The following is a 144179-nucleotide window of genomic DNA, read 5'->3' as shown; positions in this document are numbered from 1 at the left end:
TTAATATGGTCCATCTAGCCTGGCATGGGAAAAGTCTACTATTGTTGCCTACCACTAGATTTTGGAGGGTATATAATCACTTCTTCAGGGCATCTAGGACAAATTGGGCAAGGCTGCCACTTAGCTGATTGATAATGAGTCTAGGTGTTAGTCTTAGATTTTATTAAATACAGCAATTATGTTAGAACAATTCAAGGCAGAACAATATCTAGAGGAAACCCAGACTGCTCTTCAGGCCAGGGTATCAAGAGGTGAAATCTACCTTTAGCTCAGTAGGTATGCTCATGAAACTAAGGGGTTTGTTTGTTTATTTGTTTGTTTGTTTTTAAGACAGATTATTTGTTACATACAGAGAGTGTATTAGTTTGCCAGGGCTGCCTTAACAAAGTACTATCAATATGATTGGCCTAAACAACAGGAATATACCGTGTCACAGTCCTGGAGGCTAGAAGTTCAAGATCAAGGTGTCAGCAGGACCATGCTCCCTCTGAAAGCACTAGGAAAGTGTCTGTTCCAGGCCTCTCTCCTAGCTCCTAGAAGTCCTGTGCCTTGGGGCAGCACCCCTCGAATCTTTGCATGATGTTTTCTCTGTGTGTCTCCATCCAAACTGCCTCTTCATATAAGGAAACAGTCATACTGGATTATGGGTGCACTCTACTCAAGGATAACCTCATCTTAACTACTTACATTTGCGACAACCCTATTTCCAAATCGGGTCATATTGTGAGGTAATTGGGAGTTAGGACTCAGCACGGAAGTAGTGAGGGTTAAGCCCTCAATATCTTTCGTGGGGACACAATTCAACCCATAACATAGAGTTACAGAATCAGTAGAAGAAAGGCATCAACCAGGCAGGGATTTTTGCAGGGAGGGACTCAGCAATCCAAGGTTTTCTTATTTCAGGCACCAACAGCCTAGCCTAAAGGTGAGTTGAAGCGGTTTTAAAGTTGAAGGTAATTTTTAACACAAGGTTCTGTGAGGACACAATCTCTCCCTTTACTCACTCCAATGACACAGCCTGCTGAGGGAACCCAGGCCAAGCAAGCCAAACGTGAAAATGCAGGCACACACCCATTGGCTAGAACAAATTCTGTGCTTATCACCTGGACAATCTGACTGATGTTAAAGAGCTGGATTTGATGGATGCCAAAGAGCAGTGGGCAAATGAGCCTGCTCAGGCAAAGAAAGAGCTTGACATTTTTTTGGAGGGAAGACATCATTCAATTATTTCTCCTCCCTCCAGCACTGATTTTCAGGCAGCCCAACACTATACGTTTTCAGAGCTTTGGAGTAAAGCACTTAGCAAGAGATTGCATGTTGTTTCAAACTGAAAGAGACACAGTACTGCTTTTACACCCTTCCTTGAATCAATGTGGCTATTTTCCAATATTAATAAAAAGCTCTGTTTCTGCAAAACTAACCTCAAACTCCATTCTCTCGCCTGAGTTCCAAAGATTTGATGACAAACTTGGCATACTAAATTTTACAGATCCAAATCAATGTTGAACACAAAAGAAAGCCCAGTGCCCTATGGTAATACAAGAGCATGATTATTTTTGGACTGAAACTGCTTAACACAAGCACAGCTGCAAAGGTCTTATTCCACTTCCAGAAGATCGTCTTTATATTCCAAATAGTATCCAAAAGTCATAGAAACCAAGCTCAGACAGCATTATTAATATGAAATAAGTTATGTCACACTTGGTTTTCAAAGATAGTAAATCCACCAACACCAGTAAAATTAAATAAATATTTGAAGTCTGAAGTTAACATCTATGAGAGAGCCAGGAAAAATGAAAATTTCAAATCTGATTTACGAAAAAAAAGTCTTTTTCCTTAGTTTCTCCCTGACCATTTAAAGTTAACTATATATTGCCTACAGAAATGCTATTTATTCAATGATGAAACTTCCATCTAAAATGAAATTAGCAAGAATAAATATATACTCAAGTAAAACTGACTGTACGGTGAGTGGTACACAGCCATAATGGGTGTTTGGATACACCCAGTCTCATGTCACTTCCCTGCATAAATGTTTTACTGAAGCCCCAGTGAAGTTAAGGTACCTTTCAGAAGGCCTTTAAGAATCTGGTCTCTGGGGACGCCTGGGTGGCTCAGTTGGTTAAGCAGCTGCCTTCAGCTCAGGTCATGATCCCAGCATCCTGGGATCGAGTCCCATATTGGGCTCCTTGCTTGGCAGGGAGCCTGCTTCTCCCTCTGCCTCTGCCTGCCATTCTGTCTGCCTGTGCTCACTCTCTCTCCCTCTCTCTCTCTCTCTGATAAATAAATAAAATCTTGAAGAAGAAAAAAAAAAAAAGAATCTGGTCTCTGGGTGCCTGGGTGGTGTAGTCGGTTAAGCATCTGACTATTGACCTCAGTTCAGGTCATAGTCTCAGGGTCATGAGATGGACCCCCATGCTGGACTCTGCCTTCAGTGTGAAATCTGCTTGAGATTCTCTCTCCCTCTCTTTCTGCCCCTTATATTCATGTGCATGTTTTCTCTCTAAAATAAATAAATCTTTGGGGAAAAAAAAAAAGAATATGGTCTCTGGTTGACCCTTCACCATCCTGTCTAATCCATGCACCTCACGTGCCTAATCCTCATCCTGGATCCCATTATACCCACTCTCTTCCCTCTGGGCATATTGTAACTATACTGTCCATATGCTCTAGAGCCCTGGGGCAATTTCACCCAAGGGCTCAGTAGTCCATGAAACAAGTCTCTGAAATGGACCAGGTGTTCCTTTTATGTGCTACTTGGTGGGCACCTGTGTTGCACCTATTAGTATATGCTTTGTACTGGGAGATTTACAGGTCTACCTTCTCTCACCAGCTACAGGCTCTATAAGAGGAGAGACTTGAATAACTCATGTTATTTGGTCAATAGACGTGAATAAATAACTGTTGAGTGAATAAGTAGAAATTATCACAAGACTTTCATTAACCACATCTTCCACATATGATAATTATGTTTGTCAAAAACAACATAATTAAACTGTGTTTATAGAAAGATCAGGTTCGGTATAAGAGAAAATAGTGGTCTTCTGTTCTGCACAGGGTCAGCGATGTTCTAGGGGATTTTTGCTGTTTGGAACATCATACTGTTTATGGCTTTTTTTATTTTTCCAAGTTTTTAACTTCATCTTAGAACTAGGAAAAACATACGTCAAAAATTATTTAAATTATCTGTTTTCCTGGTATCCAAAAATAACATCTGTTGATTGTTTTTGCATCTGTTTTCTAATCCTTCTCCCTTTTTTTTTTAATGAGCATCAATATTTAAAAGAGATGGTGAACAGACTAGACCTTGTCAATCTAATGTTTACGTGATGGTGAAGAATCTAGAAAAAATTATCAACGTAGAAACAGGAAAAAATGACATTTTTCCACAACACAATGACTATCTTTCAATATCCACAAAATCACTACGCAAAAGATAAATTAAACTCAAATCCAAATGACTTTTGAAAGTAGAAATAATATAAAAAGATACCCTAAAAAAAAAAAGATATCCTAATCTGTATTTCAGCTCAGTATGAGGACAAACTTCCTAAATATTTAAGCTTTATGAAAATTGATGTAGCTTTTTCTTCAGGAAGTGAGTTTCCTCTGCCTGAAGGTACATAAACTGAAGCTAATTGCCTATTTGTTGAGAATAGTAAGAGAAGTGACACATCAATCAAATTAATCCTGGAGATGACCTGGAGATGACCTCTGAAGTTCTTCCAAGTATGAGATTTAATGATTCCATGACAACCGATTTTTAAATTCATTATCAAGAATAATTTCAAAAGCCAGTCTCTTTCATTTGGGGCAAGAAATAAAATATTAGAGATAATTCATTTTACCCAGGTTCAACAAATATATATACATACATATAAAATATGTATACACGTGTTTACATATAAGATACTTGCACTGTGTAAAAAGGATGAAATGTACATACATGTTCAACAAAAGGCATTAATAGAATGTTCACTGGAACACTATTCATAATAGTCTCAGTCTGGAAACTACCCAAATGCACCTCAACAACAGAAAAAATAAAAATTATATGTTCTCCCAATGGAATACTTTACAGTCATAAGAACAAAGATATTAGCAGTATATGTAATAATGTGGATGAATCTCACAAACAAGAGGTTGAGCAAAAGACACAGAAGAGTAAACACAAGCAGGCAACACTAACATGCTGCATTAGAAGTGAGGACAAGGGTTATCACTGTTTGGATTTTGACTTAAAATGGGTGAAAGAAGGCTTCAGGTGCCTTTTTGTTCCTTGATCTCAGTGCTTTTTACACAGATGTGTTCACTTTTCAAGACTACAATGAACTGGACATATGATTGGTGCATTTTTCTGAACATATGCTGTACTTCAAAACAAAGTTGCAACAAAGGCCTCTATGTCTATTTGTTTTCTATATTCAATACTATGGAAAAACTCAGTATGGCAAAATCACATGATTTATATTTTAAAGAATTATTCATTAGGAGGATCTAAATAATATGAAAAGGTTTAAAGATTATATTAAAACTTGTGAATGAAAATATGTGTTTTAGAGACAAACACTAGCAATGAACTCTGGTCATCTTGATATTATTTTATCTCATTTGTGCTGAAATCCATATGCATTAACAACTAATTATAGATCTCTTTTAGGTTTGTTTTCATGCTGCTTTTAAAAATGTTGGCTTATTTTTCATGGGAAGTCTGGCAGAAATTAAACCTCCTAGAATTTTTTAAGCATTTTCATTTATGGATAAAAGTATACAGCCAAAAAAAAAAAAAGTATACAGCCATATTATTGCGCTTCCAAAAGCCGTACACTTATCCAGTAGAGCAGGTGCACCGATTTAACAGGCCACAGCCACAGTCATTCAGATAATCTCTATGCAAACAAAAGCCCAACTGCCAGATTCTTTATACTTTCCAAAGCCAACAGAAAAGGTTTGGATATTCCTCTTGGAAAAAAATTAATACTGGACCATGTAATTGACGCAAAAATATTATTTTTCAAGTACTGGCAGCATTTTTCTGTTACAGAAGTCGGCAATATTCTTTGAAAATGTCCAGATAGTAAATATTTAGGCTTTCCATTCCATATGGTCTCTGTCACAAGTACTCCACTCTGCTCTTATAGAGTGGAAGCAGCCACAGACCATATGTAAACAAAAGAGTGTGGCTGTATTCCAATAAAACTTTATTTACAAAAAAGTGAGTAGGCCAGATTTGGCCTGTGAATTATAGTTTTCAGCCCTGGTTCTGGGAGAATAAAAAGGTGTTTTGATTTGTTTTGTTTCTCTTTCCCTACATGCTTATCAAACCAGCAGAATTATCTATTGTTATCATTCAGTGGTTCTTAATCTGAGAAAACTAGATTTTTGGATGTCCTTAAACTCTTCCCATTATTAAAGTCTGATGAAAATAAATCCATTTATCTAGCATGCACAGACTAATAGAAATGGTAGTCTTTTATGCTTTTGACTAGAATGTCCCCAAATTTTTCCTTCTGAAATATTTTTTCATACTTTTTCCTAATTTCTATTGAACCTTCAAAATTTAGCTTAAAACTCTACCAAAAAAAGGCATTTCCCAACACTCCAGGCTAGGTCATCTCCCCACCATACTCTCCTCCCCCACCCCCCCCACCCCACTATTTTTCCTTTATGTCACTTATCACAGTTGATAAGCCATTTAGAGTAATTGTTAATATCCCAGACTCAAATGCCAGACCACCTAGGATTAAATCTCAGCTCTAAAATTATTAGTTCTGCAAACTCTGATAAGTAGTTTACTTTTCTATGTTGTGTCCTCATCTGTAAAATGGAGATAATAGTAGTAACCCACTACATAGGGTTGTGTGAAGATTAAATCATTATGTACAAGTAAAGCACTTATAACAGTACCTATGCATAGTCAAAATTATGTGTTATTTGCAATAGTTAATAGTGGAACATTCATCTACATACTTGTGCAAAAAATATTCATGTGGCAACTACTATGTACCATATCTCCATTATAATCTAAGCTCCATAATATAGAATGAATAAATCTAGTGGCTTATAATAACATAAATTAGCTCATAGCTTTATAGGTCATAATCCACTGAGATCTATGTTCAGAGCATCACAAGACTGCCATCAAAATGTCAGCTGGACTCCGTGTTATCTGGAGACCGTAAAAGAATCTACTTCTGGGCTTATTCTTCCTCACTCCTATTACTGGTAGAATTTAGTTCTTTGTAATTTTAAGACTAAGGTCTCTTCCTTGCTGGCTGACAACCAGGGCCTATTTCAGCTCCTCAGGACCATCTGCATTCTTTCCCTGGGAGCCCCTTTTCTTCAAGCCAGCAGTAATGTATCAAATCCTCCTCGTGCTTTGAATCTCTCAGACTTCTTCATCCACCAACAGAGAAAGCTCTCTGCTTTTAAAAACTCACATGACTACACTGAGCCCACCCCAAATAATCTCCTTATTTTAAGGTCAACCTGCGCCTTATAGGGTAACATAATTATGGGAGTGACATCTTATCATATTCACAAATACCAGCGATTAGGGCATGGAGTCTTTGACTAGGGATGAAGGGTATAGGCAAGGTTAGAAACTCTGCGTGCCACATAATGAAAACTCAGTAAATATCATGAATGAACCATAACTTCACCTCATGTTGACCACAGGCTCAAGCTGATTGAAAATAAATTTATTACCGAATAAATTATGTATTGTTGTTGGACAAAAATTTTCTTAGTATCTATAAAAGATACTTAATAAAAGATTCTTTAATTAAGACTGAAAAGTGGGAGCAATTATTTTAACCAACTAGCACCCACCTGGTAAACAATGAGAATGAACTCCTTAGTCATTCATTTACCCCACAACTATGGACACTGAGCTAAAGGCTGACAGAAAACAGCAGCAAATATTATTAGCAAATATACAGAAATCCTACTCTCACAAAACTCATGTTAGTGGAAAGACTCAGGACAGTGGTTCAGAATCTGGAGCCTGGTTACCCATCTTCAAATACAGGCCCCTGTATAATCTTGGGAAGTTACTTAATACATTTTACCTCAGTTTTCTTACCTGTAACAGGTGAAAATACAATACTATATGTTCATAAGACCATTGTGAGGATTAAATTAGTTAATGAAATTAGCTATCTATATTTATTAATGCAAATCCTTAGAACTTTAGCACAGAATTTCTTAATCTCAGCACTGTTGACACCATGGGCAAATGATTCTTTGTAGTGGGGACTGTCCTTTACACTGTCAGATGTTTCAAGGAACCCTGGCCTCAACCCAATAGATGCCACTAGCACAGCGCCTCCATGCTCCCCCACCAGTTGTGACAACCAAAAATGTCTCCAGACATAGCCAAATGTCTCCTGGGAGCAAAATGAGCACATATAGGTGATTAAGAACCACTGATCTACCACATAGTAAATTTCCAACACATATTAGCTATTACTACATTAAATTTTTACCTGACTATGAAGGGAAAAGGGAGAGCTTTCTCACAGAAGGCAACACTTACATGGAGTTATGACAAAATCCCATATGTAAAAAAGCATGCAGTACTATGTTGTGCAGACACTAAATCGTAGTCAACATTAATTTCTCTCTTTTCTCCCCAATCCTCAAAAATGACTTAGAGTGCAGTCTTTCTCAGAATACCTTGTTTTTTTTACTTTATTGCTAAGGACTTCATTTTTAATTTCATTTTTATCTTCCACTTTCTAGTCTTCTAGCCAGCTCTTTCAACCTCAGTTATAATCTTACTGCAGGTCATTTACTTGAAGGAATGGTTTCTTGCACAGAATAATATAAAAACTAGAATAAAACCACTTCTGAATGTGATGTTCTTGTGCCTCCACATATTCCTGTAGGAATTGAAAAGTGGCTTCAACAGAAAATCTTTTTGTGTTTATTTCAAATTATTTTTTGTTGAAAGCCTTCCTAAGATGTATCAAGTTTTTGCTTTGCCATAGTAACTATAAGCTGATGGCAATAACAGAAGTTGTCTTTAATGACTGAAGATCATTCCGATGCTAGAAGCATTGTTGTTCTGGGCATTGATCTTTCTAATACAGGACTGTAGATGTAGAAGATTGGGGTGCTGAGCACAAAACGTATGAAACTTTTCCGCTCCACATCATCAATATTGGTTTGTTGTCTTGTCACTGGCTTTATCCTCAAGTGTCAGAAATGTATCTGCTATTGTAGGTTTCAAATTAATTGTGCCCGTTTAAAATTACAATGAAATACTAAGTGCCCTAAACTACATTTTAGAGTAATCAGCTTTTACAAGTAAATCTTAAACTCTGACAAAACATAAAAATGATTAAGAAAGGGACTGAGTGTGGGAAAATTTTAATTTCCCATCCCCATGCAGTCAGACTTGGTCTTCATTTGAACTGGTCAGTGAAATTTGAGGGGAAGTAAGGTATCTTACTCTCAAGCAGAAATTTTCTTTTTCTTTCTTTTTTTTTTAATGTTTTTAAGATTTTTCTTATTTATTTGTGTGAGAGAGAGAAAGAGCGATTGAGCATAAGCAGGAAGAGCAGCAGGCAGAGGAGAAGCAGGCTCCCCATTGAGCCTGGAGCCTGATGTGGGATTCAATACCAGGACCCTGGGATCATGACCTGAGCCGAAAGCAGTCGCTTAACCAACTGAATCACCCAGGCGTCCCTCAAGCAGAAATTTTCAAGCCAATATGTGGTTCATATCACTGACCTCTTTTCCCTCTGCCAAGAGATCAGGAACATTCCAGATACGAACTGCTCCAATTGTATGGATCTCAGTGTAAGGATAGTATGGAAAAATCATCTTGAGACAAACTTATGGCAAGAATGAGAAATAAAGGGGTGCCTGGGTGGCTCAGTCAGTTAAATGTCTGCCTTCAGCTCAGGTCAAAATCCCAGGGTCCTGGGATAGAGCCCCAAGTCAGGCTCCCTGGTCAATGGGGAGTCTTCTTCTTCCTCTCCCTCTTTCCTTCCTCTTGACCACTCTCTCTGTCTCAAATAAATAAAATCTTAAAAAAAAAAAAAAGAATGAGAAATAAACCTTCAACTTTATGTTTGTTACCACAGCATTACCCTGCATATACTAACTGATATACGTAGTAATAGTTATTCATTTATTGACAGTTTTGCACTTGTACTCTCTATATATGCCAGGCAGAAGAGTAGAAACTTGGAGCACCTGAGTGGCTCATCTGGTTAAGCAGCTATCTTGAGCTCAGGTCAGGAGCTCAGAGTGCTGGGTTGGAGCCCCATATTGGGGATTCAGTGGGGAATCTGCTTCTCCCTCTTCCTTTGTCCCTCCCCTCCCCCACTCATGCTTGCTCTCTCTCAAGTGAATAAATAAAATCTTAAAAAAAAAAAAAAAAAGAAAGAAAGAAAGAATAGATACTGGAAAAAAAAAAAAAAAGGAAATAGAAGTATACCTGTCCCTAAAGGAGCTTACAGTATAGTGAGATTAAAATACCTACTAACTGGAAAATTAGATAACCTGAAAATTGGGGCACCTGGGTGGCTTAGTGGGTTAAAGCCTCTGCATTTGGCTCAGGTCATGATCCCAGGGTCCTGGGATCAAGCCCCATAGCAGGCTTTCTGCTCAGCAGGGAGCCTGCTTCCTTACTCTCTCTCTGCCTGCCTCTCTCCCTACTTGTGATCTCTGCCTATTAAATAAATAAAATCTTTTAAAAAAAAAAGATAACCTAAAAATTGCCTTCTGACTATATTCCCATTGTTGCATTCTAAAATTGGAGGGTTCTCTATGGCAAAGCAGAAGAGATGAAGCATTATGTGAGGCAGTTAGATAAGAAAACCTTGGAAGCTGGGCAATTCGATGAACCTAATTAACAAGGTGGTTATCTTTTCTTTTGGCAACCACAATCCATGCCAGAAACACATATACAAATAGGGGCAGATTTTAGATCCAACTGCAGGGGAGAAGCCATGAGAGATGGTCAGTTAGCGTTCTCTCTAAGTGTCCGTGCAGAGAGAACAGAACCCACTTGGCAGTCCACGCTTGTTCAGCTCTGAATGGGAAACGTGGTTCCCTGCAATCCCTGCTACTTACCCCACTGCCCAGAACTGCCCTCCAGGGTCATCAAACACTACTGTGTACCACAGGACAGGAAGGCCTAGTAAAGGAACACTACAGAACACAAAGACCACTTTATTATTTGGCCAGGGCTAGCATTTGGTTTTCCAAAGAGTCTGACATATGGAAATGAAGCAATTGAAACCAGCATGATTTGGGTCTGATGGCTGTCCTCTTCTCCCCTAACAGGAGTAGGCAGCATTTTATGGGCCTCATAAAAGGGTTTATGAGGCTTTGATGGGAAGTTGGCAGCCCATGCTGCCCACACTAACCTGATGAAAAACAGTTCTTCTCTGCACCTACATGAAGGGTTTATGGTTGTGGTTGTTTACTCAGAGCCCAGGTAGAGCAGGGCCAGGGGCGTCAAAGCAATGGGTCCCAGAAATGAAAGTGGAAGAAGAACTTAGCTCTGGCATGTCAGAACTTAGAAAAGGAAGCAGCACCAACAGGAATCCTGAACCAAGATCCTAGAGAAGCTGAGAAGACTTAACCCACTGAGCACACTTAGAGATGCCTTTCTTCCACCTTTACTAAAGGATTATTTTCTTCTTCCCACTCCACATTAGGACACTTAGGATATGATGACTAAGAGCATAAGCTTTGACTTGAATTCTACCCCCATGATTTACTAGCTGTATGGCTTTAAGTAAAGCACAGAACCTCTCTAGTCCTCTGTTTCCTACTCTTGCTTAATAATGAGTAAATGAAATTATTTCAACAAAGTTCTCAAAACAATTCCTGGTACACAAAGACCATTGAGAAATTAATGGCCATCACTGGAAGATCTAGGTTTAAGACTTAATTCCATCCTAGGCAGGTCAACTGACCAGACAGATTCTAAGTTTCCTCACCATCAATGTGAAAATGATGGAAGTGGGATGAAGGAATAAATTAAGATATTGAATAGAAACAGTTGGTAAATTTTAAGGTGGAATACAAGGGATGATGCAAGGAAGCAAATTCTCAAAAGTACATTCTTGAGTAATAATAATAATGTTTAAAAGCTAATATCACCTGTGTCTTGTGTCAGAGTTGCTTCTAAGCACTTTATATGTATTTAATGCATTATCTTCATTACATTGATATGACCTCTCTACTATCTCCATTCTATAGGATGGAGGTTACTGAGGCAGAGAGGTTTAAAAAACTTGTCTAAAGGAGAGCAAATATTAAAACTCGAATAGCCTGACTTTTCTCCTTACTACATTAATTTTTCTGTAATTTCTATATATATTTTCAAATTTAGATATACACTTTGAAATTGTCAGACATGCTGATGTGTTGTTCTTAATGAACCAGATGGCTGGTTTTATGTATGTGGTAAAGGTAGCTGTAGCTAATTCCACAAAGAGAAAATATGTGGCTTATCAAGATTTACGTATTTTTTACTGGTTCATTCCACAAATATTGACTGAAGTCTTACAACGTGGTAGTCACCATGGTAGACACTGGCAAATTTCTCAAAATAGTTCTCAAAATTTCTTTATGAACTACTTACGGACCATTTAGTCACTGTTTCACACAACCCAACTTATTTCAACGTGGCTTCTACTATAACCCCTTCAGTTAACTACATTCACAAATGTTACATTCTAGTCACTTACTCCAATGTTTCTGTGTGTGTTTTCACCCTGCCAACTTTATTCGTAAGGTTTGCTGACTACCTTTTATTTAAAATTCCATACACCCTCAGCTCATATATGATGACACTTTTCTCCTCTGGACAGTACTTTCAATGACTCATTTTCTCCCAAGCCATTATGCATGGAAAATTCCATGATGCCCCACTGCTTCATAATCAAACTCTATGCCCTGGCATTCAATGCCCTGCAAGATCATATCCCATACTAATTCTCTAGCTTTACATCCCACTATCTCCTTCATGCATGAAACCCTTCAGGACACCTCACTCTTCATTATTTGTCCAATCTCCGTATGTTTATCCAGTTTGTTCTCAGAATTAACTATCTTCCCTATTTAGTGTTTGTTTCAAGGCATACTCCTCACTTGAGGCTGAACCCCAGCTAGAAGTAACATTTCTTTCTCCAACCCAAATGGTAATTTGCCATGCCACTCTCAAGACACTAACTGGATTTTATCCTGAACTACCCATTCTGAGGTTGTCTTTAAGCCTCCAGGAAGTTGTCAACACCTTCAGGGCATGGGATAGGTCTTCATTCTATTCATTCTCAAACCTAGCACAGATTTGTACTCATGACAAATGTTCAGTAAGTTTATTGGACAGGTGGTCGGATGGATGAATGGATGGTCATAGGCTCACATGACTAATAAACTAATCCCCTTTCTACCAGGGCATATGTCTTATGACATTTGGGATGAGAATGATTCAAATATCCATATCAGCAGTTGTCATCAGCTACAAATATTTTCACTTTAGAAAATATTCTTAATTTCTAATATGAGCAAAATTACAGAAAAAAAAAGCTTTAAAAATAAAAAGTAATTGTTGCTGGCAGCACTGGCTGGAACTCTGGTATACAGCATATTGTACATTGCTCAAACCCACAGAAGTCTCCAGTGCCTTTATTTCCTCCTCTGAACTCTGAAGTGAAGTTAAACAGAAATCCTCTAAGTGTTCCTCTGGCTCTGGAAATGTCTAGGTCTATCTTGCATCCTTCCATGGATAGTTGGGACACAATATATATTTTTTCTTCAAACAAGAAGAAATTAAGAAGGAAATTCCATGGCACAACATTAACAGTCATCCGCCATGGTAGCTGGTAATAAAGCAGAGTTCACACCTATCAGTGGGCTGTATTAGAGAAAATTCTGAAAAGGATATTTATGAAAGAAGAAAATAGCACCTACCAATATTCTCTGCCATGTCTAAAATTCTAGAATTGTGTGTGTGTAAGAAACCTTAAATTATATTGAGCATTGGTTCTCAGAAGATACACATATAGAAATCTCCATACATATGAATACATGTGTGTATATATATATAATGTGTATATGTGTGTATATACACATACAAATATTTACACGTGTGTATATGTATATATACGCATGTATATACACATATATGTATATATACACATATAAAACCACTTGTGTATTTCATGTATGCACACACATATATACTCACATATTTAAATATGCATATAGGATACATAATTTTACATATGTGTATTATGAAATATTCAAGAAATAGAAGATTTAAAGGAACAAAAAAAATGAGAAAGAAAACAAAGAGATGTGGTAGAAATGAAGCCAACTCCATTCAGTTGAAATAAAACAGGTTTTCCCTTATGTGCTGAAAATACAAAGGAATTGGCCCCTTTTAAGATATTTATCATTATTGGTGAAGCCATTGTTCTGGAGAGGAGAACAGAACTAAAGAACAGAGCTAAAATCTAATGGGTTAGCAATGAACATATTTTGTATCATGTTCATATACTTTATCAGATTCTTCTAGCCCCTAAATTCTTCCTAAATAAAACAAAATAAAGGGCACCTGGGTGGCTCAGCTGTTAAGCATCTCCCTTCCGTTCAGGTCATGATCCCAGGGTCCCAGGATCAAGCCCCGCATTGGGCTTCCTGCTCGGTGGGAAGCCCTCTCCCACTCCCCCTGTTTGTGTTCTCTTTCTCACTGTGTCTCTCTCTGTCAAATGAATAAATAAAATATTTTTTTAAATAAATAAACAAAATAAAATAATAAGATATAAAAGTGACCTTTTCCTCGTTTTTCATAAAGGCCTATGCTGGGAAAGTACACTAGCATGTGACTTCAAGAGAGCCTCTGACTCATCTGCACTGACTCATTTGTCAAGTCGATGTGGCTAAAGAATGAGTGGGAGAGGCAGTTCACAAATTATCAAGATTCGAGCAAAGGTACCTCATTTCTTAAAAAGAAAACAAACAAAAAATAAAAAATAAAAAACAAAAGAAATCCCACAGCTATGATCAGAAACAGGTTATAAGCAGTACGAGTGAGAATGAATTCAACCAATTTTTCCAGAAAACTAAAAAACCTTGATTTCTTTGGATTTAGAGGCACAGTTGAAGGGGAGGATCCTGGGATTGCTAATATTTGCATGTCTATTATATGCAAGACCTTTTACAAATGGCACCCAATGGATTCTTCATAACAACTTTATAAGACACACGCTTTTTCTCACTTTAACAAATGGGGCCACAAAAGACTGTTCTAAGTTCATCCAGTTAATAACTGATAGAGACACAATATGAGCCTGATATGTCTGCCCCAAAGTCTATGCTCTTAGCTTCATCATAATACCTTTTATTTCATCTAACTACTATACATTTCAATTTTAAAATGCTTTTTTTACTTACTTAATTACTTTCCACCTTATAAGTAAGAGATAATAAGGTTGAAGCATTATCACTATTTTTAATTTTATGGATAGGCAACTGAGCCTCTGAAAGTTTACATTATTTCTCAGACTCATTTATTAATGTAGTACCTAAGACAAATAGCTTCTGATTTTAAAGCTAGTTTTTTTTTTTTTTTTTAAGATTTTTATTTACTTATTTGACAGACAGAGATCACAAGTAGGCAGAGAGGCAGGCAGAGAGAGAGAGAGAGTGGGGGGAGAAGCAGGCTCTCCGCTGAGCAGAGAGCCCGACGTGGGGCTCGATCCCAGGACCCTGGGATCATGACCTGAGCCGAAGGCAGAGGCTTTAACCCACTGAGCCACCCAGGCGCCCCTAAAGCTAGTTTCTTCTTGCAGTAGTGCATGCTGCATTTCACCAAACTTAGTATCAAGACAAAGCAGTGCATAGATTTTTATTCCTTAACACACAGTCCCACTTTGAAATAACAGATTAGAATTATAGACACATACATACGCACAAACACACACAGCACACTACAGAGTTATTTTAATAAATATTATATATTGAAATGTGTAATTTTTCATTAACACAAAGATTCCCAGCCAAATTGTTCTACTGCAGGAATGCTGAATACAGAATAGCAGAAACTCTTTCAGCCAAAGAAAATTGCATAAACACAAAAAACGCTAATAGCTATACTCTGTAATAGTAATAGAGGCATGTCTTTGCTTGATTGGACTAAAACAGCATTTTAATGGAATAACCTTCATTTGACATTTAGCTAACACTATTTCACAGAATCATGTTTCATTATAAAATGAGAGCCAATCTTAGCAATGATTGCAGCACTAGTTATTATAAAAATGTTTCTTATTTTATTCTCCCAATCAATACCCTCCAACTCCTATTCTAGGACTTGTTTTCCTGCTTCTGATTTGAAGAAGGAGGGAAAAGGGGACAAAAAACTTCCTGAAAGGTATTATCTTGAGAAACAATATTGCTTTACAATCTCCTAAGAGCAGCCATGTACGTTAGCACAGTTTTTAAGGTATAACCATTTGAAGACGGCTCTTCATTTTCCTTAAATGAAGGAAGAAATTGAAGTCAGACATGTCTGGTGACTTTCCCAAGGTTGCATAGCTATAGTGTGCCTGAAATGAGAGCCGAAATTCAAATCTAGTCATGTCCAGCCCATTCTATCACTTAAGTTGACTTATTTCAGGCTTAGAAAATATTAAGAGAAGTTTCATCAGTATCAGGTAAAACTGAGGTCCGAAGGGATTCTTTAGGAACTCAATCCAATTGTGTTTCTCATCTTGAAATCCATTTCTCGTTTAATCTCAGCTCATTAGAGTTGAAACAAACTGAAGAAAACATTCATTGAAGAAACATTATTTTGTCCAATTATGGACCAGAGATCATGCTAGGTCCTAGAGCTACAAAGACAAAGAAAGCAGGACCCATGGCTCGAAATAAATGATTGCAGTGCTAATTATTTGTACAACAAAAGGAAACAAAAGTTTTATGGTGGTGCTGGGGTAGAATTATGTGCAAGGTAGAAATAGATACTAAGGGCAGAATACTTAATTTTGCCAATGGGCACAGGAAAGGGGAACAGAATTCACAGAGGAAGCTAACATTTTAGTTACAACTTTTTTAATGCGTACATGTTCATTAAAGTGGAAGGGAGGAGTGAAGAGGTGCTGGGTATGTGGAGATCTGGCATAACTACAGGTTTGGTGACCTTGGAGGGCACTGCAAATAGTTCCACATGACCTGGGATTTACTGTAGGTGTGAACTCAGAGAGAAAGAGAGAGGGAGAGAGAGAGAGTGCGAGCATGTGTTTCCAGGTAGGTGCTGGCAAGAGAAGACTCCCCATCACTAGCCCGTTATGGCACCTTGACGTCAATCAGAAAAGAGTGCCCCTGACTGGATCCAATATTTGCAGTCACCTTCCCTTCACCAGCTCCCTAATGTGGTGGCGTTGAAACGCAGAATGCAGAAGAGACACAGAACAGACGAGATAAGATGGAAGACATGGTGAAGCCATGTAGAGTCTGAATGCTCAGCTTTCTCCCGTGTTATGGAACCATTAAAGAGTTTTGCAAAGGTACAAAACTGGCAGCAGAGAGATGGCAGGAAATGACAGCAACTGCAGTGAGGGCCAAGTCACACCTTACAACTAACTTCCTTTTCTATAACAAATTTCATGTTCTTTCAACAGATAGAAGCAAAATATTAAAATAGTTAATTAAGGGCAATACATGCCCTTCTATTTTTTTTAATCTTTTTTTTAATCAGCATAAGAACAAATAATTCAGGGTTTGTTGCCCTTTCCTCTGCCCGTAACATAAAAACTAGTTTTGAGGTGGGAATAGGGAACTTATATACCAACCTGGCATCGGCTTTAGACCCACATGTTGGCATCATTGGCTTCTCCCATAACCCAGAGGTGTCCATCACCCTGCTTGGTCTCTGGATATCCTGTGAAAATGCCTACAGAAGTCTAGCAGATCACATCTAATTCTTTTAGGTATCTTGTCATACCTATTTATTCAATAAATATTTTATTGGGTACCTATGATCTAGGTTCTACAAATAGTAATAAGCAAATGAGACAGAGATCTCTGCCTGTGTTTACATAATACTTACTGTTGGCATCTGTGCTGTAGTTTCTAGGCTTGGGTCCCAAAGTCCCTGTCCCTGTGACCACTTCATCCCAACTCCAGCCTCCTCTTACCTGGGATACCACTAAACCCCTTTAGATGTCTTCTTGTCATATGTAAACTACTTCCCAGCATCAGAATACACTGATGTCTTGCTAAATGAAGGGCTGGAATTTCTCTAGGCTATATCATAAAGACTGGAGGATAATGCTCCTCTGAAAGGGGGTGAGCAGTACATGGACATCCCACCCTTTGGCCTTCAATTCTCCTTTTCCTTTCTGAAACCCAACCTATAAGAGAGCTTCTTTGTCTCCTTCTCTCTCTTCTGTTTCCTAACATCATGTCTCTCTCATGTCTTACTTCTGTCTCATGATTTTGTCTCAACAGCAAAAAGCTGTAGCTACTCAGAGGGGAAATATATCTGTGCTTTAAGTATTATAAAAATATTTTTATTGAACAGTGATTCAAATTCAGATTCATCAACTCCAATCTCATACAGGAGGCATGAATGAGGAGAAATTTAGAGCAAACATTCATGCAGACTTGCAGTGGGTAGGTAATGTAGTTGTAATGTCAAGGATGATGTGTCACTGCTTTTCTGGGTCCTGAAGGAATGATGACATAATTCACAAACACAGAGGACAACAGGACAATCACTAAGATGTTTGGTTTAGATTTTGTTTTTTGTTTTTTTGCCCCATGGCCTTGAGGTGTTTGGGAATATCTGATTGAAGATGCCCATCTATGATCAAAAACTGGGCTGAGGATCTAAATGTGTAAATCCTTAGCACAGAAGTAGTATTTGAAGCCATGGAGAGACCATCTCACTCAACCCTCCTTCCCCACTGCTACCAACCCATTTTATACATTTTAAATCTGGAGCACAGGGTTTACTCAGTGACATAAGCAGGTCAAGTGGCTATTTTTTTGGCAGAGGCAATCTGAAGTTTTCCTCACAGCCCAGAAATGAGGTCCACAATAAGTTAGCAAGACTATGTCTCAGATGGAAAGAGATTAAAAAAAAAAACAAAACATGTCAACCAAAATGTTGGACTCAGAGATATTACACATGTAAGAGAATCTTAAAGTTAAACTATCTCTGGATGAACTGTTACGTGTGCTTCCTGAAACACCTGCCACATTTACTTGTCATCAAAGTGAACAGAACAGCCCCCAGGGCAGGAGATCCTTTGCATAAATTAGGTGTGAGGGATGTAAAGCACATTTTGGACGTCTCTACAGGACAGCGTAGAAATGTTGGTTTGCTACAGAATGGACTAACTTCCTAGAACAAACTCTTCAGTCAGTGGTTTTGTAACTGTAACATAAATAGAAATGACTGCCCATGGGAAAAACAGCACATCCTGTGGGGGCTGGGAGGGGACACCAACTTACCCTTCCATTGGTTCTCAAACAACTAAGCAGTCAGTTCTTCTGAAAGAAACAGTCTCCAAAGTAAACCTTGTGTCTTCCCTTTCAGACTGATTGATCAAAGAACTATTAGTTGCACTATGACTTCTTGACAATCAAAATATGCTCCTCTATAGAGTCATTGACTGGGGCTCATTTTCTACTATCAGTTTAATTCAATTACTTCTTTTTCACTCAATTATGTCAAGGTGTCTCATAGGAAAGTTGGTTATGTAAGTTTAAAAGCTTACAAATTAAGAACAAGAAATTTCTGTGTCTTATGGGGAGAGTAACAGGAAGGAGTGCTCCTTCCCTCCCACGTGACCATATGCTGCTCTTCCTTTATGGCCAAACCTAATATCTCAGTACCTCATGTTCTCAGAGTAACGTCCAAATATTCAAGATGATAAAAACACAACTAGCTTTGGAAACAAGTTACAGAATGATAGATGATCATGCATTAAATTATGCTGGGATTTGAAACATAATCTACAATTCTGTGAAAGAGTACAATTTTTTTTTCTCCAGGATAAAATATCAAAAACAAGGAAAAAGTAATTTCAAATGTACTCCCAAACTCCACTGCCCACATAGACCTGCAAAGGAACCTGTTTATTATTCATTTGTTCTTTCTGATAATAAACACATCTGGGTTCAAACCCCAGCTCCACTACTGGTCACGCGCTATGTTGCAGATATTCAGTTATGTTGTGCAGAATAGCTTTCGAAGAACTTAAACACTGCCTCAAGGAGCTTACAATCCAGTGTGGAGCTAGACATGCAAATAAATAATTACCATATTAAGTTACTGGATGATGATGATAATAATGATGGCAGACGTGTGCACAAGGGAGCTCAGAGGAAAGGAGTACATAGGTCAGAGAAGGCACTCCAGCACAGCAGAAACTTTAGAAGGCTTTTGTGGAAGGGCAGGAAAGTTCTAGGCAGTTACAGAGAAGACGGGGTACCGTACAGGTGAAACCCCTGGCAAGGACTGCTTTATGAGAAAATGATAAGGTAAGTGCCATCTGTCCACAGGTGTCTTGCATTTTATCATATGCCCTCTCCCTTGAGTGCTGTCCTCCTCAGCATAATGCTCTTTTTTCCCAGATCCCCTTCTATAACCTCCATCCAAGACTGTCCTGTACATGAAATCCTGACTGCCCATACTTTCCCATCTCAAGCTCCAATTTTAACATGGGTTTCCCTAAGCAAATGAATTGGTACAAGTGATACTACGATGTCTTTTTTTTTTTTAATTTTATTTATTTATTTGAGATAAAGAGACAGAGTGAGAGAGCATGAGAGGGGAGGTCAGAGGGAGAAGCAGACTCCCCATGGAGCTGGGAGCCTGATGTGGGACTCGATCCCAGGACTCTGGAATAATGACCTGAGCCAAAGGCAGTCGCTTAACCAACTGAGCCACCCAGGCGCCCCAATACTAAAGAGTCTAAAGAGTTTCTTGGGTGATTAAAATCCCATCTCTCCACTCTACTAACTGTGTGACATGGAGCACAAATTTAACTTTTGAGCTTCCATTTATTCATCTGGGTAGTAAAGATTGTAACTCAATGGGTTATTTGAAAGTTGAATAGTCAATACCATGTATCTCTCAATAAAGACTGAGAACATTTTCTTCAAAGAGAATATCTAAAGGTAAATTTTTGGCAAATCTGATGTTTTACACTTTTATGAATATGCTCAAAATACTTAAAATACACACTACCAATAATTAAGGTATATCTTATGCACTCACATAAAATAATGTTTTATGTAAATAATGTCTGAATTTAAAATACTGCTTTTTTGTCTCTTTAATAAATGGTGCTGGGAAAATTGGACAGCTATGTTTAGAAGAATGAAACCCGACCATTCTCTTACACTTTACACAAAGATAAACTCAAAATGGATAAAAGACCCTCAACATGAGGCAGGAATCTATCAAAATCCTAGAGAAAAACGTAGGCACTAATTTCTTCAACATTGGCCACAGCAATTTCTTTCAAGACATGTCTCCAAAGGCAAAGGAAACAAAACCAAAATGAACTTTTGGAACTTCATCAAGATCAAAAGCTTCTGCCCAGCAGAAAGGCAACAGTCAACAAAACAAAGAGGCAACCCATAGTATGAGAGAAGATATTCACAAATGACACTACAGACAAAGCACTAATAGCCAAGACCTATAAAGAACTCCTCAAACTCAACACACACAAAACAGAAAATCACATCAAAAAATGGGCAGAAGACATGAACAGACACTTCTCCAAAGAAGACATACAAAGGCTAACAGACACATGAAAAAATGTTCATCATCATTAGCCACCAGGGAGATTCAAATCAAAACCCCATTGAGATACCACCTTACACCAGTTAAAATGGCCAAAATCAACAAGATAGTAAACACCAAGTGTTGGAGAGGATGTGGACAAAGGGGAACCCTCTTACACTGTTGGTGGGAATGCAGGTTGGTGCAGCCACTTTGGAAAACAGTGTGGAGATTCCTTAAGAAATTAAAAATAGAGCTTCCCTATGACCCTGCAATTGCACTATTGGGTATTTACCGCAAAGATACAGATGTAGTGAACAGAAGGGCCATCTGTACCGCAGTGTTCATAGAAGCAATGGCCACAGTCAACAAACTGCACAAAGAACCAAGATGCCCTTCAACAGATGAATGGAAAAAGAAGATATGGTCCATATATACAATGGAGTATTATGCCTCCATCAGAAAGAATGAAGACCCAACTTTTGTATCAACATGGATGGGACTGGAAGAGATTATGCTGAGTGAAATAAGTCAAGCAGAGAGAGTCAATTATCATATGGTTTCACTTACTTGTGGAGCATAAGGGATAACATGGAGGACATTGGGAGATGGGGAGGAGAAGTGAATTGGGGGAAATCAGAGGGGGAGACAAACCATGAGAGACTGTGGACTCTGAGATACAAACTGGGGATTTGGGAGGGGAGGACGTGGGGGTTGGTGAGCCTGGTGGTGGGTATTAAGGGGGGCCCGTATTGTATGGAGCACTGGGTGTGGCGCATAAACAACAAATCTTGGAACACTGAAAAAATAAAATTAAATTAAATTTTAAAAAAAATACTGCTTTTCTTTTCTTTTCTTTTTGAAAGAGAGAGTGAGTGCCAGGGCAGGGGGTGGGGGCTGGGGGGCAGGAAGGGCAGAGGGAGAGGGAGGAGGAGAATGTTAAGAAGCAGTCTTCATTTAAAAAAAGTAAGAAGCAGGCTTCATGCCCAGCATGGAGCCTACACGGGGCTCAATCTCATGACCCTGAGATCATGACCTGAGCCGAAATCAAGAGTCAGACGTTTAACTGACTGAGTTACCCAGGCTCCCCTAAAATACTGCTTTTTCAAGTCACATTTTGTGAATCTGTCTTTTCTAACTGTTCAGATACATACTCAACATCAAAGCCACATCAACACAGAACACAAGTTTCAGAGCATATCATTATTACTTGAAATACAGAAACTTTTATGCTGTAACATCCTTGTCGGATGCTCTCTGGAATTTTATCCCAGGATGCACATGTCCATCTGCTTCCCTGAATGTGTTATCAAAAATATCCAAAGGTTTACATAGAGATAATCGAAAATAAAGAACCAAAGAATAACAAAATTAAGTTTAGGAAAAGGGGAGGAGGGGCGCCGAGTTGGCTCAGTATCTGCTTCCGTGCAGGTCATGACCCCAGGTTCTTGGGATTGAGCCCCAAATCCTGCTGGTCTCTCTCCTTCTGCTTCTCCCCCTTCTTGTGTGCTCTCTCTGTCTCTCTCGCTGTCTCTCTCTCTGTCAAATAGATGAAAAAAATCTTAAAAAAATAAAAAAAGAAGGGGGGAAGGGAGGGAAGGAAGAAAGGAGAGAAATAACAGAAATCTACATCTAAAACGTTATTGATTATAAAATATTTAAAGTTTAAGGTGAAACAGAAGATAAGTGATATTACAATATATAACTTAACACTAACACTAAAAGTACTGAATAGAAAATCCTAAATTGTTCTTTATAAAAGGAAGTGGGGTGAGGGGTTAAGAACTAAAATTGGGGGCCTGGGTGGCTCAGTGGGTTAAAGCCTCTGCCTTCGGCTCGGGTCATAATCCCAGGGTCCTGGAATCGAGCCCCGCGTCGGGCTCTCTGCTCAGCAGGAAGCCTGCTTCCTTCTCTCTCTGCCTGCCTCTCTGCCGGCTTGTGATCTCTGTCTGTCAAATAAATAAATAAAATCTAAAAAAAAAAAAGAACTAAAATCACCCTGTAAGTATTTACACTACTCAGTAGACAAACAGACATTTCTCTTCCTTTGTTGTTTTCGGTCATAAATAAGAATGCACGTATTTAAGAAAGCAGAATGCCTCCCCTTTTAAAACAAAGAGCAACCTTTACCTATTTCCCTCTCCCCAGAGCAACCACTCTCAGTTCTTTGAAGTGATAGTCTTATTTGCTTCTTCTCACTGGCCTTTTGCCACTATTACTTGCCTCTTGGGTTTCAGTGGGAAACTACTAGACTCCTCCATGGAAGATGACGGGTTAGTTCTGTTTCCTTTGTCAGCCTCCAACATGCATGCACGCACACACACGTACACATACACACGCATGCACACACACGCCACACGCACATGCACTCCGTCTCACAGACAGTCGCATAGTTTTATTACCACCTACTTCCCAACGTGGTTAAAAATGCTTACATGATTGTAACCGTGAAAAGTGCTATTCAGACGTTGTAACATATTGGGTAGTAATGATTAGTTATCCTTTCCCACAAAATGTAAACTTCTGGGAGAAGGCTCTTCTGGAAAGACCAGTTCAGTTTGGAAATGACAGTAACCTATCCCATGAGAAGCTCCTGTTACAGCCTCTGGGAGGGATCTGCCCAAGCGAGAACTTGGAAAAAGTTTACCAGGAGTGACTACAGCCTGGGCGGGGCCACAGCTGATCTCAGAGCACAGCCACACTCATTTTCCCCCATTTCCACCAGGCATCCTAAATTCCCCTCACTCTCTGCTATCATCTTGGCACATTTTAGGGATTTACTCTGACAGCGTGGGCCAGACCTTAATACACAAAGGTTCACAGCCTTCTCAGACCACGGTTGGTGCACACATCCACTCACAGTTGCAATGGGACAATGACCAGGAGGCAGCCAAGTCAATCACCTGGGTGTCTCATATATCTCATATATCTGCCCCCCCCACCTTTTTTCACCGATGCACAAGCCAATCCAGTCATAAACCAAGCTTAACTCCCCTACACTCCTTCAAATGTTTGCATAGAACCCCCTTAACAGGTATATGTGAAGACCAGGGAGCGAATGCTGTGCAATTGTGGTGGGTGACATGGGCATACACATGTCCTCCAGTCCTTCTAACAGTCCAACCCAGTCCACTATTTCCACCTTAGGATGGACAGCTGCTAGATTTGTCCCACTTTATGGCTTGGTGGCTATGACAGAACCTAGATCAGAGTGAGAAGTCCTGGCTGTGGGGTCATTTGGTATCTAACAGTCAAATGCTCCATCTCTAGTAAGACCCAGTAACATACCACAAACTCTCAAACGATGCACAATTGTCTGTGGTGAATGGCACAGCCTCATTCTAGAATCCCAGAGGTATGAATTTTGATTCCCATACTGAGCTTGTCAAAAATTTCACACTGCATCCTTGCCCACTACAAACAACTCCAATACCACAGTCTGCAAGATCATATGACTCAACAGGAGAGCTGATTGTCTCTTGGCCTAGATTTGCTACAGGGCCCTTTCCTGCTCCAGGCCCTACTCAAAGTTGTGTCATTTAGTATACTGTCATCCAGTAGAGCTGTGATACAGTGTATCTGTGTCATTCAGCATATGGCTGGAACAACATTCTTAGATACGGAATGTGTAATGTTCCATATCTTGGTGTGATAGCATTATATGGAAAGATAAGTCATATAAGCACACAGTGAGCTGCCAGCACCTACAAGCCAAGAGAAGAAGCCTTAGAATGAAATCCACCTTGCCAGCAGCTTGATCTGAGACATCCACCCTCCAGAACTTTTGAGAGAGGAAATTCTATTGTTTGAACTGCCCAGTCTGTAATATTTTGTTACAGCGGCCTAGGCAGACTTATATCTAAAGAAGCATACTAGATGCTGATTTTCCTTAGTTTTTGAAAAGGGATGCTGTCTTAGTTTCCTAGGGTAGCCATAACAAAGTGTTAAAAACCTGGAAGCTTAAAGCAACAGAACTGCATTGTCTCTCAGTTCTGAAGGCTGGAATGCTGAGATCAGAGCGCCAAGCATGACTGAGTTCAGATGCAAGCCCGCTTCCCATCTTTTTTTTTTTTTTAATTTTATTTATTTGACAGAGAGAGATATCACAAGTAGGCAGAGAGGCAGGCAAAGAGAGAAGAAGGGAAGCAGACTCCTTGCTAAGCAGAGAGCCCAATGTGGGGCTCGATCCCAGGACCCTGAGATCATGACCTGAGCCGAAGGCAGAGGCTTAACCCACTGAGCCACCCAGGTGCCCCGGATATAGACATAAACAGTATGTTGGAAAGGGAATTCAGAGTAACAATTATCCAGGCAATGGCTAGGTTGGAGAAAACCATTAATGACAACATGGAATTTATTAGGGCAGAAGTGAAAGCCACCCAGGAGGAAGCTAAAAATGTTATGAATGAGATCCAATCTAATCTAAACTCTCTAAAAGCTAGGGTAACTGAGGCAGAAGATAGAATTAGTGATCTAGAGGACAAAATGATAGAGAAAAAGGATCAGGAGGAGGCCTGGAACAAACAGCATAGAAGCCACAAAAAGAGAATTAGGGAAATAAATAACGCCATGAAACATTCCAATGTCAGAATTATTGGGATCCCTAAGGGGGAGGAGAAAGAAAGAATACTAGAAGATATAGTTCAACAAATTCTCCATGAAAATTTTCCCAATCTGGGGAATGGAACAAGCATTCCTGTCCTAGAGGCAGAAAGATCTGCCCCCCAAGATCATAGAATCTAGAAAGACCTTGAGACACCTCACTGTGAAACTGATGAATCATAATTTTAGACAGGAGCTCCTGAGAACAGCTAGGGGGAAGAGATTCCTTACATACAGAGGAAGTCCATCAGAATAACGTCAGACCTGTCCACAGAAACCGGGCAAACCAGAAAGGGAAGGGAAGACATATTCAGGGCATTAAATGAGAAGAACATGCAGCCAACAATACTTTATCCAGCAAGGATGACATCCAAAATGCATGGAGAGATAAAGAGCTTCCAAGACAGGCAAGGTTTAAGAGTATGTGTCCACCAAGCCGGCACTACAAGAAATATTAAGGGGGGGGGGGGGTTCATAAAAGAAGAAAGAACCCAAGAGAGTCATAGAACAGAAATTTGCAGAGAAAATCTATAGAAACAAGGACTTCACAGGCAACATGATGTCAATAAAAACGTATCTTTCAGTAATCACTCTCAATGTGAACGGCCTAAACACTCCCATAAAATGGCACAGAGTTGCAGATTGGATAAAACGACAGGACCCATCCATATGTTGTCTACAAGAGAACCATTTTGAACTTAATGATACATCCAGACTGAAAATGAAGGGATAGAGAAGCATCTTTCATGCCAATGGGCCTTAAAAGAAAGCTGGTAGCAATTCTCATATCAGACAAATTAGATTTTAAACTAAAGACTGTAGTCAGAGATAAAGAAGGACATTATATCATATTTAAAGGGTCTATTCACCAAGAAGATCTAACAATTGTAAATATTTATGCCCCCAATATGGGAGCAGCCAACTACATAAGACAACTGTTAATCAAGATAAATTATCATATTGATATGAATACATTAATAGTAGGGAATCTTAACATGCCACTCTCAGTAATAATTCATCCAAGCAGAAAATCAATAAAGAAACAAGAGCATTGAATGGCACATTGGACCAGATATATATCTGTATATACATACATATATATATTTATATATCTGTAGATATCTGTATATATATGTATATGTATATATACATATATACATATGTATGTACATGTATATACATATACAGATATATATATACACATATATATGGATATACATATATATGGATAGACCCATGGATATCTGTGTGTGTATATATATGTATATATGTATATGATATATATCTGTATATGTATATACATATCATATATATATACATACATATGCATATGTATACATAGATGTATGTATATGTATACATATACATATGTATATATGTATACAGATATATACATATATATGTATATGTATATATACAGATATCTACAAATATATCTGTAGATATCTGTATATGTATATATATATCTGTATACATGTATACACACACACACACACACACACACACACACATATATATATATATATAATAGATATTTACAGAACATTCCACCCTAAAACAACAGAATATTCATCTCCCCAGCACGCATGGAACTTTCTCCAGAATAGACCACATACTGGGTCACAAATCAGGGTTCAACCAATACCAAAAGATTGAGATGATTCCCTGAATATTCTCAGGCCACAATGCTTGGAAACTGGAACTCAACCACAAGAAAAAGCTTGGAAGAAATTCAAACACTTGGAATCTAAAGACCACCTTGCTTAAGAATATTTGGATCAACCAAGAAATCAAAGAAGAACTTAAACAATTCATGGAAACCAATGAGAATGAAGACACTTTGGTCCAAATCCTATGGGATACACCAAAGGCAGTCCTAAGGGAGAAATACGTAGCCATCCAAGCATCCCTCAAAAACACTGAAAAATCCAGAATACACCAGCTCTCTTTACACCTTAAAGAACTGGAAAATCAACAACAACTTAAGCCAACACCATGCACAAGAAGGGAAATAATCAAGATTAGAGCAGAGATAAATGAGATAGGAACTAGAGATACAGTAGAACACATCAACAAAACTAGAAGCTGGTTCTTTGAAAGAATCAATAAGATCGATAAACCACTGGCCAATTAATCCAAAAGAAAACAGAGAGGACTCAAATTAATAAAATTATGAATGAAAGGGGAGAGATCACGAAAAATGTCAAGGAAATAGAAACAATTATCAGAAATTATTATCAAGTTATATGCCAATAAGTTAAGCAACCTAAAAGAAATGGATGCATTCCTGGAAATCTATAAACTTCCAAGACTGAATCAGGAAGAAATTAACCTGAATAGACCAATCTCTAGTATCGAGACTGAAGCAGTGATCAACAAAAAACAAGAGCCCAGGACCTGACGGATTCCCTGGAGAATTCTACCAAACATTCAAAGAAGAAATAATACATGTTCTCCTGAAGCTGTTTCAAAAAATAGAAACAGAAGGAAAACTTCCAGCCTCTTTCTATGAAGCCAGCATTACCCTGATCCCCAAACCAGGCAAAGACCCCACCAAAAAGGAGAATTTCAGACCAATATCCCTGATGAATATGGATGCCAAGATTCTCAACAAGATCCTAGCTAGTAGGATCCAACAGTACATTAAAAAGATTACCCACCATGACCAGATGGGATTTATCCTGGGATGCAAGGGTGACTCAACACTCACAAATCAATCAATGTGATAGAACAAATCAGTAAGAGAGGAGAGAAGAACCACATGGTCCTCCCAATTGATGCAGAAAAAGCATTTGACAAGATACAGCAGCCGCTCCTGATTAAAACGCTTCAAAATATAGGGATACAGGGAACATTCCTCAACTTCATAAAATCTACCTATGAAAAACCCATAGCAAATATCATTCTCAATGGGGAAAAGCTGACAGTCTTCCCTTTGAGATCAGGAACACGACAAGGATGCTCCCTCTCACCACTGTTGTTTGACAGAGTACTAGAAGTCCTAGCAACAGTAATCAGACAACAAAAAGAAATCAAAGGTATTCAAATTGGCAAAGAACAAGTCAAACACTCTCTCTTCTCAGATGACATGATACTTTATATGGAAAACCCAAAAGACTCCACCCCCACTACTAGAACTCATACAGCAATTCAGTAATGCGGCAGGATACAAAATCAATGTACAGAAATCAGTTGCTTTCTTATACACTAACAATGAAAATATAGAAAGGGAAATTAGAGAATCGATTCCATTTACTAGAGCACCAAGAACCATAAGATGCCTGGGAATAAACCTAACTAAAGAGGTAAAGGATCTGTACTTGAGGAACTACAGAACACTTAGGAAAGAAATTGAAGAAGACACAAAAAGATGGAAGACCATTCCATGCTCATGGATTGTTAAACATTGTTGAAATGTCTATACTGCCTAGAGGAGTCTATACTTTCAAATGCCATCCTGACCAAATTGCTCAGCATTTTTCAAAGAGCTGGAACAAATGGTCCTAAAATTTACATGGAACCAGAAGAGACCCACATTGCTAAGGAAATGCTGAAAAAGAAAAACGCTAAGTGGGGGCATCACATTGCCTGATTTCAAGCTTTACTACAAAAGCTGTGATCACCAAGACAGCATGGTACTGGCACAAATACAGACACATAGAAACAGAGTAGAAAGCCCAGATATGGACCTGCACCTCTATGGTCAAATAATCTTCAATGAAGCAGGAAAAAATATACAGTGGAAAAAAGAAAGTCTCTTCAATAAATGGTGCTGGGAAAATTGGACAGCTACATGAGGAAGAATGAAACTTGACCATTCTCTTATACCATACACAAAGATAAACTCAAAATGGATAAAAGACCCTCAACATGAGGCAGGAATCTATCAAAATCCTAGAGGGAGAACATAGGCAGTAATCTCTTCGACACTGGCCACAGTAACTTCTTTCAAAGGCAAAGGAAACAAAAGCAAAATGAACTTTTGGGTCTTCATCAAGATCAAAAGCTTCGGCACAGCAGAAAGAAAACAGTCAACAAAACAAAGAGGCAACCCACAGTATGGGAGAAGATATTCACAAATGATGCTACAGACAAAGCACTAATAGCCAAAACCTATAAAGAACTCCTCAAACTCAACACACACAAAACAGATAATCACATAAAAAAATGGGCAGAAGACATGAACAGACACTTCTCCAAAGAAGATATACAAATGGCTAACAGACACATGAAAAAATGTTCATCATCATTAGCCACCAGGGAGATTCAAATCAAAACCACACTGAGATACCACCTTATACCAGTTAGAATGGCCAAAGTCAACAAGATAGTAAACACCATGTGTTGGAGAGGATGTGGACAAAGGGGAACCCTCTTACACTGTTGGTGGGAATGCAAGTTTGTGTAGCCACTTTGGAAAACTGTGTGGAGATTCCTTAAGAAGTTAAAAATAGAGCTTCCCTATGGCCCTGCAATTGCACTACTGGGTATTTACCACAAAGATACTGATGTAGTGAAAAGAAGGTCCATCTGTACCCCAATGTTCATAGCAGCAATGGCCACAGTCGCCAAACTGTGCAAAGAATGAAGATGCCCTTCAACAGATGAATGGAAAAAGAAGATATGGTCCATATATACAATGGAGTATTATGCCTCCACCAGAAAGGATGAAGACCCAATTTTTGTATCAACATGGATGGGACTGGAAGAGATTATGCTGAGTGAAATAAGTCAAGCAGAGAGAGTCAATTATCATATGGTTTCACTTACTTGTGGAGCATAAGGAATAACACGGAGGACATGGGGAGATGGAGAGGAGTGGGGGAAAATCAGAGAGGGAGACAAACCATGAGAGACTGTAGACTCTGAAAAACAAACTGACAGTTTTGGAGGGGACAGGTGGGGGGTTGGGTGAGCTTGGTGGTGGGTATTTTGGTGTGGTGCATAAACAATGAATGCTGGAACACTGAAAAGTAATAAAATAAAATGGTAAAAAATGCCGAAAATGCAAATAAATTCATAGAAATACCTTAAAAAGTGTAATACTCAAAGTATAGTGTTTCTCATAATGTTTAACAGAGAACCTTGATTTTTTATGTAAATGTTTATAGCTCAATTTTTCGTTAAAATTTATTATAAGGTAGAAATTTCCACCACTAGCATGTTTTATACTTAGAGAAAGGAACAAAAAGTATTTTTAAAATATACAAGGCAATGTGGTGTACTTTAACTCCCATTTGTCTCACTTATCTTTGCTTCCTCTTCGCAACTGCCTCCACCTCGAGGTTAAATCTGCACAGTTCATTTTTAGGGAATCATTTTCCATATGTTCAATATATGTCATAATTCCTGGTGTTAAACTAGCTGAGAAAGTAACTGGTCGGCTCTCTTTCTTCACTTCTAGTTTCACAACCACTTAGCCTCGATTTCTTTAAAAATAAGAAGAGACCCTCATGCCTAATGTAACTATGTTGAGTTGCTCTAAAGGGAAACCTCTGATTTACTTAACAAAAGGACAGTTCAAATAGGGATGTCAGTGAAGCCTCCTGAGTCAGAACTTGAAATTTCAGCCCCACCCATCTCAACAAGAAATGAATTTCCAACAAAATTTTACCTTTTACATTTAATAACTATTAGCAACATCTTAATATATTCATATTGTTTTTGCCAATTACATATTAATTTTTTAATTGAGAATCTCATCCAGAAGAAACTACAAAATATTTAGAGCTTTATGGTCACAAAAAATAATTTTAATTTCTAATTTTTTTACATATTTTTGTTACAGCAATGCAAGATGGTGAATCAATAAAAGTCTTTCAAAATAAAAATACACTGGGATAATATATGGGTAAATTGTAATGGGAAAATAATTTCAAAGAGATAAAAAAATGCTTACTTCCAATGAGATAGTTTCTACATATCCTTAAAAATGGATATTAATTATTTAAAATATAAACTTTTGGGAATGCCTGGTGGTTCAGTTGGTTCAGCATCTGCCTTCAGCTGGGGTCATGATCCCAGGGTCCTGGGATCCAGTCCTGCATCAGGCTCCCTGCTCAGTGAGGAGCCTGGTTCTCCCTCTCCCTCTGCCCCACACCCCCTGGCTCATGCTCTCTCTCTTGCTTTCACTCTCTCTCACTCTTATTCTCAAATAAATAAAATCTTTTAAAAATAAAATAGAATAAAACTTTTCTGTATATTTTAAACATTGTAAATAAAAAAATAATATTATTATTAACATGCATATTATATTAACATTTACTAGGTATTTACTATCTTTACTACATAGGTCTTTACTACATAGGCTTTGTAGCTATCCCATCTCATTGACACTAAAGGAGTACAGAATAGATAAAATGCCCAAGTAACAGATGAGGAACTTGAGATTACAGAGGTTAATTACCATGCCAAGGACAACCAAGTTAGTAAGTTGTCAAGCTTCAAGGTTAACTTTAGTCTCTTGACAACAACACGAATGACACGACTACCTATGTTTTCCCAATGTTACTTTTTCTTTGATAATAACAATTTAAATAATGCATCAGACATATTTAACAAGCATCATGCATAAGAAATAGAAGTTGTGGTTTCTTATAATCTAGTCAGCAAGATAGGCTATGCCATAATGTATTCATTTAATCCTTGCTTCTTTCCTTCTTTCCTTCTTTCCTGCCCTCCCTCAACAAATGGTCACTGGTCGTATTCCTTGTCTGACAATTTGCTTAGCACTGAGAGGTCTATGCTTATCTTAAGCATATAATTTAAAGCAAATTTTATCACAAGGAAAATGTCTGCTCTAGGAGGTAGAAGGGCGGGAATTCTGTAATGTTAATATTAAAATATTTCTGGAATTCTACAATAAAGTTACTTCTCAGTACTACTACAAGTGTTTATGACTTAATGAAGAATTATCTCAAGCTCATTAACTAATTACCACTCATTCTTCACAACAAAGAAAGAAAAATAAATCAGCATATGTGACTGGGAGTCTCACAGAAATGAAATATTAAAGGGATAAAAATTCCTTTAGAAGCCTATAAATGGGGGGCGCCTGGGTGGCTCAGTGGGTTAAAACCTCAGCCTTCGGCTCAGGTCATGATCCCAGGGTCCTGGAATCGAGCCCCACATCGGGCTCTCTGCTCAGCAGGGAGCCTGCTTCCCTTCCTCTCTCTCTGCCTGCCTTTCTGCCTACTTGTGATCTCTGTCTGTCAAATCAATAAATAAAATCTTAAAAAAAAAAAAAAGCCTATAAATGGGAGTGGCAGAGACCCTGTTGGGTCAAAGGTCATCTTCCACCCAGTCCTTCATGCTCTTGCTGTCCCCTGTACATTCTTCCCTATGAGCTTTAGTGTGTTTATTTTTTTACATTTCTATCTCTCTCTATTAAATGATAGGTCCTTGAAAAGTCCTAAAGTATCTCTCGTACTTTGTGGAGCTGGATAGTACTGGGTTCTAAATGAAAGTGTTTCATCTATGAGTAAAAGCATGACCTCTTGGCGTTACAATAGCAGCATGGCAAAAAGCAGGTAGGAAGGGAAAAAACCAATCACAGCTCAAGTGATATTGTTGTAATATAGAATTCTACCAGTCTTCGAGATCATTTCAGGAATGGGAGCAGGTGGTAATGTCTCCTCCTCCCAGATTCCACAAAAATGATTGACATAAGAAGAAAATAAGGAAAAGCTTACCTTACTGCTGGAAACCAAGACAGGGTGGTACACAGAGATTTCTATTACATGTGACAGAGGCCAGTATAGCAGTAGTAAAATGATGAAGAGGTTTATTTCTCACTTGCATGACAGTCCCAGCATACATATTCCAGGTGTGATACACAGTTGTGTTTTTCTGGAACCCAGGCTTATTCCATTTTGTTGTTCTGTTGTCCCTAATATGCAGTTCATATCTCGGGCCTAAGGTGACTGTTCTAGCTCCTTCCACCACATGCACATTCCACTGAACGGAAAGAAAAAGGAATACATGAGTTCCTTTCCTTTAAAAGATATGCCGCACGTATGAAATCAAGCCCCCTATCCAGTCATATGATTCAATCACATGATCAAAACCAACTGGGAGAAAGGCTGGTTAGATGACCTTTAGCTGGTCAGCCAAGAAACCAGCCAAAACATCTAACTCTATAGAAGAAAAAAAGGAAGGAAGTCTGTGGAGGGGGAAGAGCTGATAGTCTGTGCCAAAAATAGTCTGAACAACATTAGATTAATGTAAAAGTGGATAGAAATTCCTTTTGTATCCTTTTCTAGAGGATAAAAAATGGAACAGGTCTAATAGAAAAGGTGGAATGGATTGCACAACTCTCAAGGACCCCCAGGAAGGGCACTAGCACTTCTGATGCCAGAGCTCACAGAGACCAGAGAGTCTATCACAGCATCTGAGGGTGACAGGAAAAGAGAACCATATAGGAGGACCCCTGGAAAGTCTTGACCAAATGGCAAAGAATTACTTAGCCCAGTGAAAGTCATGGCATTAGCTCCCTTTTTAATCCCCACCATCTACCTGCTGTTTCTCATTGCTAGATCTCAGCAATGGTTAGGAGGACATAGAATCAAATAAACTTTTCCTTTATCCCTCCATTTGGATCTGTAAGAATCAAACAGAAAACCTCACTGACAGGACTCATTTCAACCTACACCATCCATACAAAACCAGCAGAGCCCTCTCTCCAAAAAGAAGAGCAAAAAGAAATGTTCAGACAGAGAAAAGAGACCATGGTTCAAAAGAAGGAGAACAGTCCGAGGAAGAAGCAAATGCATATCAGTGGAACAGAGTTGCCGCAAGAAATACACCTGGATTTTGGTCTTCAGTTACAAAAGTTACACAAAGAAGCAAAACCACTAGAACAGGCTGTCCTGAAGAGGGCATGGTATAAGATCAGGAAAGGACACTCAGAGATTAAATGTATAATTGCTCAACTAAAAACTGCAATGTGGATTGTAACTGAATACAATCAAAGAACAAATTAGTGAAGAGAACCAACCTAACAAATGATACTAGATGTCAGAATAAAAAGATAAGGAGACAAAAATAGTAATAGAAAAGATTAAAATAAAACATGAAGATGTGGGGCACCTGGGTGGCTCAGTTGTTTAAGCATCTGCCTTTGGCTCAGGTCATGATCTCAGGGTCTAGAGATCAAGTCCTTGGCTCCCTGCTCAGCAGAAAGTCTGCTTCTCCCTCTCCCCCTGCCACTCTTCCCTGTTTGTGCTCACTCTCTCTCAAATAATTAAATAAAATCTTAAAAAAAAAAGAATTATTTAAAAAATTTATTTAAAAAAAAGAATTGTTTAACATAATAATTCATATTTTGAAAGGTACTCCAAAGACTAGGAAAAATTAGTAAAAAGAGAGACAGTCTCATTTTATCCTCTCATTTTACACATCACAGTATTATACTCAATTACATTTTTCAATTTCAACAATAAAGGAGAAAAACACTTATTTGCATGTACTCAAAATAAAAGGAAGAGAAAGAAGGTCTGGAGGAAGAAAGGAAGTAGAAGATGTCTTTTAACCTCCAATAAAGGCAAATTCAAAAATGTCAAAGACTTTGTAGTCTTGCTTCACTTGTCTACAGCACCTAGGAGAGGCTGGCACATAGTAGGTGCTCAATAAAGAGCCTGAATAAGTGAAATTTTTGTGGCATTTGACTAAAGAATAAAAGTATAGGCATAAAGATATGGGGGTATCCTGGTATTATAACCAACTGGTAATGAGAAATAAAATTACATGTAGAGTAAGTCTGAACAGTTATTGTTAAAGTTTATACACCTAAGGCAAATGAGAAAATACTTTTCACAAACTATTATAAATATATCTATTAAAATAATATATAAATATTTATATACTTACAGTGTTCGTAACATTATAATCAATTAAAAAAATACACACTTATTATCAGACTGGAATTTAAGTCCCATATTATGAAAACAAAAATTGAGATTTGGTGTAAAGTAGCAGAATCAAACCACATTAAAGTTTCCATTTTCTTGGAAGGAAGAGTGTCTGCATACTGTGTTTTACTTGATTTGATCATTTCAGAAAAATGTCACTCAAGAGTTAATTGTAAAAAACAAAGGAATTTATAAAGAAGTCGCAAATTGAATTGATGAAACCGCAGTTTGTGTAAGCTCCTTTCCAGACGCCCCAAATCTACCCTGGATACTGACTCATCCCTGCCCTCTCTTGGTTTGGATGCCTACATTTTTGCTGCAAGCCTGTCAAAAACGGACTTAAGGAAATCTTCATGGTGCACCAGGAACTGAGAAGGTCGCCCTACCTACTCTAAAATTGTGTCCTTTCTCTTGCAGCCATGCGCCTAGAGGATCCTCCTCTGCCTGGTCTCTCGGCTGCCTGCCTCCCCATGCCACCCTGGCAGTGGACCCACACCCATCTACCCACCAACACCTCAGGCTCACACCCACCACATTCCACAAGCCTGGGGCCATCAACAGCTGCTTTGTATTGCGCTTCCAAAGTTCAAGTTGCTGTTAAAGGACCTTCTGGCGCTATTTCTCTGTTATGACATTTCAACTCATTTGGACCATGACATTACCCACATGGACACTGCTGGCCCGGCCATCATGGTTTCCAGCCAGCGTCGACAACACAGTTGGGGGAAAAAGAGCCTCTTCTCAGAGGTACGCGGGGATTATCCCATCAGGAGTAATTACAGGATGAAGGAAGCTTCCAGCTCACCGGTCCTAGTTGGTGACCTCTCTCTTGTGTTTAAAACCCTTACATTTGCATACTGCACACCAGTGTGCAGTGTGGGGTGCCAGGAATTCATAACACTTCACATCTCATAACAAAGCCACCCTGTGAAGGACTAACTCAGCAGGACCTAGAAATGTATCCATGGTCCCCATCCTGCCTCCTGCTCAGAATTCTCACTCCCTGAATCACCTCTCAGACCAAAGCAAGCACTGAGGAACTGTTGAAAGCCACTGTATTTGCTTTCCTCTGTTTGCTTTTCACACCTTTCCTGCTTTGGGGGAGGTGATCCGGCTTTCAGATTTAAAAGAGCCGCTTCTGAGCACTAGGCTCCATTGAGGAGTGAAAGTAAACAGGAAGGGAGAAGGTTCACAGAATTCTTTACAACCTGCATGCGGAATCATGTCAACAGGGTGCTGAGAACAAGCTCTGTCGAGGAAATTCCACAACTAAATGATGAAAACTGACGGTACCTGAACACAAAGTCCTGGCTGGTGTTGGCTTTGATCTCAGGACCCAGTTACAAAGGAGCTTGGAAGGACAGAGTCTAGAAACAAAGAAAAATAACACCAAATCATCTAATAAGTAAGACTATTGCTTAGGGGAAGCTGGACTGGCTTTCCACCTGAGAGGGAGAAATCAAGTCAGAGGTTCAGAAAGAAACAGACTTTCTATGGATTCAGATGTAGAGATTAACTTTTGGGAGAAGTTAGTTTGTCCCCAGCATTTAGGATTTATTTTTTAAATGTTTCTCTAGAGGGAAACACACCCACGTTAATGAAGAGATATGAGGGGCAAAATATCACCTCCCTCCTTTGCATTCACCTACTCCAGGGGACACATTCCCATGTGGGAATGTTTAAACTTCCCCGTTTTTCTCAGAGACATCAAAGGACACTGAATTGGGTTTAATAGTTTACAATTGGAATTTGTCTTTATGAAAACGTCGGGCTGTGTAATTTATGGAAATTAGGCATGCATGCATCTCCATTGTGCTATGAGGCATTATGATACAGTAGGATTAGGCAGGAAGACAGAGATCTCATGATATATGAAAATACTTTGTGTCTAAACACTGCCCAGAGCCAGAGAAGGATTTAAAGACCCTATTGTCCATCATCACAAGGAGGGTGGGGATGAGCAAGAATAACCTGGTTTTGTTGTTGTTGTTTTTACATGGAGGGAGGTAGCTCTTTTGTGTATTTGTTTCATATTTTACCCTGAAGACCACACAATATATCACTTTGTTTTATGTTAAGAGGGATTCTTTTTAATGGGTTATGTTGCTTTGCAAATAGAAAGGCAGGGTTATAAATGCTTCAGATAACTCTGCCTTGGGATAATTTTCATCTGTTTAAACTAGAGAGTCTAGCAATTTCTGGAAAATATTGGGAATGAGAAAATCTGGAATGTTGAGAGAAGTCTGGATGATTCCTTTTTTTTCTTTAATAAAGTGTTACTCAGTATGAACTTTGCAAGTGGAAAGAATGTATTTTGTTTGAGACACAGTTGGTCTGCTATGTGAGACTTGGAAGAAATGTGTTTCTTTTCCTTAGGTTTCTTGGTAAACACTGCTGGGAAGGTTTTAGAAGAAACAAGTCAGCAACAATAATAATCATAATAATTGGTAAGAGTAAGCATATCTTTGTTTGTATGCATGCCATTTGTTTTGCAAAGATTACCCACATACATTTACTTAGTTGATCAAAGCACCTTTACTTGTCTAGAAATTCAGTTCCATTTACCTTTGCAGTATTCGGTCTCAGCCAGTCCTAACCAACCAGGGTAGGAATAGTTTTTAAATTGCAATGAGCATCCTGTCAGGAATTCAATGAAATTTAGCAGGTGTTGTTTTGGCTTTCTGGAACTGAAAAGAAATTCCAGAGATGTTCACACTTACACTTGCTGAGGGCTCTGTGGAACTGTGCTCAGAAATCACAAAGTACTTAATGAATGGTTCCATTTTTTTTTTTTTTTTCAAATCAGCTAATGACACTGTGGACATGTAATGTCTGATTAAAAAGAAGAACTAGGGATTAACTGTGATTATTTGGAAAGAATTTGACTGCATATCAAATAACTTCCTCAATCTGCCTTAAAAAAAAAAAACTGGCTGCAAATCACTGAAAAACATGGAACCCAGTGGAAAACTGGATCAGATGTGCCATTTTTATAGCCATACGAATAAACACCTTTCAAATTCTGTTTGTTGCAGGCGCTTACTTTGGAACAAAAGTAGCTCTTCCTTTGAAATGGGAACCCTGCCATCTAGTGAATATTTTGGGTATCACATCCTAGTTTTTTGTTTTGCTTTGTTTTTTTAATCACAGAAATAGGTGAAGTTAAATCATGAGTCATTTTAGAGTTTAGAGCATTTTTGGAATGATTTTATGGGTAGAGAAACTGAAGTGAGAGAGTAGAAGGATACTTCCCATAGACTTACAGTTAGCTAATGGTAGTGTTTTAAATAGGACCAAAATAACTGGGCTTCCAAAAACAGTATTTTATTATTCAATAGACATAGCATTAATTATATTTCCGTTTATCTAACATTTTTGCAATTTGTATTGTTGCTTATGTAATGAATACCTTTTTAATTACTCACAATCTATAAAACAAATTCTACATTATTTTCTTGTTAATTATTCCTTTGCCTGGAGATCAAATTTCAATGGCTCGTGAAAAATGCTTTGTTTTTTGTTTCATTTTTGGTTTTGGTTTTCCCTTGTGAAAAAAATAACCTAGAGGTAGGTACCACTATTCTGGCAAACCTTTATACTTCACTGAGTCTTTAGCTTTTCTTTGAGTTTCCTAAATAAACATTGGCTTCGTTTTTTAAAAATCATAGTACTGTGTGCTAAAATTAATTTGCATAAATCTGCTATTTAAAAGAAAACTTACACAAATTGGTGAGAGACTAATTACTTCATTAGGGAGAATAACACATCTGGGAAAAAATAATTGCTCTAGCATATTAAAATATTACCTTCAAGTAATAAAGACTCATTCACTTGTTTACTCAACAAATGCATTTTGGGTCCCTACTAGATGTCAAACATGGGGATGCTACAATAAATAACACACTTCCTGTCTTTAAGAGTTTGGGTACCGGATGGGCAAACATACTGACGACTAATCACTTGTGTCAATGAACGCTCTGATAGAGCACGTATTTAATGCACAGTACAAACAGTTAGCTCTCTAGTAATACAGGTCAGAAAAGTTTTTACATAGAAAGAGAAACTCTTCATCTGCACAGAAAGGATCAGCAGAAGTTACCAAAGTAGATGATTAGGAGGAGAGTATCTCGGGAAGGAGACACAATGTAGATCGAAGGTCAGGATTACAAAGAATCTTAATGTGATTAAGAAGAGGAAAAACTCAAGGTGGTCAGTGTGTGTGGTTAGAGGTGGTGTCAAATTCATTAAACAAGGAGGCCATTATACTGATGTGGCACTAATGTCCTGGCTGCCTATGTAAGAAACTAAAATCTAAGCCTACAAATTGCCTCAAGGGTATGAAGTCAAAACACTAGGGACAACCAATCAGCCTAGCAGCCAACGAGGCATTAAGCTACAGCCAATCAATAATTTCCTTACTTTTCTCTGCCTTTTCTCCTGAAAAGTCTCTCCCTAGCTTCTGTTGGTGGAAAGCTGCTAACCCCTTCTGGTGGGGCACTGCCTGATTCCAAATAAACTCCCAATGTGTCTTTTAACAATGGACACAAGACAAAAGAATGGAGTGGGCAAGGCCAGGTTTTTAGGGAGCCTTGTTCCCACCGGGGCAGCATATGGACAAAGATGAATTTAAATACCCTTTTCTCACCAATCATCTGAAAGATGTTGACTTTTCCAGGCCCAGAACGCCTAAGGGAAGTGGGTAGACTTTAAGTAAAGCAAATTATCCTCCTCGATGTGAATGGACTTCATTTAATCAGTTGACGGTCTTAAGAGAAGTTGACAGTCTTAAGAGAACAGACTGAGGTTCCCCAATAAAGAAGGAATTCTGCCTCCAGATGGCCTGCAGACAGCCTCCAGACTGCCTCTGGATGGCCTCTGGACAGCCTCTGGATGGCCTCCGGATGGCCTGCAGTCTTAAGGTTGCAAAATCAACTCTTTTCTGAGTCACCAGCCTTCTGTCTTGCCCTGCAGATTTCAGATTTGCCAGCACCTACAATTGCAGGTGCCAATTCCTTAAAATAAACATCTCTCTCAATCTCCATATTGCTATCAATATTAATACAGATACGATATATCTTATTTCTTTAAGTTGCACTAACGGACTCATATAACAGGAGTCAATAAGGCAAATAATCATCATCACTGCAGTGCTTTCAGGGGTCCCTACCCAGGACTGTCTGGGTCATCTGCTTCTATTTCACTCCAATTTCCTTTCTCTGTGTGCTCTGCCCAGTTGATTTTCTTCCACACATAGCATCACTGCTCCCATTTTGATTTAATGATGGTACCAGAACTCCTCTAGTTTGGTTTTTGAAGATCCTCGAAACTCTTTCATGGGCATGCTCTCTTTCTCCTACTTTTCCTCGGAAAGGTAGTATACTCTTGGCCTATCTGTAGCCCCACAAGACACATCCATAGGACCAAGGTACTTCATCTCTATAATGTAAGTAAAAATACCTTCCACACAAACTTTCAGTGAGGATTAAATGATAGATTATATGTAAATTACATGCAAGGAGCCAAAGTCATGGGATCTGCATACTTTACTGTCATTATGAGGCTTTGACGGTAAGGACAGGAAGCAAGGCAAAAATGGCTACAGGTTTCGGGAACTGAAATGTCTCAGTCTCTATTCTTCCCTATCTGATAAGTGTTCTGATGACTGCCTTTAGAACTCCTCCCCCTTTGTAGACACTCCTCCCCCTAATTGGTAACAGAAACCTTTCATGTGACTGCTTATTCAAAAATGGGATAGCACTTGAGATCTATCCAACCCCAGGGAAGGATATACATATCATCTGAACATAAATAACCACAGTATTGTGACAAATGCCACCAATCACTTACTAAAATGCAGTTTTCATCAGTCCTTCTATAAACATAAACCTGACGTGCTTTTGAAAATCCTTGAGAAAAAGTCTAAATCTTTAGCTGGATATTCAGGTCATGCTCAGTCTGGTCTCAAGGTATCCTTCCATCCTATTTCCCTTGACTCATCTGCACAAACTCAACTCCATCCAACTCAATCCATTCAGTTGTTTTAATATAGTTTCTTTGCTAGCGGTTTTTATTAAGCAATGGGGCAACTTTTCCATTGCATGCCCCTGCTTGACAATATCATACTATTCTTCAACAGACAGTATTATCAGAAGTCCTTTTTATTCTGTGAAGCCAAGAGAGAGTCTCTAAACCCAGTGATCTCTAGAATCCTATAGTAGTTACTCATTCTTCTGTCACTCATATCTCAGTTGTTCAGAAATCAAATTTATTCTTAGAATTTATATGGCAGAACTATGCAAAGTTCTAGGACACAGACATTCATAGGTTATAAGAGCCACTCTTAAGTGAGGGAGTAGGCACATATTTAACTATGGTACTGCTTTTGGAGATAAAAATCAAGCCAAATTTTGTGGAAAATAAATGTCATTTAGCCGAAAATAGAAAACCCAGATGTCCTTCCATCGGCAGATGGTCTAATAAACTATGGTGTATCCATACCACGGAATACTACTCACTAATAAAAAGGAACAAAGTATGGATCCACACACAACTTAGATAGTTCTAAGGGGATTATACTGATTGAAAAAATAAAAAATGTAAAGGTTATATATTGTATGATTCTACTTATATAGCATTCTTGAAATGGAGAAGAAAAGATTAGTGGTTGCCAGGCATTGGAGTTGCCTTGGAACAACCTATTTAAAGTAGGTAGTCAGAGGACTCCAGGAGGGATACAGATATAAAATATAAATGCTATAGATTTTCTTTTATATTTGTCTATATACTTGGCTACTGTAATTTTCTTAAAGAATGTGGAGACGAATTGGTAATAGGTATATAGAAAAATCACCAATAAAAAATAAAGGCAATTATGAGCCTCAGGAAGAATTAAGTTTCACAAGAAATAAATTCCAGCATATATACTTAGGCTCACCTGTGAATAATATTTACACAATCATAATGCCATTAACACTGAATACTGATGTAATTAACCAATATTTGTCATAATTATATTGGTTAAGTAAAAGAAAAGAAGTGTTTGAGAAAATGGTAAGGAGAAAGGCAAGAGATTTAAAAAAACTAACTGTTTCTCTTTCATAGCTGAAGGACAATAAATGATGTCTAATTCTGAAAAGTTAGGACATAGCAATCTACACTTGTTCTTAGATAATAGGATGTTAAATACTGTAGGAAACAACAAAACTTTTGAAAGTTACTTCCTCTAAGAAGAAGAAAGCCAGGTTCCTTTTTGGTTTTAACAAAGTCTAATAATATTTTAATCACAAAGCCATCAGATTTACTGAAATTTAAAAATCATGAACAGGTAATACTATGTAAATATAAAATAACTTAGGTTCATAACTTTAAAAGCAGAAATAGCAATTCTATGACCTCGACAAAAGAAAAAATCAGAGACGCAGACAAACACAAATGCATTAAGATGCTTCTCAGAGAGTTAATAATAATCAAGAAAGATTGGAAACATCTAAATGCACATAAATAAAAGAAGGATTAAATACATGGGGGCACATACGTAACTTTGAAAACCATGAAGCCAGAAAAATGTTTTCAAGAACATTAATAGCTTTGAAAATTCACATAGTTTGTTAATGCTGTGGGGTAAAAGCAAGGCACAAATGATATAGATCTACTGTAGACACAGATATGATATAATTATACATATGTGTGCAAAGAAAACATTGAAAGGAAATAGCTAACATAATAATGGTTGTCAAGTTGATTTTTTTCTGTATTCTTTCCTGAATATTGCAAATTTTTCAAAAATTTTTAAAGATTTATTTATTTTTATTTTAGAAAGAGAGTGTACACATGCACATGCAAGCGCGGAAAGGGTCAGAGAGAGAGAGGGAGAGAGAGAATCGCAAGCAGACTCCCCACTGAGCACACAGCCCCATGCAGGGCTCAATCCCAAGGCCTTGAGATCATGACTTGAGCTGAAATCAAGAGTCGGACACTTAACCGACTAAGCCACTCCAGTGCTCCAGATTTTTTAAATTTCCAAATTTCTTTCTTTTACAATCTGAAAAACAAAAATTTATTCTTCAATAACCAATCAATTGTCCTTGATAAGTTTGGAATGGAGGATTTGAACCCAGATTAGCTGGATTTGGTTCTGCTTTCGCTAGCATATAGACGAGAGTAGTTTCTGATTCTTATCCATCCTGCAGCATGGACATTCCAGCAGATTCTCAGTGAATATTTGGTAAGCCCAATCCAGAAGCCCTTCTATGTACAAATCCTTTAGAACACGTGATTAAGGGTCACAGCCCCAGAATCACAATCCTTTGTGTAAATACACCTGTTTCATGTCCAACATATCCTCACAATAAAGAGACCATTATATTCTACACCATAGAGCTGAAAGCTTTGCTTCATTTTTTTTTTTTTCCAAATTAGACTTACTCATTTGTGGTAAAGCTCAGAACAGCTTCTGATCAGACTGCCTAACAGCCACAGGAAATTGTTTGGGCAGTATGTTAATTTGCTGATCATGTTTAACATCAATTGTGTGTGATAGAGCAAGACAAGTTTGGATACTAAAAAGCTCCAGGAAAAATATAATCAGAAAGAACTGAGAGCACTCTTGACCTACTCTACAACAAAGCAATTAACATCAAGTTTGCTGAGAGGTATACATGGGGCCCAACTGGTGAAAAAGGATATGATCTATTTTCAAAACTTAAGTCAGGTACCATGACACTTCTCTAAATCTCTGAGTCAGAATTGTGCTTTGATTGACTTAGCTGAACTGTATATGATTGGTAATTATGCTGGTTGGCAGAGAAAGGCAAACATGATAATACCTGTTCAAAAGCAAGGATAATGCCAAATCTACTGATTTAACATAAGGCTTCAAATGTGAATGGGTGAAAATGGTTGACCTTTCAACCCTTTTACCCACACAACACAACTACCTGTATAGAAGTGTCATGTTCCATGTACTGTAATTTCTAAAAGTTTCTTTTTTGTCAATATAGATGAATATAAATTTGTATAAAAGATATATATATATATATATTACTTATATATATATTATTTTAGAGCAAGAGAGAGAGTACATGCATGCATGAGCAGGGGAGCGGGGCAGAGGGAGAAGGAAAGAGAATCTTTTTTTTTTTTTGTAAGATTTTATTTATTTGACAGAGAGAGAGATCACAAGTATGCAGAGAAGCGGGGGTAGGGGATGGGGAGCAGGCCCCCTGCTGAGCAGAGAGCCCAATGCGGGGCTCGATCCCAGGACCCTGAGATCATAACCTGAGCTGAAGGCAGAGGCTTAGCCCACTGAGCCACCCAGGCGCCCCAGGGAATGAGAATCTTAAGCAGGCTCTGCACTCAGCATGGAGCCCAATGAGGAACTCAATCTCATGATCCTGAAATCATGGCCTGAGCCAAAATCAAGACTTAGTCACTTAACTGACTGAGCCACTCACATGCCCCATAAAAGATATATCCTTACAGCCATTTGATTATCTATAAATTGGGGCAAGTTTTCTCCCAGCTCAAATTATTGTGCCGGAGATACATCCCATAGGATAAAAACACTCATCCCCAAATCTACATTAAAAACAAAATTTTAGGCCAATATTTAACACACCCGGATGCACCAAACATTGTCGGTTTAAAAATTAATATTATTACACCTTGCAGATTCAAAACATTAGGTCTACCACTTATTCAACTGTGCAAAACCAGGCAATTTATAAACCCTCTAAGTAGGACAATATAACATGTCATCCAAAGGCCGACTTTCTGACAGTGAAAGAGACACTGTTGTCCACTGAAACACCAGGTGTAAATTAGGACTATCCTGACAAACCAGGGCATGTGGTCTCATGACCTGTAAGTCTTCCCTTTCCATAAATTAGCCTAACACTCCTAAAAGTGATGGGAAAGCTTTAGGACAGTTGTATAAAGTGTCTGCCATACTAGTATTTGGCATGCAGAGTCTCCCAATCACTAGTAGCTCTCTCTCTTAATTCTACAATTCTTCCCAGCCCATATCAAAGTGTAAGCAGGGACAACATTTGAGATAAAACCCATTTCATAAGGTTGTTCTACAAGGGTTTGTTGTTGTTTTTACCAGTTGTCCCAATCTGCTTTTCCAGATTCATTTCTCATCAAACCCTACCAATTTCCCAAACATGTATAACCATGCTTGCATTTGTGTGCACATACACACACATTCACATTCACATACCTTCTATATCATCAGTATGACCTTGATTTACTGGATTTCTCACTTCCTTAGAAAAAAGAAGCCTTTTGAGTTTAAGCCTGCCTGTCTGTATGATGTTTACCCTGCTTTAAATTTGCTATTCCCTCCTCCCCTTTTCTTAAATCTGGCAATCTCTTTTTTTAATTTCAAGAATGTGCTGAAATCTAACTTTCTCTCTGAAATCTGTATCTCAATAATGATCTTCTGTTTAACAAACTGCCCCACAACTTCAGTGCCCATTGGGCTCATGGTCTGTGGATCAGCAGTTTAAGGGAGGCTAACCTGGATGACTGGATTACTCTGTCTGCAGTTGACTGCTAGGCCAGATCAGTGGGGAGCAGCTGGTCTGGGATGCTTAGTTACACTCCCCTCATCGTTTCTCACCCTCTAGCAGGTCAGGCTGAGCTGTACAAAGGGAAATTGAGCAAGAGTCTGTAAAATTGTCGGGAGGAAAACATTTTCCTCCACCATCTTAGGGTCCTTGGCTGGGCCTAACAATTAAATGGACGAAGGCAAATTAACAGGAAAAAAAATAGAGATTAATTTAATATTAGTTTTTTATCAAACAGGAGCCTTCATAAGTAAATGAAGACTCAAAGAAACAATTAGACCTGTGATTTCTGCTTCTGCCATTTTCTCAAACGTCTTCGACTTGAAATATCCAATATGCCAAGGTGCCATAATTTGGGCAGTGTGTGCAGATCCAAGTAGATGTGGGAAAGGCCACTCAGAGCCTGGATCCAAAGCTGACACAACGTGGACTTCTGCTGCCTTCTTTGGACCAAAACACGTTATAAAACCAGCCCCAAATCAAGGGGTGAACAGACTCTACCCCTTGCTGGGTGGAATTACAAAGTCATATCACAAAGGATGAAGACCCCAATGAGTGAGAAGTTAGAGCTATTTATGTAATCAATCTGTTAAATGAACCCTTACTGTTTTAGAATGAGTTAGTGGACTTAAATCTATATGCTCTCGTAGAATTTACCCCTGCTCTCCCTCCTTCCATATTTTTTAGCCAACTATGTGTTTCCAAGAACACATAACATTCCTTTGTTTAGCTTGGCATTAATGCATGAAGGTGTATTATAGATATTATACAGTATCTATTAAATTAGTAAACTAATTATAGTTGTATATAAAGTACCTATGTATTACTGAGTGTAAATGATGAAACAGTGATTAAGTTGTTGCAACTAGAGCTCAAAAAGATAGATACTTAAGTGCAATACACAAAATGAATTGTACCATCAGCCTTTCTACCCAATGATGGAAATTCATTTTCAGCTTAAACTCTAATAAAAAGTGCTATAACAGGGCACCTGGGTGACTCAGTTGGTTAAGCCTCTGACTCTTGATTTTGGCTCAGTTCATGATCTGAGCTTGTAAGATCAAGCCCTGTTGAGTGTGGAGTTTGCTTGAGATTCTCCCTCTCCCCCTGCCCCTCCTCACATTTATGGTCTCTCTAACTAACTAAAGAAATAAAATATTTTTTAAAGTAATTTTAAAAAGTGCTATCACTATATAATAATAATGATAACAACAGCCTAAGGTTGATCCATGTGAAATTATTAATATTCAATCATTGGCCTACAAAAATGGAAAATTTTATGATTCAACCTAATAGCAATGAAGTAGTAAAGTTTGTTTCCAATTATAAGTGAGCCTGAGGAAGCAAACCAGTGTTTCTTTTAGGTAGCAGAATTGAAAGGCTGACCAAAATAAGGAGCAGGCATGTTACAGAACTTCATTGTAGGGAGTAAACCAGTTAGGGTTAATTTGATAAAGTTGTATTATTGACAAGAAACCCAGATATATATCAAGAACATTACCATCCATCGATTGTATCCTAACATCCGTTACAGACCAGTAGCAACAGAGACTGTGAAGTTGATAGGCAAAAGATTATTGTGACAGAGTAGGACGATACCGATGCAACACGTCTTACAGAGTCAGGCCTCAACAGAGCAGTCAGCTGCTGAGAACAGTGTGCTGCCCTGTGCTAGTGAATAAAATGTGCTAAGAGAGTTATAGAAGGTAGGAATGAATTCTGCAAAGGGAAGCTCAGGATCATGATGCCTAAAAAGAGACAGGAAATTGAGTCAAATGATACAGGTATAGATAACATTTTATAACAATTCTAAATGTGAGGAAATCGTCCCAAAGAAAGAGATGTGTACTCACAATCTTTAAAGATGAGTGGAATTTATGAAGATAAACCAGGGAGAGTTGGAGCACTCTACTCTGACCAGTTACTTTCTAGTAATAAAAATTCTTGGATTTGGTTTTAAATTTGTGTTTTGTAAAACATATGTAAGATACTGACTTGTCTTTGCACCTTGAACAATTCAAAGACAGGATTTTAAACAATGCAGTTGTTTGATAAATATTGTTGGCTAAATCCGTGTTCTAAAGTATGGATTGGCAAACTATGGCCCACAAGCCAAATCCAGCCTGTTGTCTGCTTTTGTGAATAGTTTTATTGGCAGACAGACACACCCACTCATTACCTATTGTTATGGCTATTTTCACACAACAACAGAACTGAGCATTTTGGTCAGAGACCATATGGCCAGCAAAACCTAAAATACTATTTGGCCCTTTATAGACAAAGTTTGTGGAATCCTATTCTAAAGAAAAGGAAAGGAAGGAAATACACTTAAACACTAGCAAAATTTTACATTGAGTACTTTCCATCCTGATATTATTAGAAAACTTCCAAGAAGGAGAAATTTCAGTGTCTAATGTGGTTATGTTATGCCTACTAACAGCAATTATTTTATTAATCCATTCTTTTAGTATCATAATCATTTTCATTGGCAGAAACAATGTACATTTTATTTTCCTTTTCTTTATTTTTATTATATATCTTTTCATTAGAGGTATTTTATGTGCTGTATTTCAATTAATCCTCATAAGACCCAGTGGGTAGAGATTACCATCCCCATTTTACTAATAAAGGAAGCATAAGTTAAAGCTCTTTGTCACTGGCCCCTTGGAGGAACTGGAATTTGAACATTCGGGTCCTGAATTCTATCTTCCCACTATAGTTTCAATCCATTCTCATGTGGTAAAAACATCCTGACTAATTGCTTATGAACATATAGTCCCTTTTATTTTAAAATATAAGCAATCATTTCTCACTGTTATCATATAAATGGGAATATCCCATTAACACTTAAAAAATGTCAAGCCCTAAGAGGTCAGGTGACTGGCGCTCCCAGCCATGCAATGATTTACACGAGAAGACAGGGAGAGGCAGCATACCTCAACTGAAGACATTATTTCTCAGTGTGGCTGCATAGTTTGTAACCGTAGGGTCACAAAATCTTAGTGTTGGACAGTTACTTAAAGATCATTTAATCCAACCCCCCTCACTGAGGCTTGAATTTGCCCTTAGTATCTCAAGGGACTTGGCAATTGGGTTCACAGTGATGATGCAGTTAGTCAGGTCTAGATACTGTCATGGACATTTAATGTGCTTCACCCCATTTAATCTTCACAGCACCTCTGGGAGACAGGTATTAATTTCATAAGATAAGGAAACTCAGACTCAGTGAGATCAAGTCATTTGCCCAAGGTCACACAACTGGTGAGTAGTTAAATTAAGATTGAGAGCCACACTATCCAGCACGAAAACCTCTGTCCTCTTTATCAGTCCCTGTCAGCAGCCAAACAACACTGAGGAATTGATGGGCCTCCCAGCAAGACTCTTTGCAAACTCTGAAAGACAGGGAAACCGTGGGGGTAACTATTGTTAGCACTTTCATGATGGGTGACGTGAACACATTTTCTACTAAAGCAAATATGCACTTGGGAAGTACTAATAACATACAAGTCCAAAAGGAACTTAAAATCTCTCAGCTACCAATTTATCACAAATAAGTATAATATGCCTCTCTGGCCAGATGTTTAACAGAAAACCTAGCCCATCCGCGACTTTGGGCAAAACCAGGCAGCCCCACATCAACTCCTTCATAGTTTGGACAAGGACACTAATTCCTTTACGTTTTTGCTGGTGACCAACCAGCACTCTATATACCTTCGTACACCTCATGTGGGTCATAAAATGTCACTAGATATACACTACATTTTTTGGAACAGCTTTGCTTCTATATGGTAAGCATATCTTTAATGAGACCTGCCCCACACTACACACACACACACACACACACACACACACACACACACACACACACACTGTCCTTTCTCTATTTCTCTAAGACAAATTTTTCCACATTATGGTTCCTGTGTAACACAGAATGACACATCATCTAAAGCCTTGCAATATGGTGAGGTTAAGGAAGGAGATAAGTGAGCAAGTATAAGAGAAAGAGGATAGGCAAAGAACCAAATAAGCAACTACTGACAATTACTACATACTTACTTTACACAGGCATTTTGTTAAGTGCTGCGCATCCATTTATTCCATGCAACATCTCTGTGGAATTGCATTTTTATTGTTCTCAGTTTAAGATGAGAAAAGTGAGCCTTAGAACTAACTTGGTTAAGTTTGTGACGAGCCAAGATTTGAATCCTGTAAGCCCTTTGAATAAAGAAATCACAAACATACACATGCACAGGTATACACACCCACATATTAAAAAGTACATGCAGGGGCGCCTGGGTGGCTCAGTGGGTTAAAGCCTCTGCCTTCGGCTCAGGTCATGATCCCAGGGTCCTGGGATCGAGCCCCGCATCAGGCTCTCTGGTCCTCAGGCAGCCTGCTTCCTCCTCTCTCTCTGCCTGCCTCTCTGCCTACTTCTGATCTCTCTCTGTGTCAAATAAATAAAATCTTAAAAATAAATAAATAAATAAAATAAAATAAAAAGCACATGCAAACCAGAGGGAAGGCTCTCAGGGTACCAGACAGAGTCAGCATCTCCTGCTCTGGCCTTCCATGGAAATTACACTTTGAGAGGAAGCCCAGGGTCCTCCAGTTCGTTTCTGATAGCTCTCGCACCTTGCCTTCATGATTTTTGGCCTAAGCGTAGAAGCCCCCATTCCTCTGCATTGGTAGCATTTCCTCCTCCTGCTTTATCCTTTGATCTTGTCAGACCTCAAGCGCTCATTTCTGGCCTCCCTCCAGTTCCACTCCTGCCCCTTCCCCACACCTTACAGTGTCAACTCAGCACAAGAATTCAGGGTTTTCCTGAATTTCCTTGGGGAAAGCCAACTGATGTCAAGGTCTGAGCATTACTTCCTCATTTTTAGGCTGCAGAAAAGAATGTCTGCAGAGGAGTCTTGTGTGGATTATAGATGCTGAATACAAGTTGTAGGCAATGAATAACAAGCATCTACTATGAAAATCATAAGCAGAATACTTCCGTCTCACATAAGGTTATGTTTTCCTTTAACTGTTGAGAAAACCCTAGGTTGGTGTTTTCAATTGAACATGGTCTTCCAAGGAGCTGATTTTATAGCCTTAACTATTCATCGAGTCAAAAATTATTATGGCTGCATTTTTTGTAAAGGCTGAATAATTTTATTGCCTTCAATGAGATTGGTAGCTGAGGAGGCCAAGGCAATGATGAAAATAATTAAATCATGTGCTTCAGGGCACAAAGCAATCAAATAGAGATGAATACAAAGAAATTTTGCATTCATCTCTGATTTTCTTTTAACCTCCTTTTACTACCCCCACTACCCACCAGAAACTGATACTACCCACTGGCTGAGAAGATAAAGCAACTGTGCCTTTCACCAACAGCCAGTGAGCTGTGGGTTCCATAGCCAAACAGGATCTGATCCAGACAGCCAGACAATGAGGTTCTGCCAGAAACGAGCTTTATTTCTCTGGCTCCCCTCCTCCTTCAACTGACTGTGTGAGGACTCCTAGTAGCATTATTTATTATAATTAATTGTTTCACTTCACTGATCAAAAGCCGCTTCCAAATCTGATCCAAGGACAAGTACAGTCCCTGAAATTCATGAATCTTGACATTACAAGCCCCATAAACCTTCAATGAGGAAAGGCTGGACTTGTGTGCAGAAATGCCCTTGGCGCACTTCCGCAGGCATCGTCAACTCTCAGAGCAGAGCAGTGGAAGTGTCTAGCTACATCCAGATTTGGGACCTTCTGATGTCTTCTCTTGCCTGGGAGCCCCCGAATCAAGCTGTGGCTATCTCTGCAAAATAGCCTCTCAGAGAAAGGCATCCTTGTAATTGTAATACTTGCCATGACACTCATTTCTAGATGGCTAAAAAAAAGCAAACTTAGTTCCCCTGTGACATCAAATGGGCTGTGGTACGAGCTATACCATTGTGATGTCATGTTACATGAAAGCTTTAAGAAATCTGATTTGTGTCTTTATTATAGTTTAGAGGTTGTATATTCCTTAGACTCTTCCCTCCCAACTCTTACAGAAATAAATATAATAGAAATAAAAATAATCATCATCTTTGGGGCAGGCAACTTAGCTCTGTGCAAGAGAAGTTTACTATATCATGGTTTCCTAAGAATCCAAAAGTACATTTCACTATCCTTATACTTGTTTGGGCTCAGCATGTAGACTGTCAGTGCCTTGAAGGTAATCTCTGTCTCATATCTGTTTTCTTCATCTTCACAAATGCATAGCCTACTCAGATTTAATATTCAATGAATACTAGTTGGTTGATATGACTCCCCTTTAGCCTCAAGCTTCCTGAGAGTTTGTTCTTCCATTAGTTTGCTGCTGAGCATACTTTAGTTCGTCCAACTTGAGTGTGTGTCTCCTCTATTGGCCCAGATGGAGGAAGAGTATTGGAGGAAGATGAATAAGTTCAATCAAATGAGGGTGTGTCTTGAGGAGGTGGGGGACTCAGCATAAGCAATCCATCAAGGACACTGGACATGAGTGAAGCATTCATTGCTCACCTTGACTTTCCATCAGAGAACTTCTGTAATCTCCATTGATGGTTTCCTGTACAACACTCACAATAGCATTTCCCGTGGATTACTTGGATACTGCATCAACCTGACAGAGGCATACCTTCCCTTCTTTTATTGAGAGGTGACTTCCTGAGAGGAAAGGCTGTGTGATTGTGAAGAACTGCCTGCCTAGTTCATGGATCACTAAAAATAGGGGTAGATTATGGATTGTGATATAGAATATCATTATTTTTATTAAGTAATTAGGAACCTTTTGAGACTTGTACTTCAGGAAAAATATAAAGCAGTATTTACATAGAGATAGGAAAGATTCTTTTATACTTTTCTATGATTCATAATTTAGAGATAAAGAACTTTATCTGCTTCTAGTTTATATTCTAGATTTCCTCTTCTCAGAAAAAGGGAAGTCTTCACTTGCCAAAATTCACCACCTCTCTTCACTCAAAGTGTATAAAGGAACATGTAAGTTCTTCTCTATAGGGGAACAAATCTAATTCTTCACTGATTAAATGATTATAGAGTTTCTAATAAAGATGGGAATTTATAGTGTGCGAAGAAGTAAAGTTATAAGGAAGGTCTAAAAAAAGCTTCCTATCTTCAAGGGGCTCCTAATTTCATGAGAACAAATTAACATACACAAATATATAACCTTATGGATTCATTCCAACACTTGTGTTCTAGCAGTCCAAGTCTTGAGGAATTATAACAATATTCATAGAGCATCCCAAGGCAGAATAACAGGAGTCACCCTTGACTCCTTTATCTCTTTTACTCCCCCTGACTAGCTATAGAGCCTACCTCCTTAATATCTCTAAAATAATCTCATCCACAACATCTTCCTGCCTTACCAGGAATCCATCAGTTCTTGCCTTACTTCTTTGAATAGTTCTTACCTCGACTACTTATGTAGTCTTTCCATGTCAAATCTCTAATACCTTCACCTCCCCCAATCCATTTTCTATATTACAACTAGGTTTATCTTTCTTAAATTAAGCTTAACTGACCTTGTAATATTCTTACTTAGATAGGATAAAATGTAGATATTTCAGCTTAATACATAAGGTCCTTCATAATTTAATCCCTGCCTGATTTTCTAATTCATCTTTGCCATTCCCTAAAACTCTGTAACTCCAAGAGAACAGGGTCAATGTTTTCCTTATGCACACTGTATCCTTCAATGCCTACCAGAAGATGTTGCCCATGGTAACTGATGGTGCTGATGACTTGGAATGAATAAATCCTTTGCTCCAATAAAACGAACCTATTTGTTACTTCATGAATCATCTGTACCAATGCTGTTTGTGGTTTTTAGCTATGCCTTTGCCTCACTCAGCAATGTTTTTCTTAAGGATAAATTCAATTCAAGCACACCCTCCTCCAGAAGGCCTTTCCTCTTCCTCTTGGCTAAGCGCCCCTCCACTATGCTCCGGTGCCCTTCAAGGTTAGCTCTGTTACAGAAGTTGCTGCACTTTCTGTGATAACAAATTACTTTATCTCTGGGTTCCTCTAGTCTGAATGCTCCTTGATAGCAAGGCTCCTGTCTTAACTGATTTTCTATAACCAGTGCCATGATTGTATCTAGCTTAAAAGTAAGCACTCAGTGAATGCTTAATGAATATATGAATGAGTTGAATGAATGGACAAATGCATAAAAAGGAGTAAATGAATTAATAGATATACTTAATTGCACAACTACACAAGACAGTATTTACTATTAAATGTAGGCATGTGAAAAAAAGAACAGGCTCCTAGGAGGAAAAACTCTGTTAGTTAACTTTTTGGAGATGACTCTCACTTTAGTGCTAAGAGACTTTAGGGTGTGAAGAGCAATAGCTATTATTCTTTCCTAAGTTCAGTTTATTATTATTGTATGGTTACTATTTCTCTCTTTTTTAAAGATTTTATTTACTTATTTGACAGAGAGAGAGATCACAAGTAGGCAGAGAAGCAGGCAGAGAGAGAGAGAGAGAGAAGGTAACAGGCTCCCTGCTGAACAGAGAGCCCGATGTGGGGCCCAATCCCAGGACCCTGAGATCATGACCTGAGCCAAAGGCAGAGGCCCCAACCCACTGAGCCACCCAGGTGCTCTGGTTACTATTTCTCTTAATATTAACACTTATTACATAACTCAAAACTATATGCTATAACTTAATGAGTTAAATATCCCCCAACATTCACATCAGGTATATTCATCCAAGTCAAAAATGTAAAATTCTCATAAGTGCTTTGAACACCTTAAAAGGCAAACATAAAGTAGTAGAGTGAATACAAAATAGTCAACAGAGAGCCTGGCTAATCCCTTTTGACTATTCAACTCCCAACTAAGCATCATTTCTCAAACGGGTTTCTTTAATCACCAATCTTTATTATTCTCTCTCATGGTCCATGAAATTCTCTCCAAGCATTAATTGAACTTGTACTTATATTTTTGTTTGCTTAACTGTTTATCATCTCTCTCTGCCACTGGTCTACACAAATTCCACAAGGGCAGAGATAACGTAGTTTAGCCCTATATATGCAGTCCCTAATGCAGTGCTCATACATATTCAATATTATTCATTGATATTGATAGACAATATTCATTAAATGATAACATACACCTATTAAATGCCAGTAAATTTCATGCAGGCAGAAATGATGTTCATTTTCTTTACCACCACCCATTACACACACACAGACACACACACGATATATAGTTGATAGTAATATTTTGTTAATTAATGAATAAGTAGAACTAAAGTTAATATCCAAAATATATAAGGAACTCATACAACTCAAAAGCAAAAACAAAGACACAATATCCTTAAAAAAATGGACAAAGAATTTGAATAGACATTTTTCAAAAGAAGGTATACAAAGAAACAATAGCTATATGAAAATGTGCTCAACTTCAGTAGGATCAAGGAAATGCAAATTGAGATGACAATGATGTGTCACCCCAGATCCGTGAGAATGGCTATTATAAAAAAGACAAGGGATAACAAATATTGGTGAGGATGTGGAGAAAATGGAACTCTTGTACATTGTTGGCAGAAATGGAAATTGGTACAGACGTTATAGAAAACGATATGGAGGTTCCTCAACTAAAAAAAGATCTACCATTTGATCCAGCAATCCCACTTCTGGGTATATATCCAAAGGAAATGAAATCAGTCTCTGGAAGAGATATCTATACTCCCATTTCCATTTCAGGATTATTCACAATAGCCATGTTATGGGAAAAGTCTAAATGCCCATTGATGAATGAATAGCTAAAATAAAATGGTGAGAAATGTATTATTTATATTTACTAGTTATATATAATAATATTACTTATTATATATATTATATTTGTTATACTAGAATATTATTCAGCTGTAAAGGGAAAAAAGGAAATCCTGCCATTTGTGATAACATGGGTGAAATTAGAATACATTTCGCTAGGTGAAATAAGCCATCCAGAGAAAGGCAAATAATGCATGATCTCACTTACATGTAGAGCCTAAAATAATCAACTTCTAGAAGGACAGCAGAGTGGTAGTTATTAGGGGATGTGGGGAGGAGGAAATGGGGAGATGTTGGTCAAGGGCACAAAGTTTCACTTATGCAAGATAAATAAGTTCTAGAGAATTAATATGCAACAATATAACTATACTTAACAATATTATATTATATTATATAGTTAAAATTTGCTAGGAGAGTAAATCTTAAGTGTTCTCACACCCCCCTCCAAAATAATGGTAACTATGTAAAGTGATGGGTATGTTAATTATCTTGGCTGCAGTGATACTTAACAATATATTCATATATTGAGTCATCAAGTTGTACACCTTTAATATACACAATGTTTAAAGATTTTTCTTTTTTAATTTGAGAGAGAGAAAGCATAAGCTGGGGGTAGGGTCAGAGAGCGAGGGAGAAGCAGAGGGAGAGCAGGGAGCCTGATGCATTCCCCACTGAGCAGGAAGCCTGATGCAGGGCTCTATCCCAGAACCCTGGGATCATGACCTAAGCTGAAGACAAATGGTTAACCTACTGAGCCACCCAGGTGCTCCAAATATACACAACATTTAATTGTCAGCTATAGCACAATAAAGCTCTGGACTGATACAAAGAAAATTAAAAAATGAATAGTGCAAGGTATGAATATACTCACCCAAAGGCATAATTTTAACTGGGGTCCAATTAAAGAGCTTAACTACACACAATAGTTCAAATAGGTGCTATATTTATGTTCATGGAAATCCAACCAGAATTAAGCACCATTTACTATCAAGCAACATATTACAAATGGGGAATACATCAGAACAAATAAAAACACATAAAGAATAAAAATAAATAAATAAAATAGAAGAGTTCCAACTAGCATTCTATATTTAAAGATTGAAATATATAAGTTATTCCTGATAGGAAAATTGTAATTTTTGTATTCTTCTGGTCTAGTGGTAGAATGTCTCACAGTGGAATTTAGGGGATGATAATGATACTGTCTCACAATTTTTCATTGATGTTTAGTGACAAGCATACTCCAATATGTAGGATGAATTAAGGTCTGTCCTTTCACAGGGAGAAGGAGCTCCAACCGGCTACAAAACCAGTATTTGGAGACCATGGTTATGCAAGAGGAACCTGGTGATTTCAACTCTGATAAGAAGAGGTTAAAGGTTCCCATTACTAGTGATAGATGGCCTTTGGATTTCTCTTTGGATAGATTCTGCTTTTCATACCCGTTTATGAATAGATGGCTGCAGGAAAGAGAGGTCTCCATGTATGATCCTGAAGCCTTCCAAACCATTCCCCCACGGTACTGTCAACATGACTTCGCAAAAATATGAATATTGTGATACCAGTTCCCTACTCAAAGCTTTTTAGTATCATCTCCTTGTTCTTTGACTAAAGTCCCAAATCTTTATGAAAGCCTACAGGGCTTCATCTTTCTCATCATATGACACTCATCCTTTCCCTTTTGAGTCCTTGTCATACAGGTGTCTTACCACTCTCTGAAATGTGCCACAGTGCGTCTTCCTTAGGACCTTCTTCCCATGTTCTTATTCACACTTGCTCTTGCGCCTACCTGGCTCATTCTCTGCTTTGCTCTCCTTATAGTAACATCTTAGAATAATACCATTTCTTCTGTGAAGACTTTCATGACCACCCCACCCACCACCAGGGAAGCTTAGATCCCCTCTGTCATATGCTCTCTTAGCACTCTGTACTTATCTTAGTGCTCACCACAATATAGTTAAGTGCCAAATTTGTAGTTGATTGATTAAGCTGTCTTTCTAGAAACTAAAATCCATAGGTATAGGTAGCATATCATTTTCATTCAACCCCCAGTTTCCTAGCAGCTATTTAGTGTCTTACCCAGTACATGACATCAATAATTATTTAATGAAAAACTAACTGAATGAATGGATCTGATTTGGGGCATTAATGGCTATTTGGTCTTGAGCTAAAGAATGACATTCACATGTGAACATCCTATTCATGATCATCACCCAAACCTTAGCAGTGACAGTAGAAAATATTATCACCCCAAAAAATAACCGCCACCTCACCCCGGCCCCAAATGGTTGTTTTAAAAATGTGTTTTAAAACTTAAGATGACTTAATGGATACAATTTTCCCAACACACTTACTTTCTCAAACTTCTCTGTTCTAAATAAAGATTTCATGGCTTCTCCAACCTTTGAATAACATGTTAGACTTCAATCTTTTCAACTTGTCAGTCACTGTCTTGAGGTCTAATGGCATCGAACACTGAAAACAGTACTCTGGCTACGAATTAATTCTCTCACTCAGAAGAGGGCTAATCTCATCCTCATTCAAGACACCACAAGATGATTTCAATCTCAGAACTCTTTATCATGTCCAAAGGTAACAAAATACCCAGTGCACTAAGTGAATCCTCTTAGTGCCTACCTTTTTGGCTCATTTTAGGAGTGGATTAAGGAAGGAAAAACAAAATGAGAAATTTTTATAAAGAAAATCTCCCAATCTCTATTACCTTTGGGTCAAGATGTTCCTAATTTTTATCATCCTTTTTAGACCTGTAATCCCTTTTAGGGCATAATTTAGCTGTTTTGCTTTATCTTCACAGGATACATGAGTAGGCATGACACTTTTTGAAATCCTGGCTGCATCACACCTTATTCTCATTCTGTTTATTATTCAAGATAAGAGATACTGTCCTAAATCAAAGTCTAAGATAAAACTTCATCTTTGTAAGTTTTTGGATAGAATAGTTTCTATAATTAAAATACTCGGAGGGAGAAAGGAAAAAGGAAGGGAAGGGAAGAGGGGGAGGGAAGACAAAGAGAGAGAGGCCTGGAACTATGAATATATGAAAAAGTTAGGGCTGTCATCATTCCACCCCATGGCCTCATCTTCTAGGAATTATTTAACCTCATTAGGCCTGCCTTTCATGACATTACATGTCTTGGCCTTAGTAGTTTAAGACAACACTTTGAGAGATTTTCCCATATGTAAAGAAAATTGTACATTCCTTTGATCATATATATGCATATTATATGCACATGTTAATTCAGATGCCTTATTTCACTTATAACATATTATTTTCTGTGCTTTCTTTCCTGAATATATATATATATATATATACATATATATATATGATTTTTAAATATTTTCCCATGATATAAGTTATATCAAAAAACAAAGCCATTTTTTAATGGAGACACATCAATGCCATAGGCAACTCCTTGGCAAGGCTTATTAAAGTTATTACAGGTTATCATTTTTTAAAAATCCATTCTTATTCTTATATTTGTTTTTTATTTTCTCTTCTAATTTCTTACTCACATATATCTTGCTTTCTTCTCTATATATGGTAAAACTCCTGAACAATTAAAGTAAACTAAAAACCTATAAAGGCTCTACCTCTCAGCTCTGCAAGACAGCTCGGGAGTGTTGTGATTAGAGGCTGAAAAGCACAAATCATGAATCTGTGAGAAACTAGAAACAAGAAAATGTTTATGGAAGATGGGCTTCTTTCACTGTATGGTCCCACTAAATAACGTCCCTCCCCCCTCCCCCCCCAGCCATATCACTACAGAGATAGAATTTGTCATCTATGGATACCAAAACAGCTCCAGCACTGTATGGTTGCCTCATCTCTCTCTGTGCCTCTCTGTTGTTTATCAAAAAAGCATAGGGACAAGGGACTTCAAAGGGAATTCCTTCCTCAGATCAGCTCAGTGGGAGGCTGAGGGGGACAAGAAACAAGCTCTCTACTGGTATTTATTGAGTGCCAAATGTTTCCTCAACACTGTACAATACACAGGGAAAGACATGGTCCATGCCCCATGGGGTTACCATCTAAATAGGACTGATGAGGTGAGGCATAATTGGCTGAATTCTTACCCTGTGTTGATGACTTCTCTATGGGAACCGAAATCGTCCTCCGTGGAGACTGGTGCTATTCACCAAACCTTAACAAGCGCGTTATGTCCTCTGAGAGCCTGGCACAGTCAGCCTCATCAGGAGGGAAAGCTCAGTGTTTGTCTAAGTGCCTCGTATTCAGCCTCCTTCCCCAGACACAGTCTTCAATGGCCTCGGCAGCAGTGGGAAGTCAATAGAAGGCTTTGTGAATGATCCAGGAGAATCAGGAAGACCCTTATTCTGGAGATTAAAGCTCAGCCTAATACTTCTAGAATTGCTCTCCTGGCTGCCATTTTTAACATATCGCTTCAATGGTTACAGCCCCCCACTTGCTCCCCTGTTTCGTCTTACACTCAATGGAGACCTCTGAATGCCACCACAGATTGGACACTATCCTCTTGATGGCCAGATTATGCCCTGTGGCCAGCCTTGCAGACTCTCATTCTGCATATCCTAACTAAGGGGCCTCACAAGCCTAAGAAAAACTATTTCTCTTCTCCCCATGATAATATTGTTCCCTTTTTATATACTTGTCTGGAGAAACTATAAAAATTAACCCAGTCCATGTCATCTCTGCTCTATAACTTACTTTTACAGTCTTATTCTTCGTTTATAAATCTTGATCTATTTTAGTTTTTTACTTCCCATTTTGTCTCACAAGCATCTATATCCACAGCTAAGGAATGTATAGATATAATGAAATCTGATATAATGTCTTTACAGTAGAATCCAGAAACTATTTTATTTTCTGAGCACTTCTAAGAGGTCCTTGTATTCCAGAGCAAGTTAATGGCTTTTTAAATCTCTCACTAGTTCAACTCTAAAATATATGCATTATTTTCTATGGTTTTTATTAATCCTTAAGTTCAACTGACACAGAAGCTAAGAATTGTTGGGTTAGTACAAGCCAGGGAGGAGAGAAAGCCCTAGACTATTCCAACCCCATAAATTCTACAGCCTACAAAGTTGCCTGAACTTGGATCACTCAGTTGCCACAGCTACCAGAAATGTGACCATTGAAGCTGTCTTTTGTCCAGTAGGCTATATGCTTGGCTCATAAATACGTTAAGCAATGAATCAGATAGAGCCATAAGAAAAAGGCCTACATAATCAGCAAATGACATAAAATAGAAGGGATTCATTCAATCACTCAAAAAAATACATATTGAGAATCAAATATTGTCCAAGCATAATGCCATATGCTAGGGATTCAATGATGAGCAAAGATCATATCTTACCACTGCCCTCTTAGAATGCACACTGCAGAGGAGAAATCAAAATTAACCATGTAAATGAATCTAAAATTATAACTTTGTAGGGTCTGTGAGTGAGAAACACATAGTGTTAGGAGTGTACAACAAAAACTTGGACCTTCCAAGGATGTCACAAAAGCCTTCCATTTGGAAGTGAAGATGGAGCCAAGATCCGATGGCAGAATGGTTTTAATTAGGTAAGGAATAGAGGGAGCAACCATCCATGAAAAGAGAGCAGATGTCATGGGCAGAGGTTTCACTGTTCTAAGGGAAGTAGAGACAGTTTTTCTAATTCTGCATGACCCGTTTCTCAAGTGGCATGTCCCCTTGTTCCCACTTCATCTGGACTCCTTTTATGGTACTTGATTTCGACTTTGCATTACCGTGCATTATGATTCTTCCAATACATTGTTCAAGGACAAGGTCTCCATGTTTTTCTTTAAAGCCTCCACAGTCCTTAGAAGAGTGCTTAAATACTATTATCAAGTGAAACAAGGAAAGAAGCAAAAAAGATAACATTTAAAATTATATTAAATACAAATATTTATTTCTTAAAAATGAAGATGGGGCAGACTTACCTTGAAGACACCTCATACGATAAAGTCATACTGAGTTAGAGTTGAGGAAATGACTAGGCACCAAAAACAGCCACAAAGAGAGATAAGAATGGCACAGGAAGGATGTAACCAACATTCCACCGTGATATATTGGCTGATTCCAGAATCCTAGAGCCTAGTAGTTTGATGTCTTGTGAGAGCACTTTGACCCTGGCAAAGTAGAGTTAGAATGGAGCTCTCCTTACCAGTCTGGAACTTCTAAGTGAACTACTGACAAAGGAAATGACAAACACACTTCTTTATGTTGGCTTTGACATAAGAAAGTTTAAAAAAATGACACTGGAAGGAAAATTAAAAATCATAGACTTGCTTTCAAATACTATTACACTACAGTTTGGTCTAGAAAACCATGTCAAGAAGTGACTTCATATAGACACCTCCAGTCGCTAGCCACAGAGAAGTACACATTCTCAGTGAAAGAGTTTGTCTTTAATCTAGACCCAAACAGGATTCTATGGATCCAATTCACACAGATATGTATTAACTTAAAACTTAAAAACTAAAACTTAAAGATTCGTAAGAAAAGAAGTTACCATGAGTAGAAAAACAAATCATGAAAATAGACCCCTGGGATTCCAAATAGTATAATTATCAGATCCAGAATATAAGCAACTACCCTTGAAATATTTAAAGAAATAACAGATGGAATTCATAATATGAGTAAGAAACAAAAGAGTGTAAAAATAGAACAAGGCATATTTTAAAAATAACTTTCCTAAAAATCACAGATGTCAACACTGTAGTTAAATCTTAATATAGACCTTAAATAAAAGCTTTGACACAGCTGAGGAAATACTGAAGTGAAAGACACATCTAAAGAAACTAGAGAACTAAATGCAACGTGGAAAGGTAGAGATATGAAATATGTGGAGGAGAGACAAAGAATGATAGAGGAAAGAATAATTGAAAAACTGACATGCATTCAATTGGAATTCCAAAAGGACAGAATAGAAAGAATGAGAGAGGTAATATCCAGAGGGACCATAGATGAGAAATTTTAAGAATTAAGAAATTAAAATTAAAATTAAAGATCAAATTAATTTAAATTAAATTAAAATTTAAGAAAATGATTTAGAAAATCAGAACAGGGATGCACAAAAAAACACCCATCAGGAAAAATAAATACAAATCAGCTCCTCAACTCCTCTTAATAAGTTTGTTTAATGCCATGAATAAAGAAATCACTTTTTAAAAAATATTTTTTAAAGATTTTATTTATTCTTTGTCACAGAGAGAGAACGCGTAAGCAGGGGGAACAGCAGGCAGAGTGGGAAGCAGGCTCCCTGCAGAGCAAAGAGCCCAATGCAGGGCTGGATCCGAGGACCCTGGGATGGTGACCCGGGCAGAAGGCAGATGCTTAACTGACTGAGCCACCCAGGCAACCTCAAAGACCGCTTTTTGTTTTGTTTTGTTTTGTTTTAAGGATTTCATTTATTTATTTGACAGAGAGAGATCACAAGTAAGCAGAGAAGCAGGCAGAGAGAGAAAGAGGGAAGCAGGCTCCCTGCTGAGCAGAGAGCACCTTGCAGTGCTCCATCCCAGGACCCTGAGTGGAAGGCAAAGGTTTAACCCTCTGAGCCACCCAGGTACCCCTCAAAGAACGTTTTTAAATGTTTTTTTAAACGGTTTTTAAAAATTTTTGTTTTTAAGGCAACCAGAAAAACAAAGGTGATTCCTTGTTATTAAAAAAGAAATTAAAACGCAGAATTCTCAGTGACAACAAAATATCCATAAATCTAACATTGTATACCAACTATGTCATTGCTTTTGCATTCAAAAAAAAAAAAAAGGAACTGAGAGATTATTGTCCAAATAGCTTGAAAAATATACTATCAAGATGAAGACAAATGAATCTCAATAAGAATGTTCAAAATATTAAAAATTAATAGCTAGTGAAGAAACTGGTAAACATAAATAAATCTAAATGAACATTGACTGCATAAAACAAAACTAACTAAGTCTAATATGGGAATTAAAAAGTTGAGACAGAGGGACGTCTGGGTGGCTCGGTCCATTAAGCATCTGATTTCAGCTCAGGTCATGATTTCAGAGTCCTGGGATAGAGCCCCAGGTGGGTTCCCCTCTAGGTGGGGAGTCCGCTTCTCCCTCCATCCCTCCCTCTACTGGTGCTTGCGCTCTCTCTCACTCAAATAAATAAATAAAATCTTTTTAAAAATTGAGACAGAGGGGTGCCTGGGTGGCCCAGTGGGTTAAAGCCTCTGCCTTTGGCTTGGGTCATGATCTCAGGGTCCTGGGATCGAGTCCCCTGTCGGGCTCTCTGCTCAGCAGGGAGCCTGCTTCCCCCTCTCTCTCTGCCTGCCTCTATGCCTACTTGTGATCTCTCTCTCTGTGTCAAATAAATAAATAAATAAAATCTTTTTTAAAAAATTTGAGACAGAACTGAAATGTTACATATATGTAATATGTAAGACAGATAAGGTGCCTGTACTTCAAGCATTCTGTAATCTTGCATTGTTCAGAAGGAGGATGATTCACTTGCTCAACAAAAATAATACTAAGAGGGGCGCCTGGGTGGCTTGGTGGGTTAAAGCCTCTGCCTTCGGCTCAGGTCATGATCCCGGGGTCCTGGGATCGAGCCCCGCATCGGGCTCTCTGCTCCGCAGGGAGCCTGCTTCCTCCTCTCTCTCTGCCTGCCTCTCTGTCTGCTTGTGATCTCTGTCTGTCAAATAAATGGATAAAATCTTTAAAAAAATAATAATAATAATACTAAGAAATCTGTTTAGATAAGACTTAAGTTAAACATGCATATTAAATCATTCAGGTAAACAAAATAATAAAGTGTATAACTTCTAAAAAATTATAAATATATTTGGAGAATGATTAAAAACCCAACCACAGTAATAGAAGGCAGGAAATGAGGTTTTTTTAAAATGCATAAATGAAGCAGAGCATATCAAAAACACAAAATAAGAATGAAAGATATATGTTCAGATACACTGGTGACTAATAAATGTTGGTAGACCAAATTCTATGCGTGGAGGTCAGATTTTCAGGTAGTATACAAAACAGCAAAAATTCAACATGCTATTCACAAATGGCAGATCTAAAAGTACAGGATGGGGGGCGCCTGGGTGGCTCAGTGGGTTAAGCCACTGCCTTCGGCTCAGGTCATGATCCCAGGTCCTGGGTTCGAGCCCCACATCGGGCTTTCTGCTCAGCAGGGAGCCTGCTTCCTCCTCTCTCTCTGCCTGCCTCTCTGCCTACTTGTGATTTCTCTCTGTCAAATAAATAAACAAAAATCTTTAAAAATAAATAAATAAAAGTACAGGATGTAAAAGAAATTGAAAGGAAATGAAAAAAATATAAACGAAGAACTACTAACATAAAGATGGTCCATCTGTATTTCTATCAGACAAAATAAGAAGTAAGGCCAAAAAGCACTATTTGGAATGTAAGGCCAACATATACTACAAAAAGTTTAACTCATCAAGGTGATTTTTATTTGAGTTTTATGCATAGAATTGTATGGTCTTAAAATACAAAAACCAAAAAGCAATATTATAAGGAAGTCTGGCAAACCTAGTCTCATAAATCCAAAAGCCCAAAATCAATTACTTTGTTGATTTAGCAGATTAAAAAAAAATAGGATATATATAGTTGCTTTGAACACAATGAAAATATGCAGAATTCTGTCCCCATAATTAGAGAATGCATATACTTCTCAAGCCCACATGAGACATCTACAGGATTGGTCACACATATAAAAAAGCAAATTTCAACATATTTCTAAGAAAACACTTATAGGCCATATTATTTGTCTAAACCGTAAATTAGAAATCTGTAACAAAAGAACAACAAAAATCAAACTATGCATTTGAAGAAGTAAGCTTTAAATAACACATATGAGGGGCACCTGGGTGGCTCAGTGGGTTAAGGCCTCTGCTTTCGGCTCAGGTCGTGATCCCAAGGTCCTAGGATCGAGCCCCGTATCGGGCTCTCTGCTCAGCGGGGAGCCTGCTTCCTCCCCTCTCTCTGCCTGCTTCTCTGCCTACTTGTGATCTCTGTCTGTCAAATAAATAAATAAATAAAATCTTAAAAAAAAAAATAAGGGCGCCTGGGTGGCTCAGTGGGTTAAGCCTCTGCCTTCGGCTCAGGTCATGATCTCGGGGTCCTGGGATGGAGTCCCGCATCGGGCTCTCTGCTCAGCAGGGAGCCTGCTTCCCTTCCTCTCTCTGCCTGCTTCTCTGCCTACTTGTGCTCTCTGTCAAATAAATAAATAAATAAATAAATAAATAAATAAATAAATAAATAAAACATATGACAGTCAAATATCAAAGCAGAGGGTTGCCTGGGTGGCTCAGTGGGTTAGAGCCTCTGCCTTCAGCTCAGGTCATGATCCCAGGGTCCTGGGATCGAGCCCCGCATAGGGCTCTCTGCTCAGCAGGGAGCCTGCCTCCCCCTCTTCCTCTGCCTGCCTCTCTGCCTGCTTGTGATCTCTGTCTGTCAAATAAATAAATAAAATCTTTAAAAAAAAATCAAAGCAGAAAAGTGTCATCGCATAATCTTTTCCTTACAAATAAAAGACACTAAATTACAGAAATATTAAGGAAGTTGACAAAGGTTATATAGTTGGAAAGTTGCAGTGCTGGAAGCTGAACCTACAGGGTCTGACTAAAGACTTTTTACCCCCTCACTGAGTTTTTATCATCATTCGTTCTGAAATGACTTCAAATTCACCCACTGTGTCTTCCCTAACTCACTGGTTATTTAGAAGTATATGTAGGGGGAGGGGGCAAAGGGGAAGGGTTGTTTGTGGTTTTGTTTCTTGCTTTTTGTACGTTTACTCATTTGTTTTGTTGAAATGTGGAAACATTTGAGGATATTCTAGATACCGTATTGATTTTTTTAGATTAATTCTATTTGTTCAGGGCGCCTGGGTAGTTCAGTCAGTTAAGAGTCCAACTCTTGATTTTGACTCAGGTCATGATCTCAGAGTCTTGAAATCGAGCCCCTGGTTAGCTCTGCACTCAGCGTGGACTCTGCTTGAGATTCTCTCTCTCCCTCTGCCTCTCTCCCCACTGGCAGGCTCGCTCTCTCTCTCTCTCTCTCTCCCTCTCTCAATAAACAAAATCTTTAAAAAAATTAATTCCATTTTTATAAAAAAAAAAATCCTGTGAGATTTCAGTCTTTCAAAATGTACTGAGACTTCTTCATGTCTGTGCATGTAGTGTATTTTGGTGAACCTCCACGCACATTTGCAAGGGATTTGTGTGCTTGGGGACACCTGGGTAGCTCAGTTGGTTAAATGTCTGCCTTCAGCTGGGGTCATTATCTCAGGGTCCTGGAACTGAGCCCCTCACTGGGCTCTCTGCTCAGCAGAGAGTCCGCTTCTCCATTTCCCTCTGCTCTTTCCCCCCTGCTCATGCTCTTTCTCTCTAACTCAAATAAGTAATTTTTTAAAAAAAACTTTAGCAAACAAACAAAAAAAGGATGTGTGTGTGGTAGTTGGAGTCAAGAGTTCCCTGTAAATGCCAGTTGGGTATAGGCTGGTTGGTAGTGTTGTTCCAAGTTTTTTTTAATGTTGCTAATTTTCTTCTGCTTGTTTTATCAATTTATGAGAAATGGCTGTTAAAATTTCCAACTATGACTGTAGTTTTGTATTTTTTCCCTTTAATTCTCTCACTTTTTGCTTCATGTACTTTGAAGCTCTGTTATGAGATACACGCACATTTAAGTATGTACATATTCAAGAATGAATCTTTGATAGCATTTTATTTTTTTTTAGTTTTTTTTACACTTTTAATTGCTAACCTTCCTTTGTATTAGTTTTAGTGTTTGCTTTAGAGACTACAGAATGCCTCTATAGATAATCACAATTTATTTAGAATTAATATTATACTATTTTGTGTTAAACATTATAACATAATTCCGCTTAACCACCCTTTCAATTTACTATTGTTGCTATATTTTCTACTTTCATATATATATATATATATATTATAAACCCAATATAATGCTATTATTTTCCTTTTAACATTCAATTTCTTTTTAAAGAACTTGAGAGACAAATATATATTTATTTATTTTTACCTAAATAGTTATGAGTCCTGGTGCCTTCATTGTTACCTGGAGATTCACGTTTTTATCTAGTACCATTTCCCTTCAGACTGAAGAATTCCTCCCAGAGCAGGTTTGCTGGTGATGAATCCTTCTCATTCCTTGTTTATATGAAAAGGTTTTTTTTGGTTAATAGTCTTCAACAGGCTTTCTTACCTTTACAACAATGTTAATGACTAATCCAATATTCAGCTTTCTCAAAAGCACTGTGGTAACAAATTTATCTGCAGGATTTCCAATTAATTCCATTATATAGCATTACATGTGCTCTTTGTTATATGTGTTACATGTGCCGTCTGTTTTATTTATCAAATAACTACAGAAAAATTTAACTTTAAAAAAAAAAGATTTATTTATTTATTTGAGAGGGAGAGACACAAGCCGGGGAGCAGCAGGCAGAAGGAGAAGCAGGCTCCTCACCCAGCAGAGAGTCTGACGCAGGGCTTGATCCCAGGACTCTAGGATCATGACTTGAGTCCAAGGCAGACACTTAACTGACTGAGCCACCCAGATGTCCCAAGAAAAATTTTAAATTATATGTGTTTCTAATTTTTCTGTGATAGTGTAGATGACTTCAGCCATCTTTAACAGTTCAGGTGTACTACAGCTATGTGTGAATACAGAAAGACTGTCAAAGGAAGAGAGATTGACTTATTTTCTTAGAGTGAAATATTTTTTGAACTCTTATGAAAGTCCAAAGAGGGACTGGAACTGACATTACCATCTTTATGTATTATTTCACACAGCCCTGAAACATCTGGAAAGTCTCCTTATATGATAATACATTCTAAACAAAATTTTGAAGGTACTGAATTACCAATTTTAAAGTTCTGACTGTAATAATTTACAATTATATGACATAGCACTTGACCCATCATATAATTCAGTCTGAAAGGCATTGATTTGAAAAATATGTGTGATATATTTGTACTTTAAACTCTCAGGCAACAATTCAAACCCAAAGCAGCTGAAGTATCTGTAATACTAACAAACAAAAGACCTTCACATAGTGTTAATTTTTGAAGAATATTGTTATTGGAAAGTGAATTTTAAGTTGACTGATTTGTTTTTTTCTATTCTTTCAAGGCTTTAAAATATGTTTCCGTTGACTTCTGGCTCCTGTGATTTCTGATGAGAAGTGAACTACACCTGTGACTATTCCCCTCTGGCAGCCAGTGATTAATAATCCACTTCTAACTAGGATAAAAGCAAAGAAGGAGGACGTGAGGTTGGTGACTGAAAATGTGTGTTTTTGTAAAAGTATATGGACAGAGTGAAAGATACTCAAGTCCTTATCCTCTGCCATTCCATCACTTATAGCAAATAGAAAATCCCCCAAATACAAGCATCAAGAAGTAAACATGGAGGCATGTTATTCAGAGTGATGGAAATAAATAGATACATTAATCAAAATGCAGAATAATTGCTTCTGGTTAGAGAAAAACAGACAGTGGTCAGAAGTAACTAGTTCACAATAAGCCCTGCAGAACCACTTACCTCTTTAAAACACATCCTTGTACATCTTTGGTGAATATCACAACTATATTTTAATGACTTATGCCTTTTTTAGTCAATTGCTGTCCCCCAAAATACAGTTCCTATGAACCATGAATCTCTTTTCACGTAATTTTGCCTTTTCTAGAATGTTATATGGATGGCATCACACAGCCTTTTAATTCTGGTTTCTTTCATTTTTATAAAGCTTTTGAGGTTCATTTGCATCATTGCATTTTTCACTAGTTTTTTCCTTCTTACTGCTGAATCATATTCCATTGTATGAATGTACCACAATCTGTTTCTACGTTCTCCAGTTGATAAACATTTAGGTTATTTCCAGTCTTAGTGACTGTGGATAAAGCTGCTGTAAATATTTATGTACAGATTTTTGTACGGGTGTTGTTATAATTTAGCTTGGGTCAATACCTCGGAATGCAATTGCTGAATCTTACAGTCAGTATATATTTAACTTTAAAAGGAACTGAAAAATTATTTTCCAAAGCAGCTGCACCATTTTGTATTCTCACCAGCGGTGTGCGAGAGCTCCTGCTGCTTTGAATCCTTCGTGTTATTTGGGATTGTCAGATTTTATTTTTGTTTTTAGTATTCTGAGTGGTGTGTCTTTTATCTTCTTGGTAATGCTTGACAGTTTTCCACATACAAATCTTTCACATATCTGTCAGATTTATCCACAAGTATTTTCTGTTTTCAGGAATTATTGCAAGTGATGTTGGTTTTGTTTCAATTTCCAGTTGTTCAAGGGTAGTACGTAAAAATACAACTTAATTTTGTATACTGACCTTGTATTCTACTACATGACTAAACTCACTTCTATCTTCTTCTATAGATTCTTTGAGATAGTCTCTGTAGACAATCATGTCATCTGTATTTAAAACAAAGTTTTAGTACTTTATTTCCAATCTGTATGTCTTTTATTTTCTTTTCCTGCCAGATAGTATACAAACCTTAGAGTGTTTTTAATTTAATCTAAATATGCAAATCCAAATCACCTCACCTGAGACCTTCTAGAGTGACTCTCATGCCTATTATGTCTCCCACTGGCATTGTGTTTTGAGTGTAAATATATTTGTATAACTAGATTCCTAGGCCTCATCTTCCCCTCCAGTAGGTACAACTGCAAGGTTAGATTTTTGGACTGGGACACTGTGTTTGTCAGAGATAGAATGGGGTTTTAGAAGTTGGGCAGCCTATGTTTGCCATTCCCTTCTACTGATTAGGAGGATTGAGATTACCATAGGTGATGAGTAGAGGGTATCTTTCAAAACTTCATTATAAACTTACTTAACATGTCTAGAATTGAACTCCCTATGGCACACACACACACACACACACACACACAAAATTTCTTATCTCAGAAAAGAACATCACCCAGTTGCCCAGACCAAAAACCTAAAAGATACCCTTATTTTTTCTCTTCCCCACGTACAAGGACATTTCAGTAAATCCTACTGATGTTACCTTTCGATACTTACGGATACCATCTCTTCGATAAATGGTCTAGAGATGTCTTCTTCGTGTTCGCCTAAAATGTTCCACATTGTTTCCTTCTTCACAGCAGGCTAGGGCCATTACCCCAAAGCCCGCCAGTGCAAACTCAAATTCTCACACACCCCATGGCTTTAAATTGTAGTCCAAAAACTATTTTTAGCCATTTAGAGTCTACCTCCTTCACATACACCATTAAACCGTGCCTAATACAAATAATCATAAAGAAGACAACAAAGACAACCTCCATTGGTAAAACAAAACAAAACAAAACAAAAACAACCACAAAAAAAAAAAAAAACAAAAAAAAAACCAAAACCCAGACTGCTGCCCTTTGGAGCTTCTTGAACCTAATATCGCCTAGACATGTAAGGCCCTCTCTAACTCTCCCTCCTCTCTCCCCTGCTTTATCTTCAATGGGCATGGACTGCTTGACTCAGAAGCGTTTTTTCCCCGCATAAATTAAGGGGCCTACAGTCCTCCAGTTCTCATCTACTCCCTAAAGTCTCCTGATAGGTCTAGGTAGGTCTAGCCATCTTCATGTTTGATATATATATATTTTTTAATTTAAATATTTGTATATATTTATACACATAATATTTTACATAAAATTATATTTTATATATACATAAATATAAAATATATGTCTTTTACAGTTCTGAATCATTTATAAATGACCTTTAGGACTGGAGGGTGTGATGCTTGTTTATTTGTTTCAAATTTTTATTTAAATCTTAGTTAACATATGGTGTAATATAGGTTTCAGGGTAGAATTTAGTGATTTATCATTTACATCTTCATGTTGATTTGAGTTTTATAAATTCAGCTTCACAAAGCCCCGATATTACTGTATTTTCAAGTAATTCCTTACTTATTCATGCCAACAGAGTAAAAATAAATAAATAAATAAATAAATAAGCAAGCCCCAAGAAACACATGGCCTTTCAAATTTAAAATAATTAGATGACAAGTCTAACTCTAAAACCTCAACTCATACATGCTATTAGTTCTTTTATGACCATCTCAAGAATTTATAGTGTCTGAGTATTGTGCAGTCATAAGTCAGCAAAGATGATCAGTAAGACTTTTTTTTAAAGATTTTTTTCATTTATTTAGAGTGAGAGAGAGAGAGAGAGGAGTGGTAACAGGCTCCCCACTGAGCAGGGAACTGGATGTAGGACTCAATCTCAGGACCCTGGGATCATGACCTGAGCTGAAGGCAGATGCAACTGAGCCACCCAGGTGCTCAGTAAGAATTTTAAATGGGGGGGGGGGAACTTTTCTCTCTCTCTTTTTTTTAAGATTTTTATTTATTTATTTGACAGACAGATCACATGTAGACAGAGAGGCGACAGAGAGAGACAGAGAGAGAGAGGAGGAAGCAGGCTCCCTGCTGAGCAGAGAGCCCGATGTGGGACTCATCCCAGGACCCTGAGATCATGACCTGAGCCAAAGGCAAAGGCTTTAACCCACTGGGCCACCCAGGCTCCCACCAAAAAGAATTTTAAATGAAATTTTTCCTTTAAATAATGAAAGAACGAGTGACTGTTGTGTCCAATTTTGTACAAAGCACAATTTCAGGGTGTAGCCAATCAGATAACTTTTACACACACTCTCTCTCTCTCTCTCTCTATATATATATAGATGTTTTATACATGCATTATATGTTTTGTGTGTGTACATACACATGTACAATTGTGTGTGTACATTTCATAAAAAGTAATTCAGATCATTTCCCTCAAATCCAGTTTCGTTGCACTTTTGTCCCTTGAATTCTGCATACATGTGAATGGAATGTATTACCCCAAACAGTCCCAGCTACTTTTGGTGATGAGTGTGTTACTACAGTTAGTTCATTTTTGTAGCCACTCCGCTTTCACCCCAGAACTGCCCCCAAAAGTCCCCCTGCAGGGATTGCGGAGCCATCTGTTTTGCATTTCACTCCGCTCATAGTGCAGTGTTCTATTTCAGCTTTCCGTGCGCAGGATTCGACTGATGACATTTGAGGTGGCTTCGACCCACAGTGATGAGGATGGCAGAAGATGATGGGCTCGTTAAGCACATCTCATTTTAGACAAACTGCAAGTGGCATTTTGTTTATATGGTTCATTTCGCCAACAAATTAGATTTCAAATTGATTGCTTTCCAAAATGGCTTTGTTCATCAATTCTGAGACCAGGCAATTACAATCAGAATCCTAGTAATTAATGGTCTCCTATATTAAAAATGTTTTTTAAACAGCAAGACACTTGTGAATTTCAACAGAATGTAAAATCTATTCTTGACTTTTAATCCCTCTCAAGCACTGTACAGTGTACAAATGAAATAAAGGTCTTTGCACAACTTTACTGGGGTTAAAAAAAAAATCTGACAGTTCAAAACAGAGGCATGTAAGCCTTTAACATGAACTAATCAAAGGCCCAGCAGAATACGAATAAAGAGTTAACATCCTGGAACAGTGGGGACCAATGGTATTGAATTGTAATTGAATGTTATTTGGGTCGTTTTACTCCAAATATAATTTCAACATGTGACATTTTCATTTATTTTGAATTTGTGCAGAAGGTGCATAATTGAATAGCATTACTTTTTATTCTTCAAGTTCTTTTTTTTAAGCTCATCTTTAAAAATACGATTATTTACGGTGCATTTCTGAAATCAAATTAGAAACTGAAGAAGACTAATAGGGAACATCCAGGAGGTTTTCTTAAACTTTCATTGGCCAAAGTTTATAATAAAAAGCTACAGCTTATTACTTCCAGAAATGCTACAGTACTTCTGAATCCTTGTAGAATCATTTGGTTAAAATCCTAACTCCATTACTAATATCCTAATGATTTGGATAATTTTCACTATCTTTCTTTTGTAAAATAAAATATAAATTCAGATAACCATGTAAATAAAAAGCATAGCTTAATTATTATTACACTATTTTTGTTAAACTACCCAGGATAAAAAATAGTTGCTCCCTATTTGAAAAGCCCCTTTTATGGCCCCATCTCTATCATAACCTCTTCTTCTTCTTCTTCTTATCCTCCCCTAACTATTACCTGGCTTTTATATGTATATGTGTGTATATGTGTGTGTGTTTTATTTAGCTTTTTTTTTTAACAGTTCTGAATCATTTGTTAATGATCTTTAGAACTACAGTGTGATGTATGGTTATTGTTGTTTTGTTCAAATTTTTATTTAAATTCTAGTTAGTTAACATATAATGTACTATTGGTTTCAAGAGTAGAATTTAGTGATTCATCACCTACATATAACACCCAGTGCTCATCATAAGTGCCCTCTTTAATCCCTCTCACCCATTTAGCCATCCCCCTGCAAATCCCTCCATCAACCCTCAGTTTGTTTTCTATTGTTAAGAGTCTCTTATGGTTTGCTTCCCTCTTTTTTTTCCTTCCCATATGTTCATCTGTTGTTGTTTTTTTTTAATTCTACCTATGAATGAAATCATATGGTATTTGTCTTTCTCTGATGACTTATTTCACTTAGCATAATACACTCTAGCTCCATCCACGTTGTTACAAATGGCAAGATTTCGTTCTTTTTGATGGCTGGGTAAATATATATATATATATATATGAAACATCACCATATTTTTAAAAATAACTATCCAAATGGATATCCCTAGCCTTGGGATTCACCATCAGTTAAATTTTTTTTTTAAGATTTTTTTATTTATTCATTTGACAGAGAGAGATCACAAGCAGGCAGAGAGGCAGGTAGAGAGAGAGGAGGAAGCAGGCTCCCCGCTGAGCAGAGAGCCCGATGCGGGGCTCGATCTCAGGACCCTGAGATCATGACCTGAGCCGAAGGCAGCGGCTTAACCCACTGAGCCACCCAGGCGCCCCACCATCAGTTCATTTTTTAACTCAAACCTCTTTCCATATTGTAAAAACAGAGAAATAAAATTTAAACAAAGAGTAATTTTCTCAAGATCAAATCACAAATACTCAGGATCCCATTTCTAATATTTCTGACCAACTGAAGTAGTTTCTCTCCAGAAACACCACAGTCATTCTGTTATTTCTCTGACATAAAATCTTGCTGTAGTTTCTCATCCCTACTGAATAAAGCCCAATTATCTTTGTCAAGCATTCTTATCAACATCAGTCCTCTGACCTATTTTGATAGGTCACACTTTCTTCCATCGGCTTGTTTTTCAGAGAGAAAGAATGTTCTAGCAGCTGCCTCTCTGCTTAACAAGAGGAGGTCCTCAGACAGATTCTTTGCTGAGCATAATGGTGACTGTGAAGCTTCAAACAGGAAGCATACTGGGGCTCTGGGTTTAGGTGAGATACTGTGGTCCACTAGCAAGAAAATGGTGGAACCAATAGTAGTAGAGAAGCTATGGAGGATTAGCCTTGGGGGAGAGGGGAGAGATGAGGTAGTTAGCATCAGAAAGGGGATTTGCGGGGATCTCTCCATGGTATCTTCAGAAAATATCTATTTCCTGCTTACATATTATGGGGAACAACTGTCTCTGGAATGTTTCAAAGAATAGAGTGCTGTCTCAAGAATGGCATAAGCACAGAGGCTCCCCACAGGGATCTGGATGATTATTAACTCTGCTTGGACCTTTCACTTCCTTTACTCATGCTCTTTACTGCTTAAAAATATCCCTTCCCCTCGGCCTCTATATATAAGTATGTATGTTATTTATAATTAATGAATGCCTATATATATAACCAGCACGGGTCAAACTTCATATATAGCATGTCAATTAATTTGCACAACTTCTTAAAGTACCTTTATTATTCCCATTTTACAGATGAGGATTGGTGAGATTAAGTGATCTGCCCAAGACATACAGCTAGTAAGTACTGAAGGGGAAATGTGAATTCAGGCAGCTTGGCTCCAGAGCCCATGCTCTTAAGCACCACCGTCTCCTGCCCCTTTATATTAGGGTTATCCCTCCACATGAATATATTGTTATCTTCTCAATTTAGTGACAGACTCTCTGAGAGTAAGTAATTTGTCTTTTTCTTCGGTCACATTCTACAGATCTTTTTGAACTACTATCTTGCTGAGGTAAGGAGTTTGATATTTTTACTTTCCAAATATTTAAAATTAGAATAACTCTTACAACAGACGAAATCTGACTCCATATGCCAATGCATGGAAAACATAAAAGGAGAAATTCTCTGAATGAAGTTAAATAATTTATCTCAGGTCAAAGAACCAGTGTAAGTGCGAAGAGATTTTAATCCAAGACTCTGCTCCGTGGCCACAATTATTACCTACTACACAACTTCATATTATAAACTCTTCTCAAGTTGGTGCCTTAAGATCAGAGAGCTGAATATTATATTCCTCATTAGGTGGGATGATATAGAAGAGGATAAATTTTTATAATTTTCACATTACTTATTCAAAAGCATGTATTGAGTGTTTCTATGAATTACTAAGAATGAAGCATATCTGGCAGTTAGAGATATTTCCCTACACATAAAAGCTGTGGGGAGGTAGAATTTGAAACTCTGTAAAGAAGACCATGGGTAGTAAAGGGAAGTGTCTGAAAATGCCGAGAGGTGGTAAACGTGAATGTACTATGTGAGGTTATGAATGCACTATGTTAGAGGTTTGAAGCACAGGCATCCAGATAATAATCCTCTGAAAATAATTCCAGTTGTGGAATACATGCTTTGGTTAAAGGACCAAACCACAGTTCCTTTCCATTCCAGCCCTAAAAGTTTGTAATTCAAATATTTTAATGCAATCCAATGCACATAAAGGACATTTAACAAAGGCCATTGGACTGTGACAATTACACACACATACCATACACACACACTCTAATTGCACTATATGTATAAAATAATGCCAAGAACATTATGCATGTCTTAGTAATGTCATGCATTTAAATTCCTGTCTTCCTGAGTGGGTACAGTAATCCTTCCTATAATTTAAATTCAAATTGACAGTATTTGAATTTCTTGTTAGAAACAATAATTTTCTGACAAATGATTCTTCATTTGCCTGAATAGCATAAACTCAAATATTTCCTTCATCACCAAGCAAAATTTATACTTTCTTTCAAATTAATGCCTCCATTTGTATTCTAAAGACAACCATGTTACATGAGGAAACTAAGTGCTTACCACTCTGAATTGGTTTAATGTCCCTTACAGTTCCCTCTACTGAGCTTTTAAGATTTCTAGAAAGGGAATGCAAATTAAATTGTGTTAGGAAGAGATAAATGCCTCTTCCATTCATAATAAATTGATCTAAAAAGCTTACTGATCATCCAAATGCTACATCTGGACTTGTTGTTATCACATGGAAATTCATTATAGAAAATATACTATGCAGATTAAGATGGCTAATGCAGCGTGTAAACTATAATTTCTGCTATGATTTAGTATTATACTTTCTCATCTAAGTGAAAATTGCTTTGACAGGCATTCATCAGCTGTTTCATGTTCTTGCATTTGACCCAAAAAATTTGGGACAAGTATTTGTAGGATATACCTCCATAGAAAAGCATGTTCATGAGGTCATATTATTTGCCTAACTCCTGAAAAACAAACACTGCTTTGGTCTATAGGACACTCTCTTATCCAGCTGCTGAGTGAGACAATACCCAGAATCTCAACTTTACAATGTACAGCAAATGGCTACTTTACTCATGAGCCTCTGGCACAGTGTTGTCCAAAAGAAATAAATGAAGCCACAAATGCAGGACACATGTGTAATTTTAAATTTTGTAGTGACCTTAAGAACAGCAAAAGTAAACAGTTGAAAATAGTGTTCATATATTTTATTTAGCTGTATGTATGCAAAATATTTTTATTCAACATATCATCATAAATATAATGATACCTTTTACCTTCTTTTTTTGTCATAAATCTCTGAAATCTGGTATGTACTTACACTAAGAGTCCATCTCAGTGTGGACTAGCCACATTTCAAGTGTTCAAAAGCTGCATGTGGCTCACGGCTACTTCAAATTCTGGTTCCCTCATAAATATAAACAAATGTAGCTTATGGCTACTATCTCAGATGACATAACTCTGAGAGCTAAGTTTTCCAATTTCACCTTAATCACCACTTCCGACTTTTCAGCCCTTTTTCTTATGGCGAGAATGATAACAGTCACCTGTTTTATCATCATTTCACCCTTGAAAAGTGAGAACCACTCTTGAAGAATATTAAAGTCTCTGACCACCATAACAAATGGATATAAAATCTAATTCTCACACTTTAGGGGAACAGCAAGAAGGCTTTTCTCAGCCCCCCTACATCTCATGGGCAGTGAATGGCCAATCCATTAGACTAGCCCCTTATGATCCCATCTTTGGTTCCAAAGGTTTTTTGTTGTTGTTGTTTTCTTTATTCATTTTTTTTTTCTTCACCTCACTAACTGTGCCATTGGATCCTAGTGAAGTCCAACTCTGCACCACAAAAGGCTTCCTACAGATGAGGAAGATTAAAATCCTTACCAACTTCTGCCTTCTACTCGCATTCTCTGACTCTTGCTACCCCTTGATTGAACTCGCAAGATAAATTCATTCAATCAGAGGTCTCTCCGTGGCCCACGGTGATGTATACAGCCCACTGATGTTCTCTGTATAAGCTGCATGGGGTTATTTAATTGCAATCAGTTGATAATACTTAAAAATCAGATTTTGAAAGAATTGGATTCATAATTTTTGTGTGTGAAAGTTATATCTGGTGATTCCATGCCCCAATTCTGGCATGGGACCTTCACATTCTAAACCTCTGTCTCAACTCATTCCTTCGATTCACCAACTGAGAACTCTGGAGTTATGTATGTCCCTTGCTGGGTGTGCTTATGTTATTGGATTTGGACTGCTGAGCAGAGCTAGGAACAGGGTCAAGCCTTTCCATCTTCCTTATCCTGTTCATGGTTCAGTGTCAGCTTGCCCATGCCTCTGTGCTGGTGTCCTGACACCAAGGACGCTGATGACTTGGCCTGTGATAATTATTTTTCCTTGGTCACAAAAGTGCACATGAAACAAAGCCATGATTAATCTCTGCTATAGAACTTACTCAAGACTCAATGGCCATGCTGTTATTGAATTATATGTGAAATGAAGCACGAACACAACAAAGAGACATAATTCTTAATCAGTATTATGTACAAAACCTTACTGCATTGGGCAGTGAATGTTCCAGTTTGTACCTGGAAATGCAATAATCTAAGGGCTTTGCAAATTTCCTTAAAAATTATGTTTTCTCAACCTCATGTTTGATTCCTGAATCTTCAACTTGCCCCTCTACTTTATTTGTAGGAAAATCCTGATTATTGAGTTAATATTCCTGTTTTTGTCAAGCTGCATACATTAGTTTCCTAGGGCTGCTGTAAAAAATTACCACAAGGTGAGGGGGGTGGGGCTTAAAACAATGAGAATTTATTTTTCCATAGTTTTAGAAGCCAGAAGTCTGAAATCAAGGTGTCTGTAGAGTCATACTCTCTCTAAAAGTTCTAGGGTAAATTCCATTTATACCTCTTTAAGCTTATGTTCTATATAGTTTAAGAGCCTTGCTCTTAGATGTTAGAATAAAAAGACTCTGATTGAAATCCTTACTTCATTACGTACTAGCTGTGCAGACTTAGGAAAGGAGCTTCACCTCTCTGAGCTTTTAGATTCTTACTATGAATGAAGCTGAATAATGGCAATCACCTTGCAAGGTTGCTATGAATTTAAATGAGATGATGCTTATAAGCCACTTGGAACAAAGCTTAGTACATAGTAAAAGTTCAAAAAAAAATTCACAGCCTTCATTACTGGGGACATAATTTTTAGGGTTATCTTTATAAACTTGAATTATGAGCTCTTTGGAACTGTGCCTGTAATCTGATCTCTATTATCATGCTATGATGCACAAATACTTAATACACCAAAACACTCATTAACTGAAACCCATGTAATTAGAGTTGAATCATAACTATCTTTTAAGAGTCACTGTAAAGAACTTTTATGCAACTATTATTACCAAATTATTCTCTGTAGTATAACTCTTCTCTGTAGTATAACTATACTGATTTATAAAAACATCAAAGTCAAAAGGACCAAAAACCTATTAAGCTCGTACATGACTGCCTCTGGCATATACTGTACCTTCCGTGATGAAACAACTTTAATTCCCTCTCCTTTTTGAATATATGTCAGTGTGAGTCTGTCTACCTCTAAATTCTGCTCACATTTTACATCTTGCCATTTATTCAAAATTTCCCATATTTTGGGATTTTCAAACTGTGGCTTGTGACCTATTAGGACATGATGAAATCAGTTCAGTAGAAGGCAAAGAGACATTTTTAAAAAAATGAAATCCAGTGGAATAGAATGGAATAAAACAGAAGACAAAGACAATATATAGGTGGATAAGCCAAGATAAGTGAGGATAAATATTGCTTTGTGAAACTTTTATTTCCGTATTACATATACATATGCATAAATATGCCTATGTGTTTTGATAGGTTATATAAACTGTATCTCTCACTACTGTTATTGCTTCTCACAACTCCCACACTAGATTATGACCCACTCTTCATTGGAAATAATGTGGTAGAGTGGTTAATGGCACAGGTTTTGGATTCAGACAGACCTTGGTTCTATGTCTTTTCAAGGTATAGCAAACAGAGTATGTGTCTTAATGTCTTTGAGCCTATTATGTACAGGGATATAGTATATAACCTGCTAACTTACATGGTTTTTGTGAATATTAAATAAGTTAGGATGGATAAAGAGTCCAGACCATGACTGGCATTTAACAAGTTATCAATAATTTTTCCTGAACTTTAGAACCATAGAATTTAGTATATTGACAGTAGAATCATAAAAATGTTCAATACATTGAACCAAAAAACTGGAAAAGTTGGAAAGCAGGGAGAAGAAAACACCATGTCATTAGGATTCAGATAAAAAAAAAATTTTTTTAAGATAAATTCATAAGAACATAATTCCAAGGCATTCTAGGGTAAAATGAAACCAGAATAGATTTTTAAGTTTTGATTTTAGATATAATGTTAAGTTTTTACTTTTTGTTTGAAAATAGTGATTTTTCTCTTATTGTGTTTCTTTTTCTTTTTTTCCTAATATCTAAGATAAAGATATAAGGAAAAGCAAAAATCAGTTAACTTTTTACTTAGACATTTATGTATTATTTTTTAAAAGAGTAAAATTAAATTAGGAGGGAAAACTATGTCAATAAAATATTCATTTTCCCTCTTTTCTTACTTAGTGATTTATGCTTTAACTTTCAGGGGGAAAAAAAAAACATGGATGCTAAGGTCAAACAAACCTGATGTTGAATCTCAACTTTGCTATTTAGTCATTTTGTGAATTGGAGAAAGCTACTCAACCTCTTGAAACTTAGTCTAGCTCTAAATTTTGCATAGAGTAGCTGTGAAAATTAAATGTGGTAAAGAATTTATTACTCTGAGAGAGAGAGTAAGCATAAGCTGGGGAGAGAAGCAGAGGGAGAGGGAGAAGCAGTCTCCCTGCTGAGCAGGAAACCCGATGTGGGACTCTATCTCAGGATTCAGAGATTATGATGTGAGCAGAAGGGAGATCCTTAAATTTCTGAACCACTTAGGTTCCCCCAAGTGTGGTGAAGAATTTAAAGTGTCCCTATATTAGAATGATTGGTACCAATCCCTCACCACCTCCCTCCATCAACACCTTTACTAGGTCCTCAGTAGTGTGTGTGTCTCTTAAGTAGTTTTAGCTTGGCTATAACTGGCTTTGGTCAAGTGGCAGGTGGGAAGATGTGATAAATATGTCAGTGCTGAGCCTAGCTCCTTGGTGGGCCTTGTATATTTCTGTTTGTTCTCTTGTGCTACTGTCATTGTCATGAGAAGAACATGCCTCAGCTAGTTCACTGGTCAAAGGAGGATGAGAGATGTACGAAGTAGAATTACTCCTACCACTTCACTGATTTGCAGCTTGAGGCAGGGCTGCCCAGCAAGGCTCAGCCTAGATCAACCACCATAACTGACTAGCAGATCCATGAGAATAGATGACTAAGTCACTGGTATCATTTCTTACACAGCTGTACTATGTAAGAACTAACTGATACTCTTCCCAACACTGTGGTCGACTCAGACTAATTGTTTGATAAATATTAGTTCTAGATAACATAACAATGTGTCACATAACATTTTAATTTACTCACATTAAGCAATTAAGAGGAAAACTTTGATTTTACATGATTTGTTTTAAAGGTTAATTACTACACAAATATATGTAATAAAATTCTAAATAAAAATTAAGACAACAAGCTTGAGATCTTGGTCTTATCTGGTTAGTGTCAGTGTTCTATTAACCTTAATCACTATGCTGCTCACTAAACCATTAAGCAAAAAAAAAAAAAAATAGTATAAGAATAGTATGAACAGAGTATGGGATTAAATTAAATCATACCAATACCCATTAAGCTGGTGACCGCAATCCCCATTAAACTGATGGTATAGAGTTTCAGGGTTTTGGATACAAGCTCCCAATATGTTTTACATACACCTTTTAAATTATATCAGTCAGTGAAATATATTCTATTTATTTCCCACCCAAGTGGAATTTGAACCACAAATGGCAGGTGATAGATTCACATTTCACTAATATAATCCTCCAGGCAACTCAGTATTCTCAAAAAGAATCCTTATAATGCAAGTGCCTAAAACCTGAAGACTTGAAGTGCTTTTTTTGCTTGCATCTCAGCTTTCTCCTTTCTTTCTCCAAGAGACACAATGAAAAAGCATGCCAAGTCTCAGTTTCCCTCTGAGACCTGATAGAAGAGCAATTTTTCATGAACTTTCACTTAAGTACTCTTCAATTTGGTGTCTAAAAATGCCTCAAATAAATATCCCCACCCCAAATCCAGATTAAAAGTTATTCTTTTTGCCCTAGACAATTACCTTTAGCAACAGAAGTATGCACACTTTGACAAGAAATATCAAAGAAAGAACTTGGGAAAAACTCTGGGAAGTGCTCAGCAGTGTTTCATTTATTTGGTTCATTTCCTACCAGAAAACCTAAAACAAAAACCAGAACGATGATTTTTAAATGTCCTATGACCTCAAATAAATAAATAAAATCTTAAAAAAAATACTATAAATGTACCTTGACAACCCAATGCAATGCAATAAGAAAGTTCTTTGCCTAATTCTATCAAGCTCTTCCTTTGAAAACTAAGTTCTACTCATTTGCATTACTATGTATCACACTCAAAAGCACTAAGGTTCAACTTATAGATTGAAATGTAGTATTTAAAAAGTGCTCACTTTCCTCCTCAAATTTAGAAGGACCACTGAAATAAAGACAAGTCATCCATTCAAAACTTTCTTTTTTTCCTTTTCACTTATATATTACATTATAACAATAGGTGATTCATTCAACAAATACTGTGCAAACATCTAGCATGAGCCATGCATTGTGTTAGATGCTGAGGAGCTGACAGTTTCATAGGGAGAGGGTGGTTATGCATTAATCAAAAAATTAGAGAAAAATATAAAATTATAAAATTAGAGAAAAAATATAAAATTAAAGCTATAACAAACACAATGAAAGAAATACAATGAAATGCAAATACAATGAAAGAAAGGTGCATATTATTATGGGATTATATAATAGACAACTCAACCTAGTTCCAGTGGAGAAGGATTCCATGTGGAAGTGAGGTTGGAGCTGCTGTATGAGAAATAAATAGAAGTTATCCCAGTAAAAAGGTTGGACAACAGGGTCTTTCCAGGTGGAGCCATCAGCATATGAAAGTAGGGAGTTCATTTCAGTAACTACACGAAGACACGTGTGGATGGGACTGACAGTTGGAAAGAAGAGGTATAAAATGAGGTGGTAGGTGAGTCAGCAATTCCTTGGGCTGGAGATGCTCATGCTGGTTGTGGCCTGCCAGATCTATACTAAACCCTTCTCCACCACACCTTGTGCCTTAGAAGATGGAACTTTGAGAATACTCTTGCTGAGCTGCCTTGACTGCCAGTTTCCAGATGCATCCAGCTCATGTGTCTGAATGGGAGAACATATGCTATTTGTTATAATTCAAACAAGACATGACATTATCTGGGACAGAAAAATAATGGTAGAAATATAGAGAAGTTTGTGAATTCAAGATGGAGAAAAGGGCTTCCAGAGTGGACTCTAACAATGTCATGTATGCAACTTGATGGAAAGCAACATCATGGATTGAGGAGAGCACCTGGGAAAAAAAATTCAGATTTACAGATGACAGCCAGGCATTCATCTTTGAACATGTTGAATCAGAGATGGCTTTGAGATATCCAAGTGGAGATGTGAAATAGGCAGCTGGATATTACAGATCTGAAACTAATGAAAAGTCAGGACTTGGGGGTTCATATTTGGGAGCCGTTAGCATATGGTGATGATTAATACTGTTGTTATATGTGAGCTTTCCCACAGGGTGAGAATAAGATACAGGCCCAGCTCTAAGGAACTCTATCATATATTGGTCAGTTAAAGGAAAACAAAGCTGGAAGGATTAAAAAAAAAAAAAAAAAAAAAGGAACAACAGAGACTGAGTGGTTATATGTGACAGCAGGGAAAAACAGTGTCATAGAAGACAAGGTGACAGAGTATTTAAAATAGTGAGAATCACATATCTCTGGTTGCCTGAAAAAATGTGAAAAATATTCTACTTACTGTGTAGTTAGAGTCCCTTGCTTTTTCAGGGAATAAATGTTATGTTTTAAAGGAAGGTGTTTTCTCTTCCAGAGAGCAATTTTACTGCACTTAGGTTCTCTTTGATTTTGACCTTTTCTGTTGTATGCCCTTCTCTGCAATAGAAGATAGTTTTCATACTTCTTACCTGTAATAAAGTTCATGCCATATCCTGCTGCTTCTGGCTATTATTGCTCACCCCAAGCAGAACTGATAAATTGGATCCAGTACTAGGAACTTGAATTCCAGTTAACCTAAGTCTTATTCTAACAAACCTCTGCCTGCACATAAAGAAAAAACAGACAGACAGAGGCCAACTTTTCCAAGGACACGCACAAAAAAATTGCAGATTTGGATTCAAACTAAGACTTTCCGATTTTTAAGTTCTCTGTTATATGACACATGAAGGCAACACTGTAACTATTCAGTGATACTCTCTCCCTATCCTCCATATTGCGAGCAAGATGTAATGAAGACAGAAACTCAGTAATTGGGAGAGAGAACACACAAACTATAAAGCCCCCAAATCAAAAACTCTAAAATCATAAATTAAGAATGACAGCAGCCTTAATCTCATCCTTTGAAAAATATACCTCTATCTCAGTCAGCTTAGGCTACTGTAACAAACATACCATCGATTGGGTGGCTTAAATCACAGGCATTCATTTCTTATGGTTTTGGAGACTGGGAAGTCTACGATAAAGGTCCTGGCAGACCCACTGTCTGGTGAGATCCTGCTTTCCTGACCTGCTGATGGTTATCTTCTTCGATCATCCCATGATGGAGAGCAGAGAGCTACAGCAAGTTTATCTGTCTCTTTTTATTAATAAGGGCACCAATGAGGGCAGAGCCCTCATGACCTAAGCCTCCTAACATACCCACATCATCACACTGGGTATTAGGAGTTCAACACATGAATTTGGGGGGTGGGCGTGACGCAAGCTTTCAGTCAACTGTAGCCTCGAATATCCTTGGCGATAGTTCTTACAATTTTTTCCAAACAGGTGAAAACCACTTCTCACTGTCAATGGTGTGGACCACTTCACAGTATTGTGACATGACTGCATGGTCAACTTGACTGCAGCTCAAGACACCGAAAGAAATATTCTGCTCGTACTTCCCTTGTTTTGTGAATAAACTGCTCACATACCAAAACCAAGCAAGGAACAAACTTGTGGTCTTACTACTGAACATACTTGAATAAAACGTGTTTTCATGTCTGTGTTCCACTTGCTTCTTTATAATTCATGTAAGGCTCTTTTAGAGCAACTGCTCTTGCTCTAATGAAGAGTGGGTGCTACATCAGATTCTTCCTCTGACAGTGGAGAATGGCTGGGCTACTTCAACATTAAGCCCATGGATTTGGTGTCACAATTCAATTAAACCAACTAATATGACCATGAGTGCTGTGTGGGGCTACTTTCTATAGAGCTATGGAGAACCTAATTACTAAGCCCACCCCATTGGCTAATGAACAGCATTGTGCCTGAGAAGGAGTGTTTGTTTTACATGGTATTTGTTTTTGTTTCTTTACATATCATGTTTGTTTTACTATAAACAAACATTATAAGGCTGTGATAAATTGAAGGCTATCTCCAGTTTTAGATTGTCATTACCTAAATTAAACTGAAATGGAAAAAAATTATCTAACACAATATAACAAATCAACCTAAGGAGGAGCTATCTAGTTGGAAATCAAATGAAGCCAACAATAGGCAAAATTGAACAGAAATTAGAAGCCAAATTAAGACACATGATAGGTGGACAGAAATTAAAGCCAAATGAAGACATGTGATAGGTAAGTTTCTGAGGGTAACAGTACCAAGGACGGATATCCTTAAACCTTATGATGATCTACTGGCTGACATTATTTTACTAGTCCAGTGCTATTGCCAAGTCAAACTAAACACAGGCTGCCATCTCGTTTTGCCTTGGAAAATGGTCAAATACCAAGATTTTTCTATGCCTCCTAGAGTTTAGTGCCCATCTGTTATCAATCAGTAGGAAGACTAAGGAACAAAATGTGCCCTGTAACCAGGACAACCCCACCTGGGTGACAGAGGCCTTGGCCACTTGTCCTGGGATTGGTTTTCCTTCACCTGTATACATATAGTCCTGAAGTATCATGAGGACCACATGATAGAGAAGACCTACAATGTCACAGTCCTAGAAGCTAATTTACCTACATTATAATCAAGAGGGACAACAGAAGATGTGCTTGGATGAAAGATGTGCTTATATAACATCATGGGGATTTTTGAGTGCTTTGTCTTTTGTAACATTTCTGTAAGGGAAAGAAGTCCATTTTTCAGTGATAGAAGAAATTTTAGTTAGAGCTCTGCCTTGTCAAACATCTTATGGAAAGGAGGGAAAGAGTAAAGGGCAGTTGATGTCATGTGAAACAACAGGGACCAGGCCATATCCATGTAGCTCCAGATCACCTTCTCAAGCTAGGAAGTATGGAAGGAAGGTATCTCCAGTTCTGCTCAGATCATTTGTCTTCCTATCCTAGGGCTGCCATAACAAAGTACCACACACTAGGTACCTTAAAACGATGTAAGCTGACTACCTGACAGATCTGGAGACTATCAGCCCAAATCAATGTACCAGCAGGGTCGATTCCCTCTGTAGGCTTCCAGTGACAATTTTTCATGCCTCTCCCCAGCTTCTGGTGAGGGCTGGCAATCCTTGGCATTCCTTAGCTTATGAACACATCCCTCCAATCTCTGCCTCTGTCTTTACATGGCTTTCTTCCTATGATTCTCTCTCTCCCCCTCTTCTCAAGAGAGGAGTCATATTGGAGCAGGGCCCACCTACTCCAGCATAACCTCATCTTAATTAATTACCTTTGCTATAACCTTACGTCCAAATAAGGTCACATTCAGAGGTTCTTGGGCTTAACATTTCAACACATCTTTTTGAGGGATGCAGTTCAACCTACAAATACTATTTCAGCAATCTGAAGAAGGATCTCACCAGAAAATGACTGAGAGACTAGTGCAGGTAAAATCTTATTTTTACCTCCTATTTTACTTAAATAGAAGGCAAATGAAATGTGTTTAAAAAAAAAAACTTTTATCTAGCATCTGACTTTTAAGAATTGAAACTTTTATTCACTGCATTTTATAAGGAAATACTAATTTATGGCCTGACAGGAAGTCTTCCTGATCTTTGGTGAAAATGGCCCCTGAAATTAGTGATTCATCTCATGGAATTGTCTTGTTACTTATCTTCCACACCGAATCAGGATGTGTACCCTCTACAGCAGGGTGTCAGTAAAGGTGTCCAATATGGTTTCCTATATTAGGAACTATGTGATTGCGAAAGGTGGTTTCTGCAGCTACATGTGGAATTCTTGGGAATTTAGAGACAGCCAATTTAAAGTATTATATAGCACCTGATCCTGTGTTTAATAAGCCAGATTATTGTGTCTGATTGAGTCTAGCTAAGACATTAACAAATATGAGTTTTAAGTCAGGCCACAGAAATATTAGAAAGTGTATCCCTTTCATAAGACAAGTTTGTCTCAATAAAACAAGCCTAGACGTGGATTACCATGTCTGTAGCTAATATTGAATTGCCAGAATCCTGTCGGGCTATTTCACCTTCCAGTATTTGGTGCCTAAAGAATCTTGGCAAGCAGCTGAGGGCTAACACCTTCTGGAGAGCTATTCTCTGTTGGCAGTGGGATTTCTGCTTTGCCAAATTCAGTACCAAGTGCCCAAGCCTCCCTACTTGAAGTTCCAATTCTCTGTAAGTCAAAGTCAATGACTCCCTTGACTGTCTTCAAGACTCTGACTCCCTTCCTCAAAAGCCAAAGGTCAAAGTGGGGCACATTAGCAGCTCTGGCTGCATGCAGACACCAAGAACAGCAGGGCTTTCCTGATTAGAAGTATGGGGCAGCCTGACTTAGATGCTCAAGAGATGTAGCCAAACATGTTGGAAAGAGAAAAGGTATGGCAAATAAGGCCCCTGGCTAATATCTCCAGTCTGATCTCTCATCACTTCCTGCTTCTTGATTTTTGTTCCAGTAAGACTGAATTTGACCCAGATCACGAGAGTTGACGTGTTCGTTCACTCATTCTACTTCTTGTTCACATTCTTTCTTACCGCTGGGTCCCTGCACACACATTCCTGCTATTCTTTAATGTCTTTATGAATCTTGCTTTACTTAGGAAAAATCAATATGTCCTTCAGAAATTGGGTAAGTTTCACTCTTCTCAAAAGTGGTCACTACTCTCCAAATCTGTACCAAGTGCTGCTCCTCTATGCTCCTAGTGGCCTCCTAGACTTGGATCACTCAGAGCACTCACCACAGTATATTGTAACTGCTTGCATATTTTACTGCCTCCCCCACTGGATTCAAGGCCCTTGAAAACAAGGACCATGTCTTATTTTTGTAGCCTTAGCAACTAGGATAGTGACTGTCATACACGAAATATTCCACGAACATTTACTGAATGAATCACAAAATAGATACTAATTTTGGAACCATAAAACAAGGTACATAGTTCTAGCTTTCATTTTTCAGGACACTGTGATCATTGTAGTCACTTCTTCTCTTTTCAATTGTCAGGTAAAGTTTATTCCACCTGCATGGTGGTTGGTAGGAAAGATTTTCATAATGTATATGAAGGAGCTCTGTAAAAAGTGAAACACTATGGAAAGACAAGTTGTTAAGTTATTGTTGATCCTTGGTAGAAAGTAGAGGAAGGAGTGGCTGTGTGTCTGCAAATACAACTTTATTGTGGCCACTGTATTACATCATTATAACCTGACACAACCACCATTCTCCTTCCTTTCCTTTCTAGAAGCAGGTGGGGCCTGGTGTAGGAGAACATGCTGAGGGAACAAACACTGTGGTCTAGGCAGTACCAAGTTACATGCAGTATTTTTCATACAGATGATACTCTCTTAGTTTCTATAACTGGGACTTTTCCTGAATAAGGTTTATTTACTTATAGCTCAAATTTGGGGGAAAAAACCCTATTACTTGACTGTGTTAAAACATTTAAATTGAATATCATAATACACATATACAGGTTTTGCTTTTGACCACCAGTGAATCTTCTAAGAAGAATATGGTGAATGTGTATCTGCAGAGAAGAAGCGGTCTTCTTTTCCCCTTACTGAGTTTCAAGATCTCATAAATTCCTTCTGCAAGTGTCCAGTATATAAACCCTTTCTTCTTTGGGTTTTAATGCCTTCTCTGAAACCCTTGGAGATTAAAGATTGGTTTCTGGGACAAGTACTGGGAAAAGCTTTTCTCATACGAGAAAAAGGCAGGGGCGCCTGGGTGGCTCAGTGGGTTAAGCCGCTGCCTTCGGCTCAGGTCATGATCTCAGGGTCCTGGGATCGAGTCCCGCATCAGGCTCTCTGCTCGTCAAGAGGCCTGCTTCCCTCTCTCTCTGCTTGCCTCTCTGTCTACTTGTGCTCTCTCTCTGTCAAATAAATAAATAAAATCTTAAAAAGAAAAAAGAAAAAAGAAAAAGGCAGAGTTTATCTTTAGTACCTCCTGGTTCCTTCCCATTTAAGTATCTTTCACTGATATTAGGGTGGAAGTCATTAAATTACATTAAATCTAACCCCTTGTTCTTTCAAAAACAGCACAAATAAGCTTCCAAACATTCATTGGTGGGTACTAAGGAAGAATCTAGAAATTTAAAATGAGGCATTGGTGAGAAATCAGGGGAAAATACTGACAGATTGCTTCTATCAATCTCTAGAGTCTCCCCTTCTGCTAATATCCTTCAACCCATCTATGGTGTTAAAGAAAGGCTCTAAGAGCATGCATTTAACTGTTGATTTATGCAGGTCATGATAAATAGGGAATGCTCTATAATGGATTGGGAAAAGAACCGTTTCAAGGCTTGGACACAGTAACTATGGCAGCATATAAACCAGTGCCCACATAGTTGAGCAGCATTACACAGAAAAGAAATCCAGTTTATAAGCCAAGATGGCCACACACACACACACACCACACACACTCGTAAACACACACATATACACACAGATACACATAAGATATACACAGGACAAATACACACACACACATACACACACGCGCGCACACACACACACACACACACACACTTGAAGTAAAAAGTCAAGAAAATTCCTCAAAGTACTTTTTATTACTGCCTGACTGCTGCTACTGCCAACAAAAACTTTTCAATGTAACCTATCCTCACGAACACAGATGATGTGATTAAAACAAAGGAGCAGCTGTATAGGTCAGAAGATGGGGAAAAGTCATACAGTGCAGTGGAAAGAGCCTGGCACTTATATTTAGAAGAATAGGGTCTTAATCCTTGCTTCCAAGTAGTGACTTATGTATCAAACACTGAATTTAAATCAAAGTCAAAACTGAGAAGCCTTTATGTACAGTGCCTTACTATAGCAACCGAATGTTTGGACTACACAATTTTTTGAAATTAATGTAAAATCAGCCAAGTTTGGTTGAAATGTGAGTAGTTTAATCCTATTGTCTTAGGCCATGGTCTTTGCGTATATCATGTAAATATCTGCATTTGTGACTCCTGATTTAAGTGAACTGAGTCTAAATTTCTTCATTGTAAAATACTCTGGGTAGAGGCTTAGATAATTCCTACGTGACCTTTAGCCCTAGAACTACTTAAAGACACATCCAAAGTATGACCATTCTGACATATTCTGGGAAAAGAAAAATGATGCAACTATAATAAAATATCCCGGTCTCTTGGCCAATCAAGAACATACAAATGGTATAGAAGTAAACTTTTCATCCCATTTCCAGTTTACCAATTTTAGGATATATGCATTTTTGTAAAGTGGGAAGGGAGTCACTAAAAGAAAAAAAAAATTGGAAATGGAAGCAACAAGCTAATAACTCCACTGCAACTGCACATACAAAACATCAAATAAACATGGTGCCATTACTGTAAATCAATAAATAAGGATATCAAATGAATCCCAGCATCAATTCCAAAATGGGAAGATATGTAAAAATCTAAACACAGATCTACCTAGGGATGGGCATGAGCACTGAGTGGGGAGCCAACGTTAGGGAAACCTTTTCCTTCTCTGTGTCTCATCTCTCTTTATAAAGTTAAGAATTTGGTTAAATGATCTTTCAATTCTGGCTCTAACAATCTATAAAAGACTACAGGCAGCATCAGTTTCCTTCACCCTGAGTATTGTTAATCCTGCTTCAAGGAATTCATCTAAATGCAATTCATGCTTAATTTTCATTCATAAAGGGCTCCATGGTCTACATGGACTCTAATTGGAAAATTAGTATTGTTTCAAAAGCACCAGCTAAGTCTCAAAATGAGATGCCCTCAGTATGACATGCATATCTAATTTCCTCCACGGCTGCATAAAGTAAGCAAGAAAAGCATTCTCGACCACTCCTGACAGCTTTTATTACAGGCTATTCAACAAATGTTTTCTGTCCACTTGTCCAAGAAAGCTGATTAGACAAAACAGCCAGTGGAGGCACAAAGAAGAACATTCATTCCTTACCAAGGGAACATAAAAGACATTTAAAATGAATGAATAGCAGACACAAAAATGATTCTTGGAAGAATTACATACACATTTTTGAATGTGAAATTGTCAGGAATGTGGTATGCTACAAAGTTAGAGACTGATTTTCCATTATGTCGTAGGGATAGGTGTGAGTCTTCAGTTTTATCTTAAATAAATCTAATACAGGCTCCTATTGAATAGAACATTCTTCCCGGTGCAGTTCCAGGTCACTGCTGCTGAGATGATTTCTCAGAAAATCTACATGATCTGGAATGCCATAGGACTTACTAGCCTCCATTCAGAAAAGATTATCTTAAAGGCATGGATCTTCTCTTACTTCTCTTATCAATTTGCTGCTTTCAAATGGAGTGAAGGGTAACTATTGGTAATTCCTATGGAGAAAAGAGTCTACTGTCTGTCCCTTTCTCTCCAACACACAAACAAGGGAAGGCTGGTGTTCATCACAAAATTCCAAATTCCCATCTTTTCATCTCCTAAAGTATCTCTTCATTACAGTCAAGCAATTCTTATCTTAGTTGAACATCTCCCAATGCTTTTTGCTTTATCTTTTCTCTATCATATTCCAAACAGTTTCCCATGCCGTCCACTTGCCTGACAGTGTGTCCGACAGATAGTCTGTGGACAGATGAAGCTTGATGAGGGAGGGAACACAATAGGAAAGGAAAAGAATGAGGAGGTGGGCTTTCAGCTTTGAGTCCAAGGGGCAAATCACTCCTCAGCCATACCCACGTGAGTTCAAGGTCACCAGTGAATTTAGGTAGAGAGCCAGGCCGACTCACCCTGCCCATTCCCCTTGGGGCTCAAATATTACTAAGGAGTTCTGGGAAGGAACCTAGCACTTGTAGAGGTCAGCTTAAGGGTTGCCAGAGAAACTTCTGTGGGATTTGATTCCTATGATAGATGGGATTTTAGCTACAGAATTACCTTAGAATCAACATCCTAGTCAATTTCACAGATGGGTGCTGTTTGTTTTCTATAGGATGTAAGTGAAGAACAGGTCTGCAGTCTGACTTCATGGATTCAAATCTGAGTTTTACTTGTAAAAACTTCTGTAAACTTAGACCAGTGTGTTAGGCTCTCTGTGCTTCAGTCTTTTCATCTGAAAAATGGGAATGACTATACTATTTCACTTACAAGTATTAAATGTATGGCTGGCTGCAACTGCTCAGTGTATATTGATTATTAGCTTTATCCCTGCATACACCAAGGATATCTTCAACTAGGAGTAGTTGAATTTACCTACAATTTTGGAAGTACCAAAACCAGTTTGGATGCAAGATATTTTAATATTGTATATGCATGTATACATGTGATACCTTCACACTCCAAATATTCTCAGTCAGAAAATAATAAAAGTGAAACCTAACCTTGCTTGGTTTTCTAAAGGTAGACTCCCATTACTTTCTCTAAATACAATACCATAATGATTTCATCTATAAGAGGAAAATGTAAGAAAGAGCACAGTGGCCTGGGCTAAAAGGAGACAGTTTTATTGCTCTCTGACCAGCAAACCGTGTTGACTTTAGACCATCTTCCTTCAGGGCATCAGATTCTCTATAAATGATGCAATTTTATCTTCAGAATGCATTAAATGAATATGCTAATCAAAAAGGTGAGGTTGATTCAGATCACCTCTACACTCCCCTCTTCTTCTTCTTTTGATACTGTAATCTTATCTAGAAAAAAATTTAACATCTGAATATCTCTGTAAAAAAGCATTCCATATACATGATCTCATTTGTTCCTCAAGGAGCAAGGGAATTAAATTCAACTAATATCTACGGCAGACCTCTATGTACTCATTACTCTGGTGTTTTTATTTTGTATCTTCTTTTACCTTCAAAAAAATTGCATGGAATGTCCCCCTTTCTCACTGGGCGACACTGACACACAGTAGTTAAATGATTTGCTCTAGCTTGCACAGACTGTCTGGGTCACTGGCTGTGTAGTGTTGGCCAGGCCTGGACCTCATGCTCTCCCCAGATCCAGAGGGTGAGGTCTTCCCACCTGCATCACATTCATGAAAATTTGTCCAGAGAACGTTCTTCAGAAAGAAGAAATGAGCATTTTACCTGACAGGGAGAACTTGTCAGATGAAATCACATGCTCATTCTAGTTATTATGAACACACAGCTTTCTTCCCCTTCCTATCCTCTATCCTACTCTCAAGTAAAAATTTTAAAGAACCATTCACTAAAACAAAATCTTTCAGTGACTCGGAGTATAAAATTGAAATGTCTGAAACTATGGCCCTTTCTGATCTGGCCCCACTGATCTTTCCAGTCTCCTACATTCTCCCTCCCTCTACTGCTCAGTGAGTATATGTCAAGAAGCCCTACATGCTGCTTCACACATCCACGCCTCTTTCTTTCATCCTATAATTGTGTCCCTCTTTCTCTGTATGAAGCATACTCTTCCTTTATGTGTCTGCCCATGTGTCATTTTCTTGGCATCTTCCTCCCTGGTGAACTTAGCTCATCTTTCTTATTCCTACATCATCTTCCCAGCTCCAAAAAGGGACATATCAGTCACAATGAATCAACTGAGTATTTGTAGGAGCCTAACCCCTTCCTCCATACCCCAATACACTGTGAGCTTCTTAAATGAACCTCTTTTCTCTTGCATTTTGGTAGTCTTGGAGTCTAGCAGAGAGTCTATGGTAAACTGAGTGCTCTGAAAATATTTTCAAGGTTTATGACGAACTGACTGATGGAATGAAGGAAGGAATGAAAGAAGGTATAAATAAGTACATTTGTGTATGTGATCTGAATTGACTCCTAACTTGAGCTAATCTTCTTTCAAATTTCTTTGTTGAAAGGAAATACTTTGAGACCAACTCAAAAGGGATATTAATATCAAATATTTTAGAAACAGTCAAAAGCCTCATGAACTTGGGGGCATTTTCCAACCATATGCTTTTCATCTCCTGGTTCAGCTGATATAGTATGGAAGTAATTGCATAGCCACTCTTCTCTGGGATGTCAACATACATTTATCAAGGTTTCCAGGCGGTTAGTTGCTCCTTTGAAATTTTAAAAGATGTGACTCTTGGCAATACAACATAAACATTAGATTATTTTCCTGATTTTTGCTTAAAAACTATCATTTGATTCATCTGCCAAGATAACTTCATTATGTCCTTGGGGCAATTCAATACACCAGCTATTTGTGTCTCCATTTTTCACATTCACCAAGCAAGAACTCCAAATCTTAAAAGAAGCCAGCATGAACGTTTAGAGGGTAGAGTTAGAATATAGGGCAGAGGGAGAGCATTAACCATTGTGGGTTCTCAGAGGCTTGTTAAAAACAAGATACAATATTCCCTTCCATTGTAATAACTTCTCTCTTGTCTTTTCTTCCTGTCAATGAGTTTTGAATTAATCTAGGTTTTACACCAACTGCATCTTTTCAGACATCACTTACAGTTCTTTAATCACATAGTGCCTTGTATACAAGCTAGTGGTATACATGCATCATCTTTGGTCATGACAAATGTACAGTCCTGGCCACATTCTACTTTAATTGCAAAGCATAGAACCTTAAGGCTGGGTTGGCATAAGAAAGAAGATCTGGACTCTGGCATATAAGAACTAAGAGGAATGAGGGCATCAGCCCAAATCACAATGTCATGAGAAAGAACAAACACTTAGGGGGATCAGGGCTGCATTGCTTAAAAGGCTGAGTTGCTGAATCCATGGGACCACAGGAATATACTCAAAGACAGAGCTTCAAAGATAGGTGTATTATTGCAATTTCTGAGAGATTCATCTGAGTTGAAACAGCTTTGCACTCATTAGCCAGGGGTTCAAGAAAGTGGCTCCAGTCACTGAGGATGGGAGGAGGGAACTGACTAGAGATATTGGGCCAATAAAGGGTCTCCAATGGCAGAACTTCAGCAGTGGGGCAAGTTGTCCAAAATAGTGACATAAAACTGAAACCTATGAAGGAAACCCAACCTAGTTCAGCAAAAGTACAAATTCATGTAGAATTTCCCCAAACTGCCACAGGGAGGGAATGCAGAAAAGGGTTTAGAACTGGTCACAGAGACCTGACTTTGAAGATGGTTCTTTTATTTACCATGTATGTATGACTTTGGAAAAATCCCTTGACCTCTTTTATGCCTCAGGTTTGTGACAAATAGGATGTTTTCAGCAGCACCTAACAAATGAAAACAAAAAATCTGACCCAACTTGACATTTCAAGAGAAGAAATGCATTGGCTCATCACACTGGAAGTCTTCATTAGTCATGTCATGGTGGCAAAACATTTGCAGCAGTTTCTGACTTTATATCTGCTCACTGTTAAATTGAGAGGAAATTTGCTTCAGGATATCTCTTTTCAGAGTGAGAAAGATCTTTTTCCCTGGGAGCCTCCACCAAGCCTTTTCAGCCCAAAAGCAGGGGGTGGGGGTTACATGCTTATTCTTAAACCAGTTCCTGTGGCCAGGCCAGGCCATGGGCTTAACATCTTAGGCCTGAATTCCTGAACAAATCATTAGCAAGGGATGGAACTAGTGTTAAACCAATGGAGACCTTGCCCAGAGCTGGGGATGCCATCAATTTCCAGGGAAATATTTGGTCTATGTTGGGAAAGGTGAATATCTGAACCAAATAGATACATAGAAGGAAGAAATAGGAACTCTGGTAGGAAGCAAATAACACCTACAAGGTTCCTCATCTATAAAAGGGGGATAATGATAATAATGCTCACCTTGGAAGTTTGGGAGGATTAAATGAGTTAACTCACAGAAAGCATGCAGCTCAGTAAGTATGGTGGTGTTTGTTTCTATTTTTACTATTATTATTTTCCCCACTCTGTATCTTTCCTGCTAAACCCACATGCTGCATTTTGCTGTTCCTCCATCTACTTTATCCATGGGGCTGGGGTCTCCATCCACTCTCTTTTCATTGACTCATCTATTTGGTTCTTGACCCTAGGATTTGCACACTTGCATTTAATCAAGAAGCAGGACACCCAGAATCATCCTTTAAAGATGAAGTCTCCAATCTCATTAAAGTCAACAAACACGTACTGACATCTCATGATAGTAGGAGCAATGAGGGATACACAAATGAATAAGACAAAGCCAGTGAGTTTGCAAAGTTCACAATCCTGATATCCAGCAGTGAGGTTGGTACAAGGTTGGTGTCTGATAAACTTGGATGAATTAAGTTGACATCTAATGGAACTAATATATGTGTACAAATAATCGATGTAAATCAAGTTGTGATAAGTACCATAGTAGAGATATAAATAAGGCATTTTAGAAGTTGGTAACAGTTGAGGTAGGAATATTAATTCAAATTGGGATGTGACTTGGAAAGATTTCTTTGATGAGTAGAAAAGTCTGAGCCAGAGGGTAAAGAATTCTAGCACAAGTTTAGGCCAATGAATGTATGTGCTCAATTTCCAACTGCCAGATGTATTCTTGTATCTCATCTGTCCATTCTATGCATGAAATAAATTTAGACAGTTAAACTTTATCAATTGCTTATCTTGGAAGGTGTTCTGAAATTAGCTGGATAAAAATTGATGTTCAGGGAAGTTTTCACTAAATATCACATATTCTGCCTATTAAGTAATAAGTTCTAAAACAGAATACCAGATGAAAGGCATTTCAGAACCAGGATCCAAAATTGCTTTCCACTACATGTATGTATAATTTCTTGATGAGGCAAGGCAATGTCTGACATAGTTTCCTGCAGTCTTCAGAATTTGCTTTTTCAGCCCACACAATCCTGCTATTTATTACTTCACATTTAGTTTGCCTTCAGTAATGAAAAAGATTTAAAGATAACAGGATGAATACTTGGAGGTTATAGAAAACCTGGCTTCAGTTTCAAGCCAGAAATAACCTGTAGCACAAGTTAGAAACTCAAAATAACAGAGTTAATAAGGGGGAAATAAGCATAACTTTGTGATTTTAACTAAGTGACCATTACTGTGAAAACAACATTGCCACCAACTGGTATAATTTTTTGTCATTCATTATCATGACTAGCAGAAGGCATATTGTGCAAATAGAGACAGCATAGGAAGAGGTCCAACTGGCATTTGTTGAATCTCAACATATTATGCACGGCAGTGAAAAAACAAAATGGATTTCAATTCTCCAGACACCCCATCTTTGTAGTATATTGTAACAACAAAAGACAAAGCCTCTAGTTCCAAGCATACCAAGTATGTTTTCATAATTTTTGTCTCAGTGTGCAGTTCTCAATTTTTCTTAATAAAGCAGGTGGTTTAAAAAAAAAAAAAAAGGAAACCCTGGCATAGACTGATCTCCATAATGTTTTGACAACATTTGTTATAAGTATGATTCCTGTCACATGAGATATTTAAAATATTATTCTCATTCTGTCATAAAAGTGAAAGCTTTTTTTTCCCTTAAGCATAAAATAAGAAATATGGCTAAATTCAGGAAATTTTTCCAAGGATACATAATAATTTCACTGAGGTATCAAATTGGATATTTTCCTCTTAGGAATCCAAACCCAACACTGAGTTTGCAAGTGATCAAGACAAGCCAACATGGACTATAAACAACTACACTGACAACACAAGTCTCTTTTCTTCATTGTGTGAAATAAAGTAAACATGATGTGTCATCATAAGGAAAAGACTAGGAAGTTGAGTCACTTTAAGGCACCCTTTGTTAGAGGCTCTAAGTGGAAAATTTAAACTATCATGCTTTTGAGGTTTTTAATAGTTTCCATGGTAATCACTCTTCAAAATACATTAAAAAATTTGAGATTCACTAGAAAAGAAAACATAAAAGGTTGCCATGAGTAGCATTCCAAGCCTTGTAGCCCCTGGCATGTCTGCAGAAATGTGTATGTCCTCTCTTCTCTTCCTCTTCCAGCTGTGACACACACATCCACATACAGTAGATGTGGGCACAGACACACTGTTTCTAATCTGAACTCACAATAACCTGATGATCACAGGTAAAGAAACATTGGCATCCATTAACAAAGAAGGCTGCTTGTGAGACCTTGGGTTTAGAATACTTAATATATTATTCCATATACTCCATCCAAATAATCTTTAACATTAAAAAAAAAAAAAGCCAAGAGTATTAAATAGACTAAGATCCCTCAAGCAGTTCGATTTTGTTTCAGAGTCCACACTATCCTGTCCATCTTCATGAACAATCAGAGAGGTCTTCAGCCAAAATAGAGCATCTCAGAATCTTGGCTGGGATATGGGACATGGGACATAATGCTAACAGTTCATAAATTATAGAGTTAAAGATGTTTACCCAATAAATAGTTACTGAGCACATACGCATGCTAGCTATTGTTCTAGGTTCTGAGACTATCAGTTAGTAAAACAGAAAAAAAGATCTCTTATCCTCACAAAACTATGGTCTAAAGAAGAGAGACAAGTAATAAATAAGAAGCATAATGAGTATACAGTATGGTATGTTAGAAGATGACAAAATTCTACAGGAAAAAACTAGAATAAGAGGAATTAGGAGTACAAATGTATTAACAATATTACTAGCTTTTGTAAACTTGATGCTGTAAAACCTTATAATAAAGATGTTATAATCTGCCCTCGTCTACACTGGGCATGCTTGCTCTGGACAACCCAATAGTATGTCTGAGTCACCTTGCCTTGGTATCTACACCTCCTTGGGAAGAAGACTCCTCCCAAGGGCATGCTTTTCAAATACAAATCAACCAATCCATAGTCCATACCTTAACCACTTCCCTTACTGGGCTCCCACACAACAGGCCACTATCTACCTGCCCTAATAACTCCAGGGCCAGGGGCCAGACGATGAAGGACAGTATCTATGTCCCAGAGCTACTGAAATTACTCAAACTAGCCAATCCGAAACCTCCTTGCCTTGCCTTGTCCATCCATTCCCTTGGAAACCAAGATAAAGGTTCTTGCCCATAGTTCCCTCCTCCCTCTGCCTAGTAACTGATCCTGATGCTGGTCTCCCCTCCCACCCCACATAGTGTGGCATGCCCCCTCTTTGGGAACTGTGAATAATGAAGTATATATTTTTTAAAGATTTATTTATTTGAGAAAGAGAAGAATGAGGTGGGGAAAGGCAGAGGAAGAGACAGAATCCTCAAGCAGACTCCACGCTGAGCACAAAGCCCCATGAAGGGCTGGATCTCACAACCCTGAGATCATGACCTGAGTGGAAACCAGAGTCTGACACTTAACCTACTGAGCCACCCAAGTGCCCCATTAATTATATTTCTAATAGCAGTTGTTTCCTGATCTGTTGGCCTTACTGTACCTCAAATGTTCTATTAACATACTACATTTTAAAACAATAGGCAGGGAGTAGTGGGCTGAGTGATCAGGGTAGGACTCAACATGAAAATGACATTTGATTAAAGACTCCCAAGAAGGAAGTGTGATTCCCATGGACAACTGAGGGAAGAGTGACCAGTTCAAAGACTCCTGGTGGTTTGTGCCCAGTGAGTCTGAAAAATAGTGTACATGATTTGAGAGAGCAGACTACCAAAAGCTAAGAGAAACTATAGAGCTAACTGGGGCTAGATCAGATGGTAACCTGTAACTTGGAAAGACTTTCGTTACTTCTCATGAAAGAAAGAAAGAGTTACTAAAAATGAAATTTCAAGGATGTTTCAGAAAGATCACCACTCCAAAGAGTTGGTAAATAAGAAAATACAATGGAGAAAGAGTGTGTTTTGTTGTTTTTTAAGGGAAGCCATTACCCATCAGTACCTGGCTGGGAAGCCATTCCATCCATCAAATCTGTGGAGGCAGAATATAAAACTGTACTGCACAGCACCAAGAGAGGAGAGATGAGAGTATGTCAAGGTTTGAAGTCAAACAAAATGGCAGGCCTGGAAAAAGTAAACAGTGGAGAGAAGACCCCAGATCAAACCTGAGAAGAAAAATAAACCTCTGGGAAGTTGAGTTTTTATTTTGGTTTATTTGGTTTAGTTTTACTCAGGAGCATAAATATACTGGAAATACTCAAAGAGGTTTGAGTCTATGATGATGGAATAAAGGTAGAAGCAATGGTAGTGGAGAAAAGGAGACAAATATGGGAGTTATTTTTAAAGTAAGAGGAATTATTGGATGATGGATAAAGATTTGTTGCAGAAGTCACAAAAGTTTGTAGGAAAAGACTGAGAGAATGTTGCTACCTCTTCAAATGAGTATAAGTTCATCAGAGAAGGAGGATCATTAAAAGGACATTAATAGGAGATGTTAAACCTGAATAAATGGAGATGTTTTGAAATTTAAGAAAAAATAGGGATTCCTGGAGAGGAGAAGCTGGGTGGGGTGGGGAGGGGGAAGAGGAGGGAGTGAAGAGGAGGAGGTTAAGAGTGACAAATGCTGCACAAAAGTCAAAACAAAAAATAGCCCATTGGATGGCAATTAGAAAGCCAGCACTGACTTTGATAAAAAGCATTGGCAGGAAAGGGTAGTGACTGGGAAAATTCAGATCAAAGAAATTAGAAACATAAGAGTGTCAGTGCAAATGTGGACAACTCAAAAGATACATATATACATATTTATTTATTTATTTATTTATTTATTTATTTATTTATTTATTTTCTTGCCTTTCATTTTTCAAGTTCCTAAGCATTCCCTTGCAGACTTCCCCCTACCTTTGGTCCCAATCCTAAAGGCCTCGTTCTGAAAGAATGCTTCTTGACTCTGCGTAAGGATGATGGTGGCTTCTTCCACTTAGTTATTTCATGGATTTTTGTGCTTTAACAAGAAAATCAGGAAATATAATCCAAAATAATTAGTTGTATTTTTATCTTTTAAATATTGATTCTATTTATGGTAAGGCCCCTTTATTCATTCCAAATATTATTTATTTGTGCCCTTTCTTTTCTTCTAGATTGACAATTGCCAAGGTTTTGGTTTTGTTTTTTTTTTAAGATTTTATTTATTTATTTTTCGAGGTGGTGGGGGATAGTGAGAGAGAGTACAAGCAGGGAGAGAAGCAGAGGTAGGGAAAGAATCTCAACTAGACTCCATGCTGAGTGGGGAGCCCTACATGGGACTCGAGCTCAGGACCCTGAGATCATGACCTGATCAAGAGTCAGATGCTTAACCAACTAAGCCACCCAGGTGCCCCAACTATTGCCAAGGTTTTATTCTTTTATTAATCACTTCAAAGGAAGAACTTTTGACTTTCTCACTACTGTATATTTTGCCTGTCTCACTAATTTCTTCTATTTTTATTCATTTCTTCTACTTTTTAGAATTTTTTCTGTATATCTTTTCCTAACCTGTTTGGTTAGACACTTAACTCATTAAATTTGGGGTTTTTTTTTTTCTTTTCCTTTAGTTCTATATATTTCTTTTCATGTGATTCTCAAAATACAAGTTTAGATATCTAGTATTTTCCTTATGATTATGTTCTTTCATTTATTTATTTATCATTATGTTCAATTAGCCAACATATAGTACATCATTAGCTTTTGTTGTAGTGTTCAATGATTCATTAGTTGCATATAACACATGCCCTCCTTAACACCCATTACCTGGTCACCCCATCTCCCCATCCCCCTCCATTCTATAACCCTCAGTTTGGTCCCGGAGTCCAGAGTCTCTCATGGTTTGTCTCCCTCTCTGATTTCTTCCCATTCAGTTCTGATTAAGTTCTATGGACTAGAAAATACCTAAAAGAATGTTTCTATTAATTACATAGATTTTTTTCAATTTTCTAAATGAATGGGATTATGTTATCTTCTCGTTACTGATTTCTAACTCAATTGCTTTGTAGTCAGTGCAACATGGTGTGAATATTTCTAAGCCTTTGAAATTTATTGAGACTTGCTTTGCAGTCTAGTGCATGATTAATTATGGTAAATAATCTGTGTGAAAAATATGTATTCCCTGGTTCTTTAATGCAGGACCATATGTATATCCTTCAGATAAGACTTGTTCATTATGTTGATTGAATGATCTATGTTTATCAATTACTGAGAAAGATAACACTGAAAATTACTCATTCTAATGAGGAATTGCTCAATTTCTCTCTGTCAGTTTTTGCTTTTCACATCTTAATGTCAGCATATCATATGCCCATCCAATATGTGAACTGAGGAAATAAAATACTTTCTGTGAATTAAATTTCTTCTACAACTTTGTGCTTGGAGTAATTTCCAAGGACAGCAAATCCTGGCTGCTTGACCTCTAGGGTTGTTATTAAACCCATCTCCTTTTCAATCACGGGAAAGGCAGAGCCAACAGCTAAGGTGAGGGTGGGAATTTTTGCTCTTCTCCCTGGATACAAATTTTGCCTTCAGCAACATGGCTTTCCTACTAGACTGTGTGCTCCCAGTGGACAGAGGACCTCTTCTTATCTCCATGAGGGAAAGTGAAGTGAGACCCATTCTGCAGCCAGAGCACCCAGCAGGACAGAAACGTCAGATGCTCCTGGAATGAAGCCCCAGCTACACCCCACTCACCACGTGTAAGACCGGCTTATTCAGCCAATCTCTTTCTCCACAAGTCTCACTCTACACAACTCTAAACTGAAGGAAAAACGCTTTCACCGGTGGGAGTGCTAGAAGTATTTGATGTAACCTGCAGAATGTGCCATTAGCGGAACACCCAGAACAATACAGACTCTGAAAAAACCTCAGCTGCTTTTGTTTCTCTATCATTTGTTTTAGTTTATTTAAGATTTTATTTATTTATTTGGGGTGGGGGGACATTAGGAGGAAAGGCAGAGCAAGAGGGAGAGGGAGAAGCAGAACTCCCCACTGAGCAGGGAGCCTGATGCCTGCTCCATCCCAGGACCCCGAGATCTCGACCTGAGGCAAAGGTAGAAGCTGAGCCTCCCAGGCATCCCTCATTTGTTTTAGTTTAGAGACTGAGGTTTGGGGTGGAGAGTAGGGAGACAAACAAACTCCTCCATCTGTCCCTGAACTGTAAGAAATCAGTATCTTCTTTCAGTGGAGTCCTGCTAAGTCCTGCTAAGTCTGGGCCACAGTTTTTCAGCAGTGGCTCAAGGCCACTCTTGAGTGAACTCATCTTAACCCAGCCGTGGGAAGAACACATACTGTTTCCATCCATCCCCATGACATGCCGAGTCACACATTTGTTCAGACAAATAGGGCAGCAGCATGAAAAATGTCAGTCTTTGCCATGTCTCTCCCTGGAAAGCAGCTCCACCAGAATTCCGTGCTCAATTTCCACATTTGAAATATACAGCATATGCATGAAGGCAAGATGTGGCTGGATGAATCTGCTCAGGCTGCCATAACAGGATACCAGAGATTGAGTGGCTTAAACGATAGTAATTTATGTTCTCACCATTCTACAGGCTGGGAATCTGAGTTCGGGGTACCATCATGTTCTCATTCTGGCAAGGGCCCTCCCCTTGTCTGCAGCTGGGCCACCTTCTCACTGTGTCCTCACGTGGCAGAGAGAGAGGAAATGCAACTTCTCTGGTGTATTTTCATATTATAATCCCATTACTAAGGCCCCACCCTCATGACTCTTATCTAAACCCAAACATCTCCCAAAGACCCCCTGTCTCCAAATACCATCCCAGTGAGGGTTAGAGCTTTAATATATGAATTTTGGTGGAACACAATTTAGTCCATAGTAGGAACCAAATAGTGTCTCCATTTGACCTTTGGTCCAAAAAAGTCCTAAAGTAAAGTTGAATTTGCTGTGGATGTTCAGACTAAACCTGCCAACCTGCTTTTTTGTCCTTTGAACAAACAATACAGATCAGCTTAGTTCATTTTTAAAATTTGATTAACCCAAAATGATGGATACTATAGCATGTGGACAACTATCCAACATTTAATTAGAATGCCTTCAAAGAATTCAGAAAACATATGCATTCAAGAAATACTTTTTCCTACCAGAAAACCTTGGAGAAAGATATTCACAACCTCTTTCACTACATTTTCTTTTAAACCAAACACTTGTAAAAAGTGACAAATTTTAAAAGCAACATCAATTCAGATCTACAATGTTATTTACTGATTTTTCTCTGGCCTTGCTCCATCTTATATTCCAACTTATGAGAAAGCATATGTTGCCTGAACCCTGGGTAGTCAGAGTTTAGGGAAGAGTATAGCAAGGAAAGAGAGGAGCCCACTGTTGACACCTGCTTTGTCTCTGAATTCCTGTAGGAATATGTCCATCACCAGTCCACAGGCATGTATCACTTTATCTCTGATAAGAAGGTATTTGTATGTGGCTGACAATTTCATGTCCCAGTAGGTAGAGGAAATGACTACAGAAACGAGCTTTTATTTGACCAAGGAGGAGGAATTGGTTGGTTAAGTGGATGTGACAGGAACCTGGGAAGAAAACGACCCTCTTTTATATATGCTCTTCTCATTTCTATGACAATCAATTTCAAACAGTCAGTCCCAACCCCCCTCCCAAAGCATGTGGGTATTTGTCAGATCATATTTCCTGATTTGAGTTTCAGAAAACTTCATCACAAAGTGTGTTCATTTCCCTTCTCAGTGTACTAGGCAGACTTCTCATACTAAGGCACCAAATGCAATGACTTCCACAGAGCAGATACTCGGAGAATGTTTTGTTAAATAGATAACAACACCTGAGAATGAAGAAAGGGTGTGTGAATATGAAAATGTCAGCCTTCCCTGTGTTCTCCTCTCAGATAACTACAGTGCAAGAGAAGACTATAGAGTTTCTGCCTAACTTTATCACCTCCTTTTGCTTTGGACTAATCCCTAAGGGATTAGTCTCTAGTGAATGATTACTCCATATAAACTAGAGAAGGGAACTAACCTTTTTTAGCACCTCGGTGCCAGGCACTATGTTTGGCACTTTTTGTGCATGACCTCATTTAATCTTCGAATAAATCTACATCATGGGAATTTGTATTTTTCTGTTACAAAAGAGAAAGCCAAGGTTCATGGAGTTTAAGCAGAGCTAACATTGGCAACTAAGACTTCCTGACTTCAGGCAGACACTATGTTAGAAAGCACTGAGCTAATGGCCCTGAAAAAATATAAAAGCAGTGCTCATTTTGGAAACTTCACTGAAGCTCTTTAGCCTAATTAGGGAGAATCATGGGATCGTCCAAAGTGAGACTCAAAGATCTTAGTATCTAATCTCATGTGTTTGCTATACATATGAGGAAACCAAAGCATGGATTCACACCATGCCTTGCCAAAAGTGAGGGGTGCGAGGGGCAGGGTCAGTCTAGAAACAGGTCCTCCCAACTCATGTTCAGCAAGGTGACATGCATTCTTCAGCCTTCCCATGAGATTCAGATATCTCTCATTTGCCATGTATTAAAAGCATGATGATCATGGGTACAAGATGGTGACATCCATGAGCCCTTTCTGTTCATATGCTAGTGGAAAAGAAAAAATATATATAACAATTAATCACTACACAATGCTAGATTGGGAAAAGGAAGAGGGAGCTATATTAAATATATAAAAAAAGAGGGCATTTTTTTTTTTTAAACATTCTTGGCTGCTAGTGAGCTTAATTCAATCTGATCTACTTCGCCCAAAAGGAGCTGGAAATCTCTGAATGAGCCAGGTATTTTCATGTTCAAATTCAACTTAGAATGCTTTCTTCTGTTTCTGACCCATACTTCCCAGAGAAGCAGTCATCTCTCCGAGGAAGGTTTTTCTTTCTCTCCCTGCTTTCCAAAGTGTGGAGCCTTGTGTTTGTCTTGCCACACTTCATTCTTTAGTCTCCATAACGCATGGAGCTCTGGCTTCTCCACCAGTTGAGGAGCCCTTCCAGAACAAAATTAATGTCCTGTTTATCTTTTCAACCCAGCACCTAGCTTTTAGTAGATGGAAAAAGCTCTCATTTAACCTACTGTGAGTAAATATTGGATGAATGATCATAACAAGCCATTAAAATGTCTATCTTGAATCACTACATTGATTCTATTAGTAAACTGCATTTTAACACAATTTTTAAAATCTCTTTTTAGACACCAACATTCCTGATACATGCTACTATTCTTGTCTGAAAATTAAAGAACACTAAAGTCTGCCTGTGGGACCTCCTAAGGGACCTGTGGGAATCAATTCCCTACAAGAAACTGTCTTAAGCTAAACACTTAAACAGAAATTCACAGTTAGCTTAAAATCACTGAACCAAGCCCCTTTCCTTGGAATACGCTTCTCCTTCCCCAAAGTGGAAGAAGTCATACCCATGTTCTAATACTGATTTGTAACTACTCTCTGAAATAATAATGAATTAACAAAAGATAAAGACTTCATGATATTTCTAACTATTAGTATACTTTGTCTCATTTGTTATTCTACAAAATGTCTTTAGAGATTCTGACTCTTGATTTGGTTTGCCACAAAAAATAAATAAGTCAATACATAAATCAATTTAAAAGCTTCAACTCCTGTAACAATTACTAGTGATATATGGGATTTTGGTCTGTGGTAAGCAGGACACAACTTGGTGCCTTCTACTGTGTTCCCCAGGAAATCCCACCACATTCACAATCCTGTTATTTTGTTTAGATTTGTTTTCTGAAGATTACATTGTTTGGAGGCACTGTGAAGGTTAGCTTTGGGGCAGTAGAAATTGTTGTAACTTCTATTTAGACTTTCCAAATTGCTTAGCAAGGATGGGAAGAGGAGATTAAAAGGAGGTTACACACCAACAAGCAAATGCTCTTTTACAGAAATAATGCAAGTCAGTTTTGCCCAATATCATAAGCCAAAAACAACATACAATTACACCTAATCAGGTTGCAGAGGAACAAAGAAATCCTTCAACGTATCTACGTGTAGAGGGAAACCAGATAGCAGGGAAGAATAGTGATGTCTGTGATTCTGACCCTCATGAAGTGGAAAGGTAACTTTAAAAAGATTCCTTCAAAGATATCAGTTGGAGATAATACAATTCAAGCACAAAATACAAATACAGAATGAGTAAGAAAAAAAAATCACAACTGTTATTCCTCCTATTCCTGTTGCAAGTTATGTATTAGCAAAATAAATAATAAGCTCATAAAATGTGATAAAAAGTCAAATATCCACATATTCACATTATCAAAAGGACTTTGATATCTGTGGTCATAAATAATGATCCTTGCTTTCTATGTATATTATATTCAGGTACATAGCCAAATATGCATGTAGAGCAATACATGGACATGATTGATAAATACATATCCAAACCTACTTAAATAAACTAGAACCCTATATAGTGTTCTCCCTCTACATGTGTGCACATGTGTGTGCCCACATATGTGTCTAAATACTGTATAATAATGTAAAGAATGTAAAATAAATACATGTGTGCATGAATAAACCTGCAAATATGAACTTTGGACCTGTTAGGAATGTTATTCCTGAGAAACTGTTTTATGTGGACTCCTCAGAAATGTTCTGGGTTGCTATAAACCAGGCATTTGCACATAAGGATAAGACAGCCATGCAGCCAGAACGAAGACAGGGTAGAGGAAGGTGGCAGATCTAGAATGTCCTGAGAATGAGAATGACAACACACTTCTGAGGAGTTGAAGCTCCCTTTTGCCTAGGTTGTTTTTATCAGCCACTGTATTTCTCTTAAGGGAAACCTGAGAGACTTTGAGAATATGCACCACCCTCTGGGGACATGCAAATCCTTTGCCATTTAAGGAACAATTTCTTTTTCAACTTGGTCTGCTGATCTCTTTCCATCAATTATATTACTCTCAAGTTGTGAAAAGGACACAGTTGAATTGCCAAAGTCAACACAAGCACTGGATATTTCTGATTTTTGGTGATATTCCGAACACTTTTTCGCTGGGAAAGCATCTAGCCAGGTTGCCTGGATGATTCTGTATAAGAATATTTTAAAAAGAAAAGAAAGTGAAGAGGAGGAGCAGGAGGAGGAGGAAGAGGAGGAGGAGGAGGAGGAGAAGAAAGGAAGTGATGGTGGTATTGGAGAAGGAGAAATCCAAGCTGGGTCATAAAGGTCCCAACACTGAACATTTCCATTCACTAAGATACACTCATCGCACATGTTTGAATTTTTATAACTTAGTTGACAACCTGGGACAAACAAAAGAAGGGAGAAGGACAGGGAGGGAGAGAGGAAGGAATAAAGGGAGGAAGAAAGGAAGAATAGAATGAAATCTAGTAGATGTTGGTAAAGATTTCTTCTGTCTGAGTCTCCCAAATTGTTTTCAATAATGATAGTTTGGGGCCCAAATGGATGGTAATAAAAACATAATAATATGTAACAAAATATAATCTAACTTCTTCGTTTTCCTTTTTCTTATTTTCTTCAGGATAAAACTTCAAAGATTTACTCAGGCAACTGAGAACATGGTGCAGGTTTTTTTGTTGTTGTTGTTGTTTTTTGTTTTTGTTTTTAATTACAATCTTTCCATCTTCTTGATTTTCTTTGACTGGATTCAGGGAGGCAAAATACTACCAAGTTGACTAATCACTTGGGTTATTACTGACTGAAGTCACTGCGTGTTTCTAAAATTGAAACTAAAATTATGAACAATATGGGGGTGCCTGGGTGGCTCAGTCCGTTAAGTGTCTGCCTTCGGCTCAGGTCATGATCCCAGGGTCCTGGAATCAAACCCCACATAGGGCTCCCTGCTCAGCGGGGACTCTGCTTCTCCTTCTGCCTCTGCCCTCCCCCACCACTCCTGCTCTCTCTCTCTCTCTCTCTCTCTCTCTCAAATAAATGAAATCTTAAGAAAAATAAATAGAACAGGGCACCTGGGTGGCTCTGTTGGTTGGGCGTCTGCCTTTGGCTCAGGTCATAATCCCAGGGTCCTAAGATCAAGTCCCATATCAGGCTCCCTGCTTCCCTCTGCCTCTCTTTCTCTCTCTCTCTCTGTCATGAATAAATAAATCTTGAAAAAATTAAAAATAAAATAAAATTATGAACAATATGATTTTCTTCATGGACCCAGCAGTTTGCCAAATAGGGCAGGTAACTAGATTTTCATTACCGCAAGGTTTATGACCATGGGTGATATTAATTATAAACATCAAATTTACTATTTGGAAACACTTTCAATTATACCATATAATATATAATATATGCTATACTATATAGTATATAATATATGTATTATGCTATACTATATAGTATATAATATATGTATTATGCTATACTATATAGTATATATAATATATTTAGTATTACTTGAAGATTCTTTACTTCTCTCATACAAATCTAGGTAAGAATCTGCTTAATAAATAAAGGGAAATGACAGAACCAAAGTTGTTAGAACTCAAAATGAGCAAAACCAGAACCTTTTCTTTCCTGCACTGTTTGGTTCATTGGTTACTACTCTTAATTTTAGAAATCTGTAATTTTAAGTCTTATGAAGCATGCAATTTTTTGTAAAGTCCCCAAACATGGAATAACAGTTTTTTTCTTTTAATTTTGCCAGACTGCAGTAAGAAAACAAGGAAACCCATTAGCTCAGCAAATAGAAACATCATTCCATATACTTAGCAATCTTTGGGGATGGTGGGAATATGTGCCTCTCAGAGTACAAATGAACATTTGATGAGATAATCTATTTTCTTTCTTATTGAAAAACCAGTCTTTCAGGCTAGAACAGGTTTTATTTTCTTGCCTTCTTTGTTTTTTAAGCAGAATAACGGAATGTATTTTTGTATTTATATCCATATTTGCATAACCTTTTTAAACTTGGGATTTTTTTGGACATAAAAAGGCTGCTATGAGAAAGATGGTGGTAAGAGATGGAAACTGAAAGTCAAATAACTTGGATTGAATTTATTTCCTTTTATTGATCATGAGGATGATTTATATTCATATCACAAGAAAAGTAGTATCTCTGGCATTTCCAAGCCAATGCCTAAGCTTGGCATCAATCTGGGGAGGTCAGACCTCCAAGGTCTCTTGGAGGTGGAAGGAACACTGGAGGTCAGCACACACAGCCCCCACCACTAATGCTTCTCCACATATAGTGCATGTACCAGCCAGGCCAGAATCAGCCAAAGCGCATACTGAAAAGGAACACCCTGTATCCAACCTACTGAATTACAGTTTACGCCACGAGCATGCTCTCTAACATCTGAAGACAAATCTAATTTTCTTTCACCAGTCAGCCCGTCAAATTCTGAAGACTGAAATTACGTTGCTGTCAAAAATTTTCTTTCTAAATATCCTGTGTCCACGTTTAGTAAAATACCTGATAGAAGTGTGCAAGCGCCATTATTTCTCAGGTTGGATTAAAAGTGGGAGAGATTCAAATCAAAGTTGTCATTAGTCAGAATTTATCACTTCTTGTTTCTAGGAGGCCAAAGATAAAAGGCATTAAACTAGATAATGCATTCAAAACAGCACAGCATCTGGAACACAATTAGATGTTAGAAATAGCAGCGGTGCCAGGGATAGTGGTCCTGGAGGTCATGGCATTACAGTGGTGCTCTGCAGACTCACTCTCTCCCCCATCCCTCCCTCCCTCCCTCTCTTCCTTCCTTCCTTCCTTCTCCCTCCCTCCTTGCCTTCCTTCCCCCCTTCTTTACTTTTCCTTCCTTCCTTCCTTCTTTCCTTTCCTATCTTCTCCCTCTACATATTTTTAAATGTTTTTTGTTTACCAAAATGATATATACGCATGGTAAAAAATCAAACATCACAGAATAGCTTTAATTAGAAAAAAAACCTTTTTATACACCCCCTCAAACCATCAAGTTCAGCATTATTTCAATATTGCTGAAATGTATAGCTCAGAACTAGAGTATCAACACAGATCTACCTTGAGAAAGAGGTGTGAGTGACCCAAACCTTTTCTCAGCATCTTCCTAGCTCCATCACAGTCTTCAGAGGCAAGGGGAGGATGGTGCTGCCACCAGGTCTAAGGGATCCCCGGTTTCAGGCCAACTTGCTCTGTTGGTGATCCCCAAGAATTAGCCAAGTATGGCTGGGACTGCACCAGACAGGTCTTCATCTCTTCTGAAAGCCTCTTTTGATGTGTTTATGTGGCAGTGTCTTTCCTTGTCCCATCTACTATCTTCCAAAACCTGTGGAAATCCCTCTTCATCAGTCATACTCATGCCCATACACTTTTCTTAATTTCCTTTGATATTATGGGGAGGGGCTCAAAAGGAATGAGAGACTCATTTTTTAACAGTTTGAGGTATCTAAACAACACTCATCCTGGGATATCTGTAGATGCTTTCATAATTTGATCCAGTTCAAAGAAATGTTGACATTAATTCTTCCAAACCATGTTATTCCATGCATCCTTTCCTTGGATTTTTTTTTCCTTTCTAAAATGCTGAAAAAAGAAATTTCTCTTTGGACAACAAATTCTCCATTAGCCTTTGTACTCTTGTTCCTATAAACAGCTGTTGTAACCAGGTTTTTAAAAGAAAAGACTGTGTTTTTATATACACAAATCTATCCTAATGTCCATATCTAGATTCCTTGATTTCTAGACAAAGCACATCTATATTTTGTTCTAGACTCAAAATGAGCTGCAAATTGAAGTTTCCGTGTGCTATTTCACTCACAGTCCCTCCGCTACTACTTTTCACAAAGACTTACACCTGCATAAAAATACTTCTCAACTACGTGCTGCTACTACAACTGAGTTTCCCTTCAGCAAAGGATTCCCAAGGGTACAAACTACAAAACTGTTAATTCTCTTGGTAGTTCCTGACTGTATCAAAGCTGAGAGATGCTTTTATATTTTTTTTCCTTAAAATGAGGTTTCTTCTCAGGGTCACAGATCCCAGAGCTCTGGAGTCAAATCTGAATCCTGCATCATGCTCTGAAAGAGGCAGACATCATCCCAAACAGCAGTTGTATTTTCTAACCTCAGTGCTGCTTTTGAACTTTCACAATGAACTTCTTATTCCTCTTCACATCCTTCCAAAGTTAACTGTACAACAATTTTTCCTATGAGCAACTTATCAAGGGAATCATGGAGGAAAGCCGGAAATCTGACCATTGTTAAGATAAGAATTATGATACCAGGTATTACTTACTGATTGCCCAATACATGTCAGGTGGGATGCTAAGTTCCTTGCATGAATTATCTCATTACATCTTCGTATACACCTTATCAGTTGGAGGGGACAAAAGAAGGAAGGAAGGGGAAAAAAAATCCCCGAAGTCCATTTAGTCTAATTTGCCATGTTTCCATTATAGTGTGACATATTTCACTCCTGGATATTCCAGCTGAGCAATCAATACCAGCAAAGCCCAGGGGCCGAAAGAGCTTGGAGAAGCTGCTCCTCTTAAAAAGAAGCTGATAAACTGGTTTTCCCAACTGTGGACATCCATCCAATGGGGAATCTATCCAACTGATATATGTACATTTCATTTGCATGTGTATATGTGCATATATGTTTGCATATATTTAATATATAGGTGACCACAAGAAATATCTTGAGACTTCTTAAAGCCAAGCTCTGCTAGGGGCATCTGGGTGGCTCAGTCAGTTAAGCACTGGACTCTGGTTTCGGATCAAGTCATGTTCTCAGGGTCCTGAGATCAAGCCCTGTGTTGGGCTCTGTGCTCACTGCAGAGTCAACCAGAGATTCTCTCCCTCTCACTCCCCCTCTATTCCTTCCCCTGTTCATGTGAACTCTCTCTCTCTAAAAAAAAAGAAGAAAAAGCTCTGGAAAAAGAACCATATAAAGGTTACTTTATTTTTAAATTTTTTTTTCAAATCTTAATATTTTATTGTAAGACTATAATAAACATTAAAAAAAGAGCTGAAATTTATACTTTTACAGAACTTGGCTTATCTCCTAAATGGGTGGTTCTCTTTTCCAGCTTCCTGAGGTATAACTGACAAATAAAATTGCCTGTAGGAGCTCCTGGGTGGCTTAGTTGTTGGGCATCTGCCTTCGGCTCAGGTCATGATCCCAGGGTCCTGGGATCGAGCCCTGCATCAGGCTCCCTGCTCAGTGGGAAGCCTGCTTCACCCTCACCTACTCCCCCTGCTTGTGTTCCCTCTCTCACTGTGTCTCTGTAAAATAAATAAATAAAAATATTTTTAAAAAATTCCCTATATTTGGGGCACCTAGATGGCTCAGTGGGTTAAGTCGCTGCCTTCGGCTCAGGTCATGATCTCAGGGTCCTGGGATGAAGTCCCGCATCGGGCTCTCTGCTCAGCAGGACGCCTGCTTCCCTCTCTCTCTCTCTGCCTGCCTCTCTGTCTACTTGTGATCTCTCTCTGTCAAATAAATAAATAAAATCTTTTTTAAAAATTCCCTATATTTAAAATGCACAATATGATGATTTGATATACATACACCTTGTGAAATGATTATTATAATTAAGCTTAATTAACATCTCCATCACTTCATATAGTTACCTTTTGTGGGGGTGGTGAGAACATGTAAGATCCACTCTACACAATACAGCATTATTAACTATAGTCACCATGCTGTACATTAGAGTCTCAGAACTTCATCTTATAACTAAAGTTTGTATCTTCTGACCAATATCTCCACATTTCTTCCGGACTCCAGCCCTTGGCAATCACCATTCTACTACTCTCTGTTTCCCTGAATTTGACTTTGTTTTTTTAGATTCCAGGTATAAGTGAGAACATACAGTATTTGTCTTTCTCTGTATGGCTTATTTCACTTAGTATAAGGGAGACACATCTTACCCTTCATGAGCAAGACATACAAGTGACCAGAAAATTATTATATGCTGGATAATGTGAGTATATCGAAGATATCCCTAATCTTGGCTGAAGAAGGGGGAGGGTGGAGAAATTAGAAGACCTGATATCTGAGCTCAAGTAACCAAATTTTGTCAGGACACTCCAGGAATGTTTCATCTGAGGGAACAGTACACACAAGCCCCAGAGGCCAAAGGGAGCATGGTGTTGTTATAAAAAACCAAGCATCTGGGGCACCTGGGTGGCTCGGTGGGCTAAAGCCTCTGCCTTTGGCTCAGGTCATGATCTCAGGGTCCTGGGGATCGAGCCCCACATTGGGCTCTCTGCTCGTCGGGGAGCCTGCTCCCACCCCACCCCCCGCCTTTCTGCCTACTTGTGATCTCTTTCTGTCAAATAAATAAATAAAATCTCTAAAAAAATAAATACGTAAAATAAAAATAAAAACCAAGCATCTGGGCACTGGGGAATGTTTGCTGGAGGGAGTGGCTAAAGATAAAACTGGTATTTGGGCAGGGGCATGAGCTGACAAGGACTTGAAAACCATCATCCAAAGTCTGGAACTGCATGATAGATGGCATTAATAATTTGATAATGGCTTTTAAGGGGAGAAGTGGCATGATCGTGTGTTTTAGAAAGACGGCACTGGCTTCAGTTATCCCACGTGAATCAGCGGGGAAGTGGTATGAATGTGCGTGGGCCACCTAAGAGACTCTTGTGCAACTCTAGTCTCTTGCTGCTCACAGTGTGGTCCCCAGACCAACAGCATGGCTGTCACCCAGAAGCTTTGCAGAAATGTAGGCTCTCAGGCCCCAACCTAGAGCCACTGAATCCAAGTCCACGTGTTTGCAAGTTCCGCAGGTGATGAGCGTGTACACCCGAGTTTGAGAGGTGTTGCATTACAATACTGGGGCACACTGGGATCATTTGGTAAGCGTCAGCAAAATATCACGATCTGGACCTCACCCCCAGAGATTCTAATTTATTTGCAAACCAGTGGTTCTCGAACTTCTCCACGTGTTAGAATCACCCAAGGAATTAAAGCCACTGGTGCCAAAGCTGCATCCCGACTGATGAAGAGTAGACCAGAAGGATGTTTCTATAGCAGAAAGAAATGTCAGAGACAGACGAACTCATGATTAACTGGGTGCAGAGAGTGACAGACAGCAGTCAAGGATGACAAGTAGCATCCAGATTTCCAGGGTGAGAGACTGGGAAAAGCATGATATCCAGCAGCCTTTCTCTCTGAGTTCACAGAGCCCCCAAAGTGCACCTTTGGCTGTTGCATTTCCTCACAAAATCCACATTTTTTGCATTGCCCTGTGGCAAGGAGAGAGGGTACATTGCTAGGGAGAATCCTTACAGAGATTTGGAATTCTGAACTAAAAAACGGGTTTCCTCAACATGCAGAAACATTGATTTCTATTTCCTGCATAAAATATTTCACTCTCTATTGCAGAATTAGCTCAGCTGTACTGGGGAGATCTATACATGTGTACATGTACTGTACATGTGTACTACATATGTACTGTAGATCATAAAGGATCCTGTATTCTTTATCCTGTAGATCATAAAGGAACAGATTATGGTGCATTCCAATCGTGTGTTTCCTTATAGGAGTCCACCATTAGGCTAACAGTTCCTTAAAGGATTCGGTGTCTTTGTATCCCTAGAGCCCCTGGTATGCATAGTAGGCGTTCTTGAATGCAATTTGAATGACGGCATGAATGTTCAATGAATAGAATGTAGTTTACACAAAGGGATAATAAATTCTCTTTGATGTGGCTGCTCCAAAACTACGTTTTTCCTCCTAGACTGTTTGGGTCTTGCTTTCTGTCTATAGCTTCCCACTGAGAGCTTGTAGCAGCATTGCCAAATAATACGACACACATACATTGGTCTAATGGGATATTATTTCTGATTAAGAATCAACAAACTTTGGGGCGCCTGGGTGGCTCAGTGGGTTAAGCCACTGCCTTCGGCTCAGGTCATGATCTCAGGATCCTGGGATTGAGCCCCGCGTCGGGCTCTCTGCTCAGCAGGGAGCCTGCTTCCTCCTCTCTCTGCCTGCCTCTCTGCCTGCTTGTGATCTCTCTGTCAAATAAATAAATAAAAAATCTTTAAAAAAAAAAAGAATTAACAAACTTTGGCATGAAGCTGTCAATGTCAATCGGTTTAAATCAAACTGAAATGTCAAATCACTTAGCATATGGCTTATCCATATCAAATTCTGAAAGCAATGGTGACATTCTCCTAAAGAGGAGACAATCCTAGTATACGATCAGCTACAGGATCTTTCAAGGGCCAAACCCCATCTGAAAGCCTTACCTAAAGTCTTCTAATACATTCCCTTTAAATTCCTCAATACATGCCCTTTCATAAATATGTAAATGTAACGGTCCTCCCTGTTCATCACACCATTCCCCATGACTCTAATAGTGCCAGGTACAAGGTGAGCACACAGTAAATACTGGCTAAATGAAGAGATACGAGAGTGAGTTGCCGGGAAAAAACAAAACAAAACAACACATCAATTCTGCCCACCACCGCTGATCCCATTAGCACTCATGTACTTGTGCTTGTGTTTTCAAATCCAGTAAAAATACTTGAAGAACAAGTCTTGAGATTTTGATAGCAAAGAAGGAGGAGATTTAAATGATAATTGGTGAGAAGATTATAAGCACTGCCTGTGCAGATGGGATCATCAAAACCATTACCATTGACTTGCATGGTTCTCTTGTGAAGCCAAATTTCATACCAACACATTCACAGAGTATCCCTTTGGACTTACAAATAACTTCAGGAGAGACTTCTAGAAACTGGACTCTCACAAGTAAAGGAGTATCTATGCCAGGACTTCAGATATTAAAAAAATAATAATAGCATTTATTGAGAGTTCACATTATGCCAGACAATGTTTTCAGTTACCGTTATCTTTAATACCTTTGTTATTTACAAGAAATGTTCAGGTTGGTACTCTCATTATCCCCATTTCACAGATGAGGAAGTCGAGGCTGGAAAAAGTTAAGCAACTTTACCCAGTCATATAGCTTTGTGGTAGATATAACTGGTTGATTTGTGTATCCAAGCAAAATGCAGAAATGTTTTTTAATACAATGTAAACATAGTGAAAACCAGGCTGATAAATCTCTGGGCAGGTTTAAAGGAAAAAAGGAAAGTATGATGAGCTGTTGCTGAGATGGACTTCCTAAATTGGAGAAGTGGTTATTCATTAAGAAGAGAACTAACCACAGGAGTGCCTTGCTTGTGCTTGTCATTGTTTCAGGAGACAGGCATGCAGTGAACTTAAGTCAGAGAATGCTCCTGCCTGCATGGAGCTTACATTCTAACAGGAAAACATACGTATTATGCATGAAAATATATAAACAGACTACTTTCAGATTCTGCCAAGTGCTATGAAGAAAAGAGAGCAAGGTAATGTACTAGAAAGTGACTTCCAAGTTACTTTAAAGTTGGGTAGTTCAGAGATTTCTGAGACAGTGACATTGGGGCTGAGATCTGTGTTGACAGACAGAGGCAGCCACCGAAGAGCTGGGAAAGAGAAATTCCACATAAGGAAGAGCAGGTGCCAAACTTCTGAGCCTGGGGAGAGCTTGGAGCTCAAAGAACAGAAATTCTGCCAGTGTGGGAAGAAGGAAAGAAAAGGGAGGGGAGGGGAGGGGCGGGGAGGACAGAGAAGGAAGCAATTCCATGGGGGGTTTTGCTGTAATTGCACTGAGTGTATAAAATTATTTGTGAATAATTAACGACACTTCAATACTGTGTATTCCCAAGCACTAAAATGGAAAGCTTATTTATTCCAGGCCCCTTTCATTTCCTTCAGTAAATTCTCATGGCTTGTATTATATAGATCTTATGCAATTCTAAAATTTATTCCCATGCATTAAAATTTTTGTTATTATAAATGGGGTCTTTGTTTTAAACAATGCATATGTTCTAATTGTTTTTTCTCATATACATCAAAGAGGTTGTAACAACATGGCCAACATGAAATTCTTGTCCCCAAATAACAGATGCTTCTTTAGTGACTGATACTCTCTTTTCTTCCTTGGAGCTGAATAAAAACTAACACGCTTTTGTTCTCTATTAAGCTCCAGTTTAACCACCCGTCATAAATATCCCTCCCTCCTCTTTCCTTTCTTTTCTTCCTTCTTTCCATTTATGCAGCCATTTAATAAAGATTAATTTCAGAAACCTATTATATGTCAGACACTACACTTGAAACACAGGAATATAACTTTAAATTGCTTATGGCCTACTCAGGTCAGACAATTAATAAGCAGTTAAAGTGCAGTATGATGAGTTCTCACATGGAAGTAAGAGCACAATGTTACGGGAGTCCAGGGGAGGCCCCTCACCCAGCCCTGAGTGGGCAGGAAACCCCTGTGAGAGACAAGGAGGCTTGGGCAGAGACTGTTGGAAGAGCCCAAGACCAATAGGTATTTCATCAGCCATGAAGCAACTACCCAACTTGACTGATCTGTACAAAAATATATTTTTCATTAAATAAGTAACTCACAAACACATGTTTGATATTAAAATCCAATCTAAAAATAGAAATACGGAAGAAAAAAAATTTGTATACATTTTCTCCACCTGACAACCTAACGGATGATAATTTTTAAAATATATGATTTTATTGCCTGTACATATAGAACTCCATCATTCTTTTCACTATGTACATGATTTTTTTAATACAAAAGTGATACGGACTAATGTGATCATAGTAAGGAAAACAGCATTAAACCTAAAAAGTGAAAATGGAAGTGCTCCAAACTTCCTACAGCTATCCACTCACATTGTCATTCCCCAGGCTCAACTCTCTCTTTCTCTCTTTTTTAAGATTTATTTACTTATTTGAGAGAGAGAGAGAGAGAGAGAGAGTGAGCAGTGGGGAGGAGCAGAGGGAGAGGAAGAGAGAATCTGAAGGAGACCCCGCTGAGCACAGATCCCAAAGCAGGGCTTGATCTCATGACCCTGAGATCATGACCTGAGTGGAAACCAAGAGTTGGTCGCTCACGGGACTGCACCACCCAGGTGCCCCCAGGAGGCTCAACTCCTTGAAGTCTATATTTTCCCAGAAATCATGTGTTGGGGGGAGAGGAAGGTGTTGTGTAGGTGTGTGTAAATGTCTTCTCTCCATTCTCTTAAAGGCAAGTTGCTCTCAGGGGCCCAACAGGACATAGACACCCCACTTTGGCAGTACTGATCCTCCTTTCTGGGAAGAGCTGTAACAGACAAACGCACAGGTAGGTTGGTGGCACATCATCCTAGACCCAAGGAAAGTTTTATTCAGTGTAATTTGACCTCAGCAAACGCCAGTCAGCAAAGAACTGCATTTTCTGATGCGAAACATTCTTTTAAAGGAGGAATGGGCTAAAGGAGAACAGAACATGCTCTTATTACTAATGTTGGTAGGAGGAGGGAGACCTTTCTTTGTAAATTATTCACTCTCGTAATCCAAGTTATTCCCCAAACCCATTTGGATGGGGCACTGGAAAGCCAACAGGATATGCCAGTACAGAACCTATTCTAATCACCACCTGCCACAAAGAAACTAAAACTGTATTCTCTAGTTAAAGACATTCAATTTTATATGCTTCAGGGCTGTGGGTGATTCTAGCTCTAGGCTCCATGATAATTTACAGTAAATGAGGCATAAATTCATAGGGATTATTTATTTACTTTGAAGTGATTCGGTGATCTGTGAATGACCCTATTGCTAGCTAATGGGAGGAAAGAAGTAGTTGTCACTGGAGTAAAAGGAAAGGCATATAACACACTGAACATACAGTCTTGACAATTTCTCCCCAAAGGTTCATGTCAACAACATTTGCAAGGAGATAAGCAATGCAAAACTACTATCCATGAATGAGGGGTAAGAAAATGGAGACCCTCTAACTTAGACACCTGTCTTGTTCAATTTTACCTAAAATGTTAGTTAGCAAGTAGAAACCAGGGGGACTTTTCACCACCAGGGCTCTGGAGGTTATATTCAAATATTTAATAATTATGCAAGCTAAGATTAGCACTGCATTCCACACTTTATAATGCAATTTCACAAGAAATAATCCATTCAATTAACTTAGTTCAAAATATTTGGGGTACAGTTCACAGCACTTCACAACAAAATATGGACTCAGGAAATTAAAAAACTTGATCCAGCTTACACCCCTTAATAAAGTGACAAAATTCAAGCCACAGTGTTTCTGCAGGCAAATTCCACTTTGCTCCCATACATTTTACTAGACCATCACATCTAGAATCTCAAGGCATTTAAAGCCTGCATTATTACTCTATTTCCCCAACCCCATGTAAGAAGGAGGCAAAGGGATTTTCACCCTTACTTCCCAGAGCAGGAACCTCAAAGTACCAGTGGTTAAAACTACAGTCAAACTATTAGGAGAATTAGCAGCTAGCTCCAAAATGAAGTACACTCATCCTCCCTATGCAAGTTAATTAGCTGTTCTATCTAAACAATGACAGTAGCTCCTCCTAGGAAAGCAACACAGCTGCAGAGTCTTTGAGAGCTCAGCCTCTCTGTCCTCCTAGGTTGTTTTACTCGAGCTGAAGGATTTGGGAGAGATTTTCAAAATTTGACCACATGGGGGCAGTATTACCATGGCATTGAAAGGTTTCCCCACTCAGCAGTTAAGGATGAGTGTGCCGCCAATTAACTGGGGTGGGGATGTGACGGGGGGGGGGAACATCCTTTTGTGTCTTTTTTGACTTAGAGATATGCAAAAAAGATAGCAAGCTGTGCAGTGTGTGAATAGAGAGGTCTGTTTGTTCCATCCAGCTTCACTGGAGGGATGTGGGTGCAGGCCAAGGAGTAACACTGCAACCTAATGAGCCAATTATTCTGAGTGGCACAAATACACCTAGGGACCTGGAGAAAGGTGCTTCCAGATGAGGAGGGAGGCAGAGGAGGACTATAATTTTAGGCAAATCACAGGAAAATGTGTCCTTGGGCTTAAAATTTCTTCTCTTCTTCTCTCTTTCTGACAAAGAACAGGAAGGAGATGTTTATGTTGGCATTTTCCCTTTTTGTTGGTGACTCCTAATTTGTACAAGTCACATTTTCCTAGTAATAAATCTACAGTGCAACCAGCTTCCAAATCCATGCATTCAAAATATTGCATTCTGTTACTCTAGCATATGATTTACTATGGAGGAAAATCACTCTCGTGCTCTCTCATGTATGTGTAATATGTGTGTATAGGTATACGTGTGTGTATGTATAGTACCCCTCTCCCCCCAACTGAAATGAGTATCTCAATCCTCAGGATGATTCCATAGCCTAGGTGCCATTACTTCCATTTTACAGGTAGGGAAAGCAAAGTCAGGAGAAAACTGGACCGACTCAAGTTCCCACCAATAGTAAGTGAGCAGAACCTGATCTAGCTATCCACAGACCTCTAATTTTCCTCCTCAGCATACTTATTTCAGATTAAGATAATACTCTCTTCTCTTTTAATTAAACTTTGTGTTTTTTTTATTTTTGTTATTATCCAAATTTATTTTAAAGTTTTTATTTTTATTTTTTAAGAAGATTTTATTTATTTATTTGACAGACACAGAGATCACAAGTAGGCAGAGAGAGAGGGGGAAGCAAGCTCCCTGATGAGCAGAGAGCCCGATGTGGGGCTCGATTCCAGGACCCTGAGATCATGACCTGAGCCGAAGGCAGAGGCTTTAACCCACTGAGCCACCCAGGCACCCCTATTTTAAAGTTTTTAAATAGAAAAGTCTCAAAAAGGAAACAAGAAATAACTGATAAACTAACTTATTGTCCAAATGAGCCCTGAGTCTTTAAAGATAAAGAGAAATAAACATAACATATGAAATTGATTTAAAAAAAACAACCAAACACAAAGGTACAAAATAAACAAAATAAAACAAGACAAAAAGCTTTATGGCCCATACCCACACCCTTCTCTACCAATATTACTACTACACTACTAATAATAAATAATTTAAAATACCAATGTGATATATGATGGTGTATATGATAATATAAGCCAGAACTTACAAAGCATCAACTATTAGGCCTGCACAGTTTGAAGTACTTTAAAAGTACTAAAACAATTAATCAACTATATTACTTAGTGTGTATGTAGAGTCATATATTTATCTTTTATTTCTACAAAAGAGATTTTACTCCTCATAGCATTTTGAACTTCCCATTTTCTTAATTTTCACCTTTATTATTTTTATTTATTTAGTTTAGAAAGAAAGAGCATGTGCAAGCAGGGGGAGGGGCAAAAGGAGAGGAAGAGAGAGAATCCTCAAGCAGACTCAAGTTTTGGGCCCATGGCCATAGGATTATCCACATACTTCTTTCCACCAGCTCCTTTTTTCTCCAATCATGTTTCTTCCAACCAAGCCAGCTGCCCCTCCCCAAGAATGAATAAATATATATATCTGTACATAGGGCTGCTTCTCGCTTCACAACAAGGTGATGATGAGGTGGAAGCTCTGCCCAGCAAAAGGATTTCCCTTCACTATTGTCCTTCAGCACCTCCCAAGCGGTGCTGTAACAGAGCAGTGGTCCATTTTCAGCTAGCACCGCATGTCATGCTGACCCATTTGTGAATCAGCCTGGGTCCTTTCTTTCTTTGTCAGCTGGTCATGGGAAATACCCCAACACAGATGTGTGTTGAGAGAGTCTAGGTAGCCATACATTGTACAATATGGGAGTGAGTCTAGGCTATTGAGTTATGTAATTTACATATGCCTTTTGGATCTGCCTGTGCCCATCTCAAATACACCATTTCCATACATTTCCATCATACGATGAACTGCTGCTTTGCCCAACCAACCTTACATGACTTGGTATATTTGCTACTACTAAGACTATTATAGGCAATTTGGGAGTGTGATGACATCAGTACAGTGGACAGCATGAAGGTCTAGACCATGTCAAGTTGCCTGAGATCTCTCACAGGCAGTGTTACAACAGAGTGTGGGAGAATTAACATAGCCTCCAGGGAAGACAGGGAATGGTGGCTGCTGTCCTACCCTATGAAGGTAATCTCCTCACCCCCACTAATGAGGTCAAAAAGAATGTATTTGCAAACCTAATATATACATTCCAATGCTAGAAACTGCTTTGATCTCCTCAAAAAACCTACCATATCCAGCCCAGTAGCTGTGGTATAATGCTACCTAGTTAAGCTTTAGGTAGCCACTTGTAATTCTCTACTCTCCGTTGGTATTTACAGAGCGCATGCTGGTGAAAGGGGCAATGAGAAAACCACCACCTCTGTATCCCTGAACCTCTGATAGTAGCAGTTTCTTTTCTGATCAACTATTTTGGCCACTGATGGGGGAGGTCAGTTTCAGGAGTTTCCAGTCTTTTCTAAATTAATAATCTTTATTCCACAGTTTGGAGATCCAACGTGAGCATCTCAGCAGACCCTAAGTCTTTCTATTCCATTTGAGCCCTGAATAAGCACCACAAAAATAAAAAGGACCTGGGTCCAAACTCCACTTACTCCCATTCCTCCACTGATTCTCATCCCAGATGGAGGATTCTAGGATTAGTACCAACTCAAACCCTTCAACATTTGAAATCTATCAAAAGTCTAAGGTTTCCTCCTTCCCCAATGCAGCTACTCCCAAAAGGCTGCAGGTCATTTTTGGGAAGAACCAGAGAGAGGTATGTTTACCATATAAAACTATTCTTTCAGAGATCATCAAGGAGATGTGGCACCTCCTTCTATTAGATTCTGGGTCTGTGAACTGATACAAATATGGCGACTGAACGAGGGAGCACGATTTCCTATTAAGCCAATGGATGTCAGCCTCTGCCCATGAGTTCTCAGTCTTCTTTGACATTACAAATTGAGAAACACCTGAATTGACTTCCCATTTCTCTCTCCACCCCCACTTCACTCCTGCTCCCCCACCAAGAAATGTCTTAACAATTACCACTCCAATCCTGTTGGATAAGACACCCCAATTGCCACTCTGGACTTGATGCCAATTATGATCATAATTTCTATATTGCATCTGGTGTTTAGATGTGGCCATGTGGCTTCTGCTCATCCTAAAATCTATCATTTACAGAATAAAGGGTTCAGTTTTATGGCAACATCTCCCACTGTCTAACCAAGTCCACATAAAACAGCCACCACTGGGCTACTGAAAAATCTAATGCACCCCACACCAATGAATTCCTTCCTCTCTTAGTGAAGGGTGTATTCCCTGGGCTCTCCTGGGAAACCTGGCTAGCTGGTGCACTCTCAAGGTTTGACACAGTATGGCCATTCAAATATTTCCACCTACCCCAGCCTTCTGACCTACCCATTAAGATGGACGCTTCCGAGGAGGTTCTGGCATCACCACACCATTCACTGTAGTTTAATTCATCTTTATATTTAAGCTTCAAGGTGCCTATCCAGAAGACCTAGACATCTTTTCCAGACCCCAAATCTACAGTCATCAGTAAGTGCCCCGACATAAAAGATTCTCCCCTATCCAGCTTTATCATCTCTTCCGTCTGCTCCAATATCTTCTAATTCCACTCTCACAAATATTTCTCCAATGCTTACCAGTATGCATGAGTCAACTACAGAAATTCCTTTGGGGTGTAAGCTATTCTCCCCTGGGGGTCCAGATACTACTTCCCCACTCAGACAATGAGTGCTAGGATCTGACCCTGGATATTGGACTAGAGGAAGTGAAGAGTGATGGAGGGTGATCTTGAGGAGAACAGGCTAGTGCTGTGAGGCCCTGTCTCGGGATAGAGCCTCACACAGTATCCAAGCAAGGAGAGAACGTTTTCCTCTGGCAAGAGAAAGGTGGCTGGCTGCTCCTTCCTAGGTTGGACACACAAGGGAGTTGGAGGGTTCAACATCCTCAGACTCATCCACCCAAACGTCCCTGTGCCAGTTCTCAGGCTCCCCCTCTTTGTTTATCAAGGTCCTAACAAAAGAAACATGACTGTGCATCTGGTCTACTTTGCAGCTCTGCCCCCAATGTTCTAGAGTCTGCTCCAGAGCTAGAACAGATATCATCACTCTTCTAAACAGCCATGAAGCCTTTCTGGCTTTCACAGCATGCTTTAGGCTAGCAGGTATTGCTCTGGGTCTACCATTTTCTTTTGCCAAGAACCACAATGTAGTTAATTCACTCCAGTATTCTCATCATTATCGTTTTCCCCAAACTGTTTATTTAGCAAAGCCTCTGCATAAAATTATATCTTGCCTACTCCTTTCATCCTATCCCAATTGATCATAGGTGCAAACATCAGTAATTCTAAGGCCACTGCATCCAGGGTTTGTTACCCAACAACTACTACTACTACTACTACACCAGTACAGGTCCTGTGTTGCCATTGGACCACAGGTCATCCAGCTCCAAAACAGATTCCTGGAGTCTGCTTTCTAGGGCTTTCCCTGATTCCAACTGCAATAGCCTAGGGAGTTCCTAGAAGTCAGAGTTTGCACTATTAAGGAAATGGACATGGGACCAGGTGATAAGGTGGTATATAAAGAGACATTTAAATAGATAATTACAAGATAACAACAAATTCTAATGATAAAGATATGAACAATATCTACAACATGTCTTAGAAGGTAGTTAACTCTACTTGAAGAAACCAGGATGCCTTCATGGAGAACTAAGACAATGACATTTATTCAGCATTCACTCTATGTCAGGATCTATGGAAAATCCTTTATATTTAATACTTTTAAGAATCCTGTGATGTAGGTAGTTCTGCTGGCTACAGTTTAGATGTGAGAACACTGACTAAAGTTTAGTGAATTTCCACAGATGCTAAATGACAGTGCCAGAGGCCATGCTTTTAAACATGATGCTAAACTTTTTTTTCTAGAAAACTTGATGGCCTGATTTTTAAAAGATAGCATGCTTTTTAATCAACTGTACAAGGAGGAAGGATACCCTAGGCAAAAACTACGGGAGGTATAAAGACAAAGAGATGTGAAAGGAACTATCGTGCTTTAGGATGATAAGAAATTCAATATAAACTGTGAGCCATTTGAAGGAGGTCTTAGTCTATTTGGGTTGCTAAAGAGAGTATCACAGAATGGGTAGCCTATAAACAATAGAAATGTATTCCTCACAGTTTAGGAGGATGGGAAATCCAAGATCAAGGTGCTGGCAGATTCAATGTCTGATGAGGGCCCTCTCCCTTGTTCACCAATGCCTATCTTCTCATATGTCTGACACAGTCGAAGAGGCCAGAAAGCTCTCTGGGTCTCTTTTATAAGGGCACTATTCCCATCCATGAGGCCTCCACCCTCATGACTTAATCACCTCCCAGACAGAGGCCTCTAATACTATCACCCCTCCTAAAACTATCTTACTAGAGAATAGATTCAAACATAGGAATTTAGGAAGAACACAGTCTATAGCAGAGGGTGAGCAAGATGGGGAAGAATGAATGGTACAGAATGGGAGAGTGAATTTACCCTGAGGAGGTCATAAAACTGAAAATGAATTATGACCCTAAAGATGGGCCAAGGGACCCCTTCATTTCTGTTATGTTCCCCTCTCTCCTTCTTGGGCCTAAGTGCCAGATTATCTACCTTGTCTCCATATCACTTTGGATAAGTCTCTTAAACTCACTATCCTATTTCTCTAGTATAACCTGGAAATAAGAGCTGCTACCTACCTCCCTTTAAAGATGGTTATGCAGATGAAATGAGATCATGCAAATACAGTATCCAACACCCACATTTAACTTACATTGATTTAACAGTAAGCTCTCATCCAGAGATAGAAATACAAAGAAAGCAAGAGAAGAAATAACAATTCACCAGTATGTGAAATCCCACTTTCAATAATTTGTAGCTCTCCCTTGGTGAGAAGTGAGGTGTGAATCTGCCGTTCCCAAATTTAGTCCCAGTTATCCCTGCCTCTCAGGGTGTGAGCATCTCGCAAGCAAGAACTCATTTGTACTTGAAGCGAGAGTTTAGCACAGTGAATGAAACAAGGTATGGATTCAATGAATGTTTAACAAATGTTTGTTTGTACCTTTGTTATGATTTGTGTTCTCCCCCCACCCTCTCCACCTTGCTAGTAGGCTACAATCTCTGACACCAACTGATTTGTCAAATTTGCTGTCTTGCAGAGACAGTTGTCCTGCACTGGGGATGTAGCCCACTCTGGCTTATAGAGGAGTCACTGATCAGTTGTTTCCTCTGTGGCTATGTGGAAGCAGCTACTCTCCAATCAGAATCTGTTCCTAACTTCTTACCTAGTTCCCTGCCCCCCCCCACACACAACCTAGAATCAATGTCTATCTTCATAAATTTAACTCTAGGTCAACCTGATCACCAAGCTCCCTTGAAAGGCCTCACAGAGAAAAAGAATAAAGAATGCATTAATCCCAACCTCTCTACCCCTTATTTAAGTCCCACCTCATTTCCTCGCCTGGAACTAATCTCTTCCTACAACTACTGGCAGGGAAAAAATGCTTTCCGATCCTTGGAAATTCCATCCCCCCTACAAGGTGTGGTCTGATCCCAGAGTCCTGGCAATCAACATCATCTGAGAGTCCATTCCTAAAATGCTCATTTATTTAAGGTCAGTCAACTCCGGATGTCAGACATCAGTGGTTCTGCCAGGAATATATTGTGCTATCCCAAGCTGATCCCAACTCTCTTCTCAGTCTTTCCTCCAATACTGAGTGAGAAGAAAACAAAGCCAATACATCCCCCACATGTAGTCTGCCCTCCATTCCCCATCTCCTGGGAGCAAATGCTAGGTGAGAAAACATGCAAACATTTCCAAACATTTCCGTAAAACAAAAAAAGTTTAGACGTAGAGAAATTTAAAACAAAATTTAGGGAAAAAATAACTTGCACAGATTTCAGGGACACAAAATAGGTGTCTAATGTAAACTGCTAAACAGATGACTTAATATTGCCATCAGCAGCATCTACATCTGGGTATTTCCACTGTCAATTGGGTCCTTGCCAAGCACCCAATGTGGATTCTTGGGTTTCTCTTGGGAAGTGGGTTTGTCTATGTCAATGAAATTAAAAGAGCCACCAAAATCCTCTCATCTCTCCCAGAAAAGGAGACCTATGACCTAAAGCCAAAAGCAAGTCAAGTCTCCATGCTAAAAGGCAGATTCCACCTATAGTGATTGGTGCAATGACTGGAACACTGTCCCAAGCCTTCAACTGATGTTAGTTGTTTTGTTTTGTTTTTAATCATTGTAACTGTTGTTTTTTATCACCTCACTGCATGTCATCCTACCAGCATATGCACCAAGTCCAAAAACAGATCCTTGTTCTCTTTTGACTTTCAGAGTCAGATGAAACAAAATAGAACATCATCTCCATCCCTAATTTGTGCAGGGGTTTGATCCTGAGATGCTCTGAATATGTCACATGTTGCATGAAAGTTCAAGTTTGGGGCACCTGGGTGGCTTCAGCTCAGATCATGATCCCAGAGTCCTGGGATGGAGCCCCGCATCGGGCTCCCTGATCAGCGGGAAACCTGCTTCTCCCTCTCCCACTCCCCCTGCTTCTGTTCCCACTCTTGCTGTGTCGCTGTGTCTCTCTCGGTCAAATAAATAAATAAAATCTTAAAAAAAAAAAAAGAAAGTTCAAGTTCAAGGGTCAAAATGGTTTGCAAGTCTGCTCACTTTGCCAAATGCCCTTTCTGGAAGAGTTACCATTCTCATGAACTGGGCGAGTTCACACCCAATGTCCTGTGGAATGTAAAAGGATCTCTAGTGCAGAGAATTTACGGATATTTGTATGAAAGAGAAAAACAATACTAAGAAAGCTAACTGAGCCCTTTTTATGAGATTTAAACAGCAATGCTTTGACTGAAATCATGAGTTTATTCCAAGGATCTTTTCATTTTAGCCTGCATGGATCCCATTTTACAATCTCTGAAAAAGTTGAGACACGTGATATGGACATTTAATATTTTGTTGGAAGCCTAGAATCTCTGAATGTTAGAGTTGGTGTACGCTCACGTGCGCGCACACACACTAATAGACCATCTTCCTCACCACATTCAGTTTAGGGCCTGGCAGCTGGTGGGGAAACTAATTGTGTGGGAGAAGTATAGGACACACAAACTAATTATGTGTCCAAAATGAATGGGGGCACCTGGGTGGCTCAGAGGGTTAAGCCTCTGCCTTGACTCAGCTCATGGTCTCAGCGCCCTTTATCAGGCTCTCTGCTCAGCAGGGAGCCTGCTTCCCCCTCTCTCTGCCTGCCTCTCTGCCTACTTGTGATCTCTATCTCTCTGTCAAATAAATAAATAAAAACCTTTTAAAAAAATGGACTTTGGACACAGAGTTGCCAAATACAAGTCAAGTACCTCATTTTACTGACTGGGATTCGGGTTGAGGTATGTCTCCTCTCTGAATTTCATTTTATCAGCCATAAAATGGGAATGATAATAACACTACCTCATGGAAATATAGTGACGCCTGAGTAAGACAGTATATGTATGCAAAGCTCTTAACATTCTGTTAGGTGTTACACAAATCACATGGAGTCACACTGATGTGATGTAGGACCTGTGATTTGAACACAGAGGACCTCAAGTTTCATCCTCATTCCACCACCTGACCTTTCTGAGTACCACAGGCCTCATCTATAAAATGGAATATGCACACTTCCTTCATCCTATTTCTGTGATAACCCATGAGGTGCCTATAAAGCAGTTAGTGTCTGACACATTGAAGTACCTATCATTAGACTTTTGATAATGAAACTGATGTTTCTTCAACAAGTGTTTAATGAGATCCAGCTATGTGCTGGGCCCTTTATCTTGTGCTGGGCATGAAAGGGGAGAAAGTTATCTTCTGGCTCTGAAGGGACTCACCATGTAGTGACAGATATTTTATTTCCCATTCCCGAAAATTATGTGGCTTCTCATTGCCCAGAAAATAAAGTTTAGGTTCTTTGTTTGGCCTTCTAAATATTCCACTATATGACTCTACCCTATGACTGAACCTCTTTATACAAATCTATGTTTCAATCAAACTAAATTTCTGATGTCTTTTATTCACTATATTAGTCAGGGTTCTCAAGAGAAACAGAAGCAAGAGATTTATCATAGGGACTGGCTAATGCAATTATAGAAGCTAAAAAGTCTTATGATCTGCCATCTATAAGCTAGAAAACCAGGAAAACCATTGGCATTATTTGGTCTGAGTCGTCAAGCCACCCAAAACAGGGTCAGTAATGTTTGAGGGCTAGAGTAGACTGACGTCCCAGTTGAAACAGAGAGCAAATTCTCTCTTCCTCCTATCGTGAATTGAATGCGGCCCCCATACACTAGTGAAGGCAATCTTCTGTACTCAGTCTACAGATTCAAATGCCAACCTCTTCCAGAAACACCCTCACAGAATATCCGGTAATAATGTTTTTACCAACTACTCAGGCATCTCTTTGACCAATCAAGTTGACAAATAAAATTAACTATCACATTCATGTTGGCTTCTCCACCTGAAATATACCTCATCCCTTTCTCTCTATGTCAAAAGCCCACACTTCCTTCATAGACCAGCCAAATGATCTCTGTTGTGAACATCTACTTCTCAGCTTCCATGTATGTCCCTTTAAAGAATAACTTCTTCTCTACACCTCTTCCGCTACAGCTGCAGATGCCACTCCTTGGCCACAAAATGGGTACAACATTACCTAGTTCAAGTCCCCCTCACTTTAAGGATTAGCTAGGGGTAGGCATGTGATCCAATCCAGACTGATAAGAATGACACCTAGGATTCACACAGAGCTATTCATAAAAATAATTTCCTTTTACACTGAGATCATTAAGGTAGCTCTTAAACCAGAAGACAACAAAATCCCATCTTACCTACAAGAACACCCAACTCAGAGGAAAGCAGAGCTGAGAGATGAAGCGAAACCAACTGCTGATGGTATCACTGACCATTTGGATGGATACCCCTTGACTTTCAGTTAGGGAAGCCAATCCATTTCCTATTATTATTGTTGTTATTTTATTATTAGTTTCCATCACCTGCAATCAAGAATCTGCTGCTGACCAAGACATGACTTTTTTTTAAAGGTTTGAGAGAGAGAGTGAGTTGGAGGGGAGGGGCAGAGGGAGAGAGAATCTCAAGAGGACTCCATGCTGAGTGAGAAGCCCAACATGGAGCTTGATCTCATGACCTGAGCCACAATCAAGAGTCAGATGCTTAACTGACTGAGCCACCCAGGCGCCCCAGACCAGAGCTTATTTATATTTGTGGTTATTAGTAATGAATTTTTGCCCACTGTAGGTGCTCAGTAAATGTTAGGTTGGATTAATCTATAACTCATGGAATGAAATGTAATGGATTCTAAATAGCATTCAACGTCACTAAAATTTACCCTGGTTCATTAAGGCAGAGAAAATACATCTGAGCCAAATGACCTATTTGTAAAGACCATTCAGCCATTCAGTTGCTCTACACCCCAAATGAACCTGTGCTTTGCATAATAACCTGCCTAGAAAGAAAACTATATTTTTCTAAGTCTTTTTAATCCTAATTTTATTTTTTCATTTTAGTTCCAGTATAGTCAACAGTGTTTAATCCTTATTTTAGAAATGAGAAGATTTGGAAAGATGAACTGATTTCCTACAGTATCCCAGGAAGAGGGCAGAAACCTCTGAGATTCCAAACTTGGTGATTCTAAAGGACTAATGGTCTTTTGTCTGGTTCTGTCTTCAGAGTCAGGGTAAAAGTAAGAAATTTGGAAGTCACCCAGCTGGAGCTGAAACCTCATCTCCACCAGCTGTGAAACACTGCTTCAGGGTCTAATGAATCCTAAGTGCCAAATAAATAAAAAAGTTTTTATTATTTCCATTAACACACATTTTGGTTATTCCTCAGTTCACTAGAAATTCTAAACTGACTCAGAAATCTTCTTTCAGTGTTATCTATGAGATTTCTCTATCTCGGGGAAGAACAAATCCCCCATCAGATGTCTTGATGGGAAAAGTGTAAGGCATAAGTTATTGGTGTTTGTGCTATGATTGATTTCCCACCCATTAGTCACAGAATTTCCTCATTCATAATAAAATGAAACATTCCTGTGCTCATTGAGGGGAGAATATTATTTGGTTACTGCTCTAGATTTCCTAAGTTTCATTAGTTTTAGAATCTAATTTAGGTTGAGACTTTATAAGTTACAGTAGGAACTTCTCAATAGATTAAGGGAATTTGATGACTGTGGATGAATAAGAAAATGGGCCACTAAATATAAAACTTAACCCTATAAACCTGAAATGGCTTCAGAAATTCTTGCCTTAGGTTGAAGGGAATATTAAAGGACAATTGCCTACTTCATGTGACTTTATGACTCATCATTGTCCTAACTAAATGTCAAAGGACAGAACTGTATAGAAAGCACCAACCAAATAGACATGACTAAAAACAAGGTTTTCTGACCCACCAAAAAGGTTATTTGGAGCCACTGTAGACAAGGTTTTATTATGAAAGCTTAATTTAATTTCTTTTGATTTAATCTAGCTAAACCAAAAGTGATTAGGTTTTAAAAAATAAACACAGCTGATGATTTAAAAAATTCTTAGAATGTGTGCACAAATTTAAAATTTGAAATTTAAAATATGACATTGAAATTGAAAGTATGCCAACACAAAAAAAGAGAGGACACCCTTCTCCCTGAGGGGAGAAATATTTTATCACTTTAATTGCCGACATGGTTTCTCTGTGACAAAGGTCTCTCCCCAAATATTTAAATCAAAAGCTGAAGAAGGAAGGGATATCAGGGGAGAGGAATTAACATATGATGGGCATCTACTTCATGCCAAATATTGTGCAATGATGCTAAACACGCATGAGTGTCCTATTGTTCTCCCCAAAACCCTTTAGATAGATTTCCTCACTCTCTACAAAGGGCCTTCGAGCCCCAGAAGAACTGAGTAGCATGCCTATGGTCTTCTCACTAATAAATGGCAGTGGCAAGATCTATAAAATAATCAGTGATTAAAAAACAAGAATCTCCAGAGCTCAATGCTTTGCCTATTTATCAAAGTTCTTGTAAGTCAGTCATTTAAAGGGTGCCTGGGTGGCTAAGTCAGTAAAGCATCTGTCTTCGGCTCAGGTCATGATCCCAGGATCCTGGGATCGAGCCCCACACTGGGCTCCCTACTTCTCCCTCTCCTCGCTGCTTGCGCTCTCTTTCACTATCTCTGTTGCTATTTCCCTCTCTCTCTCAAATAAATTAAAAAGAAATTTAAGTTAGTCATTCATGTTTAACCTTAAGAAATGCATTATATTGATGTGGGCTGGAGATTAGTTGTTTACACAACCATTTCCCTCTTCTACACACGGATGTTGCCAGCTTGGAGTTGTGCAGCCATGTGACTGGAATTGGGCCAAAGGAAAGTGGTGGGTATGATAACCAACATCCCCAGGCCTGGCCCATTAGAACTTTCCATGCAGTATTCCACGCTTTCCCTGTTCCCAAACCTCCCAACCATATTCAGATGATCTAACAGAGGACTCCAAGGCTCAGTGGGTTCTGGAGCAACTCGTTGGGAAAAGCCTGGGGTTTCCATGACTCCATGGAGCAGAGCTACCATGTCAACACACATTGGATTGTGACATACATGGAAAACCTTTATTAAATTAAGTCTGTGAGACTCATGGGTCATTTTTTATAGCTGCTAGTCTTCCCTGACTAACATATGATAAACCATTTATAGTAATACTTAATATTTATATATATATTATTTATACTTAATATATTTATTTAAATGCATCTACTTTTTTCTTAAGATTATTTATCATGGCATTATTTATTTAATTTTACATTATCTTACCTTATATTATTTACTGTATTGTAGATTTGATGTACTGGCTAATTCTTTTCTATACATGAAAATAAAATCAAAATTATTTGTCCAAGTTTGCTGTATAAAAGTCTTGTGTGTCACATATTGAGATAGAGTGCTACTCCAGTCACTTCCCTGTGTTTGGCCAGGTAGTGGGCCCCTTGCTCACCCAAGACCTTGAATATCCAAAGTGAATGTTTGGGGCACTTGGGTGGCTCAGTCAGTTGAGCATCTGACTTTTGATTTTGACTCAGGCCATGATCTTTGGCTCATGAGATTGAGCCCTGAGTTGGATTCCTCGCTGGGTGTGGAGCCTGCTTAAGATTCTCTCTCTCCCTCAACCCCTCCCCTACTCACATGCACACATGTGTTCATTTTCTCTCTCTTAAAAATAAAAGTCAATGTTCATGTCAGGATATGCACATGGAGGCCCTATTTTAGCTAGAAAGGACAGAATTAAGCAGAACTCCAGAGCTGCTCTGGCTTCAAAGGTAGAAGTCTCTTCGGAAGAGACAAAATAACTGTGGCCACAGGCCTCTTCTGATTGCTCTGATTTCAGCCCTATAGTTGCTGTCGTCCCCTAGGAACTACTGGATATGCTAGAAGAGTGCTCTTTTCTACCTGCTCTGCCTTCAAACAACCAAGTCAGTTATGCTTACTCCCTCCTAGATTACCTGTGGGCTCAACCTACATGGTATTCGAACAGCATATTTAGGTATCTGCTCCAGAACCCCATCTCTCCAGCCTACAAAGAAAACCTTCTAAACCCAAGACTACTGTTCTGAAAACTACTTCTTCTGAAAATAGAATAAGAACTCCTGGAGGACAAGGACCATACCCTCATTATCTCTGATTCCTGAAAATCACAGAGCATTTGTAGAATAAGCACTAAATGAGCATTTGCTAAGTTGAACACCAAAGGTTGGTCTGCTGAGAGGGAAGAAGAAAGTTTTCATGTCACCTTTCAGTAATTTACTCCAAAAGAGAGAATTACTTAAGAATCCCAGGAAAATAAATCAGAAATTTTCAGTAGGCAAATAAGTGATAACCAGTTTTCCTTCCCAGAAAGAAAACATAAAGCTGTGTTTGAAACCACACAGCAAAAAGTAGATGACTCCTAAGTCTAATATAATTAAGACAGAGCTGGTATTTACAAGGAATGGGTTGCTACTAAAATTCAACTGTATCTATACAAACAGACACACACACACACACACACATGCACGCACACACATGCACGCACACACATGCATACACACTGTCACTTCATTAATTCAATTAATCTGTCACTTCATTAACTCAATTAAATCACAGAACAGAAGGAAAGAGGGAAAGAAAGAAAGAGAAACAGATCTTTTAGTACAAAATATAAACCTGGTGAGTCTCCAGCATGATGAAGTGCTAAGTGTGTGCTCTAACCCCGGACATCTTTTCTATACAGGCTTCCTGTGCATTCCCACTCTGTTATTTATGGAAAGATGGTGGGGGGAAGCAGATGAACTCTTACCATGGCAACCCATGCAGAACATATTACACCTAATACTATCTGTCAATAGTCAGATAGAGAGGAATTCTCACCAGGGAGGGTAAAAAATACATCTGGCTTGATTATATGAGTATTTAACATCCATCAGGGAAAACATACAAAGCAATTAAAGGAGCACTCACTTTCTCCCCCTCAAGTGTCAAAAGAAAGCTCTGAGGTTTCTCTTTCTTTTTAATAAAATCCTCACGTCTTTGTGGAAGAATTGACGAGTTTGTGTACTTGACCTATAGTGTCGTTATGTGATGCCCAGGTTCTAACATTGTACTAAGACGGAAGATCATGAGTAGGTTTAAGATTTCTTTCCAGTACTTTCCATCCAAAATGAAAAAGTCTCTTCTTCAACTGTTATTTCCTTCAAATGTTTACCCCCAGGTCACCATGGATTTACTTCTGATTCATTAGATCACTGCTATCACCCAGCCAGTCCCCTTTTAGCCTCTCTCTCTCCCTGTCCACCCCTTTCCCCAAGCCGGTGGCCTTGTGGTCTTCCAGAGGTAAGCAAACACCTCTGTTCTCTCTCTTGGTTTTGCTTTTAATTACCTTCTCTGGGCTCTGGCTTCCTATGTTTTTAAGAAGTCTCACAGAATTCCCTGTGAAATGTAAATACTGTCACACCCTAGGAACATAAACCCCAAGGAGAACCCACTGAATGGCAGGGGTGGGGGGTTAGTGCTGCATCAATGCTGTGGTGTGTGAGGCAGGTGAGAAGGCAGGTTTTCATTTTCTGGTCATCAATCCACAATTGGAATACGCAGAATTTTTTTTTTTTCTAAAAAGTTCTAGCCTCTAGGAGTTGTCCAAACAAAATATCACATTTTCAAGGGTTAGACTAATCAAAAACCCTTTGCAGACATCCCCAGGAACACACCTCTGCTCTGATTGTTGATAGTGTTCACTGATTCATTCAGAAAGCATTTTTGAATGACCATGTGCTAGGAACTGTGCTGGAGCACAATAGTGCGTATTAATCCTTGCAATCTCAGCTTAGACTTTACTTCCTCTAGAAAGCATGACTGGGTCGGGTATCCTCTGTGTTTCCCTCACACCCTGAGTTTAATCTTAAGGTAGAGACAATTACTTTGTAATTAACTTGTTTTTGTAACAGTCACAATAAGCTAAATTAAGCTTCTGGTGCAGATAAACTCCCAAATTTCTATAGCTTAACAAAGCCCTATTTCCCGCTTAAATCACCATCCAGTGTGAACTGTGTGTCCTTATAGCAATTCTCTTATATAAGAATCCTGGGCTGCTTCTATCCTCAACTCTTTGATTCAAAATCCTTTGCTTCCAGCTAAATGCACAGGAGAAACAGAGGGGGGAACTTAGAGTGGGGGGATCAGGACCAGAGAGATGCCACACCCATTTATAACTGCCTCAAAAGAGTTAAGAATTGGCTAGAATTAGTGATGTTGACACCATCCAAATTGAGGATGGGAAATGTGGAGGAACATATGGATATTTAGTGAGAAATATCACACTCTGCCCCTATATGCAAAATTAAATTGTAAACTCTTTGAGGAGAGAGACTGGTTATGTGAGAATGTTTTGGCATGACAGCATGTTTGTACCTGTTAGGAATTAACCAAGAGACACAGAAAAAATCCAAGAAGATTGATATGCAAGCTCATTATTAATAAGAGAGTCAGAATTTTTCCTTGACACAAGGACAACATTCAAAATCACTTTTATTTCTAATATACCAGCAAGAAACAAATATAAGATGTAAGTTTTTGAAAAGACAAATAATATACAAAGGAAGAAAAACTGTAAGGATGCAGGAGCATAAAATCATTCCTTCACTTGGGAGAACTAGATGGCAAATTTCTTACAAAGTTATACATCTACCTATGACTTGCAATTCCATCCCAGTATTTACCCCAAAGAAAGAAAGGCATCCCCTGACAAAGAAAAGTAAACAATTCTCTTAGAATTAACAAATCTCTTAGATTTGTTCATAATGGGCAAAAACCAGAAACAACCCAAACATCTCTAGATGCACTGGAACATCATCACTGAATATCACACTCCATCAAATCAAATGAAATGTTGCTCATGCCACAACATGAAAGAACCCCCAACACATCGCATTGAAGATGAGCTGGACACAAAAGAGTACAGACTGAATAACCCAATTTACACGAAGTCCACAAACTGGCAAAATTCATGATAGAAGTCCAAAAGTACTTATCTCGGTGATAAGTGAAAATTCTATACTACAGGTCATAAAAGAAAACTGTCTAGGGTAATGAAAGTGATCTATATCTTGTCTGGAATACACACAGGTTTGTTCAACTATTAAAATTTCTCAAACTGAACACTTAAGAGGCATGAATCATTTCAAAGTTGATGTTTATTTCATGCAAAGTTCAAAGCCAAGGCCCATGGTCTGGTGGTTCTCCTGGGATATTCTCCTCCCAGCTATACTATTAAAAACCCCAGACCTCTTCCATCTGATGGCTCTGCAATTTCAAGGGCTTTGGGGCCTCAACAGGAAGTAATATAGTGTGATTACCTGTGGTTACATTGCACTGGACAGAGTCCAGTACATAGTCAATTTAGCTGAAGGGGATCCTGGGAAATGCAGAAGAATCCACAGTACAGAATGTCTGCCACGAAGCCCTTCCCACTAGTGTGCTTGTCTCCTACCTCTATTCTCAACACAGCAGCCAGAACAATCCTCTTAAACATAAACTAGATCATGTCACTTCTCCATTTATAATCTTACAGTATAGCCCATTTTACTCAGACTTAAAGCAAAAGATCCTAACAGTTGCCCAAGGATCTGCAGTTCCAGACCCCCCCCCCCCATTAGCTTTCTCATCCCACTTCCTACCTCCTGCTGTGGTTTCCCAATACTCCAGCCACATTAGCTTAGTATTGTTCCTCAGATATGCCGGGCATGTTCCCAGCTAAGGGCTTTGATCTATCTGGGCCTTTTTCCTGGGAGACTCCTCCCAGATATCTGCATGTATAGCCCCCTAATCTTTTTCAAGTCTTTGCTCATATACCCTCATGTTAAATGAGGCCAAGTCTGAACACTCTATCTATTGCTGCTACAACATGCCCACCCCCTTCCTGGAACTCCCAACTCTTATTCCTTTTCTGGCATCCCCAACTCCTAGTCTCCTCCCTGGCTGGCACCCCTAATCTTCTTCCCTTTCCTAAAATGTGTGTGTGTGTGTGTGTGTGTGTGTGTGTGTGCGCGTGTGTTTTCTCTCTCACTCTACCAGAACATAACCACCTAGACAGTGATTCTTTATTTTTGGCATACCGATAATACCTACGATGGTGGCTGGATTATAATGGAAGCTCAATCAATATATTTTTTAAGTGAACAAGTCAATTCTCACTACCACCTAACTTAATAGGTACAATTATTATTACCCCTTTTACAGAAGAGAAACTGAGGCACAGAGATATTTAACCGTGTGCAAAGTTATTTTGCTAGCAAACATCTGAAGTAATGGGGCTGACCTTCAGATCCTGGTCTGGCTTGAGGGTCCATGTGTACAACCACGGAAATTATATCTACCTCCCCATTCAATATCCTTGGAGCCATTCTAACCCACACTGCAATTTCCTGAATTAGATACTATTAGAAAATATGTTTATCTGAGGAAACTGAGAAAAAGTTAGGCTAACTTTCCCAATGTCACACAGTGAGAGAGAGAGCCAGGGTTGATTGAGACATTTTGTCCCTAAAACTTCGCTCCTAAGTACTACATATATTATTCTAAGAATTCTATTGCATGAAATCACCTCTAGATAGAAATAATAAATCTTTTCTTTATTGTTATAAAAAAATCACAAGGTTTGCTTCAGGACTGATTTTTTAAAGAGCTGCAAGTATCATTTTACTGAGTGAATGCCCAACAACATCATACTGTACTGCCTAGCCCCCAACATTTAATTACTTCATGCTCATAAAGCCTAAACTGCTGACCCAAATCCTGTGGCCTCTCCTTTCCATGTGGTAAGCTCTCAATCAATTAGCTGTTCACATCAGTTTAATTCAATGTTTTTACTGACTTGAACTATTTCACAAATGAGCTCACCCAAGTACCCCTGAGGACTGCCATCTGAACAGGTTTATATGGATTTAAGTCCAATCTCAATCAGGCTAGTTTCCATGTGTATGGTCCTTACAGTGAAATCACTTGGTATCTACAGTGTGAGAACAATGATTTGAGTCCATCTATGGGTCCCAGGGTCCATCTACCAACAGGGGCACTCAAGGACTTGTCAAGAAAAATGTGAGAACTGGCTGTACTCCTAAATGCTGCTTCTCAAAAGGATATTCTGACCAGTATCTTCTTACAACTGCTATTAAAGGTATTTAGGCATTGGGGGAGGAGTCAAGATGGCGGAGAAGTAGCAGGGTGAGACTACTTCGGATAGCGGGAGATCAGCTAAATAGCTTATCTAAAGATTGCAAACACCTACAAATCCAACGGGAGATTGAAGAGAAGAAGAACAGCAATTCCAGAAACAGAAAATCAACCACTTTCTGCAAGGTAGGACTGGCGGAGAAGTGAAACCAAAGCGACGGGAAGATAGACCGCGGGGGGGAGGGGCCGGCTCCCGGCGAGCGGCGGAGCAACGGAGCAAAATCAGGACTTTTAAAAGTCTGTTCCGCTGAGGGACATCGCTCCAGAGGCTTAACTGGGGTGAAGCCCAGGCGGGGTCAGCGTGGCCTCAGGTCCCGCAGGGTCGCAGAAGGATCGGGGGTGTCTGAGTGTTGCAGAGCTTACCGGTATTAGAACGGGGAAGCCGGCTGCAGAGACAGAGCCGAGGAGTGACTCTCAGCTCAGGGTTGCCTTGAACTGGTCGCAGGCTCGGTCAGCTCGGAGCGCGGCCGGAGGCCAGGGTGATGGGAGTCATTTGGCGCTGTTCTCTGAGGGCGCACTGAGGAGTGGGGCCCCAGGCTCTCGGCTCCTCTGGGCCGGAGACCGGGAGGCCGCCATCTTTATTCCCGTCCTCCGGACTCTACGGAAAGCGCTCAGGGAACAAAAGCTCCCGAAAGCGAACCCGAGCGGATGACTCAGCGCGGCCCCGGGTAAGGGCGGTGCAACTCCGCCTGGGGCAAAGACGCTTGAGAATCACTACAACAGGCCCCTCCCCCAGAAGATCAACGGGAAACCCAGCCAGGACCAAGTTCACCTACCAAGGAGAACGGCGGAATTCCAGAGGAGAAGAAAGCAAAGCACGGAACTCATGGCTTTCTCCCCATGATTTTTTAGCCTTGCAGTTAATTTAATTTTTTTTTCTTTTTCAATTTTTTTTTCTTTTTCTCTTCTTCTGCTAAATTTTTTTTAACTTTTACCATTTTCTTCTTTTTAACGTTTTTTAAATAGTTTATCTAATATATATATATATTTTCCTCTTTTTATATTTTTTCTTTATCGGCTTTCTTTTTTTTAATAGTTTTTTTTTCTTTCTTTCTGAACCCCTTTTTATCCCCTTTCTCCCCCCTCACAATTCAGGATCTCTTCTGATTTGGCTAAAGCATATTTTCCTGGGGTTGTTGCCACCCTTTTAGTATTTTACTTGCTCCTTCATAAACTCTTATCTGGACAAAATGACAAGGCGGAAAAATTCACAACAAAAAAAAGAACAAGAGGCAATACCAAAGGCTAGGGACCTAATCAATACAGACATTGGTAATATGTCAGATATAGAGTTCAGAACGATGATTCTCAAGGTTCTAGACGGGCTTGAAAAAGGCATGGAAGATATTAAAGCAACCCTCTCGGGAGATATAAAAGCCCTTTCTGGAGAAATAAAAGAACTAAAATCTAACCAAGTTGAAATCAAAAAAGCTATTAATGAGGTGCAACCAAAAATGGAGGCTCTCACTGCTAGGATAAATGAGGCAGAAGAAAGAATTAGCTATATAGAAGACCAAATGACAGAGAATAAAGAAGCTGAGCAAAAGAGGGACAAACACTACTGGACCACGAGGGGAGAATTCGAGAGATAAGTGACACCATAAGACGAAACAACATTAGAATAATTGGGATTCCAGAAGAAGAGGAAACAGAGAGGGGAGCAGAAGGTATATTGGAGAGAATTATTGGAGAGAATTTCCCCAATATGGCAAAGGGAACAAGCATCAAAATCCAGGAGGTTCAGAGAACCCCCCTCAAAATCAATAAGAATAGGTCTACACCCCGTCACATAATAGTAAAATTGACAAGTCTTAGTGACAAAGAAAAGATCCTGAAGGCAGCCCGGGAAAAGAAGTCTGTAACGTACAATGGTAAAAATATTAGATTGGCAGCAGACTTATCCACAGAGACCTGGCAGGCCAGAAAGAGCTGGCATGATATATTCAGAGTACTAAATGAGAAAAACATGCAGCCAAGAATACTATATCCAGCTAGGCTATCATTGAAAATAGACGGAGAGATTAAAAGCTTCCAGGACAAACAAAAACTGAAAGAATTTGCAAATACCAAACCAGCTCTACAGGAAATATTGAAAGGGGTCCTCTAAGCAAAGAGAGACCCTAAAAGTAGTAGATCAGAAAGAAACAGAGACAATATACAATAACAGTCACCTTACAGGCAATACAATGGCACTAAATTCATATCTCTCAATACTTACCCTGAATGTTAATGGGCTAAATGCCCCAATCAAAAGACACAGGGTATCAGAATGGATAAAAAAACAAAACCCATCTATATGTTGCCTACAAGAAACTCATCTTACACCCGAAGACACCTCCAGGTTTAAAGTGAGGGGGTGGAAAAGAATTTACCATGCTAATGGACATCAGAAGAAAGCAGGAGTGGCAATCCTTATATCAGATCAATTAGATTTTAAGCCAAAGATTATAATAAGAGATGAGGAAGGACACTATATCATACTCAAAGGAACTGTCCAACAAGAAGATCTAACAATTTTAAATATCTATGCCCCTAACGTGGGAGCAGCCAACTATATAAACCAATTAATAACAAAATCAAAGAAACACATCGACAAGAATACAATTATAGTAGGGGATTTTAACACTCCCCTCACTGAAATGGACAGATCATCCAAGCAAAAGATCAACAAGGAAATCAAGGCCTTAAATGACACACTGGACCAGATGGACATCACAGATATATTCAGAACATTTCATCCCAAAGCAACAGAATACACATTCTTCTCTGGTGCACATGGAACGTTCTCCAGAATAGATCACATTCTTGGTCCTAAATCAAGTCTCAACCGATTTCAAAAGATTGGGATCATTCCCTGCATATTTTCAGACCACAATGCTCTAAAGCTAGAACTCAATAACAAGAGGAAATTTGGAAAGAACCCAAATACATGGAGACTAAACAGCATCCTTCTAAAGAATGAATGGGTCAACCAGGAAATCAAAGAAGAATTGAAAAAATTTATGGAAACAAATCATAATGAAAACACAACAGTTCAGAATCTGTGGGACACAACAAAGGCAGTCCTGAGAGGAAAATATATAGCGGTACAAGCCTTTCTCAAGAAACAAGAAAGGTCTCAGGTACACAACCTAACCCTACACCTAAAGGAGCTGGAGAAAGAACAAGAAAGAAACCCTAAACCCAGCAGGAGAAGAGAAATCATAAAGATCAGAGCAGAAATCAATGAAATAGAAACCAAAAAAACAATAGAACAAATCAACGAAACTAGGAGCTTGTTCTTTGAAAGAATTAATAAGATTGATAAACCCCTGGCCAGACTTATCAAAAAGAAAAGAGAGAGGACCCAAATAAATAAACTCATGAATGAAAGAGGAGAGATCACAACGAACACCAAAGAAATACAGACAATTATAAGAACATACTATGAGCAACTCTACACCAACAAATTTGACAATCTGGAAGAAATGGATGCATTCCTAGAGACATATAAACTACCACAACTGAACCAGGAAGAAATAGAAAGCCTCAACAGACCCATAACCAGTAAGGAGATTGAAACAGTCATCAAAAATCTCCAAACAAACAAAAGCCCAGGGCCAGACGGCTTCCCGGGGGAATTCTACCAAACATTTAAAGAAGAACTAATTCCTATTCTCCTGAAACTGTTCCAAAAAAAAGAAATAGAAGGAAAACTTCCAAACTCATTTTATGAGGCCAGCATCACCTTGATCCCAAAACCAGACAAGGATCCCAACAAAAAAGAGAACTACAGACCAATATCCTTGATGAACACAGATGCAAAAATTCTCACCAAAATACTAGCCAATAGGATTCAACAGTACATTAAAAGGATTATTCACCACGACCAAGTAGGATTTATTCCAGGGCTGCAAGGCTGGTTCAACATCCGCAAATCAATCAATGTGATACAA

This window comes from Lutra lutra, chromosome 2 (assembly GCF_902655055.1).
Source record: "Lutra lutra chromosome 2, mLutLut1.2, whole genome shotgun sequence".
NCBI classification, from domain to species: domain Eukaryota; kingdom Metazoa; phylum Chordata; class Mammalia; order Carnivora; family Mustelidae; genus Lutra; species Lutra lutra.
This window is presented reverse-complemented; position numbering follows the sequence as displayed.